At 40.3% G+C, this 118172-nt stretch overlaps 3 protein-coding genes across 5 annotated transcripts; 2 read left to right on the forward strand and 1 right to left on the reverse strand.

Annotated features, from left to right (window-relative positions):
• The first annotated feature begins 6752 nt into the window (after positions 1-6752).
• pcmtd1 (protein-L-isoaspartate (D-aspartate) O-methyltransferase domain containing 1) lies at positions 6753-24300 on the forward strand. Its single transcript, XM_006786366.3, has 6 exons — positions 6753-6991; positions 16619-17075; positions 17411-17513; positions 18570-18741; positions 21460-21583; positions 21923-24300. Exons 2-6 carry the CDS (start codon positions 16769-16771, stop codon positions 22294-22296), a joined length of 1080 nt encoding a protein of 359 aa, XP_006786429.1. The 5' UTR covers positions 6753-6991; positions 16619-16768; the 3' UTR covers positions 22297-24300.
• A 2593-nt stretch (positions 24301-26893) lies between these two features.
• Positions 26894-67255, reverse strand: sntg1 (syntrophin, gamma 1). 3 transcript variants are annotated; one of them, XM_006786368.2, is made up of 19 exons: positions 66752-67255; positions 55668-55858; positions 54968-55017; positions 52262-52396; positions 50262-50318; positions 50027-50084; positions 49895-49938; positions 49515-49556; positions 49040-49166; positions 48406-48488; positions 47965-48095; positions 45629-45758; positions 39368-39406; positions 35573-35689; positions 33182-33253; positions 32591-32743; positions 32313-32405; positions 28974-29084; positions 26894-28843 (listed from the first exon to the last, which is right to left on the reverse strand). In XM_006786368.2, exons 3-19 carry the CDS (start codon positions 54992-54994, stop codon positions 28661-28663), a joined length of 1602 nt encoding a protein of 533 aa, XP_006786431.1. In that variant the 5' UTR covers positions 54995-55017; positions 55668-55858; positions 66752-67255; the 3' UTR covers positions 26894-28660. The 3 variants fall into 3 exon arrangements, with proteins under 3 accessions (XP_006786431.1, XP_006786432.1, XP_006786430.1); XM_006786369.2 differs by having other exon boundaries at positions 49064-49166; positions 55668-55986; XM_006786367.2 differs by having other exon boundaries at positions 55668-55986.
• A 3608-nt stretch (positions 67256-70863) lies between these two features.
• snai2 (snail family zinc finger 2) lies at positions 70864-73093 on the forward strand. Its single transcript, XM_006786370.3, has 3 exons — positions 70864-71082; positions 71313-71834; positions 72132-73093. Exons 1-3 carry the CDS (start codon positions 71004-71006, stop codon positions 72311-72313), a joined length of 783 nt encoding a protein of 260 aa, XP_006786433.1. The 5' UTR covers positions 70864-71003; the 3' UTR covers positions 72314-73093.
• The last annotated feature ends 45079 nt before the right edge of the window (positions 73094-118172 follow it).

Consider the following 118172-nt stretch of genomic DNA (forward strand, 5'->3'; position numbering starts at 1 on the left):
TAAATTCAGCAGAGTCCAACCAGATCATGTCTTTAAATATATTCTGTTATTTTTGATTTCTATTTTATGTAAAATCTACTACTACACTACTTTGACCCAGTGTTTGGTATTCTGGACTTTGTGAATCTTATTAATTTATTATTGCTTTGATCGTGAAGAGTGGGTTACATTTTCTCATTATGCTATTTATCTCTTGTGATTCAGGGTTATTTTAGGTTCTTCGGTCTCCTTTAGCGCTCCCCACTTTCTGTCTTTTCCTCAGAGTCTCGTCTCTGTTTATTTACCTTTCTGTGTCGCTCTCTCTCTCTCTCTGTCCTTTGCTCTCTGTCCATCTCTCTCTCGCCCTCTCTTGTGCCCTCTCACTCTTTCCCAGCATCAAGTTGTGTGTCTTAGTCTGCATTTCAGTGCGTTTCCTGTTTTATTTTGATAGTCCTTGTCTCTTGTGTTTTACGGTCAGTTCCCTTCTCTTACTTGTTATGTCTAATTTGTTTCCACTGTGTTTCCCAGCTTGTGTATATATTGTCTCAGTCTCTCCGTGTCCCTTGTCGGAGTCTCTACTCGTTTGCCCTTGTGTCTCTCAAGTTTCGTATTTTTAGTATTTCCCACTTTAGGTTCTCAGTTCATTTTGGTTTTTCCTTGTTTTGTATCAGCTTTAATAAATGGCTCATTTTTGTTTACTGGTTCCTGTTGTCCTGCGTAATCTGCTATTGGGTTCTCTCTCTTCCTCACACGACCTGCGGCCGCAGATATTGCCAATTTTTGCTTACTGTTAATTGAAAAATAAACAAACAGGTGGATCCCAGCCTGAGCAAAGACAATAAAAACATAGAGTTAAGCCCAAAAGTGACACAACATTTTTTAGGTCAAGGGGTCTAAGAAATGCACTGCATTAACTGTTTAAGATGTACAGCCACTTTCATTCACAGTTCCCATGTTCAGAGGCTCAAATGTAATTGGACAGTGGTGTCATGGTCAGGTGAGTGCTGGTCTTCCAATATTTTATGTAAATTAAAGCAGATATAATATCTGAAGATAATCCCAAGTGTCAAACTTGTGTTTTGTAGCTCTTCACTGGAATTCTTAACAGGAAATCCAAAGTGATATAGGTGATGGAGATCATCATTAGGTTGAAAAATTAAAATAAACCTACCACAGAGAGAGCAACAACTTCAGAAGTGGCCAAATCAACTATCTGGTTCAGTCTTGACAAGAATGAATTCACTGACCAGCTCAGCAACGCCAAAAGGTCTGAAAGACGACAGAAGACAACTGAAGTGGATGATCACAGATTATTTCCTTTGTTAAGAAAAACAACTTTACACCAACTAGTGAAGAACACTCCCGAGGAGGTAAGTGCATCATCATCAAAGCCTATAATCAGGAGACACATTCACAAACGGTAATAGAACAAGTCGCAAACCACTGGTTACACTTTAGAGCAGGAAGATCAGATTAGACTTTGCCAGAAAACATCTAAAAGAGTCTGCACAGTTCTGGGGAAATAATCTGGACAGAAAACACTTTTACCAGAATGATTGGAAGAGAAAAGTATAGAGAAGAAGAGAAATAAACTGAAGCATATCACATTACCTGTCAAAAGGCATGCATGGGTGCCCATCGAACCAGGACACTGTTGTTTTTATTGATGATGTGTCAGCTGATAGAAGTCACAGGATAGATTGTGAGGTGTACACGGCATACTTTCTGCTCAGATTCAGACAAATGCAGCAAAATTGATCAGGCAGAAGTTCACAGTACTAGATAGATAATGACCCAAAGCACACTGCAAAACAAACCCGGCAGTTTCTAAAGGGAAAACCTTCAATGATCACCTGATTTCAACCTAATACTTCTCAGTTATTTATACAAACTGGATGCAGAGAGACCCACAAACAAGCAGCAGCTGAAGGTGGCAGCAGTAAAGGCCTGGCATAAGATCTCAAAGGAAGAAACTAAAAATTTGGTGATTCAGACAGTAACTGACTGCAAAAGATTTCTGCACTTCAATCACATCTTGACCATCTGATCTGTGTACAGAGGCAAAACTTACATAAACTTAAAATTAGAATCTTAAAACTTTGTTGCTCTGACTGCATGCTTTCCACAGTCTAAAACATTACAAAGAGACAAGCCTCCTACTATGGGAAGTAAAACCTTAGTGCAATACAAAGCGTGTTTAGAGAGAGCAGACTTTAGACTCATGTGTGTCTGCTGACCACAACTGCTTCCTTATTAAACCTGAGGACCTTCCACTCCCACACACTTCCCCAACAGGCCAGAAACCATCTGCAGGCTAAATTTAGGCCTGCATATTAAGGGAGCTCCTCTTAAGGGAGCTGTGTGAGGTTAGAAGGTGTGTGGAGCTTTCCAGGATCTTTCTAAGTTTAGAGTCTTCCGTTAAAGTCACGGTAATGAACAAGAACAGTGTATCATGAGTGTAACTTACATGCTTTAAGATCAAAACATAGATGGAAATTATATTGCTGTAATGCACCGTCCTCTTTATAGTCTATAATTTGACTACACCTCACTCACAGTGAGGTTTTTTCACGGCTTTTTGAAAATGTTTGACGCAGATATATTAGGCTATGGGATGTAGCTTACAGTAAGTTTCTTATGTAATAGAAAGTATATCTCATATATTACACGAGCATCTTATCTGGTTTTGAAAATTTAAAGCTAAAAAGAAAAAAGAAGTTATAACCAATTTAACATGAGTGATGGCGATAATTAGTGATGATAAGGGGAAAAGCTCATTTTCGCGAGGTGTAATAAATTATAGATTTCTTGCTGTCTGGGGCAAAGAAGTGTGTCAGACTTTTTAGATAATAGATTTTTTTCTATCCACTTTGATATCTGATTCCTTTTATAAGGGCATGAGGAGAGGAATATATATATATATATCAGTTTCCTATAATGTTGGAGCCTGGCTATGATTGGAGGCTTTAGGGCTCTTTCTATGAAGTCCTTGGTATAATCTACCAATTATACAACACCTGAGTCTGAAACACCTCCAGAAACTACATACACAGAAACTTGTGAAAACACTATAGACAGCTACATAGAACTAATTAAAAAATAAACATTGAAGGTGATTAGTTTTCTTTGTCATGTAAAAAGGATAAAAGTCATTTTAATATAAAGCATGACGGATCTGGGGAAAACAGTGTTTTCTTACTTGGACATGGAATACTTTCCAGAAAGATCCATTGATTTTCATAACCATAAATCCATCCAACCGTTCATTTTCTGAACAGCCTCTCCATTCGGGGTCATGGGGGTGGGTCTGCAGCCTGTCTCTGTCGTCAAAGGGCGAATGGCAGGGTTCACCATTTACAGGTCGCTAATCTATTACAGAGCCAACACAGAGGGACAGACAGTTTAGCATTACCAGTTAAACTAGCATGCATGCACCTTGATTGTGGGAGGAAGGTATAGTAGCCGGAGAGAATCCACACAAGGTCCGGGTAAAACCTGAACCCTCCATCCAGAAAAGCCTCAGCAAAGAATCCTCTAGCTGTTTGGTGACCATGCCAACCACTGCACCATAATGCCACGATTTCAAATAGACCTAACCTTAGATATGTTATGCTTATATCTATTAGTGAATTTAAAGGCATCATAATCAATGTGGTGATTGTTTTTGTCAGGGGTATTTGTGCATTACTAGTGCATCTAAAAAAGTTCTCTTTTTTCCTAATTTATTTCTAAAAGATAAACTTTAATATGTTTTATATTTATTGCGTGTAAATGTAAATATTTCAACCTTTTTTGCTTTAAATTTAATTTGATTATTATGGTTTGTAGCTCAAGATATTTAGCTATATTTCTTAAGATAGATCAAAAAAGGATTTAGAATAGAACTTCCGGAAAGCATGCTCATTTTATATGCTCAATACTTGATTATGACCTCTTTGATGAAGTGCTGCATCAATGAGGCGTAGCGTGGAGGGGATCAGGTTTCAGCACTGCTGAGGTGTTGGTCTGATAGCAGCCTTGAGATCCTCTGTTTTCTGGTCTGGGTGATTCTCATCATCGGTACTCGCAGTACTCGACAGAAATCATAGATTCTCTGTGGGATTCAGGTCAGAAAAGTTGGCTGCCCAATCAGACATGCCACACCATTTATTACTAGTTTTGGCACTGTGGGCAGGTGCTAAGTCCTGTTGGAAAAGGAAATCATCATCTCCATAAATGTTGTCAGCAGATGGAAGCAAGAAGTGGTCTGAAATGTCTTGGTAGAGGGCTGTGTTGACTTTGGACTTGATAAAACACAGCTGACCAACCATCACCACCACCAGCAGGTGACATTGCACCCCTAATCATCACAGATTGCAGAAATGTCACACTGGACTTAAAACACCTTGGATTCTGTCCCAGTCTTCCTCCAGACTCTAAGTTGTGTTTAAAACTTACTTTCATCTGAAACCTTTGGACCACTGGGCAGCAGTCCAGTTCTTTCTCTCCTCACCAGGGTCAGATGCTGCTGCTGATGTCACTGGTTCAGTCATGGCCTGATATTAGGAATGCAACAGTGGATATCCTTTCCTGCAGATGTCTGTGCGTGGTAGCGCTTGATGCACTGACAACAGCCTCAGTCCACTCCTTGTAAAGTCCAAGCTCTTCAGTTGACTTGTCCTGACAATTCTCTCTGGGCTGCGATCATCTCTGTTACTATCACACTTTTCCCTTCCAGGCAACCTTCTATTATTACGCTTCAATACATCACACTGCAAACAGCTAGCCTCTTCAGCACTGACCTTCTGTGGCCTAACCTCTTTGTGGAGGTTGTTGTGGATTTTCATCTTGACAACTGTCAATCAGCAGTCTTCCCCATGATTGTGGTTGTGTCTAATAAACTACACTGAAAGACACAAAGCAAAACTCCAGTGTCACCTCTCATTTCTTTATATTTAAGATCTTTTATATTTTTATATTATATTAAGAAAATGGGAAATAGGTGCTGGGATTTATTGAAACATGTACAAACAAACAAACATGGAAATACAGCATTTAAGACAAAAACGGAGGTTGTACAATTCTAATGAGCTTGAACATCAATAATTAGTATGACCACATTTATTCTTCAACACAGCCTAAACTCTGTCAAGATGATCCCGCCTCCATCATGTTTTACAGATGATTGTAGATACTGTTGTATCTCTACTTGACTTCCTTCGTACATATTGATGACAATTTGAACCAAAACATTTAAATTTGGATTCATCACTCCATAAGACCTGTTGCCACTTATTTTCAGATCAGTTCTCGTGTGATCTGGCATATAACAGCCTTTTCTCCCCTTTTCCCTCATTGAGAATGGCTTCTTGACAGCCATTCTTGAAATGAGACCATTTCTGAGCGGGCTTCAGTGGACTGGAACAGCTGAATGAACAGCTGCACCCCAGAAGGGGTGTCTGTAGCTCAAGAGGTAGAGCAGGACACCTACTAACTGGAAGGGTTGTGGTCCAGTCCTTGGCTGCTCCGGTCTGCATGCCCAAGTATCCTTGGGGAAGATACTGAACCCCAAGTTGCTCTCTAATATATTAATTATATAAAAGTATCAATGTGTGTAAATGTTAGATGGAAAGTCAGAAGTGTTAAGGAAAAAAGCACGTGTCAATGAGTGCATGTTGTGTAAAGCACTGAGTGCTAGAGCAGAAAAGTGCTATATAAGAATCATTGACTGGAAGACTCCATTTACCATCTCTGAGGTGCTCTGTCTTTGCTAATTGTTTTTTTCTTTTTCTTTTTTCTTTAAGCAGATGACTCTCAGACACTCTGATGCGTTTTTTAGGCCTGTCACTTCTTTTGTTCTCGACATGTCCAGTTTCCTAAATATTTTAGGGAGGCATTGCACACCATGCTAAGATATGCCAAGTTTTCTGCACATAGCACTTTGGGATTCACCTTGTTGGTGCAAAAATGATAAACTGTGTCAAATTTTGTTATCTCTGGCATTTTCCATAGATTCAACTAAAGAAATTTGAGCTGCTAGTAACAAAATGCCTAAAAATGCCATTTAAAATTGTTTATTTGCTAAGTCATCTGTTATGTGTGAACAACACCGGTTCTTCCCTTTGGTAAGGTACTTTTTAATGCTTGGTTCATAGGTCAGGGTCAAGCGACTCAACAAAGAAACAAAAAACAAAAAATATTCTTCTTAAAATTATGCTTGTTTAAAGTTTGGAAAACCCAAAGAACTGTTATTAAAAACTCCTTTAAAAATTAAAAGAAAGCACAGCTTTTTGGAAGTAAAATACAAAGAAAGGTGAAAAGTGACTCAAAACTTTTGCACACTACTTTTTGCTCAAAATCATAATGAAATATTCTAAAAAGCTGAGATACTGAATTTCTGAGTTTCATAAGCCATAATATTTAAAATTAAAACAGCAAAAACTTTCAAATGCTCTACTTTATATGTATTAAATAGACTTTTTAATAAAAATGTGAAGCAAAACAACTTTTTTCACGACATTCTACATTTGTGAGATGCACTAGGAGATTTGATGTTGTATATCTTGCATTCTAAGTTGTATTTTGTTGCATTTATAATATACTAAATGTGTGCTGCTACTATACCTCGAATACGTCTCTCTTCTAGAAGAACTTTGATTTGAGCGGAACGTCCTGGTGAAATAAAGGTAAACAAACATAATTCAACACAAACACTAATAAAAGAAAAATCCCAGATGGTTTTGCAAAGATAAACAGATAGCATAGATAGCAGCGAGAGCAACAGTGCTTCCTTCTAACGACGTTTTAAAACCACGTGACCTGTGTTTACATCCTCTTCTCAGCTGTTTCTTTCTTCTAACACTTCGACACAACTGCTCGCTGTTGCTACTTTATCTCTCCAACCAACCAGCTGGTTAGCACAGTAAACTAGTACTTAACCAATTGAAGAAGCTGCTGGTGTGTGAAAGTAGCTGTCACTGACCGTCGTACTGAACAGCACTTTACGAGGAATGAGTAAATGCGACACGGCATTGTGAGTATTTCTTATTTGGATTTCGTTATTTAGCCAGCGGCTGTTTGTGTAAGAGTTACACGCTTTGTGTTGTCGTTGGCAGCTGTATTAGCTTTTGTGGTGTGACACGGTTAAGTAGCTGCGCTGTGTGTTTGCTAACTGTGTAACGGCAGGATAAAGAGGCGAGCTTACCTAACCTGCTTTGTCTGTTTTTAGTGATGGCGCACTCAGGCCCACAAAAAGCTAATGTTAGCCCGCTTTAACGCAACTCGCATAGCGTTGTGTTGCACTGAATGATAACTCAAACCCTCAGGTTCTACCTGGAACACATAATTTCACATCTAAATTCGTATTCTGCTTTATTTCTATGTTGAGGAGCGCACACGCTAACGCTGTGAGTGGGCCCGGGGTGACTTTTCTAACATTAGTGCGAGCTTTCTCGGGCGAAATTATACTCCAAAAGATCTCTGATTTATGATCGTTTTTTTCCTGTGAGAATATTTCTGTTATGATACACGAGTCTGATATTTTATCCTCTCCTTACCAAACCGGTTTAGCTAGTTGCTGCTAAAGATTGGGGTTAATCGCACTGCAGAGAGAGCTGGCCAGCAACTGCGTTTTGGTCGACAAGTGGGAACAAAAGCTGCATAAAAGCCTCAAACACACCACAGCCTCTCGCTGTTTGACAGCTGCTTTAATAAGTGCTTGGCGTATGTTTCTCACAGGTGCGGACGGCTTTGAGGGTGAGCCGTGATTAATAACGCTTGACAGGGTTTCATGAAAACGCCGTTGTTGTTGTTTTGCCCCTTCGTCACACGCAGTGCGAAGAAAGTCTGATTGGCCGCTGATTGGCTGACAAGCTGCGGTCTGTGTGGCAACCGCAAACACGTGACCAGGTTGCGCGCGGATTGGCTTCACCAGGTGTCAGTTGTGGGAATTTGGGGAACATCTGTGTACACCATTGCATGTAAAAACCGAGAGACCAGAAAACGGCGCAAACCTGGGGACTGCATTCCTCCCATAAACAGCATCTCGCTGGGGAGGTGTCACTGATCATATTTTAGTCCAATCAACAGCCTAAAAAACCCAAATATATGTAGGTTGTGATACCTATATAGATATACAAGCACCACAACTTAAAAACTAAAGTATTTTTTTCTGAATTCTGATGAGTATGACTGCAACTAACTTATCAAATAACCTCATGATTATTTACTTAATACTTATATGAGCAAGGGACCAGAAAATGGAAACCTTTAGGCTAAGCCCTTGCCATAAACCTCATCTTATTTCATCGGTGTAACTTTGTGCTGAACATTGGGAGGTGTCAAGATCTCTGTCTAAATAAATAAATCTGGGTAAATTCCCAGATGATTAAACATGCAACTATTTTGCTGGTAATAACTGAAATGAGTGAAGAAAATCAACAGACTATTTATGCAAGATAATTCATAATTTCATTGGGGGGGGGGTTATATTGTTTGGGTCTGATTATTGGGGGGAGGGGGGGTCATACAACCCCCCCCCCCCCACCCCACCCCCCACCCCGGAAATTACGCCCCTGTCTTATTTTAAAGTTGTGGTCAGAAGTTTGCATACATTCATCATGGCGCGATTGTTAAAATAATTTGGGGCTTTTAGTGATTTCTTTCAACTGTTCTTTTTCCAGGATGGAGCGATTGCACAGCACACATTTAACAACTTAAAAAAAACCCAAATAAAACAAAAAACAAAAATTGGGTGCACAAGTTTAAATTTGTTTTGGATTTTCTCTTATCCATAAGGTCAGAAGTATACACACAGCTTAAATATATATACACTATAACATACCCTCGATATAGTTGTTTTGGTCCGCAACGAAGTGCGATTACGGAGTTCACACCTGCACCAAGGATGAAAACGTACCAGTGTTGCTGCGATAAGAGGAAATAGGTTAGGGTTTTCAGGAACAACCCAGGAACCACCAAGGATGCAGCCTGTCACAAACTGGAAACTGCTCAAACCCGAGTGTCACTGTCCACAGTAAAATGAGTTTTACATCATCAATGGACGGAGAGGGTGCAGACCAAGAAAGAAGCCCCTACTCTAAAATCAACACCTTCAAGCTTGACTGAAATTTGCAGCTGCCCACATCGACAAGGCAAATGCTTGGAGAAAAGTTTTATGGTCAGATAAAACAAAGATTCAAGTATTTGATCTCCACGACAAGAGGCATGTTTGGAGAAGTAAAAGTGACGCTTTCAAACCTAAGAACACTGTAGCAACTGTCAAGCACGGTGGTGGTAACATCATGTTCTGCGGTTGTCTTGCTGCCAGTGGTACTTGTACATTGCACAAGGTAGATGGAATAATGAAGGACTACTTCCAAATTCTTGAACTTCACCTTAACTGTAACTGTACCAGCAGGCCATCGCTCAGTATCTGCATTTGCGCTTGAAGCCATTTATAATTCTTAACTTGTTTGATGTGCTGCTTACCACAACAAGCATAAACTTTGGTCTTTTAACTGTATTTTCATAAGTTTTACAGCTTTTCCTACTAATGAAAACCTCCCTTATGGCCATTAATGCTACACAAAGTAATTAAACAACAAACTTGTTCCACCCCAATGTTCCTGGTACCAGAGGCGAGAGGGAGAACATCTGGTTTAACTCGATGTACCGCCAGATCTGTTACTTGATCATAGACATGGGTGGTATCCATTGAAACATCAGGATCTCAAAGCCCACAAAACCACTCTGACTAAAATTCACTGAACTAGCAGCAAAAGAAGACCAAAACCACGCTTCACGTTTAAAACAAACAAACAAACAAACAAAACCCCCACTGACTGTAGTAATTTTTCTGTTACTTTTGCTTTCACCACGATAAAATCGTACTTCCTGCACTGCTTTCTCTCTGTGTACTTTGAGACCTGTAGTTTCCCATTAAAAATCTATTTGCTGCATTATTCGCTTTCTTATTTCGGACCAATCTACCATTGCTATAGAAATATTTTATAACGACTAGTTAAAAAAAACAACAAAAGAAAACTGGACAGTCTGAGCAATGAGCTACCTGCTTAAGATCAAAGTGGGCATGATGTGGCCTGCGGTGGAAAATGAGTTGGACACAGTTAGATGTTCCAACAGGACAATGATCCCAAACACACATCAGAACTGGTCTTCAGTAAAATGAAATCAATAAAGCAGGCTAACATTAATATTCTGGAGTAGTTTTCCTAAAGGCCTAACCTCAACCTTATTAAAAATGTGTTCACTATGCTTAAAAGCTGGGAGCGCACCAGAAAACCAATCAATTTTAATGGACTCCACCAATTCTGCCAAGATGAGTGGTCAAATATTCAGCCAGAGTTATGCCTGAAGCTTGTTGATGGCTACCAAGGTCGAGGTGCAACTCGGTAAGAGACATTAAACTACTCAAATATTTACAAGGGTGTATTTATAACTTTGAGCCTGTATGCATGTATACTTAAATAAATCATTAAATGACCAACATTACCATGACACTCATGGTGAGTGTATTTAAAAATCTGACCACAACTGTAGCCATATGACAGGTGCACAATAGTCCACAGGACTAACACAGAGCCAAAGCAGATAAGAACGATGAGTAGTAACATAAGGTAGACAATAGCTGGAAGCCAGAAGCAGGGAGTTCTTATGTTTCTGGATACTAAAAATTAGGTCTGCAGACATGACCCATGACTATCCACGAATTTAGTGTGACTGTGAGACGCACCACCATGCATGCTTGGATTGAAATTCATAAATGCCGTTGTGTTCAATATAGTTGTTGATACAGACATAAAAACAGACAGCAGTACTGTGTTCCAGGCTGATAGACCATCAAAAAGTCTGTGTTCGGGGTCCTGACCAGTGGTAAAGCTGCCTGTTGATGTTATTGCAATTAAGGTTTAAGCTCCACTGACCTGGAAAAAAAATGAAAAAAGAAATATCTTGAAACAAAAGTAGAAAAACACAATTTCAGAGTATAATAGGAGCAGTTACAAAACCAGGTGTATTCCAAACCAATAAAGTGTGACATGTATATCTCAGTGGTTGATGTCTCAATGTATTATCTAAGGTAAATTGATACATTTTATATTACCTAGCCTATGACAATTATAAAACTTTAATAATACAAGGTGTTAATTTTCTGATGGTAAATGCTGATAGTTCGACAACAGCAAGTTTCAGTCATAGTTATCTATTGATTACATTCTTATATTTGAGTAAAAATCTATAGATTTTCAGAAAATATCATTGAATATCTTGTATTCTTTTTGCTCTCAAACTGCTATTTTAAATGTGTTGTTTAGGAAACTGTTTAATGGATTTCAAAGGCAACATACAAATAACTTCATTTTAACTTCCTTTTTTTTCATCTAGCACCAAACTGAGATAAAGTAATTCCTACTTGAGTAAAAACATTGTTTTGATTTTGACCCAGAAATGCACTCTTGTCGTGGAACTGTGTGACTCCTAATCATAAGTACACAAAGACGGCAGGGGCAAAAATGAGAGGATTCAAGTAAAAATAGCTGGTGGATTTTTAAAAAAAATATATTAATAAATCTGAGCGGGTTCGCACGAACGAAGAGTCGGCCCCTGTTGTTAGTCTGGTACAACACACACCTTTACTGTCATGTCCTCTCGCTGTTTGTGGCTAATTAACACAGAATCCCGTGGTGAAATTTAGACACGTAACAAAAACACTTTTTATTTGATCGCTACCACCACTAGCCTGATGGTGCAGCCATAGGAAAAGCCTCTCCATGACCTGCTTGTACGCGGTTTGTACATTGGTGAGCAGGTCGTCATGGTGAGCGGCACATTGGACTCCAGGATCTTAGTTTGTCATGCAAATAAAAGATTAAATCTTAAAGAGTGATTACCATTTGCACCATTTAGTGTAGATATGTGTGGGGAAAATGCTTAGATCTGGCCTTTTCAGTACAACACGAACAGGCTCAAATCAAAAGTAACCCTAAATGAAAATTCGCCATCATTGCAGCTTCTCATGGGAATTGTGCAGATCTTGCAATGAAATGTATTTACTGTATCGTTAGGTGAACTTCACATGAACTAAGCAGATATAGACATGGATATGACACAATTAGGTTGAATCCCATTGGGTGCACTCTTTAAAATGGAAAGGTCCTGACATTGGAGTGCATTGGTGGTCTGCAGGTCAGAAAAATCCTAAGAGAGATGTGGCAAATTAAACAATCCTGGCATTAAATCTAGGGGAGACACGACAATGATGGTGGTAGAAGTGCAATTTCCCAGCGGGGGAAAAAAGATTTTTATAGCCTTTTTATTTTGGGAAAAATTGGACTGATTCTATACATGCAGTTCTGTATTGGAGACCACTGAAGTTAAGTGCATCTTGCTTCCAGGAGGACTTTGTGCAGATGCTACGAAGCAAACCTCCATTTACATGCTGTAGTTATGTATGACCTGGAGTCAAGTATGTTGAACGACCAGTAATGTAAGAGATCAGCTCATGCCACAGGGAAGATGTTAGTCATCCGATAGTGAAGTGAAACTCAGTGGAAAGACTGTAAACTATTCACTGTAGCCAGTTTAATGTGGTTTTTCCTTCTTTTTTTTTCTTCCATGCACTTCCACTGTTGCTTTTTTCCTCCTGTTCAAGCCAACTTTGTAAACTAATCAGCATTCAACCTATGCACAGCATCATTACTGTTGGGCAATGTGCTGTTAGCTTTGTGAAGGGCTGCATGCAAGTCCAGCCTCTGCCTTTGGTTGAATTCCAAAAATCTCTCTCTCTGCAGAGCAAAACAGACATCAACATTGTGCTAATAATTACTTACATTAATTGTTACATAAACGGACAAAACAGCCAGTAGACGTTTGATCCTAACTCTTTCTGCTGCAGTAAAATTGAGACACAACTATCATAAATTTGCCTCAAGAAACTTAAATTAAAACAAAAGTTGAATCATGAATGTCCTCATCTGTCACCAGTACAAATGAAGTACTCGAATACAGCTTCTTATGCAGGTTTAAAGTCCAGCTTTACAAGGTAAATAATTATGTAGTTACATAGTGACCTTGAAGTTGGACTGCATTTTATTAGGAGTTGTTTGCGTGGTAGAAATTCAGTAAACAGGTAATAGAATTAACTTCACTATGACAGTGTCAGCAAGCCTTAATATTATAGGTATCATAAAAGTAGACTTTATAGGTGAACAGCTTTAAGTCGTCCTATTGAACCTTGTATTTATTTTCATTGCTTGAATCCTAGCTTTACAGCATCAGAATGACTCCGGCCTGCTCTTTAAAGCACAATTGAGACTAGTTTCTGTACCTTTCTTACAAGATTTACTGATTAGTTTTCTGCAAATACAAATTCTGTTGGAAAAGTGCCGCGGTATTAAGCCACAGGCACATAGGCATTTAGTTTCTTGTTTTTTGCCAACAAGGCTGTAAATTGTCTGAGTTTACACACTAAATGCTATTAACCATCGGGATTATCAGTTTACCTCATACTTTCTGCTGATCGGTCGAGTGCTGGTGCACTGCCTAAACAGGCCTGTCGTATTTGGTTGCAGCTCCAGAGCTGATCCTGTGTTGCTAGAGGATCTGTTACACGTTCAGTGAGGTGTTTATAACCGGGTCAAGCAGACACTCATGACCTGAGACGCTGACGCACTTTCAGTTTGTGGGGGGCCCAACTCGGGACGTCATGTGTGTGTTTACCAGTGCTTACTTGTTACAAAGAGGTATTTTTCTTTGTTTAAAATAAGCTTATTGCCTGGCTGGTTTTTCTTGATTTGTCTTTAAAGGACTTTGTTGATAATCAGAGGTTTGAGTCTACAGCAGTGCCCAAAAGCACTTTTCTTGAATACTTCCACTGACCCATTTTCCTGGATTTTCTTTCAATGCTTACAGAGTGAAAAGGAGGATTAAAAAAAAATACACTGCTGTACATCAAGTGATGGTGAGCGAATCAATGGTTCTTTTTTTGCCAATGGAAAATTACCTTACTAGGCCTCCCACTACAAAGTCACCTCTGAATTTAATCTTTATTAGCTGAGTCAGATGTGGAGATGCTGAGGAGGCAGAGAAGGAATTCAGAACCTGTCTCCGTCGGCTGCATCACAGGGTGTGAAGGGTTTGATATTTTTTGTTATCAAAGCATTTATAAAATGTTGAGAAACTGGCACATGTCAGGAGTTTTCTCTTTACAGCTACTCTGCTGTATTACATAGGAAATCCAGCAGGTCATTATTTGTAATGTAAGCACCAAAACAGCAGTTCATATTTCAGCTGAAGCTCAGCCTTAAATGGCAGGTTTCACAGCTGTTCGGCTTCTTTCCTTCCTTGTTCCTTTTTTGACACCTCATCTTTAGTCTGAGCTTAGTTGTAAGAAGTTCAAATAAACAGCAGTTTTACTTTTTGTAATTGTGTTAAGTGGCCAGAAGCAGCTTAAGTATCTGGTCAATCAAAAGTAATAAAATATTTAAAGAAATTAAAATTAGAGCTGTTTTTTTTGTCTTTCTTTCTAAAGGGAAAAAACTCCCACTTAATTTGATTCAAACTTGAGATACAAATATTTAAAACTATTGACTCTTTGTGTTTGATATACTGGTCCTGTTGTGTCTTCACAAACTTCTTGAAACACTTTTGTTTTGCTTAATTATTTGACTTTGACATAGAATCTCAGTCGTCTTGGCTAATGCTAATTGTAACCTGCCCGATGGTGACTGGGTGATGCATTTTAGGGCAGGGCAAAGATGCACCTGTACAAAAGATTTAGAAGACAAAAAAATCCCTCCATAATATAACTGAAAATAAAAGTGGATTATAGGCAACATAACTATATTATGTGCACATTCTTGCTTACAACTAAAATATTTTTATAGCCCGATATTATCAGTCGATATCGGCCTATTTGTTTGTGATTTATCTACATGGAAATTTAAAAAGTAAAGATATGACAGGATTTGATGCTGTGTAGAGGGCGCATGCACAACCTCTCGATCCAAGCAGAGTCGGGGAGACTGTGAACAAGTGAATGAATAACTCCACACACGTTTAAAATTCTATATTGGTTGAGCTCTAAATGGCTATGTTTACAATGTCTGTCCATCCATTCTCATTTGTTTATCCTTGTTGGGGTCACCGGGGGCTGGAGCCTATCCCAGCTCCCATAGGGCGAGAGGTGGGGTACACCCTCGACAGATCGCCAACCTGATGCAGGCCTAACACAAAGAGACAGACAACCATTTGCACTCACATTCACACCTATGGGCAAATTAGATTCTCCAACTAACCTAACTCTACTAACGGCATGTCTCTGAACTGTGGGAAGAAGCCGGAAGCCTTTGTAGATATCTCTTATCATAATCTATCATAAACAAACCTGTAATTTGATTAGCATCAGGCTAATCTTTGGGCTTTGACATTTTGGTGATGTACAAACTGATAACTCTCTCATTGCAGATTTTGCTGGAATGTTTTTATCTTTGAGATTTCTCAGCGTGCAGGCTCGTATAGCCAGTGCTGAGGATCAGGAAGTCTTGCACAAGATTTGGATATTATTTTTGGCTTGGGAAGGAAAAAAAAACTCAAACTGTTGTGTTTTCTCATAGCTGTTTAATGCTGTTTCTTGAAACTTTCATATGTGCTGTGATGGAAGCTTGTGTCCATCTTGCCCTCCTCTAATGTCAGCTTTCTGTTACATCACTCCACATCTTCCCTGTGGACAGAACAGACTGCACAGTAGAATATGACATGACATTGGGGCACAGAGTCTCAGCTGCAAATGCCTCACAGCAGATTTTTATTGTGAAAATATCTGAAAGTCAAAGGATCCAATGTGATTCTGAAAATATTGGTGATTATTTTTACTATTGATTTACTGGCAATTCTTTCTGTCCATCACAAAAATGTCCAGCACATCTTTGCAGGGCCCTAACAGTTTATAAATAGTATTTAAAACCTTAAATGATGAACTGTTGGCATTTGTCTTTTAAATATTCTCTTAAACAAATCTTTTCATCTACAGCAAAAGCAGACGGTGTGATGCATTCTTCTTCAGCTTCTTTTATATCACATGTTTTGTCTTGTTGTTGCAAGAGAAGCACAGATAACAAATTGCATTAATGATGCTTTTCTTCCATTAAGTATTTTCCTGTAAGCCGCAACAGCGAGCCATGTGTTATTCCACAGCCTCTGTGACAAAATTTAATTTAGGGTCACTAACTGTATTTGTGCTGTGACATGCCTGATATGTGTTGGGGAAAAGGGTCTACATACATTAGATAAAGCATAAACCAACAGTAGAGGGGAAGCCTGCTTGTCACTGTACTACTGGATTTGTTTCATCGTTACAGCTTGATGGCCATTCTTTTACAAAGGCACTGCAGATTTAATACTTTGTAAATCTGTTTCATCCTGAAGGGATACTTTAAAAAATGGTAGTAAAATACATGTTTCATTCTTTTAGTCCCTTTCTCTCACTCATCAATTTTTCATCATAAGACAATCCCAGTTGTGGATTAATAAAATTGTTTTAGCACTTTAAATCTGCACTTCACATGTAGATTTAACCAGACACTGCTCCCTCACAGGCGTTAATGTCATAGTGTGTTCATCATCACTTTTTTGTGTTTCTCAGGTCACTTGCAGCCTGGACATGAACTCTGTCTGAACTGACACTCGAGGAGCCACAGCGGCAGCACAGCCGTTCATCTCCATGCACCTCTGAGGACGAAACAGTCATCCTGAATACGAGTTCGCCCCTTAGGGTTCCTCTGCTCTTTTCACCATGGGGGGAGCTGTGAGCGCCGGAGAGGACAATGACGACCTAATTGATAACCTGAAGGAGGCTCAGTATATCCGCACAGAAAAAGTCGAACAGGCTTTTCGGGCCATAGACCGCGGTGACTACTATTTGGACGGCTATCGGGACAATGCCTACAAAGATTTGGCCTGGAAGCACGGTAACATACACCTGTCTGCTCCGTGTATATACTCCGAGGTGATGGAGGCGCTGAAACTGCAGCCGGGACTTTCTTTCCTCAATCTGGGCAGTGGAACCGGCTACCTGAGCACAATGGTTGGCCTCATCATAGGTAATCTTGGCATACCCTTATTGTGGGAGGTGTTTAGATGTTCTCTAAAGTCTACATGGACAAATTTAGAGGAAATGATTAAGTGACTTCAATAAATGACATCACTGATGCTACTGAATATTGTCTTCATCGATCAGTTGGTTTATAATTTGTTCCCCAAAAATAGCACTAAAAACCTAATAAATGTCAGACAAACAGTGTATGTTTGCATATGTTCAGATTTGAGAAGCAGAAATAAGCAAGAATTGGGCTTTTTTTTTTTTTTTTTTTTTTTTTGCTTAACGGAGGCCATGAATTAATATGCCACATTTTTGTTCCCCCCCCCTCCCTCTTAGGGCCATTTGGTGTAAACCATGGAGTTGAGCTCCACAAAGATGTCGTTGAATATGCCAGAGAGAAACTGGATGACTTCATAAAGAATAGCGACAGCTTTGATAAGTGAGTATATGCTTATATTTTTTTTTAAGCTCACTTTCTGACTACACATTCACCTGAATCTCTGGTGGTTGCCTGGTGAACGGCTCTCGGCAGGAAACCGCTATGCACATGACCGCCTGTAAAACGTTCGGGCAGTTTTTAGGCTGACGTTAGCCCTGCACCCAAAAAGCAGCCTTCTCATTCATTTAAACGAAGCCAGTGTGTCAGTGCAGCGGGGGTGCCAAAAAACAAGGACTCCAGCACAACAAGTCATTTGGCACAAAAAAAAAAAAGGAACCAAGCTGAACTTTTGCTGCAAAGCATTGTCCTTTGGCAAGGTGCCGCACTGGTTCCTCTCAGTATGCAAGTACTCATCCCTGGTAGATTTCTGCCTTAGTGAAATATGGAATTTCTCTTTGCGATGCACCAATTTATCTGTCAAACATCAGAGTTGGCCAATTTAGTGTTATTGACTGCTGCTTGCAAAAAAGATTGAATACATTTATGCTTATTCAAAGATGGTATGTTAAGGGACTAAAAGAGTCATGCAGTTATTTTGGGGCGGGGGGTTATAGTGCAGACTTCTTTGATCTTTTTTTTTTCTTACAGAAAAATAGATTAAAAAAAACCCCCAAGTTTTATTCATTGCACATAATTTACTTATAATAGTTGTGGCTTTTCACAGTTTTTGAATGTTGTGTGTGACTTTTACAAAGTGCTCTGCTCTGTTGTGGCATCTCATAAGCCTTTAAATGCATTAATCTGTTACTAATTGTCACACCGGTGCAATAAATGGGTTAGCTGTGCTAACCACCTGCTGGCTCCAGCTGCATATTTATCATAAAGACATGAGTGTGAGAGTCAATCCTCTTATCTAACGCCCTGCCAAAAAAAAGCTAATAAATGTATCCCCCAAAACATAAAGTGTCCTAGGCACTAGTGACCGTTTGCCGTCTTAAAAAAGTAATCTCTCATGTATATTTCTGCCACAATCTACAAATGTGATGATGGGCTTTGCAAAAAAACCCCCAAAAAACATGATTTTATTCCTTACCTGTCTGATTATTTCTTTCACAGGTTTGAGTTCTGTGAACCTGTCTTTGTGGTGGGGAATTGCCTTGAAATCTCCACAGACAGCCACCAGTACGATCGCATTTATTGTGGCGCTGGAGTGCAAAAGGACCATGAAAATTACATGAAAGTACTGCTCAAAATTGGAGGCATTCTGGTGATGCCTATAGAGGATCAGGTAAGTGCTGCAAGTCACCGGACTGATACGAAATCGACACATTGTGATTGCTGCTCAAAATGCTAACGCACAAGGGAAAACAAGGGAAAATGGCTCTGACCTAGTAGGCTTAGTTATGAAACTTTCCCATGCATTATTGAGCCGCGGCTGCACCTGGATTTAAGCAGCCCTGTACAGAGTACACACAGTGCTGTATAAATAAATGTTTTATTTAAAAAGTACGACAGGTGAGTGTGGACAGTCTGCAGGGCATGTGAGAGGGCACTGAGGATATTTCGGGATGTTGGTGGGGAAACGGTTGACAGCAACCTTTTCCAGTAAGAAGTTTAAAGATTGTGACGGATTCATGGTCAGTGCATTTGGGGCATAAAAGGAACTGAAGTAAAGCGAAGCTTGGCCTTGATCAGATATCATGACCCAAGGGTTGAATGTTTTATGTTAGTAGTTATACAGGATGGCACTCTGAAGTCAGACCATAGAGGGAAAACATGCTTAAAGGAAATCAATCAGATTTATTTATTTTTTTTAATTAAGTAAAAAAGGGAGGGGAGAGGGGAGCAGCAAAGTTATTAATCATGGCAGAGAAAATAATTAACACAATTCTGATCTAACAGCTTGAAAGCACTAGATTTACCCAGGCCATGTTCACACTGATGTGGATAATTTTCAAAATGCAACTTTTTTTCCTCTGTTGTGGCCTTTCATCAGCACCAAGCTGACATCCCCCATCTCCTCTGGAGCTTTTTGAAATTACTCCCCAGAGTGGACAAATATGAAACACCCATTCAGTAACCGGAAAAGCGATGTGGAGCTTTTTGAAAATGACACCCTTCAGCACTGTTCAGATATTATGCTGTGTGGAAGCAGCATTAAGAAACTTTATTATCTGTATCCACCCCCCACTCATTTTATACATTGACACAAGGAAGTGAATTTTATGGATGTCCAAAACAAACCATAAAAATCTTCATGCGTTCATTTGGGAATTACTGTTAGACTTGGAAAAATGTCAGAGTAAAGCCAAGGACTGCTCAGTTATGGCAAAAATACAGACTTTGGGAAAATTGTGGATTTATTATGCTATCATAAAGAAGATGGTTGTCTTAATCACACAGAGACTTCGCAGTACGTCTGTGCCCCTTACAGATGGCTATGAATGGATGGACTTCATAGCCTCTTCTTTATCAGCCCCCCTCCAAGCCTCATCACACTTCCCCCTGCGAAGTTCTAACAGTGCACACTGAGTCAGCAACCTCATGACTTTAAACGTGTCTTGAGAACCGTCACAGTGCAGACTCGTTATGACCCGAGCCAACATAATGATGGGTGATTGATGTCTCATGTAATTATTTATGTCTCTTGGATTAATCTTCTGTCTTTTCATATTGATATGTCATGAAGCAAAAGGACAACGACTTTAAGGCTTTTAGCTTTTCAGATGCAAAATGTTACTGTTTCAATTTTATCTTTCACGGTAGAACCCGGCTGATTTATCAGCAGGTCGATGTTATCGGATGATGTCAGCTATGTGCCGCTACAGCACTTATAGTAGCCAATACATAAAATTTGGAAAAGTGTCAGGAGAAACTGTTCAACCAGTTTTGACATTGAATAGTTTGTCCACTAGAGGGCACGCCGCAACTTTCCTGTTGGCAGTACTTGTTTGGAACAAGCAGCTGAACCTAGCAGAGTCGTCAGATCGTAATCAAGTAAATATGTTAGCGAAATCTGTTTGTGTGTCATGTGTCTGCAAGAAAGTAGAAAGTAAGTATTGGCTTATACATCGGATTTGAAATTGACAAATATTGGTATCGGCCAGATTCTAGTAAGAGCAGCAGTGGAGTGCTTGCATTGTGGCAGGCTGTATATTGCTGCTTCTTTTCTCTACTTAACTCTTCTCTTTTGCAAAAGAGATCTGATTAAAATAATTAATTAATAATTAAGAATTGTTGAATTTTCTGTGTGTTAAATGTCTTTTTTCAGGAGTTTAAATGCACCGGATTAGCGGTTGCTTTTAAATAGCCAAACAATTTTATGCAGTGCTCAGACATTTTTGAGTCTTTGCTGGAAGCTAATTGTATTTGGAAACTTTTATAATGTTAAATTCTTTTCTTCTGTTCATTTAAAAAAAAAAAAAAAAAAGTATGGCAATGAAATTTAACCCACAATGTAAGTCCAGTAATAGCTCATTGGAAATAAATGCTAAAAGTCATAAAACTAAATGATGTTTCTGGATTGAATACACTGGGTAAAGGTGAGAAAGAACGAGGAGCACAGACAGAAGTCGTCTCCTTGGTCCTCTGATTTTTATTCAGCGCCTGCAGGTTATAGCCGCTAGAGAAAGAGATTTGGGGCAGGGATGTCTAAGCCTGCAGCTAAGTTTACAAGAATAAGCCAAATTTGGAAGGTATATGCAAATTGAAGCTACCTTTAGCTTGTCTGTTCAATTCAAATGAGCCTAACAAGCATGCTGTGGTTGTGTAAGACTTGGCGCGTGTGGATGGAAGCAGTTAGAAGGATGACTTTTCCCCATGGTGGTGTGATAGAGGCCTCTTATTGGATTGGGATTTATTACACCCACAGTAACAGGTGTACATGTCGACTCGAGTAAAAGTCATCTTTTGATTCACCTGAGTCCAATGTTTCCACTCCTCCTTGCTAAATGTGAAGCATTTGATGTTTTTCAGTGTAAAGTTCAGTTTTCGTCTCTTTATACAGCTGACCCAGATAACCAGGACTGGCCAGAGTACGTGGGAAAGCAAAAACATCTTGGCTGTGTCCTTTGCCCCCTTGGTCCAGCAGAGCAGAGCTGATGGAGAGAAGCCCGACACTGTCCATCTGCGTAAGTTCTCGCGCCTCATCAAACAAACAAAAAAAAACCTCCCAGTTTTTGCATTTCATTATCTCTAACTCATCTTAAAATGCAAAGCAGGCAATATTTTAAATTCAACGCGTGATGTGTCGAGTCCTGTAGCGATATTGGCTTTGACATATGAAGCTCGCCCTGCGGCCGCTTCCTAGACCCAGTTATTCCTCTCCTTGAAATACCGAGACACTTTTCTCTTTCACGTCCTCGCTCGTTCATGCTGACCTAGTTGAAGGACTGGTGCGGCTGTATGGATTATTCTTATTTGTGTGGCGCACCGCCCTGAAGCACCGTGTCATCTCTCTTTGTCCTCAGCCCCAGTGACTGTCCGCAGCCTTCAGGATCTCTCTCGGATCTACATACGCCGCACTCTCCGAAACCTGGCCAACGAGGACAGCCAGGGCAAGGGGACGACGCAGAGAGTCCCCCAGAAGCGCAAACGCAGGCGCTGTCGCAGGCGACGCATCAACACTTACGTTTTTGTAGGCAACCAGCTGATCCCGCGGATGGTGGAGAGCGAAGAGGAGGAGCACACCGAGGAAGAACACAAAGAGGTGGAGGAAGAGGAGGACAGAGACATTGGCGACATTGAAATCCTCAAGCAAGTGAACGTGTTGAGAGACCAAATAATGGCTTTACCGCTGCCTGAGTCACTGAAGGCATATTTGCTGTATTACAGAGAGAAATGACTTATTCACTTGATATCCATTCTTAATGGGTGCAGCGAAATGCTGAAATGCTTTTCTTCATCTTTTTTCAGTACAAATGTAGCATTATTTCCACTTAATCTTGATGGCAAAACTGTAACGGAAAGAGACGTCATAGATAATATTGGATAATAATGTTATGATTGTCGTGAGTGTTAATTTTTTTTGTTGACATGTTTGTTTGTTTGTTTTTCTTTTGGTTTATAAATGGAAAAAAATATAAAGTAAATGAAAATAGTTTCAAAAATCAATTTTGAGATTCAGATTTTATCGCAATGTCAGAATTTCTGCAGAAATGTGCAGATTAAAAATTGTATTAAAAAAAGAGTTCTTACTATATTTGTTAAAATACGATCATGCTAAGATGAAGACTTTTATTGCACCTTTTTTAGAAGCTTTAACTTACTTTCAGTGTCTGGTGATTTAATGATACTGAGAGGAGACACTGAAAGGCAAATAAAGCCACTTTTTCCCATTTTTTTCTTTTATTTTTTTTCTTTTTAAAGACAGTTAAAGATTAAGATGTTCGATAAGCCCGAATGGGGCACGTATGTCATTACTCTTCTTGGTATTTCATTTCAGGGTAATGTGTTTTATAACTTCCTATTACAAGAGTTCACTGAAAGACCAGACTGGTTCATAATTTTTTCTACAGGGCACCTTTTAATGAAACTTTTTCTACAGGGTGCTGACATTCTTGTTTCCTCACTACTACCTGAGCTGTCGCGGGCCTCCTTCTCTCTTTTTATTTTGCCCTGTTCTGGATTCATATAATATAATATAATGATGTAATTCTTAGTATTTGAATAAACCACATCAGAGGTTTAAAATAAGGGTGACTTGGATACGATGGTGATTTAAATATTCACCTAATTTCGAGGGGAACTGGTGAAGGCATGATGTTCGTCCATAATGAATACATGCATGAATATACTGTACATGGGTGTTCCTGACTTTGCTTCTTGTGATTGGTCACTGGAGGTGATGTCCCAAGTGATCAAACTTTGAAATGTTTCTTTACAAATGACAAAAAAAAAAGGTTTCATGATGGTGAACCAGATTGATGGCCTTGACACAAATCTCGAATTCTGTATAGTACTTCTCTTTTCTTTTTTTCTTTTTTTTTTTTTTTTAAACAAAATCAACAACAATGCAAAATCTGACGCCTTTTTGTATCATGGACAACAAAGCACCTTAATCTGCAGTCCTCAAGACAGAGAAAAAAGGAAAAAAAAATTTAAAAAGATGACTTTTTTTGGGCTTCATTTGTATTGTGGACTGGACTTAATGTAATGTAAATCCTCTTTAAGTACAATTTGCTTGCAGAACCTTCCTGATAGTGATGACTTTTAAGTGCCAACATCCCTCGCCCCATCACATTAGGACTTCTGTGAGTTTTCCAGCACAGTAAATTTCCCCCATAAAGGATGATATATTTCTACAAAAACATTCCACAGTGAAAAAAAACAAAACAACAAAAAAAACCAACAAAAAAACAAAGAAGAAAAAAAAGGGGGGGGAAAAACCCTAAAAACAAAACGGCACATCACTGATCCGACAGGTCACCGTTTTTCTTCACGCTTTACCATCACAGCATTTGGAAAGTTCCTTCATCTTACTTTGAATGCATAAATTTAGTATTCCAAAAGCTGAGTTGAATGTTGTTGATATTAATTCTATTCAATATTAAAGTGATATATCTATATATGTATTGTTATCATATGATTCTGCATACAGTTGAATTAAGTTGCAGTTGATTTGTTGTAGCGCCCTCTTGCTGTACTGTATCTTGACACTGGGAACTCTGTAGATCAAATCTCCACTGCTGTCTGTTAAATAGATAAGATATATTAGTGCTGTAGGTCTTCATTTTGTTCTGGTGTAATGACGAATATTTTGTTTGAAAACGGGGCTGGTTATTCTATTTAGTAGTTTTTGTGTGTGAAGAGGTAACATTTATTTTCTGTAAGGCTTTTTTTTTTTTTTTTTTAATAGATTAATTCATTGCAGAGCTGTGCAAGTAAGCAATAATGGAATAATTTCTCAGCTTATAATTACCAATAACAACATAGTCCCATTTTATTTGCCTGGTATCCATTAAAATTCACATGACCAATTACAGCCATGCAACAGTTTATATACCATTATCGAAAATGTAATTGCTAATTAGCGAGCACATTAAGTATTGAAAGCAGGCGACCTACAACCTCGACTCTCAGGTCGCGCCTTGCACCAAAGTTAATGGGACTGCTGTGATTACATTTAATGTGGATGAGATTCGACTACAAAAATGGCAGCCGGTAAATACCAAGTCATAACCAATTATGTGCTCTTATATTAAGATCATTTGTTCAGAGCCAAAAGAGTTCTATTCCTGTTTTTTTGTTAGCTTTTTTTTTTTTCTTCAGGCATAGGTTGATTACTCACAGTGTGTGCAGTTCATTTTGAAAATGTGGTGTTTCTCCGTAACGTTTGGCACAAAAATAAAGGTCACGATCACATTATGTGTCTTCTAATCATTCTAACTACGCTGCTTTTCTGATCTTATTTATTTACCAATGATGTCTAAATGTCGTCTGTTAGTTAAAGGAGTCCTTACAATAATTATAATGTAATTTTCTTTCGTTAGATTTCTTCCCGCTGCTCTTGTGTCACATTGTAGTTGTGGAGTGAATAATATCTGATGACCCACTGGACCATGGTATATTTAAGCTAAGTCGGCTAATGTTGGATTTAATGGACTTTGGAAAGTTCGGTAAATTTATTGGCAGCAAATTTATGAATGTGAAATTTATGAACTCTGCAATTAAAAAAAAAAAGTGACATGAAAAAGATCCATCCATCCATTCTCTTCACCTTATCCTTATCAGGGTCTGGAGCCTATCCCAGCTACCACAGGGCAGGGAACACTGTGTCGCAGGGCTAACACAGAGAAACAACCATTCGTACTCACACTCCTATGACCAGCTTATAATGACCTATAAACCTCCAGTTTCCAGTTAGATTTCACTGTCACATATGACTCCAGAATACCTGCAGAGCAGTTCATGGTCAACTGAGTGACTGCAAGGTGTCCAGATCCTGTGGATGCAAAACAAACAAATAATTACCCCTTCACCACAGTGAAGGGGTAATGTGGTAACATGTGGTAACGTGGTATAAAATTTGTGCTAATGTGTCGTGTGTGGTTTCTACTAAGCATGGCGCTGTGCATTATGGCCAAACATCTCTGCTTTAGTCTCATCTGTTCAGATGTAACACTGGAAACTCAGTTTTGCTGCCATGATCTTTTTATAGAGAAGAGGCTTTTCTCAGAGACCCTCCTAAACAAGCTATCCTTGTTTAGTGTTTTTCTATCATATGTGACTGAGGCCTATATAGTCTATGATGTACTATAGCTCTTGGGTGATTTTTGCAGCTTCACTGAGCAATGTAAAATCTGACCTTGCTGGGATTGTGGTGTTGTATTAAAACACAACTAAATGCTCCGGAGGGGCAGCACGGTGGCACAGTGGTTAGCACTGTTGCCTCCCAGCAAGAAGGTCCGCCATCTGTGTAGAGTTTGCATGTTCTCCCTGTGTTTGTGTGGGTTATCTCTGGGTACTCTGGCTTTCTCCCACATTCCAAAGATATGCAGTTAGTTGGAATAGGTTAATTGGTAACTCTAAATTGCCCATAGGTGCAAATCGTTGTCTGTCTCTATGTGTTAGCCCTGCAGCAGATTGGCGGCCTGTCCAGGGTGTATCCTGCCTCTAAGACAGCTCTAATAATATAATAATGTCTATATATAAAATATGTGTTAATATAATGTGTTCAGCACATTATAGTTGACATTAATAGTAGAAAGTAATGTGGATTTGGCTGCCCAGTTTAATTATGCAGCATCACAGTGCTGCTTGTTAAGAAAATGTACACTTTATGAATCTGCTTTACCCAAGGATTTTTATATTTAAGTAACACTAGGCCAAAAACAGTGTGGAAAAATGTTTTGGTTAACCAAAATAAAGGAAACTGGAGTTTAAAGAGAAAAATGAGAAGTGTATTCCCAAGACTAACATATAAATATGTACAAAGTGCCCTCAGTTGTGTCTGTTTGTCCCGTAATACCTGATGTAAACGTCTCAAACTTTGGGTCTGACATACACCATCTGCGTTATAACAACGAAAAGCTAAAGCTAACAATGGAGCAATGTGAAAGAATAAAAACTAAAGTAAATGTGAGCTGAACTGAACCGAGAACAAAAGTTTAAAATAAACTAAAACTACTGGAAAAAAAGTCAAGTATATACCATTTGTTTAAAACTGATTTTTTAATTTGCACAAATATGAAAAAAAGGCTTCTCTGACTTTAAAGGGAGCTCAACGGCGCACTGTGGGGACAGACAAAAGGCAGACACAAAGAAGAATATGTGAAAATGGAGCAGCGGCAGAGAAATCTTGACTTTGAGTACTCAATGGCATCTTTTATTCAGTGTTAAAAGTTTTTTTATGAACCTCAGCAAAGATGAGTATAATGACATCTCTAGTGCTGACAAAAAAGTTGACAAAATTGCTGTATGCTGCGGATATGTACTAGAATTTTAAAATACAACTTTGAGGACTTCTCAAGAAAAGTAAAGTGAGTTCTCTTCGTAAAATCAGCGGCGTAGCCAGAAACTGTAAAAAAGTAAAGCCGACCACAAGTGAGCCATGATATAAAAGGTCTCATTTATTCATTTATTACACAGGATATTTGTTAATAAAACATCTGGAAAAAATAAAATCAACCTCACTCTGTAGATCTCGTGTTATAAGGGTATATGCGACCAGGATAATTTTAAAGCACAAAAGCTCAGACTTTCTTTGCATAGACTGCACCACCATTAGTTCCCATCAAACACTCATATCAGCTTAACAAGGCCGCACAGTACAAAGCACTGACCCCGTTTAATTCGCAATCCTCTAGAGTTTACTTACCAACGGGCCCCTTGTGTTTGGATTCCTCTTTGTAAATGGAAGGTAAGAGCATCACTAATTGCGCTAATTGACCTGAACTCTTTTTGACTATGATAGTTTAGCTGTCGCTCTGCAGCATTACAAACAGTTTGTGCAGAGTTTAAAGGGGTGTCTGGGACATCTGGAGGCAACGGTGCTACATATTTCTATTTTCCTCCTACTGTTTTCTCATTTGTGAATGTAAAGTTCCTCTTCGTTTTATTTACATGTCAAAAAAACAAAAGGTAAAATATTTTCAAAAATACACCATAGCTGATTTTATTCCTCTAAATTGGTCCATAGAGTAAATGATGAAGAGAGCACAAGGTTATGAGCTATCTACCTAGTTGTCTAGGGTGCACATCAAATTAACAAATGCCTTAATCCCTACAAGTAATCCCTCAAGTAATCACCATAATTCATAATTCTTTGAGTTCATTTGAATGTCAGTGTTTATTTACATAATCAGGTTTGGGAGTAAAAAATCAAAAGTGCTATAAACATTGTGGAAGGTGTTTCTAATCATGTTTCGAGTGTTTTCGTCCCTTTATGGCTGAGCTGATGGTGAAGCTGATCATCAAAGTGCCTTCATAGTCAGTAATCCAAGACATAGACATATTCTTACCTCACACAGGTATATAAAGAAAAGAGGAAATTAATATAAAGAAATCCATTTCATCCAGCAACGCTGCCAGCGAACGTCTGTGTAATTAAATTTTGTCAAAATGAAACTGATTTTGTGTTATAAGACCAGACTGATGTTGCCATTTAGCTTTTAGTTAGACTCTAATCTGAAAAATGTTTTTTCTTTCAGCAAATTGAATTATGGATAAAAGTTTCCACCTCAAAAACACACCAAAAAAAGAAAACATAAAGTATCAAGTATCACAAATTACACACCATACCATCATATCCAGTGTCCACGCTTTACCTTGCAGAAATTCAAGTGACGTACCATCTGAAGTGGGGAAAAAGGCTAGAATCTATGTTGCTTAAACTGCAAGTGGTCAATAAAATTACATAGAAAAGCAGACTGGCTTGGGAAAAGAACTGCATTTTCTTTTGTAATTGATTATAAGGATGTCTGAGACAAAATCACATAAAAAAAAAACCCTTTTGAGTCACACCTTATGTGTCCATTGAGTCTTTCTGTGAGGTTTCAGCCCACAGTTGTTCCAGAAATCTGAGAAATCTGCAGACACGTCAAGTAATCTCTCACAAAGAGGTCTTTTATTCCAGCAGTGCGCACAGCTGCCCCCCATAATGTCCGAGTTTGTACGTGTTCTAGGTCTCCTGTCCACCATCGACACAGGCCACATTCATGATTAAGTGCAGCGTCCTTTTTAAAAGGGGTCAGTGAAAGCAGCACCTGTCAAGTGGCGTATTTCAGCTTAGGTGTCTGTGAATTACAGGAGAGACTGGAAAGAGAAGCGATCCCAGTGGTGGTCGCGGTGCCTTGGCTCTCCACAAACATCGGGTCCAGGCAAGCGACTTTGGCAGCGAAAAAAGCGTGAATACAGTGAAGCACTGCGAAGAGGTTTGAGAACTCCAGCTCCTGAGAGAGACAGAAAATCAATCCTCAAATCACACACGAGCGATTAATTTTTATAGAACCGTGCTGCTTTGAAAATCTTGTTGACTTATTTTCTGGCATGCAACATTAAACATCCGTCAAATTTAATTACCTTTGCTTCGATAGATTTGGAGTCTTGATTTTGGAATAAAAACTTGATCTTGCTTTTCCCGTCGTCAGACGACCCTTTTAGTTGGGAGAACTTGTATCTCCACAGCACTGCCTGAAACGCAAACGCAACAACATAACTAAAGCAAAAACAATATGTCTTTATTTTCCGCGCTCGGATTTGTGAATCATTTCTGGTGTCAATTTTTTCATGAATAATTCACGTTAAAATCCACGCGGATCCGGTGAGAAATGGGGCACGTCAGCAGATCAACCAGAAACTGAAGTGTTATTTTTACCACTGGGAAATTTAACCAGCCACAGTAATTTCACCTGCATAGCAGAGCTTCGGTGATTCAATTAATGCCGAACCGAATAAACAAAAGCTGTGCATTGACTCAGTTTCATGGCTCCTCTTGTAGACAGCTAGCCAAGTTATTTGCACATTCCCATACTGTTGAAACAACTCCCACCAGCCTAATTAAAACTGCAACACCAGTCTGATTAAATCTTTTAGCCCTGCAATACAGATGAACATTTTTCATTTAACTTAAAGCAGATATTCACGAAGCATTTTCGGTGTGCAGCCGCAGAAGTGTCACCTCTCCTCTGCTTTGCCGATATCACCATCTCCTTCATGTCAATCACTGCATTTCATATTCTGTATCTTTCTTGCATGAAAGATAAAGAACAAAATCAGCTTCCTCCTAAAGTCACACCCGACCAGTGCAATGCTCATTTTTATTCCTGCGTTTACTTTTCCTCTATTTTGTACCCCAAAATCAACACATTAATTTGCAGTTCATTTACAGATGAAAAGAAAGAAGTAAATATTGATACTCTATGATATGATTAAATTACCACAAATCCTGAACTAAATCAAAGCATCTCCATTTTGACTGCATGAAGCATTGAACCAAGGCTTGCACAGTACTGTGTCAGTATTACAATCCAAAATATAGCAGTACGAGTGCTTAATGACCTGTATAATGAGAATGTTTGTAACAATCATTTATATTGCTTATTTGTTTTAAATATTCAGTTTATTGAAATCAGATATTATTTTTCATTCACAGGGCAACTGTAATGCTTGATAAGGAAAAGCTGCTTGCAGCGAGTAGGTCATATACAGACTATATGAAAACCTATCATTTCAGCCTTGCTGTTCATTTCAAGGACAAATGATCTAATTAACTGCAAAATAACTCACCGCCCACTTTATTAGGCGAGTGTATACCCTCCTAGTTCCTTTCAGTATTGCACTAATTCCTCAGAGATTTGGTCTGTATTCACATTACATCATCACACAGTTCGGCAGAGTTGTCGGCTGCGCATCCATGATGTGAATCTGCCGTTCCACCACCATCCAAATGTGCTCACTGTCGTGTTCAAGAAACCAGTTTGTGCTTGTTTGAGCTCATGGTGTGTTATCCTGCTGAATCGATCAGAAGATAAATAGACTGTGGTTATAAAGGGATTGACAGGTTTAGCAACATTACCCAGGAAGGGTTTGGTGAGTAAATGATCAGTTGATATTAAGGAACAAAATGTGCTGAGAAAATACCCCCCAGACCATCAACACCACTACCACCAGCCTGAGCGACTGATACAAGGAAGCATGGATCTATGCGTTCATATCGTTTACGTCAAATTCTGGCATTACCATCTGAATGTCAGAGCAGAAATCGAGACTCTTCAAACCAGGCAACGTGTTTCCAGCCTTCTCTTGTCCAGTTTTGGTGAGCCAGTGTGAACTTTAGCCTCAGTTTCATGTTCTTAGCTGACAGGAGCGACACCTGGCGTGCTTTTCTGCACGCTGGTTGTAACGCGTAGTTATTTGAGTTACTGTTCCCTCTCCATCTGCTGCATCCTTTGATGCACTTTACCCCAAAGAACCGCCGCACACTGGATATTTTCTCTTTTTTGGACCTTGTACTATAAACTCTAGAGACAGTCCTGTGGGAAAATTCCGGTTTTTGAAATACTCAGAGCAGCCAATGCTCAAAGTCACTGCAATCACCTTCCTTTCCTATTCTGATACTCAGTTTGAACTTCTGCAGATCCTGTGATGGGCTGATTAGATATTTTAGCTATCAGACAGCTGAATCTAATTAAGTGGCCAGAGAAATAGAACAAAATAAACAGAAAGAAGATTTTAAAGATGTGATGTTTTCAACGTTTCTCATTGATTGCATACTTTGTCTCCAGTAACCAAAGTTATCTAACATAGTGACCTAATGCTTGGTATTTGCCCTGCTTATTTTCTATTGTTTTGTATACGTTAAACAGCACTATAAGTGCCTCAGTTTTTTTTTTCTCCAAAAATAAGCACCAGAGTGACTGCATTAGTCATCAGTTTAACAAGAGCAAGAGTGTCAGCGGGAGCCATGATTTCTTTGTTTCCTATATAAATCACTGTTACAACTGTTTCTTCCAGGGTGTACTTTTTTTATGATCCACAGGTGGCCCTTTGATTTAAAATCTCCAAACAAACAACCATCAACAAAAAAAAGATATTTTTTCACTCAGCCTGCAAAAGTGGAGGATGTGAATATTAGTGCTGCATGAGTGTAATAGTGCACTGTAGGCTGAAAAGAGACTGTCCAACACACAAGTTCTAACCACATTTACATTATACATGTTCCTGTGTTTGTCATATTGTCTCCATATCTTATCTTATCTACTGTACTGATATCATATTGATAGCTTTCACCTTTTAATTGTATGTTTCATTAAGATTTTTTATGGAAAGGCAAATTCTGATTTAAAAAAAAAAAAACACCTCAGTTACATTTCAGCCTTTTTTCTTCCTCACTGAAATTCACATTAACCTGGTTTTTAAATCCTGCCTTTTCCAGCTTTCAATCATGGAGTAATTCTGCTCCATGTATTTGTCTGCACTTGCAGTTTACATTTGGATTGTAATTTGTGCATTTCTGCCTGTAAACAATATTCTGGCAACATTTTTTATCATCCCTGGGGGACACTGGAGCTTCATATTGCAGGAATTAGGGCCAAAATCTTACAGAACAATATGTCAGTGCTTGTGTCCTGCTCATCCACATAATGTGCACCAGTTGAGTAGTCTGCTCTAAGACCTGGTGAAAGGCCAAAATGAACTGCAGGCAGGAGTGAGACGTTTGAGCTTGGGGGAACCAGCTGTCAAAACGAATGTGCTCAAACTCAAAATGCACACAGTGCAGAATAAGTTAGCAGCACCATAAAAAGGAAAAGGAGAAGCTGAGGTGCCGTGATTAGGTTAATCAAACTGGGTAAAATAATGAATCTCCTATTGTAAGTGTCCCGTTTTTGTATTGATGACAAAACACTGTCCTTCACTCACCTTTGACGCAGCATCAAAGCACACAAAGCCCATGCCGAAGTCAATAGTGAGTCCCATAAGGTGGCTTTCCATAATACAGGCGTATGTTTTACACTGCAGAACAAGAAAAGAAGATGTCAACCACAGGAGTTACATAAGGACACAAGAGCATCTTTGCTCTTCTGCTAAAAGTCGTGTGGGCGTTATCAATCTCTGCACTAAAACAACTGAGAAGGAACCGCATGCAAGATTTAAACTGTCACAATTCCCGGCACGTTTCCTGCTGTTCAGGCGCAGACCTGTATCCTCTCCACCTCCAGGAAAGTGGCCATCTGGAAAGCTTTCTCCCAGATCAACAGCTCACACTCCAGCTCCACGCTGAAGAACATGTCCTCCCCGCTCTCTGTCTGAACACTGAAGCAGTGCTTCCTCTTGTCCAGAAGGTCACTGTCCTAAAATAAGTACAGCAAGGCAGTCTCCTGAAGCGAATTACTAAAGCATTTTAGCAGACAATGTTTTCCTCTAAGGTCTTTGCATAGCTTTATATAACCTAAATTGTACAGGCAGTCTAAGGTCAGCCTACTGTATATCTGATTGAATATGTGAATCTATATGAATTAGGTTTGCCATAATGAGTTTCTAGATAATGAACTCAAGATAAATTCCCACTATGAAATTCAAAGTGACCTCGAACCTGGAGAGAATGAACAATGAAATTTGAACCTTGAGTGTCTCTGTGGGACTGGAAAAGAACACATGCAAATTAATAAGTGAGTTATATAAGGGCATTCCTCAGATTCAGTTTGCTACTTAGTATTCTCAGTGTATCCGATCTGAGAGATGCTTCTGTAAATGTTCAGGGAAGCAGATTAAAAGAAGGGCCGACGTACCTTTAAAATCTTGCACATTATCTCGTACACAGTAAAGCTTTTCTCTGCTCTCGTCCAGTCCCATGTTGTCACCTGAAAATGTCACATCCAATTTTCGCATTTTATTTGAGGAATGTATTTGCTTTGGTAGAAATACTTTTAAATAATATTGCAGTTATTTGCAAAAAAAAAATCAATGTCAGGACAACATAAAGATAAGTTTGTGTTTCATTCTTGAAATATAAAATCAAATAAAGAGCCACTATATTTACTATCCGGTCGTTAGGTCTAACGTCACTAGCCGTGTCTGGGCCTAAACTCCGCTGCAGGTCCATATATCAAACAATCACTATGGCATTACTGAGAGTTGAAAAACTGTCTAAAGTCTTTCATCTTTAATAAAATGATCAGCGTTCTGCTCTACCAGGTGTAACAATTGAGTTTAACATCCAGGCATCTATGAAAACGGAATTTATGACGGAGTTAGAAGTTAGCTCGCTAGCTTCTATCTAAATACAATATAGCATGTTCTGACTGCGGGGTTTTGGAAACAAATTAAAACGTACAGCTCTGTTATCACTTCCAACATAAATGAAGACAGAAAACTAAACAGCAGTGATGTTTGTAGGGTTACTGAAGTTTGGCTAGCTGGTATATAATGATGTGCTACGTGACCGCTAGCGACACAGCTATGTTAGCATAATATAAACCAGCTAACTTTTTTTCCATTCAATAAAAGTTAACGTGAGTGTTCTCGGTGGTCAGGAACAAATGTAATTGCATGGCAGGATGCTGTAAAAGGACCAAACTTCAGCCAGGAGAACAACTGAGATAATCCATCCGAGGTTAGTCATTTATATACTGCTGCATGGGCTGAGCTGTAGTTAATAATAATAATGGATTGCATTTATATAGCGCTTTTCGGGACCCCTCAAAGCGCTTTACAATACCACTATTCATTCACTCTCACATTCATACACTGGTGACTACTTTAGGCCCGGAAGTAGGATCCGTCACGTCATCACTTAACGACCAGATAAACTCCAAAAACTGCAGTTCCTCTAATGACCACTTGAGGCTATCACCAAAAGAGAGCCAATCCCCATAGAAAGCCATCCTGTATTAGCTGCTGATGTGATTGGGATCCCTGTCCTGTTACATGATCCAGTGTAACAGGACAAACTTTAGCTTCCAGAGTCAGACTGACATTCACGATGACTCAGTGACTGCAGGGTACCCAAATCATCACCCCTCCACCACCGTGCTTGACAGTGAGTATGAGGTGTTTGTGCTGATATGCTGTGATGTTGCACATTGTGGGTAACGTCTCCACTTTGGACATTGTCCCAGAAGTCTTGGAGTTTGTTCAAATGCAACTTTGCAAACCTAAAGCTGCCATGTTCTTTTAGAGAACAGAGGCTCTCTCCTTTCATACTTATTGAGTCTTTCTCTATTTGTACTGTCATGAACATTTTTTTTTGCAGTTTCTCTGAGCATTGCATGGTCTTATCATGTAGTATATTTGCAGGGACATCCACTCCTGGGAAGACTGGCATTGCTGATGATCAGTTCATTGTTTAGCAGCACCTGGCTCCTACCTACCCTATAGATTCCTACAGAAGCAGTAATACTAATAGGTAACATCATGCTGGCTCTAAAAGGTTTATATAGTCTGTTGTACTGAGCAAGAATTGTTTTTACTGTAATATTTTACCCACTGATATAAAACAGTTGGTTAATGTTATGTAATTTAGAACAAATCCGAGGTTACACTTTATCAATTATCAATCTTTTACACTTTAACGTTTACATTTTTGGTTTTGAAAAGTCTACAAAAAAGAAGCCACCAACCTATACTCTTTATACTTTCATAGAAATGTTTGAAATCCAAAGCCCTTGCCGTGCCCATCCACAGATTTCTAAAACATGACTGTACAATAGCCATTTGTGTCCACAGTTATTGATGAATGGTTGTCGGATTCAGCTGTCTCCTTGCCACGTGAATGGAAATATTTGTCACAGGTAACTTCAACAATAAAGAATCTGGTCCTCACTGCTGAATAGGCAGGCTCCTACATCCCACCATCTATTCACATTAGCATTTTCCATTTATATCAGCACATTCACATTGAGAAGGCAATTTCAGTTATCTATCAATCTTTTCTCATCTCCCGGACCATCGACAGCTTATCCCTCTTGTCATAATCACCTAAGTGGCTGGCAGAATGTAAACAGATTTAATGATCGCCATCAATCAAGTGAAAGATCAATGCAGCACAAATGATTATGAGTGAGCTGCTTCCTTTTTGCCTAAGCATTTTCTCCCTAAACAATACATTAGCATCAAATGAAAATCTCCCGATAGAGCTGAATGACATCCATTCAAATGCAGACGCTGGCAGGAAAACTTACAGGAGGTGCTGAAAACTTGAAGAGGGAGGAACCCCTCAAAGCGAGGAACTTTGGTGAATACATTCGGTCCTGAACGGAGTCCTGCTCCTTCTCGTCAACCCAGCCCATGTAGATAATCTATCAGAGGGTAAAGACAACAATAAAAAGGCATGTTATTTTATGCCACTCTGTAAAATCTGCTAAATAGTTGTTGAAAAGCTCTAAAAACAGACTTTAGTCAGTTTAGTTTAGTGGTTATTTGGTGGTGCTATATTTGACCGAGTACAAATGTCTCAATTGGAGCCTTTAGCTTGTACAGTAGTCATAAAAGCAGTGCACTGTAGTCTTTTAGAGAAATACTGATCTAATATTAAAGTTGAATAAACTTTATGGGTTTTATGATCCCTTAATAACAAAAGATTTAAATTAAAATCTATTTTCCATCGAGCTCAGGCGTCTCAAATGTGTGGCTCCACGGCTACATACAGCTCTTTTTCCCATCTCCCTTTGGTTTCCTGTGGCTTTCACAAAAAATTAGATGAAATGGAAAATAGCAGTGTTAATTGTTTAAAATTGTATTTCTCATCAAAGTAAAAAAAAAAAAAACTATAAAAAAAACTTTTAAAAAACTTATAAAAAAAAAGTATGTCTATGTTCAAGGGTGTGTCCAGAACCCCACCATGGGGTGGCACCAGCCCCCCTGAAATATTACTTGGTGTATTCTTCCCACCAAAGCACTAGATCAGAGTACTGTTAATCTTGTGATCTCCAACACCATTAGAATGGAGCATATTAGCTCTTTAACGAGTATTTTAACAAGGTTTGATTTCCACATTATTCTGCTTTTATTTTGAAAGCTTTAATTACTTGTTATTTTGTTGTTAAAATGTATTATAACAGAGCAACAACAATATAAGTGATTAAAATCAGTCATCAACAGCAGCAATATGAAGATTTACATGTCAGTAATTCAATATTCAGTAAATATTACGTATATGGCTCAGAAAGCGGTCAAATGAAAACATTTACTTTAGCTACTTTAAATATATTTTGAATATGCGGCCTGCGCACTATTAAGCTACGTAAGTAGGATTGTAGCTTTTATTGAAGTAAAAAGTCTAAATACTTTTTTTCACTTTACAAAACAATCTCCCAACACAAAATTATATTTAAACCCTTGTGCAGCTCCACTTTTCACATAATAATAAATGTTTAATATGTCACAGAGATGACAGGGGGGCTGTTTTCTACACTGACTTAGTTTAAATACTCTGATTTCCTGTGGGCCCCCCTGCTAACTGAAACAGCCCCTGCCTTTAAATTAATTTGTTTTGCTAACATAAATTTATTTGCTGGCTTAGTTTATCTGTCGCTGGGTTTTAGTCAAAATGCGATTAAAACTGGCTAACCCCACACTTTTACAATTTTAAAGCTATTCTATGTTTTATGCTATATATTTTATTTTTGAGCAAAGTACTGTATGCTAGTTTTAATTTTAGTCATTTATACAAACACGTGTAGGACTCATTGAAGGAGTACACTCTGAACCTAGAGTTGCCAACGTGTCACAAAGCTAACTCTATAATTTCTTAAAAACAAATAGAACATGTTATTAATCTAATAAAAGTCCAAAAATAAAGTACCAAATTATCAATTATTATAAATAACCCAGTTCAGAATTTCCAAATTGGCCAAAATCAGTGAACAAACTGGTGACTGGTTTTCAGGGTCCCTACATTTTGGACTCAGGGTTTTGAGCTCTTTCTGAGTTCATGATTTGTTTTGGTTTTAAAAATGATTTGTCAGGTCTCTCCACTCTACCTTGTTCCCTCATGTGTGTATTTAAGTCCTCAGTTCTTTGTCATGTCGTCCTCTTGAGCTGCATGTTCCCTTTTACCTGTTTCCTCTTACATTCTGAGTCTCCTGCATTTTTGACTCCAGCTATCTTAGTTTTTGCATTTTAGTTTTGCTGTGAGTTTTCCAGCAATAAAGCTGTTTTGAGTTTAGTTCTGCTTCTAAATCCTGCAATTGGGTCCACACTCTGCCTGGTGCCAACCAGTGTTGTATGTGTGACACGTAATCTCGCTAAAGACGCTGGCTTGTTGTTTTACACTGTGGTTTTTTTTGGAAAGATTAAACACATAAGCTACAAGGTATTAATCATTAAGCTTTAGAGATGTTGTAGGATTTTGTTATTTTTGGAAAGACTATCCTTTTCCTAATTTCCTGTCTCAATGCTGAGGGTGGTAGCTTCACGTTTAGCACAGAGAGTGACATCAGAGTCTCAGAAAGGACAGCGAATAAGTGAATTTACTAAAATTACAAACTTTTCTTTTAGGATTGGAAATCAGTAGTCTTTTTTTTTCCAACAGATTGAAAAACCTGATAAATTAAGGTCACAAAGTAAACATAAAAACACAATATTAGAAAGCAACAGTTTATTAGATTTACCCACAAAGGTCTACAATGCCTACAGGTGTTTAATACTGCAGTATGACAGGTTTAGTTACCTAGTAACAGCATTTAATAAATAGTTTATAGCATTTTGTCCCATTGCTTTAAGCAGACACAAGACTTTTTTTAGGGGTTATATTTAATAAGGGGCCATCATTGAGCTTTTGTAGCGACCTACTGCAGGTGTTAGTTGTCGTGGCCCCTGTTGTTAACCTAATTTGCCTTGTAGGACAATAAACTATTGAATTGAACTGAGCTGAAATATATATTTGACCATAGCTTCATATCACCTGTAAAGCTATAGTGACTAATATTTGATTGTATTAGTGCATTTTTTCTTCTCTGATGAATTCGTTTAAAGTTTATTAATGTGAGTCAAAAAATTAACCCGAAAGTTTAATTTCTCACACTTTACGGATCTGTTTATGTGTCCAATTAAACAAGTACACCTTTTCAGTCCTTTATATTGTAGTCTGACCAAAACAATTACATGTGATGTGTGTGGGTGAGGAAAGTTACAGAGAAAACTGACACTGATTCATGATGACACACGGCCATCAGCCACGAGATTAAAACCACCGGCAGGTGATGTGAAAAAACATCGGTCTTTTTGCTACGGTGCAGCGCTCTGCTCGGAAAGTTTGGTGCCTGACATTCATGTGATGTTACTCTGTCTGTTTTAATGTTGTGGCTGATGTGTGTACTTCATTCTTTTGCGTACCCCAGCAAACGCTTTGTAATTTAGCACTCGCAACAAGGACAAGCAGCTAGACAGACGGGGAAATGAAGAAAAAGAAAGCAAAGCCTCTATCGGCAGTGCTGCAAGACATCAGTTCAGATATTAAACATATCATAGCATCACTCTTCAGGAAGCCACCGGTTGACTGCGCCAAGAGAAGATTGTTTGTTTGCTTTTCCTTTTTCAGATTTTTGTTTGTTTATTTGGGTTTGTTTTTTTTTAAGAATTTGCAAGCAAGTGAAAGATTTGCGACAAGCACGTCTCACGTTGTTTAATTTCATGAATGAATTGTCAAGTGGATTCATGTCTCTTTGTGGGTCAGAAAACCAGATTGAAAAAGTAACAAAGAAGAGCCTAGCTGTGGTGTTTTAAATGAAAGATGACGCTCTGCGAGTTAACTGGCTGAAAGCGCTTAAACAGTTTTCTGATCATGTCTCAGTGGACGAACAAAAATGATGCAAACGCTCCTCTTGTGCTGCAATAGATGGCTTCTTTTTAATTTATTTATTTTTCTTGACTGGTTATATTCACTTCTGATTGTCAGGATAAGGATGAAATGAATGCCCGACAACGCAAAATGAAGATCTTAAGACGCAACCGCTGCAGGAGGAAAAACATCTTACCTGCTGGTTAACTGGAAAATTCCGGTTAATCTTCTTCACCTGTGAAATTTAATGAGAATGTCAATAACTCATTAAAATATCTCATGCTAACAATCAGACACAGCTGACAAGGCTGACATATTTGCAGGACCCCACAAGGCCCGCCAATAAGTGACAAAGCTTCCAAGAATAAATAAACATGAATTACAGTCTCCGTGCTAACATACTAACCGCGGCACTGAAGGAAAACAGTTTGAGCTACTTCATTTAGTCAAAGCATGCAAATTTCAAAATGAGATTGAGTCATTTCCACAAGGACCCGAGGCTGTTCCTAAAAGAAATCCTTTTTTTAAGATCCATTCTCTCTGTGGTAATAAAAGTGGGAGGACTACAGAGTGAGCAGCCAGCCTTTAAATTAAAACATTCTCCTCAGATCACAGGTATCACTTGCACCTAATCCACACTTTACTATCAAAATAACTCTTCTTTAGGAGCTGAACACCAAATTAAGCTGTCCGGTCCTCATGCCGTCCTCCTATAGAAGCAGGAAAATGTCGCAGCAGCTTACTGTGAGATGTAGCTGAAGTTTGGGTCCAGAGAGAAAACACGATTTTTGGGTTATTTTTCCAGAAGATGAACTGTCATGATGTGAGCTGGGATTGAATATATGTGAGCGGTGACGGTGGGTTTGTTCAGATGGCAGGTCTATCCTGTTCTAACACAAATTAGGAAATTCTGAAGGGTCCGGTTTTTCAAGTTTTGCAGGAGCTTGTGCACATTTCACCGTATCTAAAAATACAAACAGGAGAAGTTTGACTGAAGTTTGTGGGCGCCCTGGAGGTGGCGTTTTCACACCTATAGTTTGTTCATTCTGCTCCCAATGAGTTGATGAGCTTGTGAACTTGCAGATTTTCCTCATTGTTTGGTTTCTTTTTGCACAAAGAAAACTCCAAGTGAACTCCAAGTGAACCAACGTGCGTCACGAATAACCAGTCTGCTTACAGGCCGGATGTGTCTGAGGCAGGAGCCACAAAAGTAAACACGGGAAGAAGGAACCATATTCTGGATTAGTGGAAAACATGGATAATTTACTCCTAATGAGTTTTTATTTATCTGTGTGATTTTTCAGGCACCTGGGGCAAAACAAACAAACTGCTCTGGAGTTTGCACTCTGAGAACTGAGAACACCTCCTTCAAACGGACTCAGTACAGTTTTTCTGGTCTTTACCTGAGTATGATTACTGTGCCCACATCTGTGCAAATGAACCCCACCAAGGGGGAAAACAAAGCAATGTTTAAAGAGGCTAAAAACACCCTATGTCACAACAGGAGCTGGCAGTGGTGAAAGGAGTACTTGGACCCTTTCTTTGAGGGCATTTTCACACCTGTAATTTAAATCAGCTGATCAGTTTGTAAAGTTGCAAGTTTTTCTTGTGGGTTGGTTTCTTTTCGCACAGAGAAAACTCTCAAAAGTGAATCAAAATGTGTCACTACACACCACATGAGAACGCTCAAGTCCTGTTATTGGGATCTGTCTCAGGCGGGAGCAGCAAAAGTAAGTACAGGAAGAAGATGCTGTGTTCTGGACTAGCAGATATCAAATGAGCCCTTGGTTCATTTTACACAGCTATGATACTTTTCCACATCCCGGGCTGGAAAGCATACCTGGCAACAGGATAGCATACACCTGGTAGTTGGGTTGGATCAGGCTTAGATCACATTCTCACCTGAAATAAACCACTTTGGAGTTTGTTTGTAACCGCACCAAGACCACCTTCTCCAAAAGGTCTGTTGGTGGTTGCTTGGTCCACAAATGAGTGCAAGTGCTGTGGTCACGCCTGCACAAATGAACTGCACCAAAGGCTAACGAGCCCAGCAGCAAAAACACCCTATATTCATATAGTTATATAGTATAACTGCACAAATTTAGCCAGTAAGTGTAAAAATAAACGTTATGATGAATTTGCTGGATTACACATTACACAGGATTGCGCTTCATAGTAGAAGAAGAATACTATCCACTGGGTACCAGACTCTCCAACAGGTGATATATGCCAGTATATGATAAATATCAGTTTTTTTTAATAAATCTATATAATAAGCGTCACTGTTCGGCTGAAGTGATAAAAACACCTTTTTTTCTTCCTTGTTGATATCTTCTAATTTACTTATTTGAAATCTTAAAGTTAACAGCTGCAGTTAAAACCTATAAATGAATAAATATTGTTTAGTTCAAATGAAAATCATCAGAGAAAATATAAATACCTTTATATTTAAACACAGTACTTGTATAAATATACTTCGGTGCTTCCCACCACTGGGGGCTTGTGCTTTATTTGGGTGTTTCTTGCAACTAAATAACAGAGCAATTCAGTCTTCGGCTGTTATAAAAACAACTAAATTGCCTTCCAATTTAAGAAAATTGGCCTCAAAATTCATGACAGCACACTGTAAACCAAACAACTGCATAATGAAAGGTGAACAGCTCGCTGACAGAGGTGGACAGACACTTAACAGTGGAGCTGCTCAATGCCACTGAGCTACAGCTTTGAAAATTGCCTCAGAATCGAATCAGCACCTCTGAGCCCAAGTCTCAGCAGAAAATACTGGAACGAGCTGGAAAACCAGAAGCACAGCTGTGCTAAAGAAACCACAAGGTAAAGGCACAAAGACATAACCTGGTGTGGGGAGCAGTAAACAAGAAAGACATGAGTCATGACGAATGAGTCACGATTCAAGCTCATTCTTACTTCTGATTTGATTCACAATTACATTTGGAAGGGAGGCGGCAGGACGAGTTCAGCCTACGATATCTGTTGCTTCGCTGTGCAGCTGACTAGTGGGAGTTGTTAGAAGCAATGGAGTAAAAAAAACTTCCCTTCATAATGTTTCCACACTCCTTCAAATGATGCCTTAAAGTGCGCTGCTAAATAAATTAAAGAGTGTTTTCATGAACACCGGGATGGCCTCTCCAGTCACCAGACCTGAACATCACGGAGACTTTATGGGGATTTGTGCAGTGCTGAGTGGATTTCCTCCTCCATCATCGCCCAGAGAACTGGAGGCACTTTTTTCGTGACGAATGCTTCAGTGTTTGAGTACAAACAGATCAGCTGAAATGTAAGCGAGCGAAGGATGACCCCCGGCCTCCATTAGAGCCTTAATTTTAATATATCTCTGTCTCGTTTCCATGATTTTCTCTGGTTCTTAAGTCACTCTATTAACATTTACTTTGAGCTCACGATGCAAAGCCACAAATAAGTTTGGCGGTTTTATAGCATTTTTAAAATCTTTGTAGGACAATTTGTGGCTGATGTGCAGCACAATCAACCAATCAATAAATCCTTTATTTGTCTCTGGAGCATAATCAGTTTTATAGTGGTGGAATAACAACAGGATGAAACCACAAACACATTAGCATGTAATATAAATACAATTATTATGCAAATTCTAAAATATGCCAGACCCTGACTGAGTAAAGTGTATCTGGACTCACAATGTAGCTGGAAAACGCAAATTAAATAGTTATGTAATACTCTCTAATACTTACAGTATGTGCGGTTAGCTACACTGTGCAGTCATGTTGGTCTGGTGATTTGCTCCAGACTAAAATATCTCAACATCTGCATCTGGATTTAGAGTTTGGACAGATTTGTGATTCCCAAACATGCATGGAAGGAATTGCCATGATGTCACCTAAAGCTTTATGTTCAACAGTTTCGAAGCACTAGCAGGAGGAGCCTTGATTTCTCCCGTAAGACAATTTTTTTGATTTGGATCATTTTTATATATATTTTCAATGTAGTAACTCAACAGCATAGTGATTTACACATGTGCCAACCATGGTTTGATGCTGTGAGGAGACACAAATTCCTTTGGGGTTGCGTCAGGAAGGGCATCAAATAGTGCTTTCACCATCACACTGCTTACTCAAAGGGGGCTGTTTATTGTTGGGGTTTTCTCTGTATCACTGGAGCGTCTTTACCTTACAACATAAAGCATCTTGAGACAACTGTTGTTGTAAATTTGAAGCCATAATAATTAAAATTGTACTGAATTCAACTGAAAATATGCAGAGCTACCCACTGCAGTGACTCCTTCTGAATAGGGGACTAGAAGAAAGTGTTCTTGGGTATCAGCAAACAGCAAAGAGATACCTTCATAAGCATGTATACAGTTTAATTAGGTTTAGGCAACAAAATTACCTGATTAGGTTCAAGAAAAAAGACAAATGCATATCTTCAACGAGTCTGTCTCACAGAAAGCTCTAAAGGCCAAGACAATACGCATGCCCTACTTTGTTGTTGATATTATAAAAAATGGGAACATTTAATTAAAAGAAAAAAGACGCTATCTTGAATACGCTTTGAAATTAGCAATTGAGATCATAAATCATCAGCAAAATGTTTACTGAGGTAACAAATCCAGGGAGTACTACTTTTCTTGTAGCCCTACTGCAACCTTCTCCTTTTCGTAATCAGATGAGTCGCCTCCTGCTGGCCATTAGAAAGAATGCAGCTTCCACTAGCTTTACCATTCACACCTCGAGGCTATATCTTTCAGTTAGTATAACAGATTTGTAAATCCCAAGAAAACAGAGTCCAATTTTAAGACAGGGAACCTCTGACATTTTTTCAAAGCCCATCTTCATCTTCTGACATTTGTGTTAACAACTGGACAGCTTGCACTCTCAGCCTTTTAGTCATCATCCTCTCATCATGAACTGTAATCACATTGATGATCACATAGTTTTAAATGTGGAGTTATTATTTATTTATTTATTATTTTTTAGGAGTTAGTTATTATTTGTGTGCAATATTTCACTGCATTTTCCTCAATCTGCTCACTCCTACGACAGTGAAAGGTTGTAAATGATGCAGTGTAAACAACAACAATACAGTTTGTGACCATGGTGAGTGGTGAATGGACATGTATTTGTGTAACACTTTCTAGTCTTGCTGACCACTTAAAGCATTTTTACACTGCGAGCCACATTTAGCCATCCACACAGTCATACAGTGCTTTTTTTCCAAGCACTTAAGCTATCACACCAGCTCACACACCGGCGGAAATATCCAGGGCAATCTGGGGCTTAGTATCTCGCTCAAGGACACAAGGCCACCACCAGCAGTACCGCTGAAGTCGGTGATGCTTTATGAACAAATCAGTCCATCTCACATGGAATATTACACTGCATCTGGACATTCTCTGCATTCACATTCACATGCAATTCACATGCTGATGTGAATTGCTCAGTCACATCAGCATGTGACCAAAAGACAAGTGACAAGCTGCAAAATGAACCGTAAGATCACTTTCTGATGAGAAAAATAAACAACCTTTTTTTTAAAATGTCATGCAATAAGACACCTTTTATTTCAGCAGATCCATTTACTGTATGTTACCAGCTCACTCACACCCTTCACTAAGTACTCAGGCCAGAACAGGAATACATTCTCAACTGTTAAAACTGCTGGCAGTGAGTCATCAGTGTTATGTTTAGTATGTCCCTCACTTTGTCCATTCTAATTAATCAGGGCTCCATTATCCCCCCAAGACTCTCTCTCTCTCTCTCTCTCTCACACACACACACACACACACTCGCCGCCATGCCAAGGGACACATGATAATTACAAATCCCTGATTTTAACTGCTGCTCAGTCGGTCCCGTGTTTTCATCTATCTAGATAGTAATTCTCAAAAAATACCAGAAGTTTCTACATGGAAATGAATGAAAATAAACCAAAATACAAAATGTTAAATGTATCAATTTTTCGTATATGAGCTATGATGTGCAGCAATGGAGATTGTTAAGCAGTATTGGTTTTTCAGACCCCTGCTGAGCATGACCACTCATCTGAAAACACATAAACAGGTTTTCCACAAAGCTGAAGTAGAGCTTGTAAAATTGTATTCACAATAAGAGAAAGAATATAACCCAGTCATTTCTCTGTTTCTTTCTGCCTTGTGGTTTCATTTTAATGCAATATTTTTGGATGAATTATAGATAATATGAGTGCATACTGGTAGCTGGGAGGAATAAGTGTAGTACAGCGAGGCTTCTGTTATTGTGACTTCGAACACTCAGGAATAAAATTTAACTTTATTCGTAGTGAGAAGCCCACTAGTACGTGTCTACGGCCCTTAATGTTGTGACATTCAGAAAGGAACTGTTAGATAATCCACAAACTGCAAGCGTGTTGCATGAACACCCAAACCAATTTCCTGCTGGTTTACATGTGGGACCACGAGAGCTAACAACTGTTATTGCTTCTTACTCACATTGTGCTTGGTGAGGCTGGAAATGTTGCTTGCAATTGCCTGAAGCCAGTCCAAGCATTCTTCTGCTGTGGGAAACTGTATAACTCCACTGCAAACACCATCCACTGCTATGACCTGGAAAGCATTTTTCCTGAAAGAGTAAAAAAAAAACAAGCCAAAGATCAGGGGAGGATTTCAAATATTTCACACATTCATATTTAGTTTCTGTTTTTTTTTAAAAGGGGATTAGAGACAGTTCATTGCATCCCAGCATTGGAAACTCTTCCTCTGGGATTCCTGTGATAACAAACTAAGCAAAACTGACTGTGGTGAAAAATGCTGCTGTTTAATAACTTGAAAAACTGAGCGTCCAATTTTCCAAGATCAATTAATTTAGCAACGTAAGTTCACTAATTAGTTACTTTGCTTGTTTAGGCGATCCACATGCATAACATGAAAATAGATTTGAGGGAATTTATATTTCTTTCTCTCTTTTAATTTTTTTGAATACTGCACTACTTTTGGAACAGGCTGGTCAGGTGATGAAACACCTCAAAATATTAAATGTTCACTTCTTTTTTTTAATATAATCCAAAAGCCGTGGCTGCAATATGAAAAATAAATGCAAAAACATATCCAGCAATATGCAGTTATTGAGATTAAACCAGAACAGTTACATATGTGATCTGCCCAGATTACAGGTTTAAATGCATTTATTGGCAGCTGCATGGCGTCATGTGCCATGTTCTGTTTCTGGTTTGTGTTCACACAGTTAGTTTTTTTTAAAGGGAACCTGCAGGAGTAAATATAAAGAGATGCAGACAGTGAAGCTGCTCATACTTATGAAATGCCATCTAATGGTAGAGGATTGTTAGTCTCTGTGTGTTATATAAATCTTTCTAGAAACACATGTTAAGTCCTCTGGTAGTTCAATAAGGAGAGATCGTTTGGATGATTTAAAGATATTCATTGAGAAAGAGAAATGAATGAATCTATTCTGTGATAAGACTCGGAACGAGATCCCATTGGTGAGAGGATTTAGGAGTGGACCTCCCAATGTCTAGACACTGGTGGTGGTGAAGATGAAGATGAAGGTTGGATGGAAGTCTGAGTGACTCAGGTGAGGTGGAGATGGGGAGGAGGTTGGTTGCACGAATGAGAGCCTGAAAGGAAGAATGACAGAGAACACAGACTTAAACCATACAGAGTAGAGGCTGATTGGCTCAAAGAAGGTGATGTCGGTATTGAGTTTGATAGTGTGTGAAAGTGGCAGTGATGTAATGAACAGACTGGCAGCCTAGGAAAGCGGCTCGGTTCACTCTGGCACAGCTGGCTGCCGGCGGAGCCGGCGGGCACGCCACTGCAGCCCCCTCTGGCTTCTGCTCCGTGGCTACTGGGTGACCCCTCATCTGGGGCTCTCCTCAGCTCTTCCCAGGAGGGTGGCATGGATGCCCCTCCGGTGGTCCGCCTTGGGCTCTCTCACTCTGGGGCCTCTGGATGTCTGAAGCCTGGATCTCCTCCATGCCTGCTTCATGCCCTGGGGGACAGGGTTATGGCTCTCTACATCCTCTAGCAGACCATTACACGGGGAAACCTTTTGAATACAAGCGTGCTGATCCACACAGGTGTGCACACGGGTGTTCACTGTTCATAGACATAAACTACACCTTTATTGGCTGCTATTTCCAAGCACATTGTGCGCTGTCGGTCCTGCTTGCTACACAACAACATTCAATATTTAGTATTTACTTCTGTTTACACTTAGCTAGATTAACGTGATGGTATGTTGCTGTTTTTTTTGCTTGTTTTCTCTTCTTTTTCTCTCAACAGGTGATCCAGGAGATTTTTTTTTCTCTTTCTCTAATGTAAGCATTACTTTACACTGTAAAGCACCATCAGACAGCTGTTGTGAACTGGAACTACAAATACAGTGTATGTACTACTGTGTATATAAAATAGTTTATTTTGCTTTGTGGTAAACTTCACTATCATGTCCCTTTTCTGTTCCAGACAGGCGTCAGGCAACGAACTGTTTGCTTTTTGGTTCAGTTACTATAATCCTTTTCTCTGCGTATCCAAAGAGTTGCCCAAACTGACACGAGCAGAAGAACATAAATCTGGCTTTACTCACTAACCCAACCAAATCACAAGGCACCAGTGAGGCATAAGTTAAAGTGTTAGCCCAGCCAAATACTGATCGTGTGTTTAATGGGACACTCTACACAGTCTATTTATAGATGGAGCATTGCAGTGTGCTCTGTTTGAAAATCTCCAAGCATTTAAAATGTAAGAGATCTCTGCACTAACATCTTAAGAAGAAAGAAACTGACACTTCAGCACGAAGTCCCAGAGCTCACCTGGAAACGTCAGAGCCGGGGATATACTGTGACAAGCGTGAGTGTAGCAGAGGAATAAGGCGCAGGTCCACCCATCTCTTCTCCCAGCGAAGCCCTGGGGATGTGGGCCAGGACGAGCAGGACAGGGTGTCCTGCAGAAGTGTGAAACCGAAGTTAGAAGAGACGGCCCTTTCCCACCTCCAGCATTTGAAGCTGTTCACATGTCAAAGAGCCCAAGTCCTGCTGCAACTATACGGTTGTTGCGGATGCACAGACAGCACAAGCTGCAGATTAAAAGTGATTTGGCGTCCTCAAAAGATAAAGATAGAACATCCTAGCTATCAGCAAGCAGTGACAGTTGCATGGAAACAACTTTCTGGCATCGGGAACGCTGCTGCTGCGTAGTTACAAAAGGACAGCTACTAAATCAGCCAATCAAAAGAGAGGCTAATGAAAAAGTACCGTGTTGTTAGGATGGTAGTTCAAGTGCAGGCCACTATCACACAGAGGAGAGGAGGTCCCACTACTCTGGTCACTGGGGATGCCTGCAGCACACAGGAAAACAACAATAAACCCACAGCTACACCCCCGTCTATTTCAAGGTTTCTAGCAGCAATGAATCACAGCCATCATCTAAAGCATGTTACTTTGTTCTGCTGCTCAAGTCGGCTCCAGCTCTCTGCCAATTTGTATTCCGTTGACTGGCTGCATGGCCAGTCAACCTGCCCTATATACGCAAATGAAAGGATTTCATGAAACACTTTCATGTCTCACAATAAAGCTCTGACATAGGAGAGCAATCAATCCCGAGATTTTGTTAATTACTTCAGTTTAGTCTTTAGCATCTTTTCTGAAGCTTGAGATGGGTTTACTCCTCAAAGCAGCATCTTTACTCAGTGCTTAACAAGACAGGAAGTCCAAAATAAATGGAGCAGGAGCTGGGCGTATTTTTCTTTATTTCTCTCAAGTCGACTCAAATTTATTGTTTCCAGGGCGACCAATTCTAGACAGGAAAAAAAAACCCCACCAGCTATAAATACTCTTGGCCAATTATTTTCCACAGCGGTAATAGTGATTATGTACTTAGACCTAATACCGGGGTGAATGAGAGGGTTCTCACATGTACAGTCCTCACAAAGGGGCAGTTTCAAAAAGGCTGGAGTCTTCTTTAAGAAAGAGACCGTGAGAGTCACTTCTTCACCAGCATTTCTTAAAACCTGGACCTGGAAAGCAAAAAAAACAAACAAACCTTGGGAATTTTTTTTTTTTTTTTGGTCTTCTTTACAGAAGCTGTAAACTGTGAGGTTTTTCTCGCTGAATGCTTGCTGTGATGAAACATGGTGTGCCAAAGCCTCGCTAAGAATGGAAATCCAAGATAAGGGATTTACAGAGTGCAACTTTTATGCTCCTTACTCACACATATTGCTTACAGATGAATTTAGGCAGGAATGAAAGAGAAAAAAAATGGCTTTACATGTCAGAAAGATACAAATCATGAAGTGAGACAAGATAAGCTGTTGAAAGAGTTGTTGCAGCGGTGAGAAACTATGAGATATGAGCTGACAGCTTACCACTTCCTCGTGGCGATAGCTCCTGACATTTATTCCATTTATCTGGAAACAACAATAACACGGTTAGCCTAAATGATACTGCTGGCATCATATCACTGTAGCTTTATCTTCAAAATGATTAATGGGGCCAGCATAATAATTGTTATGACATCTGCGGCAAAAACTGTTGCCGTGTGGGAGATTTTCTTTAATCGATTTATTTATTTATTTTGGCTGAAAGAGATGCAACAAATTAAAGACCTTTATTAGCCTATAGGGACGCATAATTACGCCACACAGTTTTATGGACATGTGGCGCATGAATTATTAAAGAACGAGGAAACGTGTTAGCTCGCGGTGTGGGATGAGATGTGTAAACGCGCATTAATGCGGCGTGTTACCTGAAGGATGCCGTCTCCGATGAAAAGCAGCCCAGACAGTTCAGCTGGAAAGAGAACAGTCGCTTTAACGCAAACAAACAAGAGGAGGGGGAAAATGATGGGAAGTGGGGAGAAAAAACCCTGACATTATACCTTTCTGCTCCTTTGATATTTTTGATATCACAACAGGGATTTTGTGCTCTGCTCCACCCTAGAGAGAGAAATTGGATTACGAAGGTATCACAAATGGAGAACAAGACTCTTGAGATCAACATCCTTGGCTGACACAGTTGTTGCACATTGACAAGGAAATAATCAATACCACTTGTTCAGACTTAATTCTAGGAGCTTGGGAGGAGCGGCCCTAATCTGCTGGGATCTAAATTACCTTGATGCTCAGACCGAACCCTCCAATCGTCTGTCTCCTGATCGTTACAGTCCTCTCCTGCAGTTAGAAAGAAGAGTTTAGACTGCAGGACATGATTTCAGGCTGTGGAAATGTGGAATTAAAACGATCTAACTCCTGAAGCTTTTCTTTAACTGTTTTAATGATTACAACATTTTTTAACACAAAACAGGAAGGTGGTTTATTGATTTCAGCATAAGTTTGAGCATTTTACAAATATTTGCCTTCTTTTGGTAATTTTTGTTGTATTTGGTGTGTTTTCTTCTCTCAGGTGTAGTTTATGGATTTTCTTTTACAGTGCCTTACTGGCCACTTTAGTAGGTACACTCTTCGTTAATGCAAATATCCAATCAGCCAATCACATGGCTGCAACTCAGTGTCTTTAAGGATGCAGACATTGTCAAGACGAGCTGCTGAAGTGCAAAATGAGCATCAGAATGCAGGGGAAAAGGTGATTTTGGTGATTTTGAAGTAGTTTTGATGTAGTGTGGTTGTTTGTGCTCAGAAACATGTTTCAGAAACTGCTGATCTACTGGGATTTTCCCACACAGCCATCTCTAGGGTTTACAGAATGGTCAGAAGAAAGAAAAAATATCCAGTGAGTGCTGGGTGAAAATGCCAGGTCTGAGGAGAATGGACAGACTGCTTCCAGCAGATGGAAAGGCAAATATCAGCTAGTTACAATCAAGAACATTGAAAGACGTGGACTACAGCAGCGTAAGACAACACCAGGTGATACTCCTGTCAGCTACGAGCAGGAAACCGAGGATACAGTTCATGTTCTTAGCGGACAGAAGATTGAAAAACGTTGCCTGGTCTAATGAGTCTCATTTTCCGCTGCAACATTCAGACAGAATCTGGCAGAAACGTCATGAAAGTGTGGATCCATCCTGACCTGTGTAAACATTTCAGACTGCTAGTGGTGGTGCAATAGTGTGGGGGATATTTTCTGGGTTTTTAAACACCACAGTCTACCTGAACACTGCCACACAGAAGACCACATCCATCCCTTTATGACCACAGTGTACCCATCTTCTAGTGGCTGCTTCCAGCAGGATAACGCAGCATGTCACAAAGCTCAAGTCAGACTGTCAGACAATAAGTTCACTGCAGTCAAATGGCCCCCACAGTCTCAGTAGAGCACCTCTGTGTTGTGCTGAACAGGAGAGTCACATCGGGGATCTGCAGCCAACAAACCCGCCGCAACTGTGTGACGCTGTCGTGTCAACATGATCCAAAAGATGATCTCTGAGGCAATGTTTCCAGCACCTTATTCAATCGATGCCATGAAAATTTAAAGAAGTGTAGGTGAAGGTGTACCTACTAACGTCACCAGTGAGTGTATTTTATGTTTTGCAACAACTTTTGAAGCTAAAAGTTTTTCAATGACAGTCAGGTTTGTATGGCATCAAATATGAACACTCTGTTGCTCAAGGTGCATGCATGCAGCGTATTCAGCAATTTCTTAAATGAAATGTAAAATTCATCATTCAATCCAAATATTCAACTGAACTTGGTCACCAACACTTGGACTGATACGTTGCAGTTGTATTTGCATACCGGTGCCTTTGCCCTTTTCGCTGATTATTAATGATGTTTCACAGGACACAAACCTCCATTTGTCACTTGAGGATTTTTATCCAGGAAAATGTTATTGAATGAATAATTCCATTTTGGGAAAGGTCACGGACTCGGGTCTCAGCTGAATATTTTTTTTCGCACAAGAAACCCGCGCAATAATTAATGTGAAGGAAAAGTTGTCAGGGGTGATGACAAGCGAGAGCTAAATGTTAAACTCAGTAGGTGAATTATTATTTAATGACTACACTTGATTTATGAGGAACAGATTCACTCATGTCGGCTTTCCATTAACACAGACACCGAGCTGTGTTCTCAGCACTTTTGTGTTGTAACCTTCATTACCCTGCGCTGCTGTATACGTTACGGATTTCAGGGTCTGCAATTATGACTGGGTTACTTACGCTCGAATAGAAAGGCTCTCCTGACACACAGATGACATCTTGCTCTTGAATGGTCAGAATATCTTTGGCCAAGTGTAGTCGAATATTAAACGGCTCCTCATTACCTTCTTGCATCAAATAAATCCCAGTCTTTGTCTGTGAACAGTCAGAGAGATAAAATCATTCATCATCCCTCCATGACTAAATTAACCGGCCATGAAATGAAATGTCATTGAGAATACTCGCTGCAGAATGAACATGGAAATTAGGAAACAGGGTTTTGGTGTCTATTATTTTCTTCTTCTTTTTTTTAAATTACTCTTCTTGTTGAGGCTAATGTCGGACCAAATAACCACAATAGCAGCTCTGAGTAATAAACAAGCATTTTGGATAACAAAATATACAAGAAAACAATTGATATATGGCTTATAAGCCGCATTCTGCGAATCCAAATAACACTTTTGTACCCTCTGTGTGCTTTATACTTCCACACTGAGACACAGAAACCCAAATTATATCATCACATTGTATTATTATATCAAATGGTGACAAATTAAGAAGCTGTGAAATTCAGTGGCTCAAATCAAATTGAATCGACCTCTGCATTTGAATCTCCCTGCTTTCCACGAGCGAGTGTGAGAGCGGCGTGTGTGTTTCCAGTGAACCGTTTAAAACACGCTAATCTGCATGCATTTGCATTCTGCCTATCCTTCCTCATCCCCAGCTAATTGTGATGCCTGTCCTGTCCTTGACTTAAAAAGGTCTACATGAAAGGAGCACCTTCACCTGACAAGACTGCTAATAGAAGAAAGCCACCAGTGTCAGCATCCTTGTCACCCAGGATACGCCACTCATCAGTTCACAAAACAGGCTGGTTGCATGGCTGCTATTCTCAGACAGAGAGAGAGAGAGCGAGAGTATCTCTCAAAATTGCGGGTCAAACTTGAATCAAAGTCAGTTTGCGGAGCATATTATCTTTCACCCTAAATGAGGAACGTGAAGAGCCAAGCCCTCGCCTGCAGCTGCAGCGTGAGAAATGAAATGAGGGAGCCATTAATTCACATTATTTGAGGTAATGCGTGTCTGTGTGAAAGTCATTAGCCAAGCGAAATGAGGGTAGTAGTGTTTGTATATTAGCCGGGTCAGACAGCATCTCAGGTGACTGAGCATTATTTGACCCGCTGCAGTGCTTGTATCGTACATAATGAACCTCATCCTTTATCCTATTTTATAATTCACTATAATTCACACCAATCTCCGAAACACCCCACCATTATCAGCTGTAGTCTGCTGGCGTGCATGTGGCAAACTATGAGGAAATCTTCTTTTAATCAAGCGAACGCCAAACACGATTAATTTTTTTTAAAGGAAAATACATTTTTCTGATGTTTCCTATCAAGAGGACCTGCAGTGAACTTGAGTGAAAAGACCGTCGAGGAGCAAAAACGGAAAACCAGCTTGTCAACATCGCGTGCCTCACATCTCAGCTCCTCCCAGCTGTGAGATGCGATGCAAGGCAGAGATGCGAGGAAGCTGCCCAAAGAGAAATCCTCGGTTCCTCGGGTCAGTCTTTAGCAGCATCAGTTACTTGTGATGTGCTGCAAAACTGTCAACCCCAGCTGGTACGAGTGCCCACAGAACCTCTTCTCTAACACAAAAAAGAGGTCTTTATTCGTTTCGATGCACACTTTGATCAACATGGCTGCTCTGTAACAGCAGAATCACTGTTAATGATTTACTTATCATTGAACATTCCTTTTAATCTTCTAAGTCAGTGTTGCTGGGGTGGGTTTTTTGTTATGATTTCTGAGCTATTTATTTACTTGCAGCACCATCTGCACAATGATGCACCATACAACAGCGTCAGATTGCAAATTCAAAAAAAGAAATAAATAAAAAGCTGTGGCTTTGATGATCTGTATATTTTACATTTCCTCATTCATCCATTAAGCAAGTGAAAAAAGCTGCGACTCTGTGACGCCAACACATTTAGCAAGTAATCAGCTTGTATATTCTGAACTGTCAAGATTAATCACCCTCCCATGAGTGTGTATTGTGTTGCATCACAACTGCAACTTTGTTCTTTCATAGGCGCTGCAAGAAAAAACTTGCAGCATGTATACATCATTCCAGCATATAAAAGACTTCAGCACAGGCTACACCTGTGTTTCCTCACTCTTACTCATCCAGAAGCCTCCACTCTCCGTGCATTTTCCAGGTCAGGGAAGGAGAGAGGATGCAAGTAGGCAGAAGTTAGCATGATGAAAAGCACAGAGGGTTTCGGTGTGCCTTTGTGCCGGCATGTTACATGGCTAGCCTCGCTAATTTATGATAGCTGGGTGATAAATGAAGCGGCTATGGTCTCTGCTTGAGAAATGCTATCAGAGAGTAAATCAGCCGCAGATCCATCATTACCACCTTCCCTTGTTGCTCAGGATGTCAGATAAGGTGAGGTCATAAAGTGAAAGCTAAAAGACATTAAGTGGTGTGTTTTGTTGTGTAGCTTTACTTGTTTTTTTTGTGGGGGGAGTTTGCAGTTGACAGATTAAAGGGGGATAAAGGGGGCCCAGTGAGACTGCACATTCACAAACTGCACTGTATGTGCCCCGCTGCTGTTGTAGCCACAGGCTCTCAGATACCTTGAATGCTTTAACACTGTTTGCCTGAAAATGCCTCGCCGCTTTCTATAATCTTGCTCAATTGTTACATTGATTAAATTCTACCAACCTCTTCATTTGAAGTCTTGAAATCCATGTGCTACTATGCAGTGAGGGATACTGCAATAGAGAAAAACAAGACTGAGTTAGTCGGTGGAGACAAATGCTTAAAGACACGACCGGCCTGCTGCAGCAAAACCACAGAGCTGATTTAAACCACCATTGTTAGCGGGATGCCTATTCTCATTATAGTCTCATACAAAACACAGACAAAGGAGAGAAATGTTTTTTTCATCGAAACGTGCCTCTTCTAAGCGACAAGAACAAAAGAAAATCCTCACTGAGCAATGTCAGGAGACAACCGCAGACCATTAAGGGTTAATGAATAATTTATTACAAAGGTGAGAGCCCAGGTATCCTCATAAATGTTTCAATATCGAATCCAACGCTCCCAGAAATGAACCGTGTTACTGGTGGAAGCAGAAGACTGTGGAAAGTGCTACTACAAAACTACTACAGATTATGTGTTTAGAAAGTAAAAGTGCGCTCTGCCCAAAATAATATGCACGCTTTTTAAATTATCTGACTGCTTCCATACAGACGCAAGTAGTCTTTGAGTAATGTTGTGAGAAAGCTGCATTTACATAAACCGGTTCCACTCAGTTGTAATCAGACATGACTGCCACTTGACTCGACAAAACGAGCGCAGAGCAAAAATGGCTCATACTTGAATTATAGAACCTGTGCTGCAGAGGGAGTCGGAGACTTACCTCAGCAGAAAGGCCCCCAGCTCTTTGTACGTTCAGCCCTAGCCATCGAGCAGTGAGTTGATCCCCGATCTGAGCCGTAGCAGAGGGCCTTCCCGGATCATGGCTGTCAGACTTGGGTGGTGGGGGAGCAATGCTGTCACCTCTCCTGCTACTCTGTATGTGCTGCAGGATTATTCCCAGAGGAGCCGGTGCTGGAGAGCAAAAAGAGGCTATCGTAAGTGAGGTTTCTCTCCTCGAGGTCCCTTATCGGTGGTCGTGCTGCAGTAACAGGAGGAGGATGTGGCTATGGTATCATCCTGATCCTAGAACCACTCGAGAGCTGAAACAAGCAAACAAAAGAAAAGAAAATGCAAGTCTTCAAGTAATGCTCTGAAACAAGGCTGACTGTTGATTACATGCTTCTGGCTACGACTCAAAAGACGTAATCATAATACAGACAAGTGTGTTTTCACTGCAAATGCTGCGTTTATGTGGGATGTTGAATCAGAAGCAAATTCGCAGCTTTTTTTTTAAATAACCACCTGGTTAAAAAAAAAAGAAGCAGAGATGCAAACACAAACTCACAACTGTGAATCTCGTTTCTCAGTCTAAGATGAAGGATGCACTCAAACACCCCACTGTCGATTCATGAACGCAAATGCCGAAATGCAATTAACTCATATTCTTCCCCTTTCTTGTGTTTTTCGTATGCTAAGCACACATGACTATCTCAACACGTTTATTAACTTCCAATTGCTCATCCTTGAGCAACCCTCCTCGTTAGTATGTATTTTTGGCTGGTTGCCACCCTTTTGTTGAGTTGCGGCGTTGCTACTTTGATCATTGTTCCGCGCGATTAAAAGAACTCACAGTATATGCATTTGAGGCCACATTTCATGCATAAATCACTGACTTCTGATTATACTGTAAAAGTAGACTTAGTGAAACTTGCAAATGTTTGTTAATTACTGGAGAACAGAGAAGGGAACAAGAGCGCGAGCACCTTTAAGGAATATAGGCTGAATCGAAACAGAAGACATTTTCAGAAAACACTCAAATACTAATATTATGTCAGAATCAGCGCAAGAACTCAATATAGCTGTGTGATATCATTATTCTTTTAAAAAATGATCAGTCTCAACAGATCTCCAGCTGCTGATTCACGCTGTTGGACAGAGGTATTAGGCCTCACCTCTTACTTAAGTCTGGGAAAGAACGGATCATATTAAAAAGGCTTAACATAATTGAGCGTGGTAGTGTAGGACGCCACCAGTGCAGCAAATGAGTCGGTGAAATCTTCTTCTCTCCTAGATGGTCAGCTATTAACTTTAAGAGGTTTTATTGCAAAGTGTTTAGATAAGCACCTCAGCAGACCACGTAATGTCACAGAACAGGGTCGCTGGTTTTGGGTCCCAAAAACCTCCTCTGACATTAACAGCAGAACCAAAACTGTGCGCTGGGAGCTTCGTGGGATGGGTTTCAATGGATGAGCAGCTCCTACGGGTGCAGCGTGGATCTTTTAGTCAGTTTCTTTTAAACTTTCTTTCTCATGCTGTGTTGCATTTTGGAAACTTGAATGTTGAACTCTTTAAAATGAATAATGTCTGTTTAGTGTTTATTCTTTTTTACTATAGCTTAGCTACACAGTTTTCTTTCACCTTTCATTGTGATGATGTGAGAATGTTTTTCTGTTACATGAGTGGACACACAAACAGGTAAAGGCAAAGTAATCCTGAAGTAACAATCATTTACTGAGTATCTACTGAGCAAGATGCTTTATTATCTGAGGCGGCGTGAAAACAGTAGCTGATAATTAAAATAAGTAGCAGATCATTATGATCTAATTATTAGCTAATGACTCACCGATATCTCCTCGCTTGGTCTTTAGAAAATAAGCAAGTATTTGTTTCCCTTAAAAAGTGTTTCCAACACAGAGCAATCAATACACCTAAAATAGATTAAATACCAGCTAACACAGTGTAATAAAGCCCACAATGACAGTTTCAGTGTTTGTTTTCTGTTGAATGTGATTCACAAAGGTGTTGATTTAACCTCTCCCAGGAGAGAGGAAAAGTCCTCACACAAAGTCTGAACTGGTGACGACTGGTTTCCAGTATTAAGCACCTTAATGCTGGAATGAGCTGCAACACAGCTTGAAGCTGTGAAGACATTCATTTCTCTGGGTAGCTGTAAAACTTTACTGGCCCATATTTCTCATACATTTTGTGTGTGTGTGTGTGTGTGTGTGTGTGTGTGTGTGTTTAGCAGTTGTCTTTAGCGGATTATATTACTACAGAGGTTTTGTGTGCAAAAGAGGTCTTCATCTCAGTGGGATGTCCTGCATAAATAATCCTTCACTAACTAACTATAAGTGAGGTGGATTTTTATTCACCTCTTCAACATTATTAACCTCAATTTATGGCAAAAAGATCCATTTGTTTGTGTACATGGGCCCAAATTAGCCTGTGTTTATAACACAGTCAGCATAGCTTTGAGTCTTTCAACGGGAAGCATGTTTCCAGCCTGAAAGATGTATGTTGTGTGGTCTTCATAGTTACCCTGGCAACCGAGAAAGTGGAGATTTGAAAAAGGTGGCAATCGTTTTTGGACCTTTTGTTGTTTATTTGAAATTATGCCATGATCTCTTTCTTCATGATTCAATCAAGTACTTTTTTCTTTGCAAATGTTTTATTAGGAAATTTTTAAAAACAAAAAACAGCACAAAAAAACAATCCTTGTAGTCCTAGCTGGTTCCCGTGAGCTGTGAAATGATTTAAGCCACTTCCAAAGAGGACCTTTCCTCTTTAAAAGGTGGGAAATCTTCAATTCAAGTTCATGGACATGAATGAATGAATAAAGCACTGATCTGATGCAAACTCATGCTCAGGTTAACAAAAATAAGGAGGTAAGATTCCCGTCCAGTAACATAAATCACACGTTCAGGCTGTTTCACAAACTGCAGTGAGACTGTGTTGCATTAGAATATACTGCACTATATTTGCTTTAACAATATGTTCTTAATAAACTGGCATCTGACTGTAGTCTGAAACTGTTCTGTGTAGCGTGAACTGTATTGCATTATAGTACCACTATTAGTTAAAAAGAAGAATTTATCTTTACCAACTTTGATTCGTTTTTTTAATTCCATCATTTAATGATTTCTGTGCTTTTCTCTGTGTTTTCCAAAAATAATTTGATTATTTGTAAGTTTGAATGAATGTTTATTAAGATAAAACCAGCTTAAAGATGCGAAACCTGGATCTTGTGACTCCCAATATTAGAAATTTCCTGATGCAGTAAACTGAAAGGATGAGTGGGAGATATGGAAAGCAGTAATAAATGTTGAAGTAAATTAGATTTTAGCATCTATGACATAAACTGTCCTGTTTATTTCTGATTATTATTACAGAAGAATAAATGTTTTTTTTACCTATGACATGTTTTTTTTCTAAATTTGTGAAAGTGTGTTAGTTTCACTGATATGCTGATTGTGCTAAGCGCTGTTGCTAAAAGGTTGAACTTTTTAAAGCTTTTGCCTCCACTTGCTCTCCAAACTGTCAGTGTCAGAGTCAGGCTGGCTGTGTGTAACGGATGTAAGAAAAATCCTGACATCATTTGCAGGCCTGCTTGAAAAATGAATGCCTTCACATGGTCAGCTGAAAAATGTGTCTGCAGCTCTGATATGAGCACTTTGTCTTCACAGGTGCCCTCCTGTATATCCTGTCAGATGCCAGCGTTTCTCCAAAGATGAAATAGGCCAAACCTTTTGTGCCTTTTAAGTCGAGTCAGCAGAACTCCTTTTACAACCACGCCATCAGATATTTTCAGTCCTACCAATTTGCCAAGCAGTGTTTTTCAAATAACGCTCTTGTGTCTGACACAATGGCTGAAAACACAGCAAGAGAGCAGAGTGAGATTAGCTAGATGGTGTGGAGATTGTAACATGACATCTCCATCTCGTAGACCTGAGGACAGCTGTGGCCCATACAGGATGATAAATGGCCGTTTGTGCGTAGGTGGAGCAGCTGTCTGCAGAGTGCTCCGCCAAACGTAGCTTTCCCTCTCAAAAATTGAGATGGGTTTCACTTACTGTATGTTCATTTGTTCTGCAACCTGGAACATATGGTGCCTGAGAGTGCAGCTTTTTTAATTTGGAGAGCGATGATAGGAGGTATTATGTTACTCAAATATTATGGCGTCTCAGAAGCAGTTCCACTCAACAGCAACGGCATTGCACTGATGAGATTTCACAAGATCTGCCAGTTCACGTGAGAAAACAATGACACTTCTGTTATGAGCTGGCAGCTTCATCTAATGCTGGATATGTTTACCTTCTGAATCCAGCCTATAACTTTGAAAGCTATAGAGACAACGTGGGCAAAGTATGAATTACATTTTGCTGCTTTGTAAAGAAATTGACATCATCATATCATCATCCTCCAACAGTTATTTCTGATCTGTGATCATAACTGCTTATCATTACAGACAAGCAAGCAAGAAACATGACTTGTCTTGCTTTTTAGCAAGGTAGAGTCATTCATTTCCACCAGCATTACAAAATAATATTTGGGTTTAAGAACGTCGCTGCAGCACAGTCATGGGAACCGTCTTGTCAGTGCTCTGTGCGTTGAATATTTAACACGTGACAAAAACACAAAACTACAAGTTTTATAGTTTTATTCATGTTTACATTCACTGCTGCTGTCTTGAATTGTTGGCTAAGGGTTAGTGGGGCAGCTCTGGCTTTTTGAGAAGGAAATCCGAGGTTAATGGGGCACCAGAGAGGTAAAAACTGACTTAATCTGGAAAGCACAAGTATTCTGATATACTGCCAGATTTATATTTATTTCAGATTCTTGAAAGCTAAACAGTTTTTTCTAGCATTTGTTACGTGTGGTTATTTAATGACTCCTTTATGGATCAGCTGGTTGTTGTGATTGTGGAATTCCAAACACGTGTGGCCAACAGGGAAGTTACAGATTGCCATTTGGTGGGCAAACTATGCAACATTAACAGTGGTAACATATAGTCCTTTTCCACTAGAACCTTCTCTGCTCGGCTCGGTTTGTTCCACCGATCGGCCAGTCGATAACATCACTCGATGAATCATGAGAGCGACTCCTTAAAACCGCCAAACCAGGCAATAAAGCAAATGCCTGCACACAAATCACGGGTAACCATATCTGACAAACGCCATACACAGGTATACCATCACCTCCTCGTCCTCCATTGTTGTGTTGTGTTTGAGTCGCATACAATGACATAACGGGACTTTTGCTCACATTTCTATAACCAGGGGTGCACATAAGTGGTCCGCAGGTGTGCATTCGCTGTCAAAATAAAAGACGCGCACCAGATAAGAAGTTGCAACGCGCGTTTGCGTACATAAGATTTTCTTGAGGAGGACAGACATTATTTTAGAACTCTTAAAGATGTCGAAGAAGCAAGCTCCTTTAAGCAATTACTTTGGTGTTCCTCCACCTCCAAAGAAATGTCAGAAGGAGTCCGAACCGCAAAAGAAGCGCATATTCTCAGAAAAGTGATTCCAGGAGGTGAGCTGGCTTCAAACAAATGATGAACGCACAGACATGTGATGCAGAATATGCCATGAAAATCCCACTCTAACGCACAAAAACAGTGCCATTTATATGTACGCAAACACGCGTTGCAACTTCTTATCTGGTGCGCGTCTTTTATTTTGACAGTGAATGCGCACCTGTGCACCACTTATGTGCACCCCTGGTTATAACAACCCAATGCACATTTGGTGGTACTTAACTGTAACGGAAAACAATCAAAATCAAACTGAGCCAAGTAGGTATTTCTCTTGTCTCTTCTTGTTATATCTGTTATAAATGCCGATACCAGTAGATCAGTGTACAGTATTGGTCTGCTGATATCAGCCAGGCTCGATCAACTCAACACAAACAAAAAGACAATCATCTTTATATTTGGTTTGGTTGGGTCTGTTTCCTCTAGGTAGGTACGAATTAAAGTTTTAAGAGCCAGCACAGTGATCTGCTTCGACTTTGTCTTCTGGTGTATGAACTATATGCTTCATAAAAAACCGAACAGTACATAAAGAAAACCTTCACCTTACTACACTCGACTTTATAGCTATAATTTTCTTATAAAATACAAATATAAATACAATGCAATTCTGCACACAAAGTAAGCCTTGAAGTTTCTGGGATCGATGATCCATCACCCAAATAAATTCCATTTTCTACCAAAGAAGACCGAAAAAGCAGCAACAATTACATTTGAGAAGCTAAAATCTATGAATTTTGATCATCTGTGAATCGGCTGTTACTTTCATAATAACAGCAGGCAGCTCGAAGCAGTAACAACAAATGGACACAACTCTGAAGCCAGAATAATTATCTGCTGACTGATTATTTGGTTTTGACACGAAGAATTGTGCTAAAACTGTTGTGTGCTGGCTTGTCTGCTGCTGACGCTAATAAGCTCACCCCTCAGCCTTACTCCAGCAGTGAACAGGCTCATGTCAAGAGGCAGCTGTTTGAACAGTTGCGTATTTACCGAGTACATCTTGTATTCAACAGGGCCTGTTTTAGTGTAAAGCTGGAGGTGCTACACTTCTTTCTTTTTTCTCTGATTACGTTGGAGATCGATCATTGGGGCGAGATGTAAAGAGCATCTCCCCACGTTTTCAGTTCTTTTAGCGTATTTGTCAAAAAAAAAAAAAAAACTATTTTATTACCTCGTAAGTCGATACCTGAGATCTCCAGTTACAGCCAGGGGCACTCTTCATGCCAGATGCTCGTGAATGATAGGCAGAGGAGTAAATTAGTGATAGACACATTTATAGACTGAGCTCATGACCTTCCTGACTATGATTTATGTTTTTTGGCAGCAGGGAGCCACCAGATATCAGGTAGGTGCCAACTTAAATCAGTGAGAATCATCTCACAAACTGGTTCCCTATTACATCGCTGGATATCTGGGGGCAGAAACAGGCACACGATGGATAACAAACTCTAAACTAAACCGATCCCGCAGCATGTTTGCTGCTGACAGGTTCTTTAATTGAATTGCATTTTTTTAATACATATTACACATGACATTATGATGCAACGCCTAAGGATAAATAGGCTGGGCAATTCAAGCATGATATCATACACGAGGGTCTTAATTGGGTTCATCAAATGAATGCCACAGCTTTTATACCACACTGAATAATAGAATTCACTCTCCTAATTATGAACAGATCCTAAATATATATACAATGTGCATGTCATCATTTTTAGATTTTAACCAATGAAGCCTGGAGTGCCTCACAAGGGAGGACTTTGGGGCCTGGAAATGGCACCATGCTGTGTGTTGAGTACATGAAAGGATTAAAAAGCTCAGCATATTGCTGAAGGCTGGGCTACGCTGAAATGATGCTACACAGTCGAGGGACGCAGCTGTTCACTTACTAAATATAAAGTAGAAAAGTATAGAGCCATCTCTCAAACGCTTGGACAAATTATTTATAAACTCATAATGTGTGATGTGAAAATTACTATCTTGGGATAGGGTAGGGGGATTGATGAGTGTATATGTATGTTGTGCATGGGTAAATCTTCTGTTTGGAAGATTTTTATATGAATTAATACAGGAAAAAGCCACAGAGATATGAATGATTCCTCTTTGGTCATTTGATCTGCAACATATTTACCAGAAAACTGCTCTTAAAAAATCCCTTTGCATTATCCACAAACTTTTAATTCTATATAATATGGGGAAATAGTTTAAAATGCAGAGTGATATCTTCAAAAATGCATTATTGTCAATGTGATTTAAAACACAAGAAGACAGTAACAGTAAACAGTAAATCCTCACAATCGAGAAGCTGTAGCAGTATTAAAGCTTGATTTTTTTGGTGATGTCTCACTACTCTGGAGAGATCTATAAGGCTCATGCTTGGTGGAGCCTTTGCAGGAGTGCAATGATCTAACCTTGAGGTCTCTGCTGAGGCATCTTTAATCAGTAGGTACGAAGGACCAGCCAGGCTTCCAGGCTGCTTATTATCTAATTTTAGAGAACCTATATGTGCTTCCTTTTCTGCTCTTTGTGGAAGGATGTACTCGAGAACCGGATGAAAGTCCTTGATTTTCCCCTTTGATATCAAGTATTCCAGTAATAAATGTATCTATATTTTATCATTTACAGCTGTTGAAGCTCTTGAAGTTATTCCTGCATGAGTGGACGCCACCGTGTTTCATGGCTTAAATAAAATTACTTTGGCTGACTAGCTGCTTCACCCAGACATAAACTTGCGGTGCGCACCGATCCACAGTTGTTTAAGTTGGGCCCATAAAATTGTTCCACAACTGTAAGTAAAAATTGTGCAGCTGAGGGCTGTTTTACTATGTTTGCCCTATTTTACTATTCACATGTTGAATGAACTGCAAATCATTCACAAGGAAACACAACACCGCAGTTTACAGTGCACAGGATCTGCTTCCACTGAGGCTGATTTGCGACTCTGGCGTGCTGTCAGGGCAGCAGTGCTTAATGAACAAGCAGATTCTCCACATTAATCAAATGTGACCTAAAATTGTCCAGCCTGGGCTCCTTACAGGTTGTAAAGCACAAAGGAAACACTGCTCACCAGAAATCAACAGAAATCCACTCGTGCCGGTATAAAGGTTCTCTACACCGGGTTTTGTTACTTCCAGCATGCTTGTCTCATTTTATCATTATTGGTATTATAAGCTCTTATTGGTTTTCTCAAAGCAGTTATCATCCAGGTGTAGCTTTCAGTGAGTTAAGTCTACATTGCAGTCTCAAAGCTCTAAATCAGATGAGCTGGTATATGAGGTGCATATAAATGAGAGTTGTGTCTTCTGTCTTCCCCGCCATGAAGAGTTTGGTGCGCATTTGCTTCATTAGCCATCAGTCTCCGCTAAGCCAGACTAATGGTTTTCCTGTTGCATGACAGTGACTTTGTGGCACAGACCACTAATATATTTTCCCCGTGCGCTCCCTCGGAGAGAAATATATACAGTTCTCTATTTATTTACGCTGCTCATACATCACGCTGCAAATAAAAGCATATGGCTCCTCCTCTGTGGATTCAACATCTGGAGCAGTTTGTATGGATGACTGGACAAACAGTTGCTGTAAAAGCCCCACAGACACATCAGGTGTGATACATTTTTCCTCTCTGCTTTTTGGGCTCTAGGGCTAGATTGTAATGAAGATGTCCGGCCTTTCAAATGCCTTTCAGATAGAACAACTGCTGGAGGTAAAATGTCAGAAGGACTAAAACACTTCCTTTAAATGTTTTCATTTTCACCTTCTATTTTCCTTACCCTGGCTGCCACTATTTGAGTTTCCTCTGCCACCGTTGTCAAGAAATTTGTGCTACGTTTTCAGCCCGGCACTCATTTTTATGATCAAAATAGGTCACTGAATAAAGCCATGTGGCATTTTAAAGAAATGAACTTCTGCCTCGCTTAGAGTACAGAAAGTGGAACCCTTGAATATGCAGAGTAACTCTTATTACATATCAAGCTGCTGGCTAATTCTGGGGGAGTATAACAGCACTTCGAATGTGTTAACATGTATAATTAATGGCAATGTGTACATTCCCTGCTTCTAGTGATGCCTTAGAACGGCTTCTCCCACTTGTGTATTTCAAGACGTTTAACTAGTCCCAATTTTTAAATGACCCAGTGGGATACAGCTGCAGGAGGAACAGCAGATTATTGATTAGTGTGTGGAGGAACTCTTGGTTGTGCAGTGCAGACATTGTTTCCAAATCAATCAACAGTGTGTGTGTGTATGTGTGAAGGTTTTAGATCATGATTTTCTTGGGTACAACTCAGTGTCTAGTCTCCAGTTATCAGCAGATCCGGAGAGCAACACAGCAGCGTGGAGGATTCAAACAACTTGTCCCTGGCTATCTCCCGCCTGACATACGGACCAGACATGAGCGACCGCGTTTCACTCAGGCCCGATTTCCTGACAGTGTACCTCTGCCGTCTTGACCCAACACCTTTTTGATTTAGAACATCAGCACAAACGGGATGGGAGGGAGGCATGTGCTAGGACATAAAATCATCAATGACATGTCAATGTGTGTGTGCCCTCCGTAAGAAGTGAGACCCACAGTATATCAAACAGATTGCACCTGACCTATGACCAGGGAATGGAGCAGCTCAGCTCAATATGCCTGTACGAGCAGCGAGCTGGACACACTGAGGCTACAAGCCTGAAAGCACTGAGGTGAAGCTTGATTTCTACATCTCAGTGAGCTCCATAGATGCACACTGCACTGACTGTCTGTCAGCCCATAATGGATTAAAAGCAAGCCTTCCTTGTAAGCACCCTGCCACACCAGCTTATAGCGAGAGAGGCATCGTAAATTTTGTGAAACACTCAGGGATTCAAGAGTTTTCTGCGAAGCTAATAAAGCACACAGGGCCAGCAGCATCATCCTCATCAGCAGCAGCAGCAGCAGGCTGAAATACTCCTCAGGTTTACCACAGATGGACGTTTGCCTTGATGCTTTCTGTAAGAAGCAGAAGCTGGGAAGGCTCGAGAAAGAGGATACAGGGATGATGAAGGATTTGTGAATAGTTGAGTGACGTTTGAGCTGTAAAAATGGCCTTTTTTAAAATAAAAAAAAAAGTGGGAATGTTGTCGATTACTGGCATCCAGGGCAAAGAGTCTACTTTAACGCAGCTGAATAGCACTATGGAGGTCTGCTGCCACTGCACTGGCTGGAGGAACTGCGGGTGCTGCCTGTGTACCTGCACTGAGCCAATGTTAAAGGTTTCTACAAGCCCATATATCGCATGCATGTCATCTATTAAGGAAACTGATTTATCACGAGGCCCATCGCAAGTTCCGCTAACTGCATCACACAAACGTAACTATTGGTGGATGCCACGGTTTATTATCCATCACACCATAGGTGACTGACAGATACATCTCAGCGCACCATTAAAGCAAATAACATCTCCACCAAAAAAAAGTGCATTGCGCGTGGGTTAATGCTTCATTTCAGAGATGCTGGACATTATAATTAAGTACCAATGCTCGTCATGGGCTGTGAATGTAAAAGCGACAAAAAGGTATGTGAGGCTTACCTGGTTTTCTAGTAACAGGTGGTGATGTCCTATTAGATTCCTTTGGACTCCAATCAATCAATCAATCATGTGATTGTTTTTTTTCTCCTTCTTCTTCTTCTTATTTTAATTTATGCATCGGTTGCTAAAACATCTCTGCGAAATCACAACGTATCCCTTGTGGCAGCATCGCCCACACGGCATCCTGGTCCACTACACTGTAGCAATATGCAAAAACCGACAGAAAACAGCCCGCACTCGCACGCCGAACCAGATTTGTCCATATTTCCTGGGCAGCGGTGGTTTCAGGGATTCCTCTCCGTCGACATCTCTGGCAGAAGGTCCGCTTTCACAGCTCCGCGTCTGTCTCTGTCTCTCCCTCTCTCTCTGTCTCTCTCGCATCGCGCTGCCAAAATGACTGAGGCTGGAGATCACATGCGGCTGGTTCAGCGCGCGCGTCAATCGCCTTCGTTTACCCAAGGCACCCGCACAACTCCGGATCCATAAATATTACATGATTCTACTTTTTTCTTTGCTGTTTTCAGGGACGCCTGTCGCTCTGTCCCACATTACACACACGAATATATCACAAAGCATTTTTTAAATTATTTCTACCAATCACATTTGCGTGCACTGCGGTCCTCTGTGCTTGCGTGTGCTTGTGAGCTCGTACGTCTATCTTTGTTAGGACCGGTTTGAGTTTTAGACCTTGGGATGGGAGGACATTTGTGAAATGTGAGGACATCGTGACCGTTGCTCACTTTTAAAATGGGGGGTGGGGGGTTAGTATTTGGTTCATTATTTGGAAACTACAATCCAAAAGTGTGTGTTTATTAGTATTGCACATGTTGTGCAGACATAAATCTGTCCAAACTGTCACATTGTGGGGATCTGGCTAAGATTTGCAAGCCCCTTTGACATGAATCACTGATTTTTTAGATTGAAGCTGTGGTCAGGATAAGGTTAGGCTTAGATTAAAGGGTCAGGTTTCTGATAGATTTTTCTACCAAGCTATGCCCTGGTGCAGATGACCAAAAGAAAAACATAATTTCATGTCTGCTTATATGTGTAGACCATTCTTAAAAATGATTGGCGCACGTGAGTTACAATGCTCTGAGCTGAATGGTTTATAAAAGGGAAAAAAAGGCATGGGTGGATTTCTCAGTCTTGCACAGTCAGACACTGACTCAGTTTTTGCTGTCAGTGAGCACATACACACACACTGTATATGCATTCAGTCACTTGGTAGTATTTGGATTCTCTCCCTCAGGCCCTCTCGTGAGCAGCTGCGCAGGCTGACCAGGTGCTCCTTATTTTCCATGCTGTCATCATGCCAGCTGAAAGATCCCGCTGTTTCCCCACATGAAGCAAGTTGACTCCTCTGACGCTTCAAGCTGCCTTCTCGGGCAGCACTTACTCATAAACTGTGCAGCACTCGTGCACATTCCAGTCTGAAGTCCACGTATACCGGATTTCCAGCCTGTCAATTAAGGCTTGTTAATTAAGGGTCAAACCCTGCTGCACTGGACGGCACAGTACTGCTGCAGCAACCTGCAGCTGCTCTCTTGGTTCTCTATGCCAAGGGGAGACGTGTGATTGGGAGATAATAAATGGAAGTGCTCACTGACTTCACACTTCACTATACAACAGCAGCCTCTATAGGTGTCTTCAGCAGTAAGGCTGTCCTCCTCAAAAGCTTAACTGTGATCCATTATCACCAAAACGAATTCACGCCTTTACTAATGCTGTTATATATTCCTCAGGTAGGTCCTAACAGAAGCCTTGGAGATATTTTGACCTTATTACAGCTTTAATCTATTTGACTTACAGTTTCTTTGGCTATGTCATTAAAAATTCAGACTTTCCACCATCACTTGCAATAATTCTGTCATAACTATTATGGCAGCTGACTCAGCTTTACTGCTTTAGCAGGCAGGCCATACAAGTTATTTCAATGTATGCCACTCCCTAAAGACTTTAAAATCAAGAAAAATTGGCCGCTGTGTCAGATTAATCTGCATTTTAGGTACACTATCAAAAACTGGACTGTAAAAAAACAACAACAACAACAAAGGTGGAGCAATGGATCTATACCCATTTTCTTAATCAGCTTCTTACTATGAGCGATGAGGGTCTGCACGAACAGACAGTTATGTGCCAAAACGAGGACAGCTGCAGTTATTTCACATGAGAGGTTTCTGTGCGCGCCTACGTGTTCTCGTCTGTGTTCTCCTCACTGGTCCAAAGTGGGAAAGGCTCATTAAGAAAATGGTGATAACATATTCGTGCACTGGTTGGAAATTGAATTTGAATTCAAATGTGATGAGAGTCATTGATCGTTTTCTATTTGCTGGGGAAAATTCTTTGGTTGTGATATGAAAACATGACACTGGGAAAACAGTTTGAACCTGCACCGTCCTGATGGATCACACTCAACTGCAATGAAAAACATGACTGTGATGGCAGAAAACACCTGTGCTTGACCACACAGTCCTGTTCACATTTTAACCGAGCACATTTAATTATTTATTTATTTTGCTGGCATTACACTGTCCTGATTTGACATAATGTAGGGCCAGGGATTCAAGGCTTCCTCTCCGTTAATTAATTTTAGAGCTCATAAAGTACAGCCTCTGCTTTTCAGAATTAGTGATATGATTTCAGTCGAGCCCCGAGCTTCTGCCCACCCTCCCTTCATTACTGTCAGTAGAACAGCATCCTCATGCTCTGAATGCAGAGAACATAACTGAAGCATGAAAACTGCAAGGAGACATTTTTCACCTAAGCATGCACGCAGTGCTTCACTTGCTTGCTGGGTAATATTGATTTCAAAGCATTACCTTCTACAGTGCACAATGTTTTCTGCTGGATCACCACCAAACACCACCATTTCTCACCCATCCTACGTGCCTACAGAGTGCTGAATGTGTGACAGTAGCCGGGAGTTATTATGCACAGATAACCTTCCCTTCCCTTTATAATCCAAGCAGGCACAAAGGGAAACTATTCATGATCTGCAATTATGTTTTCTAGATAAGATAAGCAGTTCACAATTAACTTAAGGCTTGCCCCAGACATAAGGAGCTTTTCATATCTGCTGACCCAGCCAATCAAAGTGCTCCAGGAGCTGCTTTTCAATATCACCATAGCTAAGCCTTTGCCTTTGTGGGTTTCTTTTTTTTCCTGCCCTGTTAGTTTAGATGTAAGACTCACACCCTGTCTCTTAGAACTGACTCCAACACAAGGGGGCGTACACTGCTAAGTTTGCCTCTCCCTGTCCAGTTCAGCAGCAGCAGAGATAAATTTGATTATGGTATGATGCTGACCTTGAGAGGGAACTACACTTAAATTTACATTTAAAGGATGAATGCCTTATTGCATTATTGGCAAAGAAATGTGTGGCTTTCCCCGCAGAGAACTGCATTAGAAAGGGGCCACTCTTTGCCTTAGCCAGTGAATGAGAATGTGGATGGCAGCATGCAGTTTTGCCATTCGGTGGTTTGCACTCATCCTGCAGTCACTTGCCTGGTTAATAAACATGTATATATAAATATGTGTGTGCACTATAAACCTCCCCTTTCCCTTCAAGCCATTTATTATCATCATCGACATTATTATGCATGCTGGTGTTGGTGGGAGCTTCCCCCAATTCAAGCATGCCACCCATAAAGGATAATCAAGTCCCCAGAGGTTTATAACACAACAATCATCAGTGACACTGTGCACACTCCGTGCAGTGATTGCATTAGCGATGGCATTTTAAGTAGCTAATCTATGTCACCCTGAAGTCCTAATTCCTTTTCTTTTGCTACTTCGATATTTAAAAAAAAAATACTCTGCTCCTTTCCCTCATCTCACTGCACTTAACTAACCCACTTGCACGCTTGAATCACAACCAAGTTTTTGCACATCTATGCACAAAGCACCTGTCTTACTGGAATAAATGGCACTAGCCCAACCCCTTAGGGGTGTGCAAGCACCACTATAGGCTAAACGCGCATTTTGCAGTTCAGCGGTACACACGAAATGTAATTGGTTTGAGCTTCCAGTTTATGTAAATAGCAGTCGGTGGCTCCTCCCATGCACCTGATAGGCAGTATTTACAGCTCTTTACAGCTACACTGTTTCCAAGTGCGCAGCGACGCAGGATGACACTCCACTGGACTTAAGCAATAAGGATTTCCGTCTTCGCGCAGCAAACTGACGCTCATCTCCTTTTTACTAAGAACTAAAAAAAAAAAGTTTGCCAAAAGTTGACTTCTTGTTTTCCAAGATGCCACGCTCCTTTCTGGTCAAGAAACACATAAACTCCGCAAAGAAGCCAAATTATAGTGAGTTGGAAAGCCCAGCAGGTAAAGTTTCGTTTGATGTTTTTTCGTTTTTAGAAATAAAGCAGCAGTGTTCACTTTTTAAAAAGTTTAAAAAGTTGTGTTTCCCACAGACGATGTTTTTTTGTTTTTTAACTTTGCAGAAGTTAGTTTCGTTTCAAACTCACTGGACTACCTGCTTTGAAATCTGTGCTTTTCACTGAAGTCATGACAGCCAAACATCTCATAACCCTTGTTGTCTTTTTTTTTTCCAGTGTTCATCACACCGCACATCTACAAGGCTCTTCCCCTGTCAGTCATCCCCCAGCCGGAGATCCTGAGCCCGGCGGCGTACAGCCCCATCACAGTGTGGACTACCAGCAACTTGCCGCTATCTCCGCTCCCCAGTGACCTCTCTCCCATCTCTGGATACCCCTCATCGCTCTCCGACACCTCCTCTAAAGACCACAGCGGCTCCGAGAGCCCGAGGAGCGATGAAGACGAGCAGATGCTGCCCAAGCTAACAGACCCTCACGGAGTTGAGGCAGAGAAATTCCAGTGCAGTTTGTGTAGTAAATCCTACTCCACGTACTCTGGACTGCTCAAGCACAAGCAGCTGCACTGCGACGCCCAAACGAGGAAATCCTTTAGCTGTAAATACTGCGAGAAGGAGTACGTTAGCCTGGGGGCTCTCAAAATGCACATCAGGACTCACACCTTGCCTTGTGTTTGCAAAATATGCGGGAAAGCTTTCTCCAGACCGTGGCTGCTCCAGGGACACATCAGGACGCACACTGGTGAGTTGACTTGGTGATAAGAGTGGGGCCTGCTGTGTGAAGAAGCAGCTTTAGATTCATCAGGAGCAGATTCAACATGCTGATATATGATGTAGTGGTTCTAACAGCTCCCCACTGTGTTGTAGTGAGACTGAACTCTCAGACTGATATTTTTTTTCATTTTCTTTTTCTCCTTTTGAGTCATCAGCAGTGCTTGCCTTCTAAACTGTGTTGCAACCATTACAAAAATATATAGTCCACAATTTCTCTGTGTGTGCAATCGCTGACAAACTTCTTCTCTCATTTCTACTCCAACAGGAGAGAAGCCCTTCTCCTGCCCTCACTGCAACAGGGCGTTTGCGGACAGGTCCAATCTCAGGGCTCACCTACAGACCCATTCGGATGTGAAAAAATACCAATGCAAGAACTGCTCCAAAACCTTCTCCAGGATGTCTCTTCTGCACAAACATGAGGAATCTGGTTGTTGTGTAGCACACTGAACTGGGATACCTTTTCCACCACCACCAAAAAAACAAACGAAAGAAAAAAAACCCCTCCTCTCTTTCTTCTTTATTGTTTTGGGGTTTTTTGCCCAAACCCAGGAGAACTGTCAGGGAATCACACCAAAGTGGGTTTGTTCACAAATTTACAGACTTTTTTTTTTCCTTCTACTACCGGCCGATTTCATTTCAGAGTGCGAAATAGCTCAGCGCTCGCAAGCCTCTCGTTTCAAGCAGTGTTTCTGTGATTGCAATCAGTGTCGAGCTTTGTCAAACCATGTACTCACCTACCTGTGCTATTCATGCACTTTTCTGCATGTCTAGAAAGTTTTATATGCCTTCACAATGTTATCTACAGTGTTTGTACCAATGTCTCTCTCAATGGCTGTTAAGCATTTTATTTTTTATTTTTTTTTATACAAGCAATACCAAAAGGTGCATTTTGAATGAATGGCAGTATAACCAGAGGAATATTGAAGCCATTGCTAGATAGGGAACAAGTGCAAACTTAGACTTAGGGTGAATTTATTATAACTTTTGCACAGTCTTTAGAAACAGTTCGCCAGCACTCAGAAAGCAATAGAAGTGCCTCAGATTTACTCAGCAATAATATGCATTTTCCAGCGACAGGTTCCTTTTTCTATTTTTATATATTGAATGTAAGTGTGACTGAGATGATTGTATATTAACAGTGAAAACTGTGATGCTAAATGATTTTGATATTTTCATATTATCATGACACTTTTGAAAATAAAGTTTCATGACATTTTGTATAACTCCTTTGGCATCGTGCATGAGTTGCTTTTTCCTCTGTCAAGCCTTCTTTGATTTACGAGCAGCTCCTTTGACAGATCGTCGCACGCTTCAAATGGAATAAAGACCACAAAAGTAAATGATATATAATCCGGCTTGCGCCATCCCGTGCTATGAAGATGTACAAAAAGGGAAAAAATGAGGAGAGAGGTGACTCAGCTCTGAATCAGGCCTGAACCTGTTCCCTGTGAACCTGTCCAGGCATCAAACAATCTTGAAATTTAACACATACTGGCTATATTGATCTGCACTCACTTGTTATACCCTCCAAGAGCCCGCGACACCCTCTTTGCCCGAGTTTGTGTAAGCTTTAACTGTGAGGGGAGTTGTTCTTATAGAAAGCCGTCCTCGCTTTTGAAACCCGTGCCATCAAAGTAGATAAACCGAAGCAAAGTTGGCTTTCTTTTATGTTCCTGCTCAATCACAACAATCACTGCAGGGTGCCAGGGCATACCGATCTCCAGGTTTTAATATGTTTTTGCAGAAAGATCAAATTTGCATCTGCTTTGACGACCTCCTTGAATTCTGGGATGCTTGCCATAAAGGATTAAATAGACTTCCCCGGGCTACGTTTTGTTGTCTTTTACCATATGCTGTCTTGAAGCAGATAGAGATTAGAGCCCGAAAAAAGAAAGTGCAATGCCTTGAGGGATACAGTCAAAGCTGAACTCTTTCTAACAAACCCCAGAGTGCGCTCCCATTTGCCCTAATGCCCCAAACCTGCGGACCAGAAAGATGTGATCTGACAAACAGACACTTGTTTTTCTAGCTGCGAGGGGCTGAACTCCCCTGTAGGTAGATTCTCCTCACTCTGAGTCATCGTCAAGCTATTCCAGGTGCTCGCTGCAGCTCTTTGGACTGGGCCAGGTGGCTCCAGGGCTCTTCAGCCTCGCTGGAAAGCAGGTGCAGCTAGAAGGACATTAAACTGCAGTCACCACAGGTCTGCTGATACTGTAGAAACCACAGCCATGACCTAATGTGCAAACGTTACAAGCGGCGGGCCCTGTTATTCAGATCATTTGCCTCATAAAAGGAAAGTGCCATCAAGAGGGCACTCTAAACGATCACAAACACCGCCTGTCCTCGCTTTTCTTTGGAGAACCTAATATCTTCTTTCCATAGGCAACACTTTATCATTCTGGTGTCAGCTAGGAGAGGGGAGGGGGAAAAAACGATGCATGCATAATGACTATTAGCTTCATAATCTTGCAAGATTTTCCTTTTACAACAACAATTAACTGCATGACTGATTTCTCAGATAACAACAACGTGTTAAGCGCTTTCCCCTCCAACACGAATATTTGATTTAGCTGTTGTGATAGTAGTGGGTGGAGATGGGGAGGAGAACGAGCAGGAACTCATTTGTTCCAAACCATATGGCTATTAGAAGATGTGCTAAAGGATGTGATATCAAGTATTTGTTAGGTGTGGAGACCGTTACTAGACGCGCTAGTCTGTTTTAAGCTGCAAATCTACAGAGGACAAATGCAGGTAGATACCCTGTGGGTGTTTTTGCGGGTAGATTCAAAGGGAAATGAAAAAAATGTAATGTTTTGAAGGATAAACTAGAATAGTCATTTCTTCCCAGTCTGTTCTTCTTTAGCTTTCACTCAGTTTGGCCATGTACTACTTTCATTTCCCCCAAAAAAATCTAATAAAATGAAGAATTTAATTAGGCAATTTAGCACATTTAAAGCAACCTGTTAGCCCCATTTAGTACAAATCAGGGCTGCAACTGGCAAATGCACCATGTTTTATTAATTAATCTGTTGCGTCTTTTATTAATGGATTTTTTTTTTTTCAAAAAACCGAACACAAAATAATTTTCCCTTAGCCCAAGGTGATGTATTCAAATGGTTTGCTTTCATGGACCAAAGCCTCAAATCAAAACGTATTTAATTACTTTGATAAAGGACAAAGAAAAGCATAAAATCCACATATTTGAGAAGCTGTCACCAGAAAATCTTTTTCTTTTTTCCTTGAGAAATGACTAAAATGATTAACTGGATATCAAAACATCTGTAGTATTGGATTCATCGGCTAATCCTAAAATAAGATTTTGCCACTCCTTTTCTTCAGATGTTATTTAATTATCACTTCTTGTCGTTTTCATCATTGACCACCTTTAAAGCCTGCATTCATAAGGCTGTTTATTTCATCGCAGGCATTAAATCACACATAAAATAAATGTCCTCACTCTGTGGATTTACGCACCCACAGCGTCATATTAAAGAAGCCTCAGAGAACAGTTGTGCTGAATGTAAAGCGGGGCATGACTCTTCCCCCCCCCCCAAAAAAGTCTGCTGACTTTATGGTGAATCGGGGAGTGTGATTCCTTTATGACAATCAAGTGGAACAAATACAGTTGAGGGCGCCCTCTGAGCTCCAACTGCGTTGGCCGGAAAGTGATCCCCAGCCCTCCTCTCTAACCCCAGCACATCAGAAAGGAGATGATTGTGTATTCCCCTTCGCTCCAACCGCCTCAAGGAAGGTTTGCCTGCTTATTGAGCTCCCGCGTCTTGTTAAAGACTATTCTCTTTTATTTCCGTTGCCTCCTCAAGTGACTTGGTAGCTCTTTAGAATGATTCTGCTTTCTTTTAGCGCATTCTCCAGATAATACCGTTTTCCTCTAATTGTGTATTGTCCTTTGTGTTTGTTGATAAATTAGATTCATGTGGATCAAGCCAGCGTGATTTAATCAGCAAGGAAGATGAATTCTTTTGAATTTCTTTTTCGCTTTCTTTCAGTTTTATGTCTTTATCTCGTTAAAGTAAAAGAATTAATTCAAACAGTTGTTTAAAGACTCTGAAGAAATTGGATTATAGTTCGATGAAATAAGGAGCAGACTGCGCCAGGCTTGAGTCTTGCACCGAGGGATGGCGGCTGACCCTCCATGTAGGTCATAAATGGTTTTTTTTCTTCGGCGCGTCATTACGAGCAGTGAAGTGTAGAGTCCAGCAGAGACAGACGGCGCTCTGTTGTCTTAATCAATAGCTCTGTGGCCTCTTTTTGCTGCCTTCTTCTCGAGCAGAGGTCAGCTGTCAGAGAATCCTGTGATCATATTCACTTGATTGTGTTTCCTCCTTAATGTTTAGCCCACTAAACCCCATGACCACAGCTGTAAAAGAACATCACTGTAAACAACATGGCCCTTTGTGACCACAAAATGATCTGACAGGCTTAAAGGTGCCCTTTTTTTCACTCTCTAACAGTTTTCGCAACTCACACGTTAAACTCTCAGATTCTCAGTTTCTTGCAGCATTTAAGCAGTAAACAAACCAGCAATAAATGATTTAAAAATACAGACGCATTGTAAGGCAGAGATAAGGGTTTATTCTTTTATCCTTTAGAGACGATTCACAAAGTAGGGGAGCTCACTGTTTCGGTCCCTGCTTCACAGATTAATCTATTCTCTAAGTATTTTTAAGTAAACACATCTGGAGGGTAAATAAATCACAATAGACTGCAGCCTTGTTGCTGGGAAAGAAAACCAGCTTCACCCATGACTCAAGAAGATGTCTTACCACCAGCTTATCGTGTCACTTAAGACCGTTACTGACGAAGTATTTCTGCATGTGATGTTTGCACTTTAACCGCAGCACAGAATTATTTTTCGAGTTAATTTCAAACGGATGGGTTTATAATTCTGTTATAAAACAGCATGCATGTTTGAACAACCATTAAAATCACGGTGTACAGAATTCAAGTCTGCTAGAGCAAGTTAAGATTACTAGTTGTAAAATTATCATAGTATAAAGCCTGACAGTTAGCCTTTTAGACTGGTATTAATACACTTTATACACTTAGAGGCCTATATACTTTCTGAGGAATGTAATTCCAGCAGTGATGGAGCCAGACAGTTTTATTGGAGTGGACAGGTTGAAGCCATTACTTACACTGGGGTGGCATGGGGAAAATTGGGACAGGTAAATGGCTCTGTAAAAGGCTCTGCTATAAAAATAGCAGTTATTGCATAAAACTTCAGTTTTAAGTTGGTGCACACTCTCCGAGCTCCTCCCCTAATGGGCTTCACTATTGGTCGCCTGTGGTGGAGCATGACTAGCCCCTGACCACCTGTTTGCTTGACTCCTGAATACCAGCAAGGCTGTTTTTGTTCTGATTCTCATGGCTTCTGGATAAACAAGATACAGTTTAATACATTTGAAAATTAGATTCACTGTAGAGATTCACAGCAAAGTGCATAATTTTTACTAGAGTCAAAAACTGAGGGTAGTTATAAAGCTACATTGTGCTGAATTTAGCTGTGGCTTTGATCATGTTGTCGACTGCCTTGATGCTAGTGGAGAACCAAACCAAAATCATTAAAAAATTATATTTTTCATTCATCAGTAGAATATGGTTTAGAATTAAGCATTAGCTATCTGAGTAGCTCTGTTCTTTTAATGCCGTGGGGGGGGGGGTTCAAGCTCACAATCTGAACAACTGCATCGCACAATCATACCTCAGCTTTGGGAAACTACCCTGATCGGCCACTTCACTAGTTACAAGTCGGGTACACTGGGTTGGAAACACACATTCCTCATAGATTTTGTTTCATACTGACATGACATCATCAGACATTGCTGCAGATTTGTTGGCTGCATGTCTGTGATGTGAAGCTCTCCTTCCAGTACATCTCAAAGGTAATGCATTGGATTGATATGATTGTGGAGGCCATTTGACTGCAGTGAACTCACCATAATGTTCAAGAAACCAGTTTGAGATGATTTGTGCTTTGTGATCTGGTGCGTTATCCTGCAGAAGATACACTGTGGTCATAATGGGATGGACATGGTCAGCAGTGATACTCAGGTAGGCTGTGGTATTTAAATGATCCTTGGCCTGAGCTAAGAGACTAAAGGTGTGCTAAGAAATATATCCCCCATACCATTACACCATCTGAACCATTCATATAAAGCTAAATGAAATAAATGAGCTAAAATGGATCCATTATTTTATACATCAAATCTTCTATTCAGTTTGTTGAATCCATCCGAATTATAGCTTCAGTTTCCTGCTCTTATCCAACAGGAGTGGCACCCAGTATGGCCTTTTGCTTTAAAGTTTAATGTGCTGTCTGTTCAGAGATGCTCTTCTGCATACCTTGGTTATAAAAAGTGGTTATTTGAGTTATGTTGCCTGACTATCAGCTCCAAGCAGACTGGTGGTTCTTCTCTGACCTTTGACCTCCCCCAGAGAACTGAGCCTGGTTCTCCTGGAGGTTTCTTCCTATTAAAAGGGAGCTTTTCCTTGTAGGGTCTTTACCTTACAAAATAAAGTGCCTTCAAGTGCTATATAAATAAAATTCAATTGAATTGAACAGAACTGAAGTATTCATACCACTCTGCATGGCACCAACAACCATGCCACTTTCAGCAGGTCATCTTGACCATGTCTAAATACACTGAGTTGCTGCCCTGTGTTTGGCTGTTTCAGAACTGGGTGTTGCTTTTTAGTGTAAGACACTGTGTAGGTTTGTTTGTGTGTGTAGATGCATATCATTCAAGATCTATTTTAACAGTGTAACAAATGAAACTGCTGGGTTAACAGTTAAGGATGTTTCAGAGGCTGCTAATGTTGTTGATAAATAAACCCATGATCACAAATGCCTCTTTATCTCTGCAAAACTACATTACAGTGTGTTAATAACAACTGATTGAGTTTGCACACTTGTTAGCTTGAAAATAATGCTCTGCTGCAGTATTTTGTATGGCATGACTCCATTGTGAAGTCACTCTGAGAAACTACTTTTCTGTCATCTGTCGCTGCACCGACTCTACTTGTTAAACCTTCAAAGAGCTTAAAAGCTTGTAGTGTTTTGGTGGCTAAATTACTGTTTTTTTCCAGCCCTATACCCCTTAAATTCTGCAAGTTTTCCATTTTCACATTTTCAATACAGTTGTGCGAAATTCTCCACGACAACCTGTTCTTCATGCAGCTCAGTCCACTTCCTTTCCACCCTACAGGAATAGAGACCATCTAGGAGTCTCCTCTACTGAGTTTCGGGACAAAGTAATACTGGATGTCCGTCAGATGGAGAAAATTATAAACCCACAGATCCTCCTTGAATGGTTGTCAGTTTCACAATGTGGTGCAGGAGACTGGTGGTTTGACGTAAATCTGCTGTCACACTAAGTGGGGTGAGCCTGCTTTTAATTTGAATAATGATGATGACATTCTTTGAAAAGCGGATGCAGCAAATTGCTCATTTTTAATCCTTTTAGTACTCAGAGCTGCCTTTGACACCGTTGATCATCCAATTTAAATTTGAATGCCGTAAGCACTGGGTGGTATCACCTGTCCTGTGCTTGACTGGTTCATCTCCCTATATAACAGAAACTTTTATTTTACGTATGGGAACTCGTCTTTCTCTTCAGTGAACATGATATTTGGAGTTCCTCGGGGCCTGTGCTCGGGCCAGCCCTCTTTTCATTCATGCTTTATTCAATTTGTAAACACAATGCTTGATTTTGTTGCTTTCCACATGTTCTTTTAAAGCCTCCTAATCCAAATATTTGTGACATTTAAGTCCCATATTTGCATCTGGCAGCAGATCTGTGCAGATGTTTTAGCACCCTCTGAGCTTCGAGGTCAGCAGAAGCTGAATTTTGCTTACTTTGTCGATCCATTAAATTTTTCCTCTAGCGGTACCATGAAGTTGATGTGAGATTAAGAGTGAAACGACTTGGATGGATTCAATGGAATTTGCTTCAGAGATTGGTGCTCCCATCAGAGTGGCTAATAAAAACTTGATTTCAGTTTTAAAAATGTATAAAGATGGTGTCCTGAAGGCCAAAAGACCTGCTCTTGTAATTTGTCCAATACTAGTTATACGTCACTTATAAGCAAAAACCTGCACAGCTCAGGCCTTTTGGATCAGCCCCAATAGTTTGTGTTTGATGCCAAATGAAAAAAAGCTGTAAGCTAACTTATTAAAGTTTCATTAAACTCATTAAAGCATTTTTTAACTGACATGCCATCCATCTGCATTTAAGGAGATTTTAAGCATGCTAGTATGCTAAAAATCTCACAGATGTGACCAGAGTCATCGTAAAACAAATATTAGACCTCATTCACAGAAGCCGAAAGACTGGTCGGCAACCATCCAGCAGTCACTGGTCATGACAGAAAATCTGTATTCGCTGACTGGTTGGCGAGCGGTTGCTGAGGTGAAATCGTCCACAAAGAAGACACTGCACAAAAATATTCCTTGTGATTGCTGTGGTTGCTCACAGTTTACATAAAAGACACCAACTTGACTGCAAGTCGCTAACTACTTGGTTAGTGGTAGTAAAACTTGAAAAATCCTTCAGAAAAAGTGTCTCACTGTTACAGCCGACACATTGCAACAAGTTTTCCATCTTTGATTTGCATCATATTTTTCATAGGTGGTTACCACTCAGAGCAACTGTAGGAATCTGCTAGTGACCAAAGCAATCACAAGGAAGTTTTTTGTCCAGCACTGTAGACCTCTTTGCAACTGGTTTCAACTTGTGAGTGCCAGCAACCTCCAGCAACCACTGGTTTCCAGTTGGTTGTGGATCAGTCTCTAGACCTGTATGGCTGGGGCGTAACGGCTTAGTCACATTAGAATAAAAATAGGATGACAAGCTATTTGCAACTAGGAAAAGTTGGTGATTGTCCAAACTGAAGTTTTTCGTATTAGGCGAATGACTGAAAATAGTTGCAGTGACCAATTTCGGCACAGGTCACCCATCAGGGGGCAATGCATATCCAACCAATCGCAGACAGATTCATAAACACAGAGAGATTACAAACACATTTCAATCAGTCTCAGCCAGTCTGTTGCGATGAGCATCATGTGTCTCTTTGCAGTAGGGGATCTGACTTAACTGGTTGCCAACTGCTTGTATTCCTGTTATATTCTGTGTAAAAACCAAGGTTGCTGATTTGCAGTTAAATCACCAGCCTGCAACACTTACATAACTAAATTTATGCTTCAAATTTATGAGGTTCTGGCTGGGCTCTAAATAAGCTTTCAGACAACTATTTCAAAGGCAACAGAACATAAGTTTACTGCGCATGGTCGCAATATATTTGGTCATGCCGTGGTCTCCAACCACTGTTTTATCCAGTGTAACTGCATCATAATCAGGGCATAAAACAGACTGAAGGTTTGAGGAAGAAAACAATCACAAGCTTCATCATCAGTTTAATTGTATCGCATAGCATTTCATTTATTTTCTTGTTCGGCTGAGACCGGGATATTTATTGCTGACCTTTGAAACAAACTTTGACAAAAAGATCTCACCACAAGGTTCATTTAGTAGTTGTTCGGGACCTTTTTGATTATCACTTATCCTGGGAATGGAGCTGAATTTTGATTTAAAATAAATTGAAAAGTTTCTCTCATCTGCAGAAACAAAACAGTACTGATTAAATGTCTTTTTAAAAAGCTGCATAACTATAAAAGAGTTCACGTGATTGAGCCATCAGGAAAAAGGGATACACCAGATGTTTTCTTTGCAAGGTGTATTTTTTAAAAAGTCCAGTTAATTCTCTCTGTTTACCATTTTTTAACTAAGATTTTCCCAGTCTATATATATTGTCACTATCTGTATGCCACTTGTTTCATTTCAACACTATAAAAAGATCATGTGGAGGTGTTTTGTTTCGCATTCGCATCTCAAAGAAGGTTTTGATCGTTATTTTCAGCAACAGAATTCTCAAAAACATGAAATATTAATATTTTCTTCATTTACTAAGCCAAAGCAAAACTTGGCATGCCTCTTTCAGAGGATGTTTTGACAGCGATCAGAAGCTACAAGTAAAGTGATCCCACTGGAGCTTCACATACAGTCTATTCACACAGAATGGTAGGTTCACAGTAATTGGTTATCATAATAAATTTCAAGCGCTGGCTGTTTTGTCTTCCACCAAACTCAAAAAAGCATAAACACTAAAAGGTAGGAGACAGGTAATAACGAAGGTAGTTCAACGGTTAAATGACAAATCAGGAGAACAATAGCGTGGGTTTTATGAAAGAAAGAAAAAAGCTTCAGCTGTAAATAAGCTGGTAAATGTTTATTGTGAAAGCACATGTGGGTGTTTGCCCTTTGGGATCTTAACTCAATCCAGCTAGAAGAACCAAATCTTGGCTCTCCACTTTCAGACGTGATTATACAATTTTACAATCAACTCTGCTCTGAGCAACAAATTAACGGTGGGAAGGTCCGAACCAGTTGCATATTTACCAGCTGTTTGTGTCCAATAGCAACTGGGGCTGCATTCATTCACGTCCAGATAAGGAGGAGAAATGAAAGAATAGAAACAGCCGGACTTTAGAAGACAAATGGAAACAGGATGTCCTCTCTAATTGTACAGCTGTGTCCCGAGTCACTTATTGAAATTACTGTCCTCGCTGTTGTGGGCCGCATGTTGCATGCCAGTGCGTTTATTTTTCAATCTATCTGTGAATTTAGAAAATTTCACAGGGCGCTTCTCATAAAATCCACTGATGAGGAGACACATAGTAAAAGCTATTATCCTACATTGATTCCAATCTCCAAATCCATAATAATCACACCGGAGAAGACTGAAACGTGGAGGACGAGATGGCTTCATAAGACAACAGTGGCACTAAATAGAGGGTTGCAAGTAAGAGGAAGATTACTGCGCATTCAGTGTGTATTATTTTTATCACTGATTATTTCTGAGCGCTGTAGATGGGGCACAGCGGTGTATGTGAGGGTATGAACGCGAGATGATCCCTGAGAGGCCAACAGACAGAGCCAGTGACCTAATTATGATGAATCAGGGCTGGGAGAAGCTGTCTAGCCACCAGCCGTGTCTAAGTGGTTGCACACGCGACACCAAAGGGATGCACGGCCTCCACACACCAGCAAAACACAACAGAAATGTACTCAGCACCACAGAGGTGATCAGGGAAGTTTCATGACACTTACTGTTATTATTGAGCACAGGAAATGCAATGAAGGAGACGTGAGGTGATATTTTGTTGACACTTTTTTATAAGAGTAAGCGAGAAACAGAATTCCAATTTTGTTCAAATATGAAACAACCAGTGGCTCATTTGCTTACTATAAAGCCTGGAAACAATTGCAAACAGCTAGCCAGACTGTGTGACAAAATCCACTTAGCAGCACCTGTAAAGCGCACCAAAGGCCCATGTTCAAGACTCCCTCTTGGCTGGGTGCAGTGATGTTCTCTGTTGTAGCCTGCAGTGGTCATCTGGCAAATTCATAGCAAGAACAAGCCACCGATCCCATTGGAAGATAGACATTGTTACCATGATGTCACCCACTGGTGTGTGAAGCTTCAGCAGTCTTAGGATTTGGTCACTTCTGTGTTTGTTTGTGTTTTTTAATGACATAATGGACCACATCTGGAGAGGGTGGAATGAGTGAAGTTTTCAGCTAATCCTAGAAAGCTTGTGTTTTGACTGTCAAACCTGTCGTGTCTGCAGTTTTTGTAATCAGAATCATGATCTAAATGCTGTTGTGCCAGAAGTATTCGCTTTGTCAAGACAAGCTCTCTATAGGCTTGTGTTATTAGTTAGGTTATTAGTGTTTATCTTTTCTGTATTTATCTATTTATTTTTATTATTATTCATATGAGTAAACAGTCGACCCCGCCTATTCACGGTTCGGTATATATAGCATATCTAAAATATTCACCAATTGTTTCCATTAGGATGACAGTTTAAGGTATATTTAGTGTTTGAACTATTAAAATAGGCAGTTATATCCGTTTTTAGAGAGAGTCTCAAATATTTGTGGATATCAGCTAATCGCAGGCTGTTGTCATCACTAACCTCGACTGTATAGCAATGTCGAATATAGCAATGCCAGAGCTGCATTGCATGAGTGCAAAACAAAGCAAAATTTTCATTTCACCCACCAAAACTGGAGCACACACTATTTGGACGGGCTGTAAGTATAGTTAAACATAATGCCATGTTACTTTGTAGTAATAAAGATGGCATCAACACCACAACAAGGCTGAAGCGGTTTAATTAAGTGAGTTGAGGTTAGGATCAAACCGTCATATAAAAGATGTATGTAGCTACCTTGACCGTTTAAAACAGTTTAAAACAAAATCCTTAGTGATTATTCTGAACTATTTCATATTTGCTTTGTAAAGCAGCTATTACTTCATATTTGCGTTTAGTCTTCTCGTTTTGGAAAGGTACAAAAGCAATACAAATATAAAATAACACAATAAATATAAAAATGTTTGTATTATTGTATTCTTGTTTTATAATCATTGTCATCTTATTTTTTAAATTGATTAATTCATTATTTTTATTTATTTGGTTTTAAGTCACCAGGATAAGCAACAGGGCTCATATCATGCCGTAAGCATGCCCAGCTAAAGAAGTGACCATCCTCTTATTTATTTAACTTTCAACTAAAAAGTAAAAAGTAAAGTAAAACTTTTCACTTTTACTCTTTATTTTTAACTATAAATGGTTGGACTGTACAAAATATAATTTAGTTTTAAATAAATCTCGAAAGTAGCAACTGAGACATTAAACTTTCCCCCTGCTGGCCATTAAAAATAATGCAGTCTTACCCTTTACTCTACGTCCATCTTCCATATACAGTTAATGTCCTGAAATGTGAACTTTTTAGACGTTTGCCTCTCTTTTCCGTCTTTTTGCTAACCTAAACAAACTCTAACTTCATATTTAGGAAATACCTGAGTCGATCTTGTCATCAGACTTTTGACAACATGATAAATAAATGCATTTACAAAAACATCAAACTATTCATGAAAGACAAAAAAAGCTCATATTGGTCCAAATACTGTGAGTGTGAGTGTGAGTGACTGGAATATGCATATCCCCATTGAGTCCTAGGTAGCAACATCAAAGAGCAGCTGTTCAGGGACACACACATTACCGCATGACCTCTCTTAACTTAGAAGTAAATAGTGAAACTGAATCTTCTTGGAGTCTTGAGAAAGGCCCTCTCTGTAGTTTGGCATGACATTGGGCCCCTGAGAGGTATTAAGAAAAAATCCACATGATATTTAGACCTTGAAAGTGTTCTTTTGGATTTCTTAGCTGGATCTTTTAGCCCTAAAGCACGATGCAGTATGAAATCATACTATAATATCCACTATGACACATTCTGCAAAGAGCCAGTGGCAGCTAAGGCTTCTCTGGAGATGGTTTGGATTTTTTTTCCACTCTCTTTTTACTTGTTATCTGATCATCTGTGGAGGGAAAAGGTGAGTATGGAGTGTGAACAAAAGGTGCTTGAATAAACTAGCTCCCGGCCACATTATTCAGACTCCGGGTATTGTACTCCGCTGACAAGCCTCAACAAGACACGAACCTCCAGAGAAGCTTCTCTAGGGATGAGTGCGACTCCTTTGCTTGGAGATCTCAGTGGATTAAGGGGGAAAAAAGTGTGTAGATGATCTGTATCTTTAGTTCCACATAATCACAACTGTTGTAGTACATTAAAAAAAAAAGCTACCTCGAGGATGTTACACAACTTCACACAGCAGCCTTGAAGTAAATACTTTCCATTAAGCTGTTACTAACAAAGCTGCTGTGCGTTGTGGTGTGTCAGTTTGGACGGGTGCCTTCGATTATGTATAGGTGTTACGCTTTAAACTACAAAAATGTAATCAAAACAGATATAACTAATCTAGACATTTAAATGGGCCAGTAGTGCTTTGCAACCTTTTTGGTTGGAGTTAAAAGGAAGCCAACAGGTAAAATCAGCCAGGAAAGCACAGGTGAGTGTAAAACTGCAAGCAGCTTTGTTCTGTGTCAGTGTTTTTCCTCTTTTTCTATCACCTTGTTATTCCTCAGATTTACTTTGCAACCCACTAATTGCAACGACCCCTTGACCTTTCCTCATGCCTAGCTTCACATGTACACAAGCCAATGCCTCGAACGCACTGTAATGCTATGGATATTTACCCAACACTTTCAGTTCCCAGCCGGGAAATTAATTTGATGTGTTTGATGTCTGTTATTAGAGCGTTAATGAGTCGATGAGGCCTTTAATAGTCTGAACCTGGCTTTCGCGGTAGATCACTGTAGTGCGGCACAACCCATGTTTTTGGTTTCTTTAGATCATGGCTCGGTATGTTGAGATCTTTTAACTTGCTTCACTTTGTCAGACAGGTTCTGTTTAAGTGATTTCTTGATTCCACAGGTCTGGTAGTAATCAGACCTGGATGTGGTTGGTGAAAGTGAACTCAGCTTTCCAAGAAGCGGGGTTAATCACAGTTAATTCATGATTTAAAAGGGGCAGCTTTTTTCCCTTAACAAATGCATTTTTTTATTTACCCGGCTTATTTTTGTCTACTAGTGAAATTGGTTTGATGATCTGAAACAAGTGTGACAAATGTGCGAAAAATGTAAATAAAAATAAATAAGAAATCAGGGAGGAGGCAAATGCTTTTTCACAGCGCTGTACAGATCATATTTTATTTTTTAAAGATTTATGGACTGAGCGCTTGTACTTCTCTGCCACGTTTAACAAAACTGTTGGTTACATAATCACAAAAAGACAACTTCAGTATGTGTTTTTTTTCTTTATAACCCAGATCTCTCTGTGATCACTGGAACAGAATAGACATAACAATGTTTACAGCGGTATCCAATAAAACTGCCCACGGTGAAGTGTAAACTCCTCAGGGACTGCCGGTTTTTATTTATGCTGAACAAAACTTGCTTTTGTTATTTCCCTTATTTTTCAAGAGGGATCGGAAATATTTCAGCACTCTAAGATTTCAAACACAACCCAGCAAGCAGCTGAATATTTGTATGGAGCGATGTTTGGCAATTATGAGTCTTATAAACACTGCATCAATATTACAATCCCCCTCTGAGAAACAGATTGTTTGTCTTTCCAAGCTAGTAGTCACAGCCTTCCCTGCCATAAATATCTTCTGTCTTTGGTGCATTCCTCTGCTCTCACCGCAGCCTTTGAGTATTTTCGGAGATTGTCTGGTCTGCACCAATGCTCTCATTCCAGTGGACTGATCACAAGAGACCAGATCCAGCTGTGTCATGAGCCGCAAAGAAAACCACAGCTGATAAGAGACAGAGAAGACGCGGAGTGATGTGGGATAAGGCGTGCCTTTAAAGGCAACGAGCATTTGGATTGCATTAGGAGATAGGGCTAATGACGTTCAGATTAAAACAAATTTAGGCCGGTGTGATTGAAGTAACACTAAATCAACCACTGGCTGGAGATCACTGATGATAGCGTCGACATGAGACATGCCGCTGAGCACAGGAATGGATATGGATCGAGGGCCTGCAGGGGCAGAAACGTCATCGTTGAACAACAGCAGCGCCGGTTGCCACAGACAGCTGGAATGTTCCACCGGGATGACAGAAGGTGTGTCCAATCACAAAAACATCCCCCCCAATCTCTCTCAACACCACCCTTTCCCATCAACATGCCTCCTGGTTGACCCACACCCCACACCCCCAGGCTCTAATCTCTCAGTCTGAGGTAACTGGTCAGTCGAGACAAATGGCGAGAAGCTGCCTAGTAGTGAAGACGCAGCAGGTGCTGCGCTGTCAGAAAGCCACTTCACACTTCTTCTCTCTCTCTCTCTCTCTCTCTCTCTCTCACATCTTCACCACTATCAGCCCCCTGCGAGCCCTGGCCACCCTCACCACAGGAGGGAAGAGCAGGGCTCTCCAGGGTTTAGTTTGTTATCAGCGTACTCCAGCTTTGAAGTGAGCTGGGACAAAATCTGGACTGTGTTTACTTGAAGCCATCTCCCTTGTTGTGTGTGTCAGCCCGAGGTAATTACAGCTCAGCGAGTTGCCCTGACCGTGATGACACGGTGTGGTAGGTGTGGAGAAGTAGGCAGGGCTCAGTGTACATCAGTGTCTGGAGCTGCTCTTACTCACTAGGATGTGGTTTAGACAAGAAAGCCTCCAAAGGGGGGGTGGACGATTTGTTAAAAAAGACGACCATGGCCAATATTGTCCTATAATTGTATTGTTATCACCGAGTGCAGGCCTGCTGTGATTTTTTTTTGACTCTGTAGGGTGTCACATCAAAGCAGTAAACTGGAAAGTGCCATTTTTGTTGCATAATTTAAAGGGGCACAGTGTTAAAGTGGTTGTTTTGGCATATTGATGTTTGGTAAAGCACTTTTAACTCATTCTATTTCACTGTTGGACTCTTACATTTTGAAATCTTATTAAGCTTCTTACTTGACTTCATACCAAGAGTAAGTTTGTCATGCAAAATACAAAACTGATGGGAAACAGACAGGTTTTGTGTACGCTGGGCGCTGTTTATGTGCAGTTTATGCATCCGAAACTTTTAAATAAACTACATTTTTCTAACAAACACTGAAATATCGGAAAGTCCGGTTGTTCTTGATTGCATCACTGCTTAGTTGTTCATGTGCGCAGCTGGGAGTCTCCGTCTGTGTCTTTTTGTGTGCTGAGTCACATATATGCTGAATATATTTTACATGTGTCTAATACTTGCTGATCTTTCAGCTCCAGGTCCAGAAAACACAGAAGCTTTAAAAGAGAGTCATAAAAATAGACAGGTGACACATTAAATAAAAATCCTGCATCTTTGACCTCTACAATGAGGTCACGATATAGGGTTTGTCCTGGTTTGCGTGCACTTACTTCCCTTTGAGAGTGGAGGATCATTGCAAACAGCCATCGTGTTATGATGAAACACATTTCTATGCTGATAGGCGGGGTCTCCTCTAACATCCATGGAGCCCAAAGGGTCACTGAGCGGTCTGATGAGTGTGAAAAATGGTCAAATCTCAACCCAACTTAACAGCCGTGTCAGATTTTGGATTGATAACTACGACTGTGCTCTACCAAACAAAAAAAGCAAATCTAAACACATTTAACATAATGAAGGAGCAGTTTTTAATAGTTTTTCTGACAATAATTTAGGAGAAATACATGGCAGTATAAGGGCTTCTAATTACGCAGGCAAAACTTGCTGGTTTTGCTCAATTAATAGGATTGTTGCAAAAAATACACACGTTACTATTCTTCACTTGGAGCTTCAGCTGCATCACAAGCGTCCTGTGAGATTATTTTTGCATTTCAGCAGCTCTATTTCTAATAAAGGACTCAAAAAGACAAGCCAGATCTATCAGCGTTATTCCAAATACACTGGGCACGCACTGCTCAGGCTCTCTAGTGAGTGTTATATGATAATGAGGTTTTCCTCCCTTCAGCCTGTTTAGTAGCCAAGACATGATCTTGGTAGCTCTCAGAATACCAATTAACTGCAGAAGCCTTCAAAGCTGTTGGGGGGCAAAAAAAAGGAGAAAAATGAAGAAGTGAATATGTATATTAGAGTAGTCAGGTTTAAATGTCACAGCATGCGCTACGATACAGGTTTTTATCATCGATTGTGCTGTACAACCTTGTTTCCCCGGCTCCAAACATGCTGATGATGTCACTGTTAGCATGAAGTCAAAGGTCAGATTCCACATAATGCTGCTGAAGCCTCGCAGAAGGGCGGACTCGCAGACCCAGGCGCGCGGACTCTGTAATCTGGAACTAAAGTGCTGCTGGAGCTTGGTGCATTGCAAAAGGCCAGATATCCCCCTGCAGTCCTAATGCAGTTGTCAGAGAAGATGTGTAAGCGCTCCGTCACAGTAATACCACAGAAAATAAGTCTCGCATCATCTGTAATATCCTGTGAGGTATATTCTTCTAACCTCGTGCATCATTTGAGCGTATTACAGGGTGACATGTTCTGAAATCCTGTCCTCTTTGTGCTGGCTGAAGATTTCACTTTATTTTGCTGGTGCACGTATAAACAAGAAAAGAAAAATCTGAGCACAGTTAGGATATTTATCTTGTCACGTTTCTTTTTTATCTCGCTACAATTAATTTTGATTGTTATCCCGATTTAATAGATTGTTCTCACATCTGAAAGACTAATCGTCCTTCTGCTCTGAACAGCGCTGCAGCACACGACTAATTTGAAGAAAAACTTAAATCAAAATCTCTTTACCAAATAAAAGCTTTAATTTTAACGACGTGCGCGCACACAGGTGACGAATCGCACATGGCAGGTGATTTAATGTGACAGTGAAAGCTTTTCTCTTTCTTTTTACTTTCAAAGTGAGTACACACACAGATTAGGGAGGATCTACAAAGTGTATCGCAATCTGATAAGACTTGTGGTGTTTTCATTGGTGAGTGTCCCTGCTTTTATCTCCCACAACTGCCGAGTTTCTCTTATCATGTGCAGCACAGTCTGGAATTCCAGCCTCTGATAATTGTCTTGTAATCTTTGGTCAGCCGAGCAGAGAGTTAAACTATTGTGGACTGTAAAATACTTAAAAAAAAACAGATCAGTGAGTCACTAAATTTACCACAAGGGATCTCTCATTAATACAATCTTTGCATTTTGTTGTTTTCCCCAGACCCCCTCAGCTAGATCTTCTGGTTATGATCAGCTGAGGAATGCAATTGAGTTTGGCTGTAAAGGAGCAGCAGAAGATAAAGATGCAGCAGAGGGAGGCTCTGCGTACATACAGCTTGAGCTTTAAGGCTTGTTTCAGTTCGACGTGCTTCGCTGACTGCTTTTCTCTAAAGTGAAAGAACATTTTAGGGATAAACATCATTACATCTATTATAATAATCACAAGATCATAAGTAAATCCTTTCTGTGCTGGAAGAGGTGGCCGACCATATGCTGCGCCTTTTGAAGTCTGTTCATTGCTAGCAATTTTGATAATCAATTCTTTGAACTAAATTTATCAAATAAGAATATCAAACAGTTGCTATTTTCCAGTTTCCCTCACAAAAGGATTGATGCCACTCACGCACGCAGCTTAGTTTCCGATTAGCGCAGACTATGATAACTAATCTGCCTTCCAGCACCTCTAAAGCCTCCTAATGAACATGCTCCATGTATTTCATGGATTTATTTGATCCATATAAAAACAAAAATGTGAAGACAACATGTTCTGCTTCAGCGAACTCACCGGCTGCAGGCTCTAGCTACACAGAAAATACAGATATAAGAGTGCTATTGGTCTTCTCATCTAAGTGAATAACCTTGACCATGTCATTACAATGTTCTGCTAGGAAATCTTGGGTCTTGTCATTTCTGTGGATGTTACTTGACACATAACATCCACCTGAACACTATTGTACACCAAGCCCCCCCCCCCCCCCCCCCCCCCCCCCCCCAGTGGCAAAGGCACTCACCCGACAGAGGCTCTGTACCGCAGCAGGACAGTGTCCCCATCCACATCGCAAAAACTGATCAGAAACGACTCGAGGAACACGACAGAGCGCCCGAGGTGTTTGTTTAGTCTCCAAACTCCCCGGATCCCAATCCGATCAAGTGTCCCATGGATGCTTTCTGAAACAGCCAGAGCCACATGTGGCCCAATGCCAAACACTACAGGAAGGCTCCAGTGGTCCCTGTCAGGTCAGAGCATACACAGTACCAGGCAGGTGGTTTTAATGTTGTGGCTGATCTACAGTGATTAAAGACTACAGTGATTTCATATGTTGTACTCCTTGTGATCTTTGAATCAGCTGCCAGTGTATTGTTATGTTTTGCCCATTTAAAAAAAAAGTCTCTAATAAGAGTTGGAAAATATGTATTTCATAAAGTGTTTTTTGCAACATATATTTTTAAGGGTGGTTAGATTTTCGATCTCCTGCTGCAAAATAAACCCGCTAACAAGAAGCCCGGAGGAATACAGCTTGAGCGTGAGGTAAAGCTCCTCTGCCTTGATGCCAAGAGAAAGCCGAGGCAATGGCTGACCTTGTCCTTCTTTGCTGTTGGTCTGTGGGTTTGGGCCAGGGACAGGAACTCCCAGTACAGACACTGTGTCTGCGATTGCTCAAACTACTCCACAGTAGAACGCTTTGTTCACTGCCACCAAGGAAAACCTAGACAACAAAAACACACACACTCTGGAAAAATGAGCACTTGAGAGGGGCCGTTTTCTCCCCAAAATGTCTTGCTTGGGTTTCAGTGGTCAATAGTATTCCCTTCAGAAGGGGAAAATTCATGCAGCTTTTTCTTTCTTTTTTTAAAGGAATACCTCAAGATAATGCATATAAGACCTGTTGTTATCAAACCATTAATCCATCTTTACAAGTGTTGAAGGGCTGTGATGGCACGTGTTAAAAAAGAGCGCATAACCGCACAAGACTCAAGTTGTTTAACTGCGGGGGGAGTGTGACTTGAGGGGAAACTTATAACTGATACGGTTTGGGGGTCATGTGGTTATTTGTATCACTTATCTTAGCGATCTTAGCGTGAGCCAGCCAAAGGAAATAACAGCATAGCAGTAGAGTTTATTAGATAATTAGATTGTATGCACAAATATAATCTAATACTGGCTCGGCAACTCTTGTGACAGTATATTTAAACACCAGATATTTGGCAACCGCACGCTAAAATAAATATTAATGTTACAGCAACAGTTGGTGCTGTGCGGGCATTCAGCATTTGTCATTCACTTCCAATCCAGCTGACCAAATATCGCTGGCAAATAGTGTCATTTCAATCACAGTGCCCTCAAAGCTGATAGGTTATCCAATTATGTGTGTTGATGCATTTCCTGTGAAGCTAGGACATTGCTCATGACCTTTTCTTGATAGAAATGAAATTTTCTCCCCCTCAGGCTAAGCAAAATCTCACAGCACTCCACCCTTTGAGTGAGTCATGCTGGGATAGTCAAACAAGCCTACACGATGATGAATCTGCAGACGTTACTCCTGGAGAAGAGCTGTTTAGAAATCAGCCACCGTGCTCTCCGATGTGTCACATGGCTCTCTTTCCGCACTGGCATGTCTTGGGGCGTTAGAGAGTTGTCGACTTTGGGGGGGTGGCGGCATGGGCGAAGGTGGTGGTGGCGGTAAGTCCTTGCCGCTCTTTGCTCAGCGTCTTAGAGCAGGTTATCTCTCCCTGCAGCAAGCCGCCACGCGCCTGTTGCACCTGATTGTCTCATCGGCACATTCCAGGTGAGGAGGCCTGACAAGCCAGGACAGAGCACCCAGACAGTGATACACTTGTTCAGCAGCCGCAGGTGTAGCTGTCCTCTTTTTCTCAGCTCTCCCAGAGGTGTTTGGCGTCGCGGAGGAGTGAGAGTAATTTGAAGCCAAGACAGGGAAAAACCAGTGACAAATTACTTTTTTTCTATGAAGCACAGTAAGAAAAGAGCAGCCATTTTTTATGTGGTCATCTTATTGACCCACATGCCCATCCATCATTCAAAGTAGAGTCTGGAGTAAAAAAAAATAGTAATAAAAAATACAATAATAGACTGAGTTCAGAAAACATCCGCTGCGAGAGGGAAATTTTCAATGTGCACATTAATTCTGCAACTGGGTCGGGCATTATGACATTGTTCAGTCAAGAAATAGAGTGCAGCAGACTATAGGGGCAAAATAATAGGAACACCTTATAACACGGTAAAATCCAAGCGGGAGTTAGCTTGAGCTCGCTGTTCTATATTTTTTTAGTCAAATTAATAAAATAGCTGTAATTTTCATGCACAAAAGCAGCCACCTCAGCTTACGAGACTTATTCAGATAATATAAGTGGGAACAAGAATTTGTGTCAACCACAGCTACAAAAGAGAAAACCAATAAAATACCAGAAATCAACTAAGGATGGCCCTTTAACAGCACGCCAGTCCCCTTGTTCTGATGTTCTAAACCGTGACCGCTCAGTAATCACCAGTACTTCATGACATCAGCAGTCGTGAGTCAAACCACACATGTATTCACACTCAGCGTTCATCTGCAGCTCAGCTAACGACCTGTTTTGTGTCTGTGTCCTGCACATCTTTGACGCTGTGTTGTTTAAAATCTGTCACAGACAAACACCTGCCAAGGTACTAAAAACCACTTTTTGTGGTTGTTCCCACTACAAAACATCATCATGACACACACACACACACACACATATACTCAGAAGCTGGAAACAATACCAGCCACGTTGCCATGGCTGCTAATTATTCAGGCCTCTATGTTGACAGAAAACAACTGTAAATTATATATTGTATAATTATATCATTAAAAACATCATAATAAAAACTAATAACGAGCCCATCTTCTTTTACAGGTTTGTGAGAGAACAAAAAAGTAGGTTTCGATGTTTACACTAGAATATTTCAGAGGTTTTGTAATTATTTTTTTATTTTTCCATACTTAGTGTGGCCTTTATATCATATATCTGTCTGCAGTGGAAGCTCTGCTTAATCTTCTTGTGGTTTGTTGTTTTTTTATTCTTCCAAAGTTGTGTTAAAACAATTACTTGTGACGTCAATAAGTAGAAAAAGCACCAGCAATTTTCAGAGTGATTTCATTACCTTATTTATCAAGTAAAAATGTCCAACATTTGCTGTCTGCTTTAAAATCAATAGATCAAGTTATAATATTCTTATCTGTAGGGTGTTGCATATTAAAGATGATAGGTTTGTGATAAGCTAAAAAGATTTATTAATGAAATCCGTGAACTTAATTCTCTAACAAAGCGTCAACAAAAACATGAGCATATTATACACCCCTATTATCTTTTATATAACGGCAAGGTGTTCCTGTGGTACCACTCCTCTACTCCTGCACCTAAAGTAGTTTCTGATTAGAAATTTTATTCCACCCCTCCGAAACCAAATAACGATCCTACGCTGTGTCCTCCCCCCCAACATTAATAACGTCTGTTCATCCCCACTGGTACGTGCACCTTCTAAATTTAGGACTTCATGGGTCTGTTCGGCCGTCGCTGAGGGGCGATCAGCCATTCAGGAGGAGGGAGGAAACAGGAACTGAAGCATTCTGATGATGTAATTGGCAGCAGATGTGGGGGAAGACAGAGATAAAGGAGAAGGAATTCAAAATAATATCTGTTTGGGCATGCATGAGGGAGTTATCATGAGCGCAGTGGGATCGTGTTTTGACTTTTGTTTCACTGATTCAGTGTTGCCCAAGTGCTTTCATTTTACAGTGGCCTGAGCTGTGGAAATCTGACATTTCAGTCCAGAAACAGCAGTGGAAGGATACCGAAAGAGCCCTTAATGAAAACATAGCTATACTTCACTGATCAGCGCGCACAGAGGGCCTGGAAGAAATAAAGTGTATATACTAATACTTGTTTTGAGCTGTCGGGGAGCTATAACATCAACTGAAAGGAGGATTTTAAAACCTGGCTTCCTAATGCAGGAAACAAGCAAAAAATACGCTCTCATGTGAAAGTCACGGCAAAGAAAGCGACTGAAGAGGGTCAAGTAGCCACTTTTTCCAGCCTTCCTTGTGGTCTGACAATGAGGCGGTGAGAACAACAAGACAGGACTGAGTAAGAGGATGCAGAGGGGGGCGGATGCAGGCTGGGACCTGCTTTGGCATTAAGTTATGCCTTTGTAAGGCAGAAGCACTTGCCTGTGGCAGGTGCAGGTAGCAGACGTGACGCTGCTGAGGTGTTTCTATTGAGAAGTACCCAACCTGCTGAGTTGTCGGGACAAGTTAGAGGACTCAGTCACCACCCTGCTCGAAAAAACTAACCAGATCCGCACACTATGACTTGCACTTCTAAAGATGCAATGGAGGAACTGGAAAATCCCAGGGCTTGAACGTAAAATTATAGGATTGTTGCGACGCTTGTCATGGAAGCTAATGTGGAAGATAATACATCATAACAGCAATTACAATCTCAGGGATTGTCTCTTTTATGTACCACCCAAAAAAAGCACTAAAGGCAGATTTAAATAAAGGCATATATCATCCACGAAGTGCTCAGCAGTTATATTTAAAATTCGAAATGTTAGCTTTTATGGGAGTGGACTAATCCTAAAGCTTGGGTTTAGAGGGATACATAATAACCAGGGCACTTCTGAAGCTTTCCAGGAGAGGATTCACATTTTCCACTGAAGTCCCAGTCAGAAATGTTTCTTAATAAAAACCCATCCTTCCTGTTCATCGGGGCCCTCGCGGTTATTCGTCCTTCTGGCTCTGTGTGCGAGGATGATTAAAACTCAGCTTCCCGTGTATTTACGCCACAGAGAGGCACCTGTAGCTGCCGTCATACACTGCAGCGGATTGCCAACAAATGGAAGCTTGCAAGCCTAGCCATGTCAGGTGGGATTCCTGTCATCGCGGCGCAACAGTAATCATCGTCACAGAGGAGTCTGAGTGAGGGAAAAAACAGGAATGAAAAGGTTTGGTGTGTTAAAAAAAATGCAAAGAAGAATCTTCTGAAGGAGACGTGACTCACCATGTGCAGCACTTGCTCAAAACATTTTCTTGTTGTAGGAGTGGCAATGAAAAGCCCGAGGCAATCGTTTCTCATCAAAGATGCTGCTTGCAAACTTGTTTCTGACATACTGCAGAGAGAGAGAGTGGGGGGGAGAGGGTTTCCTCGGTGCGATGGTGTTTAGCTATAACTTATATCAAAATTCCATATCAGGATGTTTGCAGTTGAATCTGAGCTCTGATATTTAAGATTCAGAGCCTGTTTCGGCCTGTGTTGAAAAAGAGAGAGAGAGAGAGGAAAAAAAAAATCCCCCCAGTGAGATGATGTGAAAGATTTTTAGCCCTCATGCTGGTTTAGAGAATCAAAGATCACGTCAATGCCCACCAACACAGAGTCACAGGAATTTAAATTTACCTCTTTAAGCCCTCTTTAAGCCCCACAGCCTTGAGCATTTTATCAGCAGGGAAGTTCAGTCTGGACTTAACACAATATGCTGGTATTTAAAAATTGTTTTAGTCCCTATAACTAATGGGGCAAATGTGATGATATCCATCTAAAAGCACAAAGGTTAGGGGCAATTACTGTGGACACCTGAAGGAGTGGAGGGTTTTAACAATGAGAGCAAAGTAAGCAAAAGGATCCGCCTTTCCCTCCCCTGTTTGCTTTGCCTGAATGAATAGCAGATCCACCAGCATGGCAGTGTCAGAATAGATTAGCGCCATGGTCCATCTCCCTGCCTTCACAAAATAAAATCCTCTTAAAAGCAGAGGATGTCACTCAATCTCCCGAGACACACATTTGCTTGGTGGACTCGGAAGCTCTCGCTTCTGGGAAATATACCTGCACAAATAGAGGAAGTTTAAACTGAAAATGAGCTGCCAAAGAGGAATTTGCCAAAGTATAAATCTCCCACACTGACTGTATTTCCTCAGACAGGAATACACGCGCTATTAAAGTTACTAATTTTTAAGACAGCCGTGTATACTCGTGCATTACGGAAGTGCAAACAGTCATTAACTTCAACAAATGATGCCCACTTAATCTTTCGTTTTAAAGAGAATACATTTAGGTGGCCATCTTTAAAGGATCTTTACGCCGCCTGCAGCTATCTTTTATTTTATAAACATAGCCCAGGGCTGCGAGTAAAAGGAGGATTTTCCAAACCGTTCTGTGTTTTCAGTGCGTGTAACTAAGAAAACAACAGGAAGTTCCTCTATGAGAGCCCAAAGGCAGAGGTTAAGAGTTCAGCACTCGCAAACCACTCTGCTGCTTTCCTTACAAAACAAAAGCCTTTATTTATTCAAAATAAGAAACTTGCAGGATAATGAATTTACAAAAAGCGAAGCATGAAGATGAAAAAAAACCACACAACTAATAAAAGGTGATATAAAGAAAAAGTGCAATTCTAAATATGCCCACATTTTGAATTACGCAGAGTATAAGATGGAAAAATCTTAGGCTTAGGGTGACGGCATGCTTCTCCATAGTGGTTTGCACAGTCTGAGACTAGGAGGAGGCACAAACTCCTTGGGGCTTGCATTATGAAGGGCATCTAAAAAAACAAATTTGTGGAGCTACCTTCTGTGGTGACCTCTTGTAAATAAGGGAGCAGCTGAAAGTGGCACAAAGTCTGTTCATTCAGGCAATTTTTTACATTTTCCCTACAAGGGCACCTAAAAGCAGAATAGTACTATTGGCATGGTCCCGGCAGGCCTGCTCCTTTTGCTTCCCCTTGTCTCTCCCTCTCTCTGCTCTCAGGTGGAGTTGGGCAGCCCTTGGTGCTTTGCCCCCTTGGGTGGAGCATTTCTGCCTTTAGTCCAGCCAGCACACCTTTCTTCCATTAACTCATTATCTCCTGGGAATAAAAGGCTAACTGAAACCACGCTTTGCCAGATTGTCATCACCTTTATGGTGGTAATCAGCCTGTAAGTGGGTTTAGGGTTTTTTTGTTTATACCTGACCCTGTTCTCTAGTCTTTACTCCTAGTTTCCTCCCTGTGTGTGTCTTGACTGGACTCAAGTAACTTGCAATCTGAAAGTCTCACTTACTGTTCACCCAAAAAGCAAGGATATACCTGCAAACCCAAAGCTAGCCACCTCTCATTATGACTTACCGAGAAACTTCACGTGCCTCCCCCCCACCTGTAAATCACAAAGGGAAAAAAAAGTCAAAGTTTCACTGGTTGTGGCTGTGGCAGCCAACAGCTTCAACACCAACCTGCCAACTCCTCTCTGGCACTTCCTTCTCTCCCCTTCCCCCCCGAGTTGGTGCACGCTCAGAAAGACCACTTACCTGAGATTAACTTACCAGTGCCCTTGCTTTTAAATCCTGTTGACATAAAAACATTTAAAGCTTGCATTGATCTCAGTTGTTCTGCTTTTAAGTCAGTTTGTTCCTGTAACTATGAAAAATATAATTTTAATCAAATTAAAACCAGTTTTAAAGTCATATTAGTCACAGTGTTAATTGATACAGTGCTTGTTCATTTTTAAGGTTATGTTTTATGCTGTTTGAATGTATTATATTAACAAATGCATTCAAAGTTAAATTAAGAATTGGCTTTTATAAAAAAGGGGGAAAATATTCCACATATTACATATATGTACATACTAAGCAATAAATAGGCCCAACACATGTTAGCTAAGAGCATCTCAAAAAAGAGTCGATGAAGGACTAATTAAGTTGGTGGGTGATATTTCCTTGATATTTCATATTTTTTAAATAATGTGAAAACTTTAAATAAATAAATACATTTAAAAAGTCTCTCATTCTCTAATCAGGGTGGGATAGACTGATAAATATGCAGAAACATACAGGGCTGAACACACTGATTACACCACATGTCGTAAAAACAAGAAACTTGTTTAAATTTGAGGCACACTGGACTTCAAAGAGAAGTCAGAAATTAATCAGCTATAACATGCAAATACTCTCTTCAGCAAAGCAAGTAAATATGTTTAGCATCTTACTAAATGAAAAAAATAATAATCTGCTTTTTTCAGCTTTTTTGTAAAACTGGATAACATTAATAACAACAATAATTCTGTTTTAGCATTAAAAATATTTTAAATAAGTTAAAGCACTTGCACATAGTGGTGGACTAACCAGGTGGTGGTCTAAATATGTTGAACTGCACATTATGTATTATTTATACTGTACTCTGCACTCAGACATAGTCCCGGTATAAGTATCTGATGTAATAGTTGCTATGCCACACAATTTTGAAATAACTCCTGTGTTTTGTGTTTTTGTTACCTACCCCAAAATTACAAAAAAAATCCAAAACAATAAAACAAACTGTTATAAAATGTAGAACAAATATGAAATTAGTGCTGACTTTGTCTTGGCTACAAACACTATGAATCCTGGGTAATATTTAACATTAATCTCCACTAGAAAATATTTATAAATAAAAGAGTTGTTCAGCTGTTATAAAGATTTAGATTTATACGTTTATTTTGAGTTTTTAGCCCCGTGGCTGCTTCTTGCTTTGAACCCCACAGACCTGAAAGATTCATGCACTCCATACTTTCTATTCATCTTCATCTTCCAAGGCTTTTTCTCTCCTGTAAAATAAGTTCTAAGATCCTCTGACCAGAAAAATTTTTTTTATCAAACAGATGATTGGGATAAGATACATGCACTCTAAGCTCTTTAGTTGTTATCGTCATAATTTGACAGCACAGTGTGAGGGAATGATGATTCAGATGTTTTGACTACATGCACACAAAAAACCATCCTGCAATCCATTTTATACAAGTCACACACAGACACTACAAAGGGGAAGATGTGCAGGAAAATGCAACAGCCGACTGGTTTTCTGTGCTTGATGTGTACAATGTTACAACCTTTACTGTGTGTGTGTGTGTGTGTGTGTGTGTGTGTGTGTGTGTGTGTGTGTGTGTGGTTTAACACTACAGAGTGTAAGGTGTGCAGGAATAGCAGGCAGGTTCTCAGTGCTATGTTATGTCGAGTGTCAGCCTGAAATGTTTTTTTCATTACAGTCAGCATCACTTTCAAACTAATGCACTGCAATTGGAAGAATGTTTTCTGCCTGCACGATGTATGTTTTTGAAACTTCCCTGAGGGGGACGCGTCACACATAAACAAGAAAAGGCAGCTTTAAGATTTTAAAGATTCCTGCAGTTTGATCACAACTATTACCAAATAGCTGATTGCCTGTAATTAACCAAGCAGGTCTGATGCCTAAACCTCACCGACTCAACCAACCAGCACGTGGAAACAAAAGTAAGCAACAAATGAAATGTAATCCAAGAGAAACTGTTAATAAATAAAAGCCTGCAGACTGTGGTGTGAGCGGGAATTCGTTTAAAAGTAGAAACAATATCAGTACACAAAGGTTGGTGTTCATGTATACATGAACTGCCATGAGCATCTGTGTGTACGTGGTGCACAGAGGAGCTGGGAGGACTATTTTTCCTTTAATATCTGCCACGTTTTATTGTTTTCATGTACAATCATTTCCACACTTGTTTCTTATTATTGCATTTTACTCTCAGGTCCAGTGAACCTGACTGTGTAGGGAATATACGATCAGTTTCTTTCAGTGTTCTCAGTAAATATATTGGTGTTTTTTACAAGTAAATTTGTTAATTTTTCTTTTAATAAAGACTGAGAACACCACACAGGGGTGAATGGCTAATCTGTTGTATGAATCATTTTCTAACCAGATAATTCAATCAAACTGGAGCTGGATCAAAATTAAAAAGAAAAAAACAAGCTTAATGAATTCAAAAAAAATTCAGTGAGTCAATACTCTTACTCTCAGTCTGCTGCTGCGCTGCTGTCAGAAATGTTGATCTGCTGTGTTGCACACTGGAAAAACATATTTCTGAGAAATGTTAGAAAATTACATGGAAGATTGGAACATGTCTCAAGGTAAAGCAAGATAATATATATCTATCAACCCATTAACCATGTTTAGACCACATCTAACAATAGCCTTCACTGACTTCCTAGCTCACGTTACAGGATGTGACACAATGGTTAAGCTAGAAAATAATTTTAAAATATCAACACACGTTCTGCACACAAGGCTGAGTAAAAATGTATTATTATTGTTATGGTAGAGAAATGGCATTTCATTCAGTATATATTTCGCCATGTATTTCTGAGTAATGTTTGTTTAGATTTCATCAAACACAAACGTCTCTGCCAAGCACGATAGCAGCAAGTACAGAAAAATGTCTGCAGTGTAACTCTCAAAGAGCAAATTAAGCTAAAGCAGCAGCAAAAAGTGCAGTTCCTCTGGTGGCCACTTGAGGCTGGCTCCAAAAAAGAAAATTTGTCTCAATACAATCCGATGTTAAAATGCCTGAAGTTACTGCATTAAAAGAGCGTGCTTACGGCTACAGCTGTGTAACATCATATCCACAATAATACCTGTATACATTTTTAAGTATCATTATCATTGCTGTAATAACATCATGTGTTTATGTTCCCTAGTACAAGAAAAAAATGAAACAAGTCTGGGCAACTCAGGGAGTGAAAGCAGCACATCAGCCTAAGATGACAATTTAGTACCTTAAAAGGTGCAACTTCCACAACCTCCAACAAGGTACGATAGTACTTTGCTACAAGAAAACTCTTCCTGTCGAAGGCTACGATGGAGGAGATACTAGCAACTGGTGATGTGTGACCCAAATGTCAACAAATGACTCTACCAATCCTTACTGGAGCACTCCCTAGCTGCACTCCATATAACAGGAAGAGCAAACAGTGGATGGAAATTACTGATGTTGTTCCACAGTGGAAAAACAGGACTTTAAGCAGTTGGTTAAAATTCCAGACCCAAGTTACAACATCCCAAGTAGAAACTATTTTTTTGTCTTGTTATGCAACAGCTTTGTGCAGCTCCTGGCGAGTTACACGGTTACGTTACTTTACTTAAACTAAAGTGTTCCAGGGGAAACACTAGCTAGATAGGCTACTTTGCTGCTTATATTTAAATGACACTGCGTCACTATAACTGTGCTGCTGGTACACCTGTAAATAATGCTTCCTGCAAGCATCAATAAAACATTGTTCATTCTGTATTTTTGAAGCTATATAACCCACACCCCACTTTTAGCCTGTTGCAAAATATAATTTCTACCTCTGTGGAGAGTTAACCTGCATGGGCAGAATCTTTTGATTGGTGTCTGCTAGTCCCTATCCCCAACTTTGAGTCAATATACTGGACCTCTTCATTGTCTGCTGATATTTCTGGTGCCTTCCTGTGAAGTAGACGCATGCGCTTCAGTTTTGGTGGAGCAAGGTAGAGCCAATGTTAATAACCATTATTTGGTGCTTAGCTTAGCCAGGTCAGTGCTCTGTTTATGACTTATTTACTTACTATGACATAGTCAGAAATATCAAACCATGGTTAAGCAGTTTTACTCATGTTCGCTGCTGCCATCCCAGTTGGCGAATCAGAGTTGGTGGAGCTCCAACTTTCTGGGTTGGGGATTCAACTTGAGAGTGACTTTTTGTCTGAGAATTCCAGATTTCCAACTTTCCACTTCAAATGGGACACAGCATAAAGAGTTGATATGTCTGTATTTGTGTTGCATAGAGTTTGAGACAGATTGCCAACCAAACTAGCATTAGCTGGTTAATTAGCATTCCATCTTTTCATCCTAATACCATGTTGATTTTTGGGGGCTTCTGTCTCAAAAAAAACACAACATGGTGGGCAAGACACTAACGCTGAAGCTTAAATAAAGATTCCAAAACGAGTAAGTAGCATCGCTACCATTTTTTATACCGTCTCTGTCTCAGTATAGTGAATGAAATACCAAGTTAACATAAATCTATGCACAAACCTAGCTAATCTACTCAACTAAGTTAAATATACTACTAATAGTCATACCTTACTGTTTGTACAAAGCTGTTTTGTTAGCATTGTAGTTCTGTATACAAACTTGTTTAAGCACTAGCCTAGATCAGTTGACGACCATTTGGCAACCAACATTCACACAGGGTAACTATGTATATTCCATGAGTGGTAGGTTGCAGGCCATCAATGTGAAAATGACTGCAAACATCCCAGTCACGCAAGGGCTGGGGCTAGGGCATAATTAATATAACAGTTAGCATTATGAGCTTTATTTTAAAAAGACCGTTTGAAACTCTGTTTGGTTATTTTACTGGGATTATGGGATGGGATTTAATAAGTTTTCTTCGTCCCACTCCTTTTCAGGTAATTTTTTGCTTTTTGTTTTTGTGCACTTTATATTTAATATATGTATTTTTGTTGTGCCTGAAATGAACAAATAAATGAAATGAAATGAATAAATGAAATTTTTCGGCAATGAGTTTATTCACACATAATTATCATTAATATAAATGGCCTGTATTTGTATAGCACTTTACTTAGTCCCTATGGACCCCAAAGGGCTTCACACTACATTCAGTCATCCACCCATTGGTGATGACAAGCTAGATTGTGGCCACAGCTGCCCTGGGACGCACTGACAGAGGCGAGGCTGCCGGACACTGGTGCCACCGGGCCCTCTGACCACCACCAGTAGGCAACGGGTGAAGTGTCTTGCCCAAGGACACAACGACCGAGACTGTCGGAGCCAGGGCTCAAACCGGCAGCCTTCCGATTAGAAGACGAACTGCCAACTCTTGAGCCACGATTGCCCCACAGTATAATAGAACAGATTTATTTTATAAGCTGTTGAAACTGTTGTTAATGCAATACTGAATAAGGTAAGAAAAATGCTAGTTCTCTCACTTCATGATGCCACAGACTGCCCCCTGAGATATCCGGGGACAGTGACCTGTAAGGTGGATTATCTGCCTGGGAAGGAGATACACTGCTGGCCTGTCAACCTGATGCCTACAGCAACATCCAGAGTCTGTCAAAATGATCAAGTCACTGCAAACCCAGGCTCACAAATTATGTAGAAGCACACATCAGATCTACACACTCACAGTGTAAACATTTCATCACCGTCCACGGTTTTTGTTTGATGCGTGGAAAACGGTTTTGGTCTGGGGTTTAACTCCTTCTCATGAGCTATAGAGAAGTCAGTTTTTTTTTTCCTTTTTTCTGAGCTTCTAAGTAGGATCAGCTGTCATTTGAGGCAAGGACGTAATAGTCTACATTTTCAGCAGAGCAGCGTTTCTCTCTTCAAATTGATTGGAATCACTTTCTGTACCGCAACAGAAATCCTCTCCCGTTCTCCTTTTCATCTCTTAGTCTCACTGATCATTGGTGCTACTGAGATACAGAGTACAGGTGTGATCATCATCCTAATGCATCTTAGAGAATGCGTGTGCGCGTGTGTGTGTGTTGCACAGATAACATTTCAATAGTGCGATCTGAAACTACAATAAATGAATGTTGACACTGCATCCGTAGTCATCCATAATTTATATCAGCTCAAAACACTTTGCAGAGCTTTTTGAATGTTGATTTCCATCATCCCATTGAATACAATGTTGTAACAATTTGGTGCTCAAAAATAGGCTGAATCGTGGAGGAAGTGGACAGCGCAGTACATACACGTGTTTATGTGCTTCTGTGCCTGCATGAATATATGTGTGTGTGTGTGTGTGTGTGTTTCAAACCTGGCATAATGATAGACTGACGCTGAGACCGACAGCACCACCCCAAGCAAGTAGAAAAGCCCTGCATTCCTGGGCTGCGAGCTGTGAAGCACATATTGCAAGTTAAAACATGCAGCCCGGAGCCACCTATGTTTTAGTAAATAGTTTTAGAGGTAGAGCTTAGAGATCATAGCTTCAGGTCAAGGCTGGGATTGATTGAATGTTTTGTGGTTGTCCACTTTTATGCAGAAGTGTAAAATAAAGGGCTGGGCATTCAATGTTTTCTGATGCTTTGAAGTTGTATGTAGTTGTGTCAGGGAAAAGGGCACTTTCCTTTTTATACAGCAATCAAAAGATAAAATTATTGTGATTTTCATGTGTGCGCTGTATGATGCTACAGACAGCACCCCATTAGCGTGGTTTAGCAATAGAAACTGAAAGCAAGGAGAAACAGCCAACCTACTTCTGTCCAAACATGATCTGGCCTCCTCCTGAAGCTTCTTGTTAAACTGGACGTGAATGTGACATCAACGCGCTCATCGAATTCTTCACTAAAATAAACATTTCAGAAAGTGGTGAAATACGCCGTGCTAAAATAAAGTGTAAAAGCAAGTTTGTCCTTTTTTAAAACATGTCTTTAACTCATACATGTGTGCAAGTGGCTTAGAAACTGGATGGGTGGAGTTTCATTGATAAGTGCTTTAAAGTGGCTCTGTTTGTATTCCAGCATGCTGTAATAAGAAATCTTGTTTTCATGGAGTGGCTCACTCTAGCCGCATAGTTCTGCATAGATCACCACCTGTCACTCAAATCTGAAACACCTGTATTCTCCACAGCATCCACAACAAAAACCCTAAAATAGCCATAAAAAATGACTGACTGAGCCCAGAAACAGAGCCTGATCATTTAAGCTCATAAATGTAGATACGACTATTGCATAGCTCTTGCTTATCCCCCAATTTTCTAATATTTATTCCCTCTCTGTGTGCTGTTTGTTCTTCTTTCATTCCAGCAGCCCGGGGGGTGCTTGAGCTATGAGAAGAACTTTCTGAGTTCCCTTCCAACATAATCAAATAGAAGAGAGTCACAATAATAATACCCACTCATGGCATCTACTCACTAACCTTTTCCCCTTTGTCTTTAATTGACACATTAATCAAACAGACACGTTAGTTAGATTGTGCCGCGCTCGATATTGCCAGACTATAACGAGGAGGAATGGTGATTGCACATCAGCGTGCTTTACAGTTAGATGGCAGAAAGCTGATCAAGCTTCACGCTTGGAGGCCACATATAGGAAGGAGGATCCACTCCACCTGCAGGATTTCACTGGACACAACAGAGTTTATTTCCCTTCAGCTGTATTGGCTCATCCCAGCATGCTCTGCTGATTCCTTTCGACTTGACTTGATAACGAGTGTATTTGGCCTCCTGGTTCGTGTGTCTGCCTCGCTGATTTTCTCATTGTAATTCACTGCCGTTCTGCAGAATTCTGACCCGCTCTGTTGCATATGATTGTGTCTGATCCGTGGGGCTCCTTTGAACGCTTTTTACATCTTCGGGCCTCTTCCTTGACAATTTTTGAAGCTTCTTATCACCTAGTTTTCATTCTTTTGTCTGATCTCTGGTGGAAAAAGCAATGAGATACTTTCATTCAGGAAAGAGAGCAAAAATTCAGTGCAGAAATATTCCATTACTAGAAAAATGACAGTTATAAATACATTTAGTTATAATTAATAGAGGAGAGCTGATATCTTTAGTATGAATTGTGAGTATTAAAAGCAAATGAAATTAATATTATATTCAGTATAAATGTCACTCAGGCACAGATTGCTGTTTTGTCTCTTTTCAAAAAAGACAAATATAGAAATACTCCAGCTTATAACACATAAAGATGGACTACTACTGATCCAAAAGAAAAACACTTTGAAAAAGTCCTTTATTGCTGTGAAAAAACTGTGAATGTCGTTTCTAAATACTTTCAGTTAGAAAAAACTTTTACATGTTTATTTACTCCTTAGACTGATAAACTCATTGATTAATCAGTAAATTTATGAGTAGATTATTCAATGAATGAAAAATGAAATGAAAATCAGTGGGTATAAAACAGAAATGTAATCCTTCCATCAGTCACACTTTTTTACCTTGCAGCAGGGTGGGGTGATGCTAGATTTAAGTATACACTCATTTCCTTGGTTATACCTGTTCAGCTGCTTGTTAACCCAAATATTTAATCAGCCAATCACATGAATCACATGACAAATGCATAAATATCTAGTAGGGAGCAGTTGAGACAACTCAAATAACCACAAGGCATGCAGAAAAGCATCTCTGTGTGCCTTATATTGACACTATATTAGCACTCATACTATACTGAACCTTGAATCAGTTGAGCTACAGCCACAGAAGACCACACCAGATGCCACTCCTGTCAGCTGAGAACATTAAACTGAGGCTACAGTTCAACAAAATTAGACAATAGAAGTATATAAAACTGCTGCTTGGTCTGATGAGTCTTGATTTCTTCTGCGACATTCGGATGATAGGATCAGAATTTGGTGTAAACAACATGACAGCATGGATCCATCCTGCCTTGTGTTAACAGTTCATGCTACTGTCATGATGTAATGGTGTAGGGGATATTTTCATGACTCACTTTAGGCCCCTTATGAGCATCGTTTAAACTTTCTTGCTTGCTGCCGACCACGTCCGTCCCTTAAAGACCACAGTAGTTCAGTGAACTCAAATGGCCTCCACAGTCACCAAATCTCAGTCCAACAGAAAACCTTTGGGATGCAATGAAATGGGAAAATCACATCATGGATGTGCAACTGAGGAGTCTGCTGTAACTCTGTGATGCTATCATGTCTATATGGACCAAACTCTCTGGCGAATCTTTCCAGCATTTTGTTGAATCTGTGCCACGAAGAACTGAGGTAGTTCTGATGGCAGGAAGGTGTTTAACGTGACACTAGTATGGCGTACCTAATGAAGACGCTCTGTGTGTGTGTGCATGTGTGGTTGAAAAGATTTATTCATAATAAGAGAGAAATATATATTGTATATAAATACACCTTCCTAGTTTACATTGTGTAAGACACACATTATATATAGTGAAAACAGGTTTATAGGATGCTATATGTGGCGTTTTGCTTTTTTATTGTTAGATCGACTGTTAGTTAATGAAAGAATTGATGGAATAAATCCCTCCAGCTTGCAGCTTGAACAGTCAAAATTCTGGTTGCTGTTTGTCAGACAAAGCTGCTTCAGCTTGTCCAATTTGAATGACGCAAGCTGAGTGGAGGATTTCCAGAAGAATGTCAGACCTGCTTCAAACTTGAACTCACTGGACGTTTTTCAGTCCAAGTCAAGTAGTGATGCATTTAGTCCTCAAAATTGCTGGTTAAAAACGGCTATTTTGTTGGGGGGGAAAGGCAGTAAGTTTAACAGTTTAATGAAAAACAATGTCGGCATTAATTTATCCCAATGTGAGCAGAATTGCAGTAATGAGGCTATTTAGCTCACCAAATGGAGGTTAAACAAATTAATTTAACTGATTATAGTATTTTTGTTCTCTTGGTAACTTTTTTTCTATTTTTTAACTAAATGAGAAACACTTTGAGGCTATTAAAAAACACAAAGGGACATTTAACATTTAAATCGCTAAAGGTAGACTTATTGAGTAGGGATCGTGTGTTGTAGAGTAAAAAAAAAAAAAATCCTCCCGTTTTAACTGCAGTGTGTAGGAGTGTAAAGTATTTGTTGTACCCGATGAAGTGAGGGCCTGTTGCCACCAGCTGGAGCAGAGCTGCAGTGCAGCATCACCTGCAGGGAACACCTGGATCCAAACAGACAGGTGTGTTCAGTCATCCTAATAAGCATGTGTTGTTTATACACACATAAGCATTTGTTTGGTCAGAGTGCCATGTTGATGAGAAAAGGTGAAATTAATGTGGGAAAATTGTCTGAATTCTAGAGAGGCTGCTTATTATAGGCAAAAAACAAGCTTTTTAATTAACAGCAATCTCCACACAACCGCGGCTGTGATGTGTTTAGCGCTCTGTGTGAAACTGATGAGCATGGCAGCTTACTGATAACATTTCACATGAAACCTGGCACACATTATTGCATGTCACTGGAAAATAGTTGAAAAGGTAGGGAGCAAGGCCTGCTGAGTGCCGTGAGCGATGATTCGCATGGTTTTTAGTGATGAAAAGGAGGAGGATTCGTTAGAAGTAGTGGTGGAAGAAGTATCCAGAATCTTTGCTTAAATGGAAGTGGCAATTATTTAGCATGCAAATGCTCAATTACAACTAAAAACTAATTCAAAGTATTGCCATAATTAGGTTAAAGCATGTAAATGTTATCATAGAATGCTGATGCTTAAAGTGATGTATCAGCAATATCTTCAAACTGATATTTTTAATGGTACATCTATTATTGATACTACGTGGGATTGTACAAAGTATTTAAAAGAAGTCAGAAATATTCACAATGATCACAAACAATATCCGACGTATGAGCAATACATTAAAATGCTCTAGCGATGAGACCTACTGTCACTCCCAGCATGTCACAGAGTGATGCCTGGTCGGGATATTTGGAATCGCTGTAGTGTCATTGTTAACACACGGGGCAGTTCCTTAGACTTTAATGGTGTTTCTGTCACAGGCTGACATTTAAACCATAGTATGAGCTCTTATTAGTTCTGAAGCAAAAACGTACCGAACAATAACAGAAAAAGGAAAAGTCAAAAAAAGGAAGTGTAAAAATAGCATTCCTAGCAGTGAGCTGAACTCCTTTTTTCTAGGAAGAAACTGTGAGGTGGGATTATCCCACCGGCAGCCCACCAGCCACTCTATTCAGTTCAGTTCAGCTTTATTTATATAGCACCAAATCACAGCAGCAGTCATCTCAAGGCTCTTTATTTAGCAAGGTGGAATATTCGAGAGAAAACCAAATCAATGAGGGTATCCCCTACGAGCAAGCTCTTGGCAACAGTGGAAAGGAAGAACTCCAATTTAACAAGAAAAGACCTCTGGCAGAATCAGGCTCAGGGAGGGGCAGCCAGGCCCCCAGACATGGGGTGATGGGAAAAAGAAGAGAAAAGGAGTGCACACAGAGACAAAGACAACAAACAAACCCTTGGAGGAAAGAGAAAACAAACATTAATGACACACAGTAGCAGCATGTACAGTAAACGCATCAGGGGTCAAAAGAGGGGAGTGGAGAAGACAAGCTCAGTGCACCATGGGAAGTCTATTCCAGCATGGTTCAGGGTGACCTTATCCAACACCCAACTTTATAAGCTTTACAAAAAGAAACATTTTAAGCCTATTCATTAAAATAGAGAGGATGTCTGTCTCCCGAATCCAAACGGGGAGCTGGTTCCACAGGAGAGGACCTGATAGCTGAAGGTTCTGCCTCCCATTCTACCTTTAGAAACTCTGGCAACCACAAGCAAGCCTGCAGTCTGAGAAGCAATTGCTCTGCTGGGCTCTGTTGGCATTTTCCCCCATTCAGCAAAGTGTTATTCTGCAGCAGTTCCCTGCATGCTGTAAAATTACTCTAAAAGGGTACCTGGAGTGTTAAAATGGGACATGAAGGGGTTGTGACCAAGCATCAGTACATTATTGACTTAGGAGTAGGAATGTGTTGATCAAACACACTTCATCTCCATTTCCTGACACCGTGCATCAGTCAGGCATGGTTAAAGGTAAGCCCTGAGATGCAGTGAAACAGTAAATGCATGATTAAATTTCTCTTTCATTCAGGGTTCAGTGGGAATAAAGAAGAGTGAATATTTGCAGAAAGGAAGCGTGCATGCTAAGTACATCCATAAATGGGGTTTTACTTACTGATTAGATCTCTCCTTAGGAAAGCAAAGACATGTGCAAACTGCTCTTGACTGACATTACTTTTACCCTGTGATTGGTTTTGTTCTATCTGTTCTACACTGTCAAACTTACACCGGACAGTTTTAAAGATGTAATAAAAATCAATTCAGCAGAAGCGGACATATAAATCCCTAATCAAAATCTGGCTTCTGCATTACCCACAATAAAACTCAGTCTGTTATGATACCAACAGCTAATGGAGCCTTAAGACATGAGGAGCACATTTGAGTTAGGTCCCTTCTTTCTACGATGATTTACAAGCAGATAATATTTACTAAGTCCTCAATAGCTGTCAGCAGACGTGGCAATTTCAGCCACTCCCTTATTTACCAAAGGGTCACCACAGCAGATAGATCCTCATTATTTGATTTGACACATTTGCCTTTGCTGATGCAACCTTCCCATTTACCCAGGTTTGGGACCCTCACAAGGAGTAATAATAACAATAATAATGGTAATAAAAACCTTTATTCGTGTAGCACTTTTCTTTTCACCTTTTTGTCAAACTACTGTTAGCAGTGCTCTACGTAAACTACGCCTGACAACAACAGTAGATGTAAACATTTAAAAAAGTATTCAGTAACTATATCCTTCCAATAAATATATATTTGTCTTTTACATGTGGTAGGTATATTTGCACACCTCCAAATAATGAATTAATATCTTTGCCCATAAGTACAGTGTTGAGCAACTGCACTTGTTACTTCACACCACTGGTGAGGAGGGCTGGACTGTCAATGGGAGCATATCTCCAAAGATCAATGGCCAGTGAAACAATGGCATTGGGAGTGAATGCAGCAAGTGGCTCTGAATCAAATTCCCGTTTGCACAGGAAGCTGTAGAAAACCAGGAAAGACACTGCCCTCGCTCTTCCTTTGGTACGTCAAAAATACTCCAGCTCACGGCACCAGACGCTGCCCGATCAGGATCCTGTTTTCACTCTTTCGTTTTTGTGTATTTTTTCTTCTGTTCAGCATTTCTAGCTTCCAAACAGGAGAAAGGTCAAGATATCATTAGCTCTGTGCCATACATGTGACTCCTACTATAAGGGAAGTTATAATATCCTAGCAAGGCATCTAATTTTAGTGGATACATATGACCGAGTTAGATGATATCTAACTGTACTGTAGTCTAAAGACATTGAAAGATTTGAAGAGTTTGTTCGGTTTGAGGAAGTGATTACTGCAGCACTGCAATGATTCACTGAGCTATTTCTAACTCATGAATACTAGTCACATTATTAAAGTGACAGTGATTCATAAGTCACTTGACATTATTAAAAACTGCTCGTGAAAACTCGAGCTTTTCTCTCTGACCTTTAAGATGTCAGATGTCCAGTGTTGGAGTTGTTGCTGATTTTCTCTCCAGAGAGGGTAACCTGGTAATAAGCACGACACATTACACAACGTGGTCTCATGTTTGCAACACAACATAAATGGATAGACTGCACTTTATTAGATACACTTTTCTAGTACCACGCCTTCAACAAGGTGCAGTTAGTCCAGATTTTATAATTGCACCACATCCCAAAAATACTCTATTGCCTGGAGACCTGCTGACTCTGGAGGCCATTTGAATACAGTGAGCTCATTGTTGTGTTCAAGAAACCAGTTTGAGATCAGTTGAGCTTTCAGACATGGTGTGTTATCTTGCTGGAAGCAGCCATCTGAAGATAGGTTCACTCGGCTCATAAACAGATGGTCAGCATCGATACTCCGGTAGGGTGTTGTGTTTAAATAATGTTTAGTCGGTACTAAGGAGCTCAAAGTGTGCCAAGCCCAGTGTTGGGGAGTAACGGAATACATGTACCGCCGTTACGTATTTAAAATACAAAATATGAGTAACTGTATTCCGTTACAGTTACCGTTTAAAAAGGTGGTATTTAGAATACAGTTACTTTGTTGAAATAAATGGATTACACGGCGGTACTTCCCTGTTTCATATTGTGGCGGGTCAGGACTGTTTGGGTCCTGACCCAAACAGTCCCAACAGCTACGTTCTGTTGTTCAAGGCGGCAGCGTTACGGTTGCCATGGTTACAGGGTGACGCTCTCTCTCTGCGTGTTTCCTGGGTGAGAGAGGCCTTGTTGTTGTTGTTGTGCTAAGCTAATAGGCAGAATGCTACCGGTATAGCTCTAAAGAATGTAGCATCATAGGCAGTGCAGTCCGTGCTGCAGGGAGAATGGACTGCCATACTAGTTATGTGTCTGTGAGCGAGGGAGGGAGAAAAAGGAAAAGTACGAGCTGTCATCGAGCAAAAACGGGAGCTGGAAGCATGTAAATATAATAATAACCACTGCAGCCAAGAAGAGAGCCTGACGAGCCCAGTTGTAAGTAAGCTATTAAGACTCGACTGTACACCGTGTTCGTGTTTTCCTCCAAAAACAATAAGTTCCGTTGGAGCAGCCTTTCAACGCCTCTCTCTGTCTCTCGCTAGCAAACTTGACCCAGACAACAAAGTAAAGCTATTTTTCGGCTACGAGCCGACACTGAACCCACCGTATTAGCCAGAGGTCCCTTTACTACGGTTCAGAGCCGCGGACCTTCAGTAACAGTAATAAATCACAGCAATAAAAAAACAGCATGATAATATATTCAGTAATCCAAAGTATTCAGAATACGTTACTCTCATTGAGTAACGTAACGGAATACGTTACAGAATACATTTTGGGGCATGTATTCTGTAATCTGTAGTGGAATACATTTTAAAAGTAATCTTCCCAACACTGGCCAAGCCTGAACTGTTGATGCAAGGTAGGATGGATCCATGCTTCCAGGTTGTTTACAACAAAGAAATCAAGAATGATAATCTTCTGTTTTGTAAGCCTGGTTGAATTGTAGAGTTTTCTGTTGTTAGCTGACAGAAGTGGCACCCGGTGGGGTCTTCTGCAAGATTTGACATGTTTTGCTTTTAAAGATGCTCTTCTGAATACCTCTACCTGTTCTGTCCGGTGGTTATTTGACTTACTGTTGCCTTCCTTGAAACAGACTGACCAGTCTCCAGTCACCCATCGACTCACACATTCACTCAGTGCTTCTGTCTGTCACACACACACTGAAATGAGGACTGAAGGAACTGGAACTGCACCACTAAGCTGCCTGCTAGCATACAGCACAAATCCTTACCCTTACAAGGACATACACAAGATGCTAAATCTCTCACTCTAGTCGTTTCACACAGCGAATTAGAAGTACTGTGAACGCCAGAATTTAAATACGCTTGACACAAGATCTCGTAATTATGAGGTACATATGTGCTCCTTGGTAAATCCTGTGCATTTTTGCATTGCTAAGCATTAGTGTTTTGTTTTTGCTTGTAACTTCCTAAAGAAAGCTCTATACTGTAGTCTTACATCTCAGGAGTGTCAGAGTCACCAAAGACTTAAAATTGTCCAATATTTCACTAAAAAAAAGCACCAAGTACAGTTTATTTTTTTAATGCTTTGAATGGGTCTGACCCTTCAAAGCATAAACAAGCTTCATCCATCGGTATTAAAAGTTATTTTCAGCAATAGTTTAGCATTTGATGCTTTGAGCACTTGTTATTGACAAATGTGCTACTTGCAATGAAATATTTCTACGTCTGAGTACTTCCTCCACCGCTGGAAGCACAGGAGCAGCTTGGCAAAGAACACAAGTAATGAAACAGAAATGGGAAAGTACCATGTAATGTAGTATCTGCATTCAATCTCCATCTCCTTCCTTGTTAAACTATAGCTGTGCTGCACTCCTGCTAAGCACAGAGGCTGAACTTCCAGCTGGAAATGTTCTATTGGGCTTTGGGCCCATTTCCTATAATCTTTGCTTATTAAAAGCAGCCCCTCCTGCTTTATTCACATGCTCTGTGCGACAGAATACTATAAATCCTTGTAAAAGACTGAATGTGTGAGAGAGACCAAAAGACAGAGAGAGAAGGAGGGAGAACAAGAGAGTGAAAATGAAAGAGAAAGAGGAATGGGCAGAGCAATTATTCACCATCATTATTACCATCTTGATCCATTATCCTACTAATTACTGGCTCTCCAAAGCAGGACAGGGGACAATACTTTAGAGCAAACTCAGCATGCATGATTCTTCATTTGTTCCACTTCTTTTAATGACAGAATGTATTACGTTATGAATAATTTGCAAACTGCTGGACAAACACTACAACAAAAAGGTGATTCGTGTAAGTTTTTATTACCTGATGTATGGTTTTGATATTTACCAGTGATGAATCCGAACAGGACATCTATAATCAGATCTCTGCATAATCAGGTTTTTGGGGCTTTTATGTTGGACTGAATGGAAAATGACAAATTAATAAGACCTTTCTAATAGGAAAAATATGCAGTTTTAATTAATCATTTGGGGTATATTATTGATACCGATCGTGCTTCACTGCACAGACATCAATTTGCAACACACTGAGGAAAACTTTTTTTTCTTCTTCTTCTTCTTTTTGGAAAATTAGTTTCAGACTTTTAGTTTGTTTTAGGGTGCATAAATTTCGTTGCAAATTAATGCTAATAAAGTGAATCCATTTAATTAGAATTTAATCAAATGTTTGCATAAACTCCAGGGCTTGTTTTTCAAATTACCAGGCGCAATATCACATGTCAGCACAATCTTCTTACAGCGAGCTGGGAGGATCCAAGTGATACACATGTTCAGCCACGATCCGAAGGGACCTCCACGTCATTCCCAGCTCCTAAAATTAAAATCAAGATTCCTTTGAACTTCCAGGCTTCTCGAGCAGTTAGAGATTTTTTTAAAAAGGTTATTTCTGGCGAAGAAGAAAACAAAGATTGTCGAGCAAAAGATTTTTTGGATCTTTTCCTCTTATTGTGTTTTTAAAGGCATTTTCTAAATTTAGAAAAAAAAAAAATTTCATATGTTTCAGCTTCATGGGCATGAGTCAACATGCAGGCAGGGGCTGTGGCAGCATGCTTCCTTAAAATAAAAGCAGGGGTGCAAGTCACTCCATGAACAACACAAAGAGATCAATAAATTGCGTTTGTTTGTGCGTGTGGGTGGTTTTGTGTGTCCCTCTGTGTATCGTGGGTGGGGAAAAGTCATAAATGCACACACACAAAAAAGAGACTGCGAATGAAAAGCTACATAATCCTGAAAGTGTAAGCGCACGCGTGTGTGTGTGGCGTTTTGTGTAGTACTGAGTTTGCATTTTCTCTAACAAGGGTCTGGCGTCCCCACAGCCGTCAGTGGGATCCACGCTGGGCCCTTTCGCAGTAATCAGCCAGACTGTCTTGCTCTAATTGTTTCCAGATTTGTGTGGGAGGTCAGAGCCCCAGAGTGCTGATCCTTGCCAAGTTTATAAACAGAGCAGTGTTTCCAGATGGCCACTGGCTCCAGACTGGCTAGCAGGTTGATTGGGACCAGAATAATAACAGGTGGAGAACAGACAATGAATTCCTTGACACTTTTTGCCTCGCGCGCACATACACAAACACAGACACGCTCGCAGACGCACCGACACTGTCTCAAACGCACAGTAACGCGCTTTCAGTACGGTGAGCAGGAGACGCTGCCTTTGTGGTTCGACCTCAGCCGCAAGAAGGTCTGAGAGAAATCCACAGCAGCCTATTTGAATATTTTATACACAAGAAAACCAATAAAAACGAATTATTTTAACATTTTTAGGTCTGAATTTGAAGATTTAGTCAGTTTTAATCTTGCACTGTTACAAGAAATGACTTCTTGAACTACATTCAAAAAAGAAACCAGTTGCAGATTTGACTTCTCTTTTGTGTTGAGCGATGTGTGACGTGGTTTTTGTTTTTTTATTTCTTACAGTGTCATTTTCCGGACTTGGCCTTGTCCCAGCTTTATGAAACCTTTCCTTTTTGTGAGGAACAATGTCAGCCGTGAATTGCAAAAGACGAGATTACAAAATATCAGGTTCCTCCAGGAAACCATCTGCTTTCCTATGTTGTTACTGGATACCATGTCAGTTTGTGAAATGATTTCGAACCTGCGAAGCTTCCAGTCATTCATGTTTTTACATTGCAATCATACATATATAAATATATTTATACACACACACACATACTGTAAAATCTATGTATAATTCAAATCTCTCCCTCAGTATTTTTCCCTTTAAAGTTGCCACTTTTCAAAGTTTTCATGTTGCAAACTTTGTCAAAGCTGAAGGTTCACTGTGTTCATACACACACACACACACACGCAGTCACACTTTCAAAGTGGAGACTTCAGCAGCTCCAGTGAAGACATTCCCACCACAATCACATCATTAGCTCCAGCATGTCTCTTAATGCTTCTCTCAAGTTTTTGTTTACAAAATCCAGTCCTTCCAAGGTCTTTATAATAGCTTGAGAGATCTGCACTCTGAAGAGAAGGGGGGGGGAGGTTTGAGGATGTGTGTCTGTGTGTGCGGAGGGGCTGCCTTTCATCGGCTTTGCTCGGCTACACTTGTTTGGGCCAAGGTTGGCCCCTGTTTTTCAGTAAGCGTACTCCACTCCAGATGTGCGGCGGCTCCAGAGTGGCTGCCATGTACAGTAAATCGGCATCTGAGGGCTCGTCAATCTGTGGGGTAGAGCGCTGCGGTGTCGTCAGCCCCAGCCACTGGTATAAACGGAAATTTGTACTGCTGAGCTCCCACGAGGCCCCGGGGGAGGTGGAGGTGGTGGTGTTGCAGGGAAAAAGGAGAAAAGGGGGGTATTTGGAAGTGAGAAGACCAAACTGCAACTGATGAGTAGCGAGGGACGGGGATTGTTAACATGCACAAAAGATGCAGCAAATGTCTGAATATTCTCATCCAAAAGGGATAATGAGCTCAGCTGGCTCAGCCGCGGGTCGCTAAATGAGCAGAAGAGGATGACGTCGACGGGAGACTAAATGATGACTTTTGCAGAGAACTTTATCCGCCGCTGAAATAGGAGACGTGAGTGTGGAAGCAGGTCACAGTCGGGGTATTTCAGGGCGCTTTCAATCAAATCTTCCAGCCCAAAGTAGATAAAATGATACAAGTTCATAAAGCAAAGAAACAAAAGCGTTCACCAAGCAAAACCAAATAAAACCTGAATGTGCAGGAGGATTTTACAGAGCTGCACTGTAACTGTTCTGGTGAGTGGAAGTGTCTGAGCCAAGCGATAAATACAGAAAAATGGAGGTTATTAAACAATACAATATGACTGAGTTAATGTAAATACACAAGGCTTGAGTCATAGTCAGACTTGAGTGAGGACACAGAGCAGACTCTGGAGTGTCATCAGGGTAGACAGCATTTCCCCCGCACATTCCTCTCTTTACATTTTCCCATGCTCTGAGCTCAGGCCCTGAGTCAGCGCCATTATCGCTGGGACCAAGTCATCGGAAAGCTGCTGATGACTTGCAGAGTGAAGCCCTCATGTCCAGACTAATGTTTTAGCTCCGCGTTCGATGTGGT

This window comes from Neolamprologus brichardi, chromosome 18, assembly GCF_056152115.1.
Source record: "Neolamprologus brichardi isolate AB-2024 chromosome 18, ASM5615211v1, whole genome shotgun sequence".
Classification (NCBI taxonomy): Eukaryota; Metazoa; Chordata; class Actinopteri; order Cichliformes; family Cichlidae; genus Neolamprologus; species Neolamprologus brichardi.

Bases quoted from the DNA above. Each gene is read 5' to 3' on its own strand.
- pcmtd1 (XM_006786366.3), top strand. From the start codon at position 16,769: ATGGGGGGAGCTGTGAGCGCCGGAGAGGACAATGACGACCTAATTGAT. The intron at 17,076-17,410 runs GTAATCTTGGCA...CCTCCCTCTTAG, and splicing joins AATGGTTGGCCTCATCATAG to GGCCATTTGGTGTAAACCAT. The intron at 18,742-21,459 runs GTAAGTGCTGCA...CTCTTTATACAG, and splicing joins TGATGCCTATAGAGGATCAG to CTGACCCAGATAACCAGGAC.
- sntg1 (XM_006786368.2), bottom strand. From the start codon at position 54,994: ATGGATTTCAAGACTTCAAATGAAGAG. The intron at 49,167-49,514 runs GTAAGCTGTCAG...TTTGCTTTCCAG, and splicing joins GCTATCGCCACGAGGAAGTG to GTCCAGGTTTTAAGAAATGC. The intron at 48,096-48,405 runs GTACTTTTTCAT...ACACTTCTGCAG, and splicing joins ACTACCATCCTAACAACACG to GACACCCTGTCCTGCTCGTC.
- snai2 (XM_006786370.3), top strand. From the start codon at position 71,004: ATGCCACGCTCCTTTCTGGTCAAGAAACACATAAACTCCGCAAAGAAG. The intron at 71,083-71,312 runs GTAAAGTTTCGT...TTTTTTTTCCAG, and splicing joins TGAGTTGGAAAGCCCAGCAG to TGTTCATCACACCGCACATC. The intron at 71,835-72,131 runs GTGAGTTGACTT...CTACTCCAACAG, and splicing joins ACACATCAGGACGCACACTG to GAGAGAAGCCCTTCTCCTGC.